Genomic DNA, 104,714 nt, shown 5'->3' with positions numbered 1-104,714 from the left:
CTCCCTCAGGAGGGGTGTGTGCCCCCATCAGTACAGAATTCCCCCTGGCAGGGCACAGCAGGCCATGGGGCTTTTATCACACAGGCTGTTGGCAGCAGTGAGCTGGAAGCCAAGAGCGTCTACGCTTTAATGAGGGTGAAATGAAAATGGCAGTTGAGAGGTAGCCCAGGGTAACAGTCCTGAGCTGGGAGGACCCTGCCCACATCGATGGCCCCACACCAAAAACAGGCAGCACAGCTGAAGTAGTCACTCAGGCTGGCCACAAACCTGCCCAGGCCCCAGGGACGTAACCCAGAGCTAGGCCAAGCCATTGCTCGGGCTACCTCAGCTACAGGGAAACAACTGGGCGTAATAACAGGAGACAAGTACGTGCATCTCCGCCTGCCGGACCTGGGCAACACCCACAGCCCATCAGCTCCACAGCCAGCCCCCTTCCGCAGTACCAGCCCGGCCGGTGGCAGCGAGGCTGCGGGGCCTCACAAAGGTGTACCCAGTTGGCTGTACGGAAAACACCCGGCTCCCTACCTGGTGGTGTCTTCTGTGGGGACAGGCCCAGCCCACTCGAGACAGGTGGTGGGAACCAAGCTTCTCTTCTCTCAAGACCTGCCTCTGCTTCCCACCCTGCCTGAGGAAGTGACTCAAAATGGCCAGGGGCCTGGGGCAAATGCTCAGCTGCCAGAGCCCTGTAAGCCCAGCTCTAGAAACACTACACAAAGCTGGGCCCCATGAGTGACAAAAGGCAGCCCCTAGGTAGTAACAGGCTGGCTCTGAGTGTGGGGTGCTCACCTTGTACTGGGCAGACCTGGGTTCAAGGCCTGCTCTTGCCAGCTACTGTGTGTGTGTTGAATTGCTCTGCACAACAGAGACACCTGTGGTGAAGGGAAACACCCTAACTGTGAGCTGCTCAGAGACTGCGTGTGAGATGCCTTAGAGCTCCCTGATGCCATTCCAGGGGAAATGACCTTTCCTGGCAGCTCTACAGCAGCGGCTGGTGTTAATGGTGCTGCTTTTCACAAAACACTTGTCGCTACGCTAAGGAAATCGCAGCAGCTGGCAATCACTTGCTGTGCTGCTGCTCCAGGGTAGCAATGGAGGAAGCTGTAGTGTGCCCAGGGCTTGGACATTCCTGAGCCAGCACTCTCTACGTCTGCTTGTGGGGCAGTTAGATGACAAGAGTGATAAAACCACCAGTGCCTGGCCCATGCTGACAGTCCTTCCTACCACTGCTGCACTGAGGGAGCTGCACATGGTGTGGAGAACAGGCCAAACAGCTGGTGTTGATGGAGCCAATTTTATATGCACTTTATAGCCCAGATGGTCATATCCAGAACTGGCCAGAGCACAGCCTTGGGAACTAGGCCAGGAGTCTCAGACCCAGGCCTGGCACTGAGCCCAGCTGGGCTCTGAAGAGTAATGCCTGAACACAGAGTTGCCAACTTGCACAACCGGAAGGTCTGGACACTGTTTGCAGCAATGGCATCCAGGGGGTCTGGCTGGGAAAGCTGGTGGCCTGTGGATTGCAGTAACTCCTAAGTGTTTATGCTGAGCTGAGAACTCTGCAGCTGAACCTTAGAAATTCTCTGTGACACTAGGGACTCTCGGCTTGTATCTTGTCAGGCTGCAAACCCCAGCTCGATCAAAAGGCTGGTCTGGCCCTTCCTGCTGTTCTCTTACCAGCACAGAGCAAGGATGCTAAGCAGTGGCAGCCCAAGGTTAACACTAGAAGGTCATCAGACTTGGAGGAGCGCCCATTTATATGAAGCAGCCTGGGACAAAGAGACAGCTACTGCCCAGGGCAAGCCAACTTTTCAAATCTGAACTCCTCAGCAGATCCCCTGGGAGGGACTTTGACGACTGTAAAAGAGAGTGCCTTTGCCCTCCGGCATGTGAGCGACCCCATGGCTGGAGGAACCAGCCTCCTTGGAGGACTCTGCCCACAGCCCACAGATGCTCTGGAGCAGGGAGGAGTCAGACACAAAAACACATGGAGGGTTTTATCATGTTGCCTGCATTGATGCATTCCTCCCACTGTCTAATTAAAGGGCAGTGACCTTTGGAAACCCCTCTACTGCTCACAGGCCTTTCACTCACCCCTGGCACTGGAGTGGGGAGGCAGCTCTGTGCACTGCCATTCCTTCCGCTCCCCCCTCCGCCCACCGCACCAAGAAGCTCTGTCCCAGTGCCGACCAGGCCTGCCGGCTCCCCCCACTAGCCCTTGCACCGTGATTCCTGAGGAGCTGGGGTGGGGGGCAACGCCCGTAAGTTCTGGCCACTGCTGCAGTAGCTGTGGCAGCAGCCAGGAAGACTGGGCTCTTGTGAATTGCTGGGACCCTGGGGCAACTGCCACTTTTGCCCTCCCCACCCCAAGCCCAGTGGGCCTGGGAACAAAGCACAAGGAGGAAAGAGCCCAGCTTGACTCTCAGCCCCGAACCTGAGTTTGCCAGGTTGGCAGGTCTGGAGATACATTTGCATTGCCAGAAAACAGGTTTCACATTCAAGAGGACTAACACAAAAGCAGCCCAGACCTTTGCAAAGGCACCTGTGTGCAGTCATGTTCCCAAGGAAAATTGTGCTTCCAGAGCAGAGCAGAAGCCCGAGGACTGAGTGGGGATGTGGGGCTCAGATAAGCCTTGGCCATCAAAGGGAGGGACAGGGTTACCCCACAAAAATCTCATTTCATTTTCCCAGCTGAGTCCATTGGCACAGCCCAAGGAGTTACCTGCCTCCATCCTCCCCTCCACTCATGGAAGCCACCAGCGTTCAGGGCGGCTCAGCTACTGAGGTGCATATGGGTGGGGGCCCAGGAAGCTTTCATTATTTTCTGAAATACCCTGCGTGGGTGGGTGACAGACAGCCGAAGGATAGCTGTTCAGATTTGCAATGACAAACGTTCTGGCCCTAGTTACAGCTGACTTGCCAGGCAGCTTCCCAGCCCCCATGTATCACATAGCACCCCAACAACGTTGAACATGGCTAATACACCTTTCCCAGCAGCACAGGGGCATGTCCCTAAGTAGGGCTACCTGTCAGAACATTTTGTCTCATGGGGAAGCACAGCTGCTTAGGAGACATCTCGTTAGCTGCACAAAATGACCGTGGGGCTGAACTGTCAAATGAGGTAACTTTTTTCTGGTAGCGTGGATGCTGTATCTCTGAATGGGCAGGAAGGCTGGGGGCTTTCTGGTGTCTTTAAAGATCAGCACAGACAAAGGAGAGAACTGGTTCACCCCTCAAAATAGTGGCAGAGGCCCAGCTGCCAGCAGCTTGGGCAGCAGGGTTTTGCAGCTGCAGTAGCGTTATGCAGAGAGAGAGATCGAGTTTTGCCCATGTTTGTGCCTTTCTGGTGTGAGCTCATGTACCCCCCCAAGACGGACGCAGATGTGTTTTGTGCAGGGAATGTGCAACCCGAGACAAACTGGAGCTTTCAAAGTGCTCTCTACATGACAGCACTTTGGACTGTTCCCCTCACTGACCATTTGATCCCCCTCAAAACCCCGCCAAGCTCACTTCTACAGTTTGTGACGTAAGCACAAAGTGATGGCACAGCAGGAACAAGTAGGGGGGCCTTGGGCAGATCTCAGAGAAGCTGTTGGGTGTGGTAGAAGCAAGAAGAACTGATCTGGTTTTTTTTAAAAACAAATTGCCTCCTTTAGTGCTCTGAACACTCCCTCCTTATGCTCCAAACTGGAGGCTAGAAACTGCTAGTCTTTTAACAGGAGTTAACTCCTGGCACAAGGCGGTGGGGAATTCTCCACCCACAGGTTAGTTTCTCAGTGCACAACAGCAGCACAGGCTATTAGGGCCTGGGATGTCTGATTGGAGTTTTGTTCTCCCTGTGCATTCCTTGCTATTAGAGTTGTTTAAGACGCTAAAAAAGAAGGAGAAAATGGGTGTGATGAGAAAAGGAAAACTTAGAGCCGAAGGTGAACAGACAAACTGAGTGTTGCTCAGAAACATTATATTTGCCTGCGGGGTTCTGGTTACTGAAAGAAAGCTTCATAGAGAGTTTAAATTTCCCTGCACTCACTCAGCCGTCCATCTGTTATTTTCCAGACCTGGTGGTTGGAGGATCCTACCTCACCCCATGGGGCTAACGGCAATGTGAGGCTCAGGAGAGGCAACCCACTTTCTGCCTGCAGTTTAGACCTACTAAAATGACATGTCAAATCTTCCAGCATGCTGTACCTGCAAGGACATGCACGCTGGAAGAGACCACGAAACTCCCCAGCTTCACTCACAGTGCTGCCATGTCTACCTGCTCCACCAGGCATGGCCTGAAAAAACCTCTCAGAGCACAGTGTGGCTATTTTAAACAGAGGAGGCCCTTGCGCTCCTGGGAAAAGGGATGGTCCCTTCACCCACTTACAGGCAAACAAGTTCACTCACATTCGGCCCTGGTCTGTCTCATGCCTGGTCCCTTGCAGCTGCCAGTGTCTCCTTCTCAGTAGGAGTGACGTAAAGGGATAAGTCCAGGGTATGGAGCACTCTGTCACTCCTGGCAAAGGCAATCTGTTCTGTGGCACGTTCCTGGTGCTCTCCCAGGATCACAGGGGTCAGAGTTCTCTGTGTGATTCAGCAGAAGAGCCCCCAGCCATCACTGGATTTTAATGCAGCCCTAAGAAGTGCATTTAGCATCTACTCTGCCGCTGGGGGGTCTTTGGCTTCCCCCATTCACTGCACGTACCCTGATGCTCTGAGAACTTTGGCTGCTCTGTAGGCATCTGGTTTATGTCTCTGAAGGCAGGAAAACAGCACTGCCTTGCCCAAGTCACTCTGTCTTCCTGTTTGCTCCAGATTACTAAGGGATAAATTAAACTTCTCCCTGGGGAGCCAGTGGAAGCCAAACACTAATGAGCCTGTGGGGGACGGGAAAGGCTCATCCAACACATTTGAAGATGCATAGTGCCTCAGAGAACAGTTCAACGTGCCTGGGGTTGGACGAGCCTGGGTCCTGGGTCCTGGGAGGGGGCACTCAGTGGGATGGAGTTACTACAGCAGCCGTGGAGGGGACAAGCACAGGCACTCAGGGTAGCTCAGCAATGTTCCCTCTATTTTTTCAACTTGTGTGGATTAAATTTTGTTCAGAGGTGCACCACCACGAGAAACAAGCTGCTGGCTATGAGCACTGTGCGAATTAGGGGGGTGGCACCTGACTTGCTCGTGGGTGGCCACTCAAGCACCCAGCTAGAGCTCACATATCTGACCTGCTGGAGGCCTCTATGGGTCTGTTCCATGTACCGGGGGGGAAATGTACCACTGGAGAGAGCCCCAGTCAGAGGAGTCAAGCCTGCACTGCTGGGGGGCCTGTTGTTCCTGCTCTGTGCTAGACTAGAGAAAACTCAGTGCAGCAGACGGGATAAACCGGGTAGCACTGCGTTCCTCTACGGTAAGTGAGCCGTCAGCTCCCACAACAAAGATGCTTGGCCCCATGTGCTGCACAGGACAATGTGAGACAGGCAATGCAGACTGTGCCAGACCCCACCGGTATCATAGAATCATGGGACAATAGAGGTGCAAGAGACCTAAAAAAGCCATCAAGTCCAGGCCCCTGCCCAGGCAGGGCCAAACCCATCAGATCAGCCCAGCCAGGGCTTTGTCAAGCTGAGTCTTAAATACCTCCAGAGATGGCAACTTCACTGCTCCCCTGGGCAGACCATTCCAGTGCTTCACCACCCTCCTAGTGAAAAAGTTTTTCCTCATGTTCAACCTGGGCCTTCCCAACTGCAACTTGAGACCATTGTTCCATGTTCTGCCATCTGTGACCACTGTGAACAGCCTCTCTCCAGCCTCTTTGCAATCTCCCTTCAGTAAGTTGAAGGCTGTTATCAAGTCCCCCCTCAGTCTTCTATTCTGCACACTAAACAGTCCCAATTCCCTCAGCCTTTCTTCACAGGCCATATGCTCCAGCCCCCTAATTATTTTGGTCACCCTCCACTGGACCCTCTCCAGTGTACCCACATCCTTCCTATAAATGGGGGCCAAGGACTGGACACAGAACTCCAGCTGCGGCCTCACCAAAGCCAAATAAAGAGGAACAGTCACTTCTCTGGATCTACTGGCAACGCTCCTCTTGATGCAACCTAATATGCCATTAGCCTTCTTGGCTACAACGGCAAACTGTTGACTCATGTCCAGCTTCTCGTCCACTACAACTCCCAGATCCTTTTCTGCAGAACTACTACCGAGCCGGTCAGACCCCAGCCTGTAACAATACTTCAGATTCTTTTGGGCCAAGTGCAGAACTCTGTACTTGTCCTTATTGAACCTCATCAGATTTCTTGCAGCCCAGTCTTCCAATTTGTCTAAGTCACTCTGGACCCTATCCCTACCCTCCAGCATATCTACCTCTCCCCCTAGCTTAATGTAATCTGCAAACTTGATAAATGTGTTGAATAGAACAGGACCCAGAACCGAACCTCAGGGCATTGCACTAGAAACTGACCGCCATCCCGACATTGAGCCGTTGATCACTACCCACTGGGCCCGACCTTCTAGCCAGCTTTCTATCCATCTTACCGTCCATTTATCCAATCCACTTTCCTTTAACTTGCTTACAAGAATATCGTGGGAGACCGTATCAAAAGCTTTGCTAAAGTCAAGATAAATCACATCCATTAACTTTCCCCTATCTACAGAGCCAATTAACTCATCATAGAAATGAATCAGATTGGTCAGGCATGACTTGCCCTTCATGAATCCATGCTGACTAGTCCTGATCACTCTCCCCTCCTCCAAGGGCCTCAAAATGACTTCCTTGAGGAGCCCCTCCATGATTTTTCCAGGGACTGATGTAAGACTGACCAGCCTATAGTTCCCTGGATCATCCTTCTTCCCTCTTTTAAAGATGGGCACTACATTTGCCTTTTTCCAGTCATCCAGGATCTCTCCCAATCTCCACAACTTTTCAAAGATAAACGGCCAAGGGCTCGTCAACGACATACACCAACTCCCTCAGAACCCTCGGATGAATTAGGTCTGGGCCCAGGGATTTATGTACATTTGGCTTTTTTAGATAGCTCCGAACTTGTTCTTTCCCCACCAAAGGCTGTTAACCTTCATCCCACAATGCATCACTTATCACATTAGTCCGGGAGCTGTCCTTGTCCGTGAAAACAGAGGCAAAGAAAGCATTAAGTACTTCAGCTTTCCCTACATCATCTGTCACTGGGTCACCTCCCTCATCCAGTAGTGGCCCCACACCCTCTCTGATCACCTTCTTCTTGTTAACATGCCTGTAGAAACTTTTCTTGTTATCCTTCACGTTCCTCGCGAGTCGCAATTCCAGCTGCGCTTTCGCTTTCCTGACAACTGCCCTACATTCTCGAGCTGTACGTTTATACCCCTCCCGAGACATCTGTCCAAGCTTCCACTTTTCGTAAGCTCCCTTTTTGTGCCTAAGTTTTCCAAGGATTTCCCCATTAAGCCAGTCTGGTCTCCTACCATATGTACTTCTTTTGCTGCGCATCGGGACAGTTTCTTTCTGTGCCTTCAATAGGGCTTCCTTAAAATTCTGCCAGTTTTCCTGGACTCCTTTTCCCTTCATGGTAGCATCCCAGGGGATTCTGCCCATCAGGTTCCTGAAGGAGTCAAAGTCTGCTTTTCTGAAGTCCAAGGTGTGTAATTTGCTGCTCTCTTTCCTTCCTTTGGTCAGGATCCTTAAGTCTATCATCTCATGATCACTGCTTCCCAGGCTGTCACCCACCTCTACCTTCCCTATTAGTTCCTCCCTGTTTGTAAGCAGCAGGTCAAGCCGCGCATGACCTCTGGTCGGGTCCTTCAGCCCTTGTACCAAGAAGTGATCCCCAACATTCTGCAGAAACTTCCTGGACTGCTTGTGTACCACCGTATTGGTCTCCCAACAGACGTCAGGGTAATTAAAGTCCTCCATGATAACAAGAGCCTGCAATCCGGAAACTTCTCTCAGTTGTCCAAAAAAAAAAAAAAAAAAAAGCCTCATCATCCTGATTTGGCGGCGTGTAGCAGACACCAACCACCGCATCTCCAGTGCTGCCCACACCACTAAGCTTGACCCATAGATTCTCAGGCTTTTCTCCCTCTGTATACTGGAGTTCCAGGCAGTCATAGTGCTCTCTTACGTACAGTGCAACTTCTCCTCCTTTTCTCCCTTGACTGTTCTTCCTGAACAGTTTATACCCTTTCATGACAGTGCTCCAGTCATGCGAGTCATCCCACCAAGTCTCTTATCCCAATCAAGTCACAGTTCTTGGACTGGACCAGGGCTACTAATTCATTCTGCTTGTTACCCAGGCTTCTGGCATTAGTGTACAAACACCTTAGATAACCAGTCAATCTCCCTGCCTTCTCTACGTGAAGCAAGGGTCCACTTTTGTTGTACATTCCTCTTTGTATTTCTTCCTGGCCTCCAAGTTCCTTTCTTCCTTCAGGGTGTTGGTCCCCGTCCCCCAGCAAACCTAGGTTAAAGCTCTCCTCACTAAGTTTGCAAGCCTACTTGCAAAAATGCTCCTTCCTCTCTTGGTTAGGTGGACCCCATCTCTTCCCACTAATCCTTGTGCTCGGAACAGTATCCCATGATTGAAGAATCCAAAGCCCTCTCTCCGACACCACCTGCGTAGCCATGCGTTTACTGCCTCAGTTCGACGGTCCCTACCTAGCCCTTTCCCTTTGACAGGAAGGATGGACGAGACCACCACTTGTGCTCCAAATTCTTTGACCCTACTTCCCAGTGCTACATAATCTACAGTAACCCGCTCAAGGTCATTCTTGGTTGTATCGTTAGTTCCCACATGCAGAAGTAGGAACGGGTAGTATTCTGAAGGCTTGAGCAGTTTCGTAAGGCTCTCAGTCACATCCTGAATTTGAGCTCCCGGTAAACAGCACACCTCATGAGATTCCACATCTGGTCGGCAAATGGATGGTTCAGTCCCTCTTAGGAGGGAGTCCCCAACCACCACCACCCATTTTTTTCTTATGGTCATTGAATCCCCACCCCTAGGGCTACACGTCCCATGTCCTGCAGTAGAAGCAGTTCCCTTCCGATTTTGTCCCTTCCAAAGCATTCACCATTGCAGAACCGGTGGAGAGAGCCTGAAAGCGATTACTTATCTCTATATCAAAGGGGGACTCATGTACTGGCCTTCTTTTTCTTCTAGAAGTTACATGCTGCCAGTTCTCTGCTTCATCCCTTACCGCCCTCCCTGGTTCCTCCACCTGCAGTGCTTGCAAGATTAAATGCTCCCTTCTGTCAAGGAAATCTTCAGCCTCCCTGACTGAGCGTAGGATCGACACTTGAGCCTCTAGTCCTCTAATTTTTCTCTCCTAAAATGGAGACCAGCTTGCACTTAGTGCAGATGAAATCCCCTCTTTCCTTGGGGAGGAAGACAAACATGGCGCATCCCAAGCAGGTAACAGCAGCAGACCTGTCACTATCCATGCCTGCCATCCTAGAACAGGGAGTTAAAAGAAAGGCAAGGGTCCCTGGACCCTTCCACTCCCTTCCAAACTCCCTCTCTAAACTCCCTGTTTGCTTGGATACTTCTTTATAAAGCCCTGAACTGCCTCAAAGTCCCTCCCCTTACTGAGACTTAGCCAGTCAGCAGAGGCTTCTAGATACCAAGCTTATTTAGAAGCCAACAGTTTCCAGCTGCCAGTCCCAGTCCACCCTGTGTGGAGGCCGGGGGCAGGGGGGAGAGGGAGAAACTGACAAAAAGAACACACATCACAGAGCAGAAAAACACCACAGCCACAGCCAGAAAGCCCCAAACAACACACACCCAGACAGCCTCTTACTTAAGAGTCCTGTATTTTCTTCTCCTTTACCTGGAGAACTCCCTCTCCAACTCCCTGTTCACAAGCTCACCTGTTCGCTTGCACACTGCTTTATAAAGCCCTAAACTGCATCAAAGTCCCGCCCCTTACTGAGGCTCAGCCAATCAGCAGAGGCTTCTAGATACCAAGCTTATTTAGCATGTGCGTGTGACTTCCCCAGCACCTGCACCCTGAGTCCTCAGCGTCCTCTTTTCATGATGGAGGTTTCCAGTGGCAGGAGATGGTCAGGTCTTGGGGAGACCTGCTGGTAATACCTGCAACTTGATGGTTGCTGCTGAGTTCAGCTGTGAGGGCTTCAGGGCAAGGGGGGAACTACTGTAAAATACTGGGGGAGGGTAGAAATAAATGGTAAATTTTCTGATTCGAGAAGGGTAACAAGTGGCATTCCCCACGGATCAGTCCTAGGACCAATCCTATACAACTTCTTCATAAACAATCTGGAGAAAGGTGTAAGCAATGAGGTGGCAAACTTTGCGGACGATACTCAACTGTCCAAAAGAGTCGAGACGAAAGCAAATTGTGAAGAACTTCAAAAAGATCTCACCAAACTGAGTGACTGGGCAACAAAATGGCAAATTAAATTCAATGTGGATAAAGTGTAAGGTAATGGACATCGGAAAAAATAACCCGTTGTATATATACACACACACTGTGATGGGGACTAATTTAGCTACAACTAAGCAGAATAGAGATCTTGGGGTTATTGTGAATATTTCTCCGAAAACATCCATGCAGTGTGCAGCACCAGTCAAAAAAGCAAATAGGATGTTAGGAATGTTTAAAAAAAAAGGAGATAGAAGATAAAAGAATATTTAGCTGCCCCTTTATAAAACTATGGTACACCCACATCTTGAATACTGTGTGCAGATGTGGTCTCCTCACCTCAAAAAAGAGATTTTGGCATTAGAAAAGGTTCAGAAAAGGGCAACTAAAATGATGAGGGGTTTGGAACAGATCCCATGTGAGGAGAGGTTAAAGAGGCTGGAACTTTTCAGTTTAGAAAAGAGGAGACTGAGGGGGCGGAAATGATAGAGGTACATAAAATCCTGAGCGGTGTGGAGAGGGCAAATCAAGTAAATAACTTTTCTTTTCCCCATAATATAAGGACTAGAGGACACCAAATGAAATTAATGGGTAGCAGGTTTAAAACTAATCAAAGAAAGTTCTTTTTCACCCTGTGGAACTCCTTGCGACAGGAGACTGGGAAGGCTAGGACTATAAGAGAGTTCAAAGAAGAGCTAGATAAATTCATGGAGGTTAGGTCCACAAAAGGTTATTAGCCAGGGGGTAGGAATGTCAGAAGCTGGAGATGGATGGCAGGAGACAAGTCGCTTGATCATTGTCTTTGTTCCAACCCCTCTGAGGCACCTGGCACTGGCCACTGTTGGCGGATTGGATGCTGGGTAGATTGACCTTTGGTCTGACCCAGTAACAGATGTTCTTATGGGATAGTTCAGTGGTTTGAGCATTGGCCTGTTAAAACCCAGGGTTGTGAGCTCAATCCTTGAGGGGGCCATTTAGGGATCTGGGGCAAATAGAAGGGGGGGAAAAATGGGTGGTGCTTGGCCCTGCCAAGAGGGCAGAGGACTGAACTTGATGACCTGCTGAGGTCCCTTCCAGCTCTATGAGATGTGTATCTCCATATATCACATCATAGAACTTGAGGTACTCCCCATGACCCCCTGCAAGGTGATCTAACTCAGCAAGCAAGGCAACTAACTAGTTAGTCTTGGCTTCATGCCACTCCACATGGAGATGACAGAACCTGGCCTGAGCCCTGCACCACACTCCCAGGCTCAATGTGGGGAGAGGCAGCGGTTACTACAGGGGGGTAAGGCACATGGGGGAGATTTCTACCTTGGCCCTCAGCCCTACTCCTCTAGTGCCCAAGTGAGCTGGAGTCCTGGTTACTGCTCAGCAGGACCATTTGTTTAAGGCAAGAGTTGGGCCCCCTGGGCTTTGAGGAGCAGATTTCTCCCTTAAATATCCTGATTAAACTTCTGAGCCCCGCTCACTAGCATCAAAGCAAATTGCTGAGATGTCCTAGGGGAGAAAACACAGATCCTCTTTCGGGCAGCCTTCCAGACAGCTGTATCCCCCCACACCCCACTTCATCCTCCAGCTCCCTTACCGACCTTCCAAATGCCCTTTCAAACCAGCACACCAAGAGCAGCAGCACAGGTGCAGTTCTGTAGCTCTGCTTCGCACAGCGCCTTGACCCACTCCGTGGATTAGCCACGTCAGTAGCCCTCTTTCAACCACGGCTCAGCCAGTGTAACCTCCCTTCTCCAGGCTGGCACCAAACAGACCCCCCAAAGCTACAGGCTGGCCAGGCTCTTCCTTGCTGAAAGCCAAATCCCAGCCTGTGCAGATGTACCACTTGGCCAGCTCCAGGGGCTTGGCTTGGCTTCCAGCACTGCAGAGTCAGCAGAGATGAGCATTAAGTCCCCGAGCTGCTGGAAGTCTCATGGCAATCCAGTCCCAGGCTTTGGTTCTGTCCATCAGCAAGGTTGGGGCCTCCTGGGAAGTTCTAAGCCAGCTACTAATTGCTGGGGGGTCCCAGCCAGGGGGGTTGGAGTTGGGTAAATGGAAGCCAGTTGGACTTAGCCCTGCACCCAAGCAAGGGGATTTTTGTTCCACAGGCCTGATCAGTGTGTGCCAGAGCACAGCCTTGAGAGAGGTGGACAAGTTGCCCTCTGACCCTCCCTTTCAGGGAGCTACCAGCCTGTCAAAGTGCCCTGCTCTGCTGAACAGCCACTGTGCTCACACGGGCTAACGTGCCCCTCCGAACAGCCAGGTTAAACCCGGCACCGCCAGGGCAGCCAGTGCCTGGGGTCTGCTCGCTGACACTCCCGCAGGTGCACAGCAAGGAGCTGGCCAGTAGTTGCAGCCCTGGCCTTGTCACTGCTCTGCAACAGACACGTTTAACCCAGCTCCTGGTGACTGCTGCTCAGGCTGGCAGGGGTTCACCAGGTTACTTGCAAACCGCAGCTGGAATGGACAACCACTGCGGGGGCGTTCCTGCAGCTCGTGAGGGCTGGCCTCTGCCAGCTCCAGGACAGTTCAGTCACCAGGTACTGCACACAGCCCTGCAGAGGGCAGCCCCACCCCTTCCCCCAGAGGTGTAGTCTCCTGTGCTTGATGCCAGTGCAGGCAAGAAAAGTCACGCCTGGGCGCAGCAGCAGCAGCTCTCCAGTGCCATAGGACAGAGGGACCTGAAGCCAAGGAACAAGGCAGAGGCAGGACTTAACCATTTAAGACACCACTACCTTGAAACAGCGTAAAAACACCACAGCCCACCTGTGCTGACAGCCTGGACCAGCATAGGGGACAACTGCCAGGGGCTCCCTGAAGCCACATTGCTCAGCCTTTGGCTTCAGCTGGAGGTGGCAGAGCTCAGGGCGCTGGGCTTTAGCCTCACATGGTGGCAGCTTGCTTGACTTTCTAGCCTGGGCCACTGGCAGTCTAATGCTGGCCTGCATGATGGCCCCCCAGAAACCTGGCTGAGAACTACTGGACTGAAGCTGTGGCTCCTTGAAAGCAGCAAGAAGAGGAGGGAGCTCCTTGTGCCTGGCACACGAACCCAGGTCCCAGGCTGCGGAGAAAGAAACGGGGCAGAGACCGGTCTCCATGACCAGCATATGGAAGCTGGGTTCTGGGAGCTCACAGAAAGTTTCCTGCTCGCCCCACTCGCTCACTAGGGAGGGAAGGAAGAGGTGTGGGAACCATCCAGGCCTCCTCCAGGACTGGCACGGCCCAGCCAGAGTCCAGTAAAGAGCAGACTGCTCAGCACCAGCACAAACCCAGACGTTACAGAAGAGGCAAGGAGAGGTAGGCCCCCAAGGGGTTAACAGCTCCAGCACCTCCTTTGTCTAAAGCTTTTCTCCCCAGCTGGAAACAATACACTTTGAAGAGCAGGTCACACAGCCCTGCTGAGCAGGCTTCAAGCTGCTCCCAGCCTGGGTTACAAGACGCTCCAGATCATGCACAGGAGAGTCCAGCTCCCTGGGCAGGTCAGTCCCGTCGCTCTGAACTGGAGGGCAGGAGCACCGTGTCAGCGAAAGTGGCACTTCTTGGGAAGCGGGTGAGTGAAGTCCTGGCACCGCGCCGAGTTGTAGACCTCACTAGTGCTCTTTCCAGGAGTGGAAGTAGGACTGGGGTCGGGGGCAGACATTAAAGCAGAGCACACCACTTGATCCAGAGCCTTATGGCCCCAGCTCTTTTCTTGTGGCCACAGACTCTCGGGCTGGTCTGAGTGAGACGCACACAGAGGTTCTTCCTTCCACCCCTAGCCCTCAACTAGAAAGGTCTAAGATGTGCTGGCTGCCCGTTCCCATAGCCCAGAGTCTGACTCAGACAGGGCCAAGGACGGAGAGCCTAGGCAAGACTGCGAGAAGCTCAACAAGAGTAGGATGGACTCAGGTGCTGATTAGCTTTCAAAAGCTCCTTTGCAACTAGTCTGATGTACTTCCACCAAGTGTCACCTGCTCTTGAACAGCTAAGGACAGCAGAAGGATTGGTGCACTTGCTGTAGAGGATGATAGGACACTGGACCCCTTTCTTATGTTCCAGTGGCCCCACTGGCAAGTGGCACAAGAGATGCCAGAAGGAGTACGTGGAGGGTCTGGTCAATAAAACAAAGCACCCACCTGCTGAGAATTAGTAGGGGTTTGCGAAGGGATCTCAAGAAACCAAAAAGGAGGTGCTTGGACACAGCTCCTCAAGTCTGTCATGATCTACAGTGTGTTCGGCCTGGCGGCTTTGTTGGATGTTAAGGTTGGTGAACTGCAACATGAGCAGAAAAGCACCTGCCAGAAACCAGGCCAAACTCAGTGAAACCTGCTTTCCTGCAGTCTCACTCCCAGCACCCCCCGGAATCGACTGGCTCTCAAAAATGAAAAATGTACTTAATTGCAGGTGGCACATTTGGCTCGTGCTGCTTGTACGGACATGAAAATCCTGAGTGGCCACATCCATGCAAACAGATGGAAGCCAACCAGCAGGAGGGTGTTTTGGTTTTTTTTTGTTTTTTTAAAAAAGCAAACAGCTGCTATGCATAAGCAAGAGAAAACAGACAACCCATCTCATCCTTCTGAAGCAGTCATACCTCCTGCACCACTGGCAACAGCGACATGTCAAGCTGCTTATGCACCTTTCATTGACACAGATATCCTGGCATGTGAGCACAAGCACTAGACACAGCAAAGAGGTGCAAGGAGAACACAGTAGAGGTTCTCCAATACACACTGTACCCTTAAAACCTTGGGCAAAGACCCCAAACCCCGTCTTCAACAGTCTGGATAATCAACCACCACCACAGTGAATAGCAGGAATCCTACTGAAACAGCCGTTTCACAGATGCATATGGCAGGAGTGTGGTTCTGCTGCTAAGACAAAGGGAACACAATGAGACCAAGGTTATACCCCCAGCTCCGCCCCACACCTGTTGGGAAGCTGAGAGGGCAAGCTTTCCATCTGTAAAATGGACGTATTTAACTGAATAAGCACAGAGGGTATTTTTCCAACAATGGAAAATTATATACAAAGAGCACTGTTCATATTTGGTATTTACATAACTACGCCTGAAAGAGCTGAAGCTTCTTGTAAAGAGAGGCTTCTTATGGTATTCCAAAAAATATTACATCAGTTGCTTAAATACTGTGGTCCTAAAAGATAAGGCCCTCATGATTTCATCAGAAGGCACTGTCTGACCGTAAAGGTTGTAGAAGACATTGACATGTATGGCAGAGAAAACACCAAGGTAGAGTTGGACCAAAGTCCAAAGGACAGTACTAGACCAGTGCCATTTCCCCTTTATAGAAGCAAAGAGCTGGAGGAAATCTAGGTCACCCACAAGGGCCCAAACCTTGTTTGTAAGCTCCAGAACAGCTTCTCTCTTCTAAAGAGAAAAGCATTTGAATGATGAATCTACAAATGAAATCTGCAGTCAGAGCACTGCACCCCCAACCTGCTACCCGAAAGTTGTGATTTGCTGAGGTACCCCCTCTGACCATTGCACTGTTTTGACGGACACACGCATGGAGCTTGTGGGGCAACATTTGGCTTATTTACTATTTTGCTAGTCCTAGAACACGAGAAATATGTTCTCTGAAAGTTGTCTTAAAATTAGACTTAGGTCCACCTGTGCATCTGGGCACACTGGGCAACAAGTGCTCACCAGTGATTTTGGTTGGCTGCAAATAATTCTGCCTCCTCCTATGATATACCAATGTTTAATAAGTCGTCCTTAAATGTGGTGCGCCAGGTCTTGAGAGGCCTGCCTCTCTTCCTTCTTCCCTCTGCCAGTATCCATCTCATCGCGGTCTTTGGGTGCAGTTGATCTGGCAGACACAGAATGTGTCCAGCAAACCGCCCTCTGCGCTCTGTCACAATATCCTGCAGTGCCCGTGACCCGCATCTTTGTAGTATCTCCTCACTGGTAACGCGATCACAGTAGGTGACACCCAGGATCTTTCGCAAGCAACGCTGGTGGAATACATTGAGCTTGCGTGCTACTCTTGACGTTATTTTCCACATTTCGGCTAGCGTAAATGGCGACTGGCACGACGATGGTGTTATACAGTCAAACTTTTTTTGCAGTGTCGATTGTTGGTGCAGACCAAATTGGGCACAGTCTTTGGAACACTGCTGACGCGTTACCGATTCTGCAGTTAACATCTGCCTCGACACCTCCGTCGTTAGAGTGCTGCCAAGATAGGTGAACCGCTGTACTTCTTCTATGGGTTGGCGTCCGACCACTAGTGGTGTGTTTGTCTGAGTGTTCCCAACCTGCATCAACTTTGTTTTATCACTATTTATCCTCAGCCCAATTTTGCCGCCTTCTGCTTCCAAATTTGTCGTCATGCCTTGCAAGCATTCGCTCGTTTCTGCTAGCAGTACAATATCATCTGCAAAGTGCAGATCCATGAGTCGACGCTGATCTTTCCACGAGATACCTAGATGTGCATCGCTCATCGCCTTTCTCATGATGAAGTACACCACCAGAAGAAACAAGAATGGACACAGGATGCACCCTTGATGCACTCTGGAGTCTATGCTGAAAAAATCTGTCATCCCATTATCGGTCCTCACACAGCAACTAGAATTTAGATAAAGATTTCGGAAGATGTTGATGTAGGGCAGCAAAATGGCAAATGAAATTTAATGTGGGTAAGTGTAAGGTAATGCATGTTGGAAAAAATAACCCAAATTACACGTACTACATGATGGGGTCAAATTTAGCTACGACAGATCAGGAAAGGGATCTTGGAGTTATAGTGGATAGTTCTCTGAAGACATCCACGCAGTGTGCAGCGGCAGTTAGTAAGGCAAATAGGATGTTAGGAATTATTAAAAAAGGGATCGATAATAAGACAAAAGATATCATACTTCCCCTATATAAAACTATGGTACGCCCACATCTCGAGTACTGCGTGCAGATGTGGTCTCCTCACCTCAAAAAAGATATATTGGCATTAGAAAAGGTTCAGAAAAGGGCGACTAAGATGATTAGGGGCTTGGAAAGGGTCCCATATGGGGAGAGGCTAGAGAGACTGGGACTTTTCAGTTTGGAAAAGAGGCGATTGAGGGGCGATATGATAGAGGTATATAAAATCATGAATGGTGTGGAGAAAGTGAATATAGAAAAATTATTTACCTTTTCCCATAATACAAGAACTAGGGGACACCAAATGAAATTGATGGGTAGTGGGTTCAAAACTAATAAAAGGAAATTTTTCTTCACACAGCGCACAGTCAACCTGTGGAACTCCTTGCCCGAGGCGGCTGTGAAGGCCAGGACTCTATTAGGGTTTAAAAAAGAGCTTGATAAATTTTTGCAGGTCAGGTCCATAAATGGCTATTAGCCAGGGATAAAGTATGGTGCCCTAGCCTTCATAACAAGGGCAGGAGATGGATGGCAGGAGATAAATCACTTGTCTTCTGTTCTCCTTCTCTGGGGCGCCTGGCATTGGCCACCGTCGGCAGATGGGATGCTGGGCTTGATGGACCTTTGGTCTGACCCAGTATGGCTGTTCTTATGTTCTTATGTTCTTATGTTCTAGTGTTGTGGGATGCCATATGTTCGCACTATGTTCCATAATGATTCTCTATGAACGCTGTCAAACGCCTTTTTAAAGTCGATGTAGTTAATTAACAGCGGCCGTTGGAACTCAATACTCTGTTCGATGATTTTAAAATTAGATCCCCTGCTACTTCTGGAGGAAATCATGGAAGTTACTCCACAAGCGTACGTAAAGCTGTCCCAGTCAGACATCACTAGCATTTCCACATCACATCTGCTCCAACAAATACAAAGGTTTTTCTAAGCGATGGATGAAAGTCCAGCTGAGTTTTTTGATTGCTCAACATCACAAGTAGAGAGATGATGAAGCAGACAAAATTCTGCCTTCTGAGCTGGACAAGAGTGAAAACAAGTTGGTAATATTTAAAAAAAACCAATGGTATTAGACTAATTGTACTTTCATCAAACCTCTCTTTTTATCCTTCCATGGCAGTGGCAATAGGCACAGTTATTTGTGCAGCTGCAGTGGTTGGTACTGGCACACAAATAAGGGAAATACATTTCAGTTCCTACCCAGGAGAGAGCTCTCTTGTATTTGTCAAAACTGACAACACATATTCAGGCTTTTCAGGAGGATTGAAAAGCACAAGGTTTTAGAACCACACAGCCTTAACTGCATCCTCTCAAGATTGCTTGGGATGGCTGATATTCTGGGACCATGCTTTTTAGACAGTTACATGCTCTTTTTTAACCCCAGCTTGAAAGGAGATTTCCTCCCAAGACTGGAAGCCTCATTCTTGATTTCAAAACCAGGCTCCCATTCTACAATGCTGCATTTCTAACCCTATTGGCAAGAATAGTGGCGACAGTGGTTGGTGTTCATTTTAACATGTTAAATAGCAGAACCTTCATTCAATTGTAAAAACATATTTGGTGTGAATCTCAAGATTTCAGAGTTTGTGTAGCAGCAGCCTACTGCTCTTATAAATGCATCCATCTGGCTCTGGTAGAAAAATCAAATTTAATGGAGCACTGAAAGCAGACGACTGCAAGATGCAAGCTGAATGGTGTATATACCATGCTACAATCAAGAAATAGAAATGCAAGCATGGCCCCATGAGCAAGTCTTCCTAGCGACACCATATATAAGACTCCTGGATAGACAGGAGAGAGTACTTTGGGTTACTCATTTCTCCTAGCATCAGAATTCTTACACACTAAATGCTCTCACGTAGCTCAGGTGACGAGCACAAAGCCTCCACTGTTTATCCCTCTCTAAACTCCTGTGTGGAAGATAACCATTGTTTTAATATTATTGAAACCATCACCATATACTATCTGAGCACAGCACAAAATTACATAAATCCCTGAGCACCCAGGTTTCTTCTTTCCCTTCACCATTGTTGTGCGAAGTACCAGTATCTGGTGATTATATTTTGGGTGAAGAGCACAGTGTGTGTTGAAGTAAGAACAGTATGAAAGAAGATGTCAACAAGCAAGATTGTTTTTCGAAAACCGTAAGGGGAAATTTACAGAATGCAGCTAGCATTTACCTGCAGTTTGTACAATTTCAAGTGAGCAGGGAAATCAAATAGGTCTCTTATTCACAGAAGGATGTCCAACTTGGAAGCCTTCCACAGTAATTAAAGTACCAATGAATTTTAAATATGCCCCAAAATGACAGCACTTCTCAAACTGTTATAAAAATCTGAGGTGGGAGAATGTTTATGGCTACTCTCCAACCTTACCTGCAAGGTAGGTGTGCCCCTCACCAATTAAATTTGTTTGAAGTCCTCTCTAAACTCGGGACACTAACTAGGCTGAAAAGCTTGGACATAAACAGATCACACACATCAAAATTACTCAAGAACCAGTAACCCAGCTTCTGTATTTTCTTTTTTACATCACCTTCTTGAGCTAACATCACAAACCCTGTTCTAATCACAGATTGTGACAAAATATTTTAGTTACAGCACAGCTATTTACATGTTTCCCAGTACAACTGAGATTATTTGTCATTAACTAAAAGTCGTCGTCCAAGGACACTTAACAGACTAACAAATGGTCTTTCAAGCACCACCCAGACTCCTTGTTGTTTTGTTAGTTGAGACTCAGACTTGTTACTGACCCTCTCTCTCAAACCTCGTGGACCTCTGAGCGGAAGGAGCCAGTGGAGTAGAGGGTTGGTGGTGTGATGGGGATCTAAGACCACCATACACAAAGTGTGGCCTGTAAGCAGTTAAAGGGCAACTGTCAATTTGAAATGATACTTCACAGCTGCTCCTAAAAGTGCAGTCACCTGGTAGCCACTGCACATTGATCTCACCTCTTTAAACAAAGCAAAGCCTGCAGGTGTGCTAGTGCAAAATGGGAGCTCAATAAAATAAACCCGATATCAGTCAACAACACCCTCTTTATTCAAAAATAGATATCTGAGACATTTCAGAATATACTGCCACCACAAATGGCAGCCTATACTTCTAAATTAATTCCTAAATCAATTCATATACAGATTTAAGCTTTTTTAAACTTTTGTTAAACAGATGCTTCAGGGGAAATTCAAGGAAGATGCACAGAGTTCACAGGCATCTTTTTGTCCCTGCCCTCCTGCACCCTCTCCAACAACATTAAAAACCACAAGACTATTTAAATTAAGCAAAATGAAGTACACACACACACACACACACACACACTTACTTTTTGGGGAAAAAAATCAAAGCATTTCAATTTAAAAAAAAAAAACATACAGCTTTCTCACAGAAAATTCATCCAAAATAGCAATCTGAGCAGCTAATACTCATTTGTCTGTATAATTTCTGACAGTTTTGCTTCCTTTGTCCTGTAATGGTTATGCAATCACTGGTCGGTCAAGAGTAGTTACTGGTTAAATAAAAACTACTGCATGGTGTTAACTCCACTGAGCTGTGATAGGCTAGAAATTCATCTTTTGGTTTATGCTTGGGTCTGGTGGTTTCTCTCTTTTTTTTTTTTTTTTTTTGTGCAAAAGCAGAGAGTGTTACAGCACTTCATGGTCCAAACAAATATTCAGATAAAGGGCTGTCCAGTCACATCCATTCATTGGAAAGTGTTGCTCTGCCCTTGGGAATTCTCCTCTACAAGAAGAGGGAAGCAGACTCCACAGCTGGGCAGCAGGGTGACAAAAATAAAGGGCCAAAATGAAGTGCATGAACTTTTCACAAACTACATGACCAGAAACGCTAGTTTATTCCGTCACCTGTTTCATGGAATAAACTATTAAATTCCCTGTAACATAAGTTATGAGCACACAGAACAAGCTTCATATTCCTGTAGATTTCCTCCGCCTTTGAAAAGGGCAGCTCAAGACCACAAAGGCATAAAACAGCACTCTGTCTTACTGGTTTTAGCCTCTGTATTATGGAGCCTATACAGCTGTCTGATCAAGTGTTTCCAGGAGGTTGTGAAGGTTTAATAAAAAGTGTTTAAATTTAAACAAAATGGTCAAACTGGAATGGCTGGTGATGAGCAGGCAGGCTAGCTTGCTAGAACCAATATACAAAAATATAAACCTAATTACATCCATGGGGTGGTTATAACTTTAGCTAGCATAATACTGGAATTAGACTGCTATTTTTTCAATTCTTTCCAGTAAAAATTAATTCACATTCATGTGAAATACAAAAATATACACATGCACATGTATATTGATGTTTGGCCTACAGAATGTGTATACATATACAGACCTCTATATATTGATGCACTATGTAAATAAAATACTGGTACTACATTTAGCTTCAGTCTGTTAAATAAATTTACTTATTTAACCCAATGAGACAAAATATGAATGTAGCCATTTTCAAAAGTTACACAGCACCTATCTGAGATATCACTAGTTTTATCCCACCACTCCAACCTCTTGGCCAGCTAAGCTCCTGTAGCATTTACATTTACCTAATAGAGGGCGATATGGTATAAATACAATAAAAGGGAATTGGAGTAACACTCACTTCTACCTCATGCCTAAACAACCAGTTCTTCATAGCTCAATGAGTTGTTCTTGTCTATTGTCCATTCTGAGAGTCTCAGTGTATGAACATATGCACCATACCAAATACAAACCACCTTAAGGTCATGGCTCCAACAGTAAGAGACCAACTACAGGTTAGCTGTGCTGTTGCTCTGTGAACAGTCCCCCGACCCCGCCATCCCAGTATGGTACATGCATACTCCCTACAGAAAGCCCATTAGCCACTCTACTGCTTATGGATTTGAACTTCAGAAAACCAACTAACACAGAAAAAACTGATTCAGAAATAGACACTTTTATCACGGAAAACATCTCTGAAAACTTTCAAGGTATATGTACATGATTCCTATAACTTCTGTGGGAGTAACAAGTGCTAAGAGCAAACGGAAACTAATCTGAGTACAGAAAATGTGAGAAAAGTCTCTCCCCCCGCCCCCCCCAAAATATATATGGACTCTATACCCACTCCTTTCAGAGCACGGATACACCTGCTCTCGAGCTTCCCCTCAACAAGAGGCACTCTACACAGAGACAGCCCATGTGTCGCTGGTAGGTTGGAAGTAGGGTCTGTATGTTCATTCCTATGGGAGATCATTGGAAGACTGGAGTTCCAGTCAACACGAGAGTTTTCTTACTTCTGCTGGTACTAAGGGGAAATTAGCAAATGTGGGCACCATTAGTCCTAGTCAGTTGAAAACAGATCACCAGCAGATGGCAAAGGTGCTAAGCCTCCTGTAACGTTGGGCAGCAGTGACAGATCTGGAAGGCTCTGGATGTGAGATTTCAGCTCCTTGCGGACCTGGGTTACCCGAGCAAGCTTCTGTTTATACTCCTGAAGGGAAGAGACAAGGGAACAAGATTAGAAAAATTTTAAACATGTTCAGTGTGTACTGTGCAAGTTTGCTAGGTGGTGGTTTCCTGGAGAATACCAATTAACTCTGAGGACAATAATTACAGTGTTGTTGTAACCATGGTCTGTTCCAGGATATGAGGCAAAGTGGGCAAGTTCATTGCTGGATTTAAGGGTTATTACAAAACTCTGTAACTGACTAGCCCCCTTTATGTCCTATATCTCATAACACAAGAACAAGGGGGTCACCAAATGAAATTAATAGGCAGCAGATTTAAGAGACCAGTAAAAATGAAGTATTTCTTCACACAATGCACAGTCAACTTATGGAATTCAGCCAGAGGATGTTGTGAAGTCAAGACTATAACAGGGTTTAGAAAAGTAACAGAAAGAAAGCTGTGCTAGTCTACATACTATCAAAACAGAAAAGCAGTCCAGTAGCACTTTAAAGACTAACAAAATAATTGATTAGGTGATGAGCTTTCGCGAGACAGACCCACTTCCTCAGACCATAGCCATACCAGAACAGGGTTCAGAAGAGAACTAGGTAAATTAATGAAGGCTAGCTCCATGTGGACAGGGATGGTTTTCCTAGCTGCTGTCAGAAACTGGGAATTGACAGGAAATGGATCACTCAATGACTACCTGCCCTGCTCATTCCCTCTGGGGAACCTGGCACTGACCACTGTCAGATGACAGGATATTGGACTAGATAGACCTTTGCTCTGACCCAGTGTGGCCTTTTGTTCTCATGACTGCAGAGATATTATCACCACCTTGAATGATCCCTTAGAATATGTTCTAACTACTTATGCCAAACTCGTCTCTTCATCAACAACCGTGGGCTCAGCGCCTGTTAGTATCCAATGCCTCCCTCACTATTTCCTTCCATCCTTCCCTGTCTAATGCGGAGTGGCTTAGTTTCTGTAGACTAGCTCCACACCAATCTACCTATTCTCGCTGGGGTCTGCCTCTGCTATTCAAACTGCCCATTATGACAAACAGGACCTTGAATTTTGTTCCTCATTCATTCTGCAGATATGCCCAAATAGCTTTAACTTCTGTTGAGAACCTACTGCAGAAGGTCATACTTTCAGCCGTACTTTCCGGTAGAATTTCTTGTTGCTGACCTCTGCATCCATGCTGTTCTCAGGGTCTTTCTATAAAGAACTCCTCTGGAACGCCAACATCCTTTTCTTAGAATCTTTTGTTGTTATGCATGTCTCACATCCATACAACTTCTCTCTTGCACCTTGTATTTAAAGCTGTGATGCTCAGAGTACCTTTCCCACACCTGACTGAGAGCTATGTGGCTTGAAAGCTGCTCTCTGTCTCCACTCAGAAGTGGATATAACAGGTATTACCTCTCTCACCTTGCCTCAATGATAATTACGGACAGTCCAGTCATTCACGGAATCAGAATCATTCCCCATCACCTGGGTCCATGCTCCCAGCATGCGACTGACAGGAATGCCACAAGCTTTAACATTCCAGAGCCATTAATTCTGCTCCTTCTGAGCTGGGGTAGCATCCCCTAGCTGTATCACACAGTTAGATCTTCTTGTCTGACCTTCTGAATATCAAAGGCAAGGACAGCATTTTGCATGCTAACCTCAACAACCAAAATGAGCTAACCAAGAGAACAGATTATTGCCCCAGGCCCCTGCAGTGGTAAGAAAGTGATTCTTACTGGCAGCTAAGTGGGCCACTCATCAGGTGCTACAGAGGTCAGTGCGGAAGTCACTTTCTTTCAACTTTGTCTAAAAATGCAAACTGAGAATCTGGATTTCCTCTGAGACTTATACCCTCACCCCTATTCAGTCCATAATACACACGGACCGCTTATAGCTTCCATTCCTCATAAAAACAGCCACATTTGCCTCCTAGGCTGTGTCTACACGTGCCCCAAACTTCGAAATGGCCATGCAAATGGCCATTTCGAAGTTTACTAATGAAGCGCTGAAATGCATATTCAGCGCGTCATTAGCATGCGGGCGGCAGCGGCGCTTCGAAATTGACGAGCCTTGCCGCTGCGCGGCGCGTCCAGACGGGGCTCCTTTTCGAAAGGGCCCCGCCTACTTCGAAGTCCCCTTATTCCCATGAGCTCATGGGAATAAGGGGACTTCGAAGAAGGTGACGTCCTTTCGAAAAGGAGCCCCGTCTGGACGCGCCGCGCGGCGGCAAGGCTCGTCAATTTCGAAGCGCCGCTGCCGCCCGCATGCTAATGATGCGCTGAATATGCATTTCAGCGCTTCATTAGTAAACTTCGAAATGGCCATTTGCATGGCCATTTCGAAGTTTGGGGCACGTGTAGACATAGCCCTATTCTGATACAGGAATTCCTGTTCCATCTAGCCTCAGATACCCATTTGCCATCTTTCTGGAAGACCGAGGCAGCACAGGGATCTGACCATATGTAGAATGCAGCCATGAGATAACAGATCTGCTTAGCCCTCTGTCTGCTATTACTCTTACAAGGGATAATAAGATGCCAAACAAAAATTATGGCTCTGATATTTTACTATCTGTTGCGTGATTTCCATGTTGAAGTCTGGTCTGGTCACCTTTTTAACCAGCTGTAGAATGATGGTAGGTTTACAGAAACCATGTCCCACCTCATTTATGGCTGAAGGGATTAAAATTATTAGTAATTAGTTATTTGCTGAAGGTCAGAATGTCCTCCCAGAGAAAAATGAGATCAATCCCTACAAAGCTTACAGGTATGTGGAAGGCAAGCCCATCACTTCCCAGCTCAAACTACAACAATAGTCTTTACTCCACAATGTTATTCTTAAAACATGTGAACAGTCTATGTAGATACTCCCTTGTGGGACTATCAAAGTAGCCAAGTATAAGAGAAATCATTATCATCCTCCAGACAATTTGCGTTATTAGCACTTATCACATATTAGGCAGCTGATTATTAAACATTACAGTTATAGCATTATATTGCAGCAGGGATTCAGAACTAGGCACATAATCACTAAATGTGAGTGAAGAATCAGAGGGTCAGAGCTGGAGACTATCAGCATAATCGCTGCTAACTTCAGAAATGTCAACAGGAGAAAAAGCAGTATATAGAAGGAACAGGCACTCAAGAGCAAATCTGAAAGGTCTTCCTCCAAGAGCCAGCAACCAGGACTATGAACTCAGTAGTGCAGTAAATGAGTATTTTAGAGTAACAGGGAAGTCATCCGTGAGTCCCACAGCCTGAAGATGACCTGACGCTTGCTTATGGGAAGTCGAGGGGTAGGGGAAAAAGGGGTCTGTCAGAAGCCCAACAGTCGCAGACCTACCACATTATCCTGCCTAGCAATGATTTTTAGAGACTGACAAAAACAGACTAAACCCATTCACACCCAAATACAAGAGAATGATCCAATTCAAAAACTCAGTTAAGATTTAACCCATTCATTTTGTAACATGATTCTTGTCAGAGCACTTGGCCTGCACACAAATGGCACAAAGACAAATATTAAATAGTTACATGGAGATCCATCCCCATAGAATGTCAATTTTAAACTGCATTTCAGGCACCTTTCTACCTCATCGCTGATCCTGTTATTTCTTCTCATTTCTGAGATGTGGGGTAAAACTGAGAAAATGACTGAGGTAAAAACTATATAGTCAACTACAATACTCAGTTACTTCTGATTTCTTGTTTAGTAGTATGAACAGAACTGTTTATCACTGAATATTTTACCTTTGAAGGAAAAAAACTGAACATTTAATAGTGAGTCTGCCTTCTAAAGAGTTTACAACTTTAATCTGAATCCAAAGCCTCATTTAGTCCTTACAACGATAGAAATTCTTCTCCACCTTCCACAAATACCAAAGCGAAATACTGCCTACATGAACACGAATGATGGGTTTGCATTCTTATCTGTTTATTGCTTTGCACTGGAATAGAGAACTGAGCTGATTGCAATGATGCAAATATTCCAGCACTTGAAGTGGCTGTTTAAATGTACATTGTAAATTTCCAGTAGAGAGACAGATTTCATTTAACATTCTATTTCAAATCTACGTAGATTCCCTGGACTGAGGGAGTAACAGATCACATCCTAAACAGCTACATGAATGTGCACAGGATAACAGATTGGAAGGCTGGAATTCAAATTCCAGGCTTTGGTGCTCCATATACAGTTGGTATGCAGCTTCAGCAGCTAAGGAACAGCAGCAGCTCAGGAGAAAACGCACTTCAGTTTAAGGGGGTGTGGAGGCATTGATAGGAAGCAAAGGACAGAGCTAATATTGCTTTTTGGGAAACACTTCCACAATCCCAGGACTCAATTTGTCATCTGGATGTACCGGTGAATACCAGCTTTTCAATTATTTCCTGAGCTGCTGCTACTCTAAAGCTACATCTAAACAGCCCCCAGAGTGAGCCCCCCAGTCCAGGTCAACAGCTTTGGTCTAGCAGGGCTCATGCTAGCACTATAAGGCCAGGTCAACCCTATAAAAGACATTTGATTTAAGCAATTCTCGCAGATGGAGTAGACGTATCTTATGTCTACTTTCTGGTACAGCTCCACTGTGGGAGGTTGATGGGAGAAACTCCCGTTGACTTTCCTTAACTTGACGGGGTCACTCTCAACGTTCGATTTGGTACGTCCTTACTAGCTGCACTAAACTGAACCCCAAAAGTAATCTTTGTGTAAGTACAGACATGCCCTAGAAATAGCTGTACAAGTGTGGCCCAGGCTCTGAAGCCCATCCTCCTCCCTAGGCTTCAGACCCCAGCTGCAACTTCCAAGTCCTGGGTGCACAGACATCTGTAGAGAGTGAACACTGCTGGCCAAAGGCTACTTATTTGGGCTGGAGGCTCTCTGTCACTGGAACCCGCACAGGAGCACAAGCGCCAAGGAAGCTGAGAGACTGACCCACTGGACTAGTGCCCCACGCCCGGCCAGCATGCATGCGGCCAGAACTGGAAGCCAAAGAAAGATAACTGGGAAGGAAGGGTTTGAAAAAAGGGACAAATGTGGTGTAGAGGCTTCAAATGGGGAAAAGGAGGCAAGAGAGTTGATGGGGTAGGGAACACAACGCATAACAGAGGAAGAGGGAAAAAGTACACAAATGTGGTCTGAAGTTGAAAGCACGAAAGAGAACAAGAGATGGGAAGAAAAACGAAGGGGCAAGAAAGCTCTCTAGGGGAACGTTTATCAAAGTACTTGTGCTTCTGGTTCAGTGGTGTCCAGTATGTCACCATTCACCAGGTGAACAGGACACCCCATTGTGGTGAATACGGCTCTTGGAGCCTTTAAACGCAGCTCCTCCTGACAGCTGCGTGCAGGGAGTGTCATCCACCCGCTCTGCACACAGCCTCGCCGCTTGGTGGCAAAAGCGTGCAGTGGCCCTGGCAGCTCTGGTGAGTCTCCAGCATTGAGCACACAAATGCAGGAGGGGGGCTGGGGATAGGGAGGGCATTTATTTAGGGTGGTGGGATGTGGCGAATATGGAAACATGACCACCACAAGCATGGCGATCTTTGAATTCCTATCGGGCACCGCTGTTCTCATTGTTACTGCCTTTCTACATAGAATGGGAGACAGTAAGGCAACCAATGCAGGGGGTTGAGTCGTGCGCCTCCCCTCTCCCCCTTAAATCTCAGCCGTTCCAAGTCCAAGGCTTACTGTATGTTGTATCATTCCACCTCGAGTGATGGTGAGCTGCATGCTCTGCTTAACATGGCAAGTTAAATGATCACCATGCTGTAAGAAAGGGGCAGAGCATGACTTCTCATGTACCTAGAATATTGACAGCAAAGGGGTGTACTGCACTTTATCTGCTCAGACAGGAGGTGGATGCTGCTGCACCTACAGATAGCTCTCTGCAAAGAAGCTGCTGCCTGAAAACCGCAGTACAGAGTGCAGAAGTCCGCATACACATACACCAAGTATGGCAACCACACACTCACAACAGGCAGGAGACAAGTGAAGCAGTACAGTAGCTAGCAAAACCAAATAGGTGATACAGAATGGTGGCAAGTACCACTGGAGGAATAAGGAACTGTATGCAAGAGAACTCAATCCAATCTTGCAAATGATTTCTGACCACCTTTTCAGGTGCAGGACTAGACGAGAGTCAGGAAGACAGCGCCACAATATTAGTGAGGAAGATAAAGACAGTTCGAATTGGAGTAACTTGAAATCCATAACAAGCTCATCTTGGCCCTTGCTAGAAGGGTTCTCAGGACTGTAAATAGTTGGAATGCCTCAAGTCTTGAGAGAAAACAGTTCCACCTTAATAGCACATTTGCAAATGTTGTGGGGAAGCGTGTTTGCCTGAACGTTGGTGCTGCAGACAAGCGTGCACATCAAGACTGAATTCCTGCTATGGAAGGGGTAGGCAAAATACACCCTCAGGGTCAGATCCAGTTTGTCACAGCTCAGCAGGATCCTCAGGCAGGCTCCCTGGCTGCCGCAGCCACACACGCTACTCAATGCGGCCAGCATGGGTGTCTGCACGATGCATGCCCCTTTGGGGTGCCCTTGCACGTGCCATCATCCTCAGAGCCTCCCAATGGCTGGAAACCAGCCAACTGAAGCTGCAAGGGCAATGCCTGCAGGGGCGGGGAGCACGCAGAGACCTGCTGCCCCCAACCTCCTAGTGGTGTGCTGCACAGATACCCTCACATGCTGGCCTCAGCAGCTGGAAGCTTTGAGTGGTGTGTGGGACCACAGCAGCCAGGGAACCTGCCCCAGGATCCTGCTAGGCCACCAGCTGGGAGCTGTCTGTGGTGGGTGATTCCTGGCAAGAGCTAGCATCCCACAACCTTTCACACCCCAGCTCCCCTCCCCTGCATCCAACCCTTCTGCACTCTCACCCCAGGGCTGTACTCCATCCTGCACCCAAACTCCTGCCCAGAACCTGCATCCCAACCACCTGCGCAGATCTCCCTTCTGTACCCAAAACTACCCCCCAGACCTGGCACCCCCTCCATTAACATAGTGAAAAGTGCAGTCCCTGTCCACTTATAAAATTCTTGGGACTGCCCTGCCCCTGGCTGATTGAAAAATTATGGCCCATCCCTGTTCTAAGGGCTGACATGGCTCTGTTACCAAATGCACGTTGCACAGCTTCAAACATTTAAATACGTGATGGGAAACATTAAGTGCATCCTTACACTCTTGTTCACCCTGCAACACTCAGCTCCATGGGGCCAACCTCTCCTACCTGAAAAGGAACTGGATTCTGAACATACATCAACAGCAAAATAATTCAGGTCTCCCCAGCCAGATACAATCTCTAGCACAATTTTTGTCTGCAGGTTAAAGGGAGCCAGTATTATTGAAGCAGCACTGCAGAGGCCTAGAATGCCACCATTCTGGGCACTAAACACACCTCACACCACTGTTCCTGCCCTGGAGAGCTTGCAGGAGGAGACCTGGAAACAGATCAGAGCCATGAGACACACTGCAGGCTGAGGAGAGACTTAGGCACCCCCAAAGCTTTGCTAGATGACTGAAGGTAAAAAAGTACCTCAGGAAGGCACGACATCATGTTAATTGGAGGGATCTGATCACCAGCACAAGGACCTGCCTCCTTCAGACAGGGCTTCATGTAGGAGAACATCAGCCCAAGTCACATTGGCAAAGACTGCTGGAACACTAAGTATACGCTGAGGGACTTCAGCCAAGGACAAGGTTCACTAGCAGGTCACGCACAAGTCTTAAAATAACGCATTACAAGGAGTGACTAACTGCCAAAGCAGCACATAAAGTCACACAAAAACCAGAACGTTCCACTTAGAGACGCTAGAGACTTGGACGCCAGCATGAAGAAGAGAAAGGGGAGCCGAAGAGGGACTGTTTTCTTCAGGCAGTGGCAGACATAAGCAGTGGCACATAAACCTGCTGAAGGATGGCGGTATTAGCTATTCCATATTTAATTGTGCAGGCATCCTACTGGGAAGCACTCCAGGACAAGCTTCTATGAAAAATATGCTAGTCTCAAATTAGCTGCCCTGCTGCGGCATGCTTTGAAAATATACCCTGAAGGTTCCTGCTTTAGACAGTCCGATCTCCAAAAAACTTCAAGTCTTGAAATAGCCTTAAAAAGAAACTGCTGCTTTCTGCGGTCTGGGTCTGCACATCACTGACTGCCATGCCGCAAAAGAGGGATTCATTAAGACCAACAGCAATGAATGGTATTTGCCTTTTAAGGTCATAGCAACGAGAACGGACTCAATATATGCTGTAGCTAGGCTTCGAAGAGAACGTTGGAAAAACTGGCACTGTGCATCAGGAGTGCCCTTCTGAGTGTTCACTTGCAGAATAAAAGTTACAAGTAACTGCTCAGTGGCAAAAGAATTAATTTGTTTATGAACCAGTCCAAAAGCAAAATGTAACACCACTAAGTGCATGGGATCTGACAGGTGAAACGTTCACTTAAGAAAAACATTTGACCAGTAAATTGACAGACAGGAAATTCAGAGTGAAGGCTGTTCCTGATCTTTATGCTCCCTAGTGTGCTGTAGCATAGGGAATTGCAAACCTTTTCATAGCACAGACAACATTTTAGTATGGATATTATGCAGGTAACTTCTGGCTCAATTTCAAGTCATAGGAGATCCCTGTACGCAATTGCAGCAATCACTCAAGACAAACCTTGGAGTCGCTACGGTTAACATCCACTCTTGCAGCAATCAAAAAAGCTAACAATGCTGGGAATCTTTTAGAAAGGAAAGAAAAAACAGAAAATATCATATTGCCACTATATCAATTCATGGTATGCCCACATTTTGAAAACTGCATGCAGATGCGGTCACCCAAATCTCAAAAAGAGGTATTAGAAAGATTAAGACAAAGAAAAACAAAAATGATGAGGGGCATGGAATGGCTGCCAGATGAAGAGAAGAGAAATAAAACAAAACTGGGACTTTTCATCTTTTTTTTTTTTTTTTTTTTTTTTTTTAAAAAAAAGAGAGAAGTAAAGGAGGGATGTGACAGAAGTCTAGAAAGTCTTGACTGTTGTGAAGAAAGTAAATAGGGACATGTTTTTTAATGCTTCATAACACAAGAGCTGGAAGTCAGAAAATGAAAGTAATAGGCAGCAGGTTTAAAGTGAAGAAAAGGAAGTGTTTCTTCACACAACAGTCAATTTGTGGAACTCTTTGCCAGAGGATGCTGCAAAAGCCAAGATAATAAAGAGGATAAAAAAAAAAAAACCACCCACTGAATAAATTCAAGAACACCCAGTCTGGGCAGGGACACTGTCCCTAAGCTCTGTTTGCCAGAAGCTAAGAACAGAGGATGGCATGGGGATCATGTCATGACTACCTCTTCCACTGATTGCCTCTGAGGGACCTGGCACTGGCACTGTTGGATCATAGGATACTAGGCTAGGAGGACTTTTGGTCTGACACAATACGGCCATTCTCATGCTTTCGCTATCAAGTGTGTTTATTTTACTGTTAGCATGATTTAATAGGTGAACTGGAGAACCTGTTTCCCGAGCTACTGATCTCAAGCCCCTCTGTTGTAGCATGTCACATATACAAACACCTTCTGCTTGATGTTGCAGATTAAAGGACATTACTTATTGTGATGCAAGAGAAGGTGGAAAGTTGCAGCACTGAAAAAGGGATCAGCAAGTTTAAATGGCGTTGACCCTGCAGTTTGTTCCGAATGCCTGAAACACATAGTTAAAACAAAGTGCCAACTCCCCATCCCCCACGCCCCTGTCCCACTGCCACTTTAACTCCTCCCAATCCAACCAGATGGGACAGTGCAAGAATGAACGGAGGGACAGCTGCGGTCTGAGCTGAGAATACATCTTCTATTTTGAGAACAACAAGAAGTCTTGCGGCACCTTATAGACTAACATATTTTGGAGCATAAGCTTTCATGGGCAAAGACCTGCTTCGTCAGATGCATGAGTGGGGGGGGGGGTTTCAGAGGGGTATTTAAAGAGTGGGGTCCCAGGAAGAGGGAGGGCCAGAGCTGACAAGGTCTATTCAGCAAGGTGGAAATGGCCCAGTATCAAGAGGAAAAAAACAAGTCAGATCAGATGGGGATGTGAGCCTTTGTCAGAGTCTAATGGGGAGATATTAGCACCCAGAGCAGAGAAACTGCCTTTGTAAGCTGCGAGCCACTCCCAGTCTCTGTTTAATCCATGGTTAATGGAGTCAAATTTGCAAATAAATTGCAGCTCAGAGATTTCTCTCTCCATTTGATTTTTGATTTTTTTTTTGTTTCAGAACTGTCACCCTTAAAATGTGCCACTGAGCATCCAGGGAGATTATCAGATTCCAGAGACAGCAATGAAGGGTCCTGTGGCACCTTATAACCTAACAGAAAAGTTTTGAGCATGAGCTTTCGTGAGCACAGACTCACTTCATCAGATGCTGGTCTTGGAAATCTGCAGGCCCAGGTATAAATAAGCCAGTCTTTGTTTAAGCCTGAGCTGAGGGAGTCGAATTTGCAGATGAATTGTAGCTCAGAAATTTTTCTTTAGAGTCTGGTCCTGAAATTTTTGTTGCTGTAGGATAGCTACTGTTAAGTCTGCTACTGTGTGGCCAGGAAGACTGAAGTGCTCTCCTACGGGTTTTTGTATATTGCCATTTCTGATACCTGATTTGTGTGCGTTTATTCTTTTACGTAGAGACTGTCCAGTTTGTCCAATGTATATAGCAGAGGGGCACTGCTGGCACATGATGGCATAAATTATATTGGCAGATGTACAGTGGAATGAACCCACAATGGTGTGGCTGATCTGGTTAGGTCCTGTAATGGTGTTGCTGGTGTAGATATGTGGGCAGAGCTGGCAACGAGGTTTGTTGCATGGATGGGTCACTGAGTTAGAGTGACTGTGGTGCAGTGTATAGTTGCTGGTTAGGATTTGCTTCAGGTTGGCAGGTTGTCTGTGGCCCAAAGACTGTGAATGGCTGGCTAAATACAAAAGCAGCTTCCCCTCCCTTGGTGTTCACACCTCCAGATCAACTTCTGGTAGTAAGCCTCACCCTTGCTGACTGAGCTAACCTTGTTATCCCCAACCTTGCTCTCGCTTATTTATACTGGGCCTGCAGATTTCCAAGACCAGCATCTGATGAAGCGAGTCTGTGCTCACGAAAGCTCATGCTCAAAACTTTTGTTAGTCTATAAGTGCCACAGGACCCTTCGTTGCTGTTACAGATCCAGACTAACACGGCTACCCCTCCGATACTAGATTCCAGAGAGACACTCAGTGGCAGATTTAAGGGTGACAGTTCTGAAACAAAAAAAAAAAAAAATCAAAAATCAAATGGAGAGAGAAATCTCTGAACTGCAATTTATTTGCAAATTTGACTCCATTAACCATGGATTAAACAGAGACTGGGAGTGGCTCGCAGCTTACAAAGGCAGTTTCTCTGCTCTGGGTGCTAATATCTCCCCATTAGACTCTCAAAAAGGCTCACATACCCCTGTCTGATCTGACTTGTTTTTAACTCTTTTGATAAGTACTGTTGATACTGGGCCATTTCCACCTTGCTGAATAGACCTTGACAGCTCTGGCCCACTCTCTGACTGGGACCCCACTCTTTAAATACCCCTCTGAAACCACACACCCCCACTCATGCATCTGGTGAAGTGGGTCTTTGCCCACAAAAGCTCATGCTCCAAAATATCTGTTAGTCTATAAGGTGCCACAAGACTTTTTTGTTCTTGAAGCTACGGACCAACATGGCTACCTCTGATATCTTCTATTTTGTTAGTTTACAAATCAGATCCTTGGACATTTACATTAAACATGACATTTTTATTAATGTATAACGTAAAATAGGCCTCAATCCAAAGAGTTTTTAAAAACATGCACCATTGGCTCAAGAATGATTATTTGAGAACCAGCAACGAAGGGTCCTGTGGCACCTTATAGACTAACAGAAAAGTTCTGTTAGTCTATAATGTGCCACAGGACCCTTCATCGCTGTTACAGATCCAGACTAACACGGCTACCCCTCAGATATTTGAGAACCATATAAGTTGTACAAATAGTCTAATATTTAGAGTTTAAATAGTTTAACATATGTTTGTACTGTGTTCATTTTAATAGGCTGATTGAAAGTGTCCAATGCACATCAGGAATATGCATCAAGATGTGCAGTATTTACAAAGCAGTCTAATTAATCATTCCTTGGCTATTCAAGTTTGCCATTCAAGTTTGTGTTTAGTGAGCTTTTAGAAAGAGCTCATTAAAAATAAGTCACAATGTGATGGTCAAAAATGCTGTTCTTGAATCAAAAAAGACAATGAAGTTTTGCTGGAAAATAATTACTGTAACTGATCAAAAGCTTTCTTAACATGTTTATTAGCTAAACCCTCCCTTATGTTTGTACAGCTTTTCAAGACAGAACACACTGAAGTATCTGAGCATAAGATTTTCCATTAGAAGCTTATTATTCATGAAAATGGATTATTGACAGATACAGCTGCTAGATGACTGACTACTTAGTCTCTGAACATTTTTAGCATGTACCCTTTTGTTACTATTTCGATGAAAAAGACCTCCACCCAGAGCTTAATTCTGGTTATTGTATGCTCAATATCAACCTCTTCAAGGTAACATTACTGCCTCTTGACCAACTGATGATCATCCCTTTGAAAGCAGCATTCATTGCCCTTTGAAAGCCAGCCATTTAATTATTCCCTGCTTTTCAAACAGCTGCCGATTTTCCAATTTCAAGGTGTTTAGTATTATTACTGCCTTCCCTTTCTTCTGTACACACAATTCCACCTAACTCATCACCCTATCAATTGTCATGTCCGTAGCTTCTAAAATTGCATTTACAGTAAACTCATTTCTGGATGATAGACTGCTAGCTCTCTCAAATAACCAGCACTTTAACCAGGAGGTAAATTTTTGTTTCATTTTCCATAAGTACAGTATAGTGGAAATATAAATAAATACATCAAATACAGTATACGTTTACAGTGTACAATACTACTGTTGGCAAACAAAATACTCTGCATACATTTGTTTCTGAATAGCTAAGCTCGTTTTTTTTTAGTGTTACCCATTGCTAGACATACCGCTCTATTAACCAGAATATTTGAATATCCGGCAACCTTCTGGTCCTGGTCCTTCCAGACACAAAAGGCTTTACTGTAGTTCTACTTTGGACAGCAGCCCTACTGTTTTACATAAAAAAAAAAAAAAAATCCTTTTCCCCACACTTTTGAGTCATGGTCAAGACTGAGCATGTTCGCCTGCCAAATAAAATTACTAAGTTTGATATAGAAAACTCTTACCCTGTTATAACTTACCCTGATGTTTTACAAAGACAGTCTGCTCAAGACCCTGGCTATATACAAAAGAGAAGTTAGCCTTATAAGGAAACATCTCAAGCCCAGTAATAAAAAATTTACTCGAGCCCAGTAGCATAGGAGACCTGCAGGCAGGATCAAGCAGGAAGAGAGCAAGAAAAACAAAACATTTAGCATGCATAAGTTATATTTAATTTCCATCCAAACTCATCTGAGCACCAAGTGAGAAATTAGATACAGTTAGGGCCTGATCAAGAGACCAGAATAATTTGAAACACTTGCATGGACTTTGGTGGGTGGCGGGGAGGGTGGTGTTCAATCAAGCCTATAAGTTATCTTGAAAAGCAGCTCCTCTGGAGTTGCTACAAAAACATTTGAAGGTGACCTTCCACACCTTGGGGTCTTACTTCTTATCTCAAAGAGCAGCAGGGCACCCAGATCCAGTGTAAGGTAGTAAGGAACAGATCACTCCCCTACCTTGGGGGTGAAGACAGACATGTAGCTAATATTTGAATACATGTAGATGATTCAGAGGAGTTCTTTAAAAAGGTTGTGTGAATCTCCTCCCCACCCCCACCACAAAAAGGTAGCTAATACAGCAGAAAGGGAACCAGCCCCCATCTGTTGGATTGTGTGCAACAAAAGAACTCTTATTAAAAGTAATACTAATAGAGCCACACTGCAAAACTGAATCTCAGACGTAGGTCTCTTGCTGCCTACTGCTTTTTGAAAAGTACTGTATAGTACCTTCGAACAGACACTCTAACCTCAGGAGAGCAGACAGCAGCCTTTTTGTTTTTGGCAACATTTCATGCTCCACAAACAACCTCTCTTGCTCACCTTTTCACTAGGCTGCCAGGTTCAGAACCTGTCCAATGCTGCGCACAGTCTCATTGTTACAGCCCGTGGAGTTCCCTGCTCCACAGGGAGATATCTGCTGCCCATGGGGCATTAAAGTTCATGCAGTAGCAGCGGTAAGACTTATGGCAGAAATGGGGCAGTGTGTTGTGTGCCAAGTTCCAGTCCCATGCTAAACACATAAAGCTCATGACACAAGCACACCTCTAGCATTCATTTGTCTTTGGTCCAATTGTTTACGGGTTCAAAACAAAAAAGCAGTCCTGTAGCACTTTAAAGGCTAACAAAGCTGAAGTGGGTCTGCCGCCTCAGGACAGCTTACCGCCTGATACATTTTTGTCTCTTTAAAATGCTACAGGGCTGCTTTTTTGTCTTGAAGACACAGACTAACGTGGCTCTCCAAGTCATGCCTTGATTGGCACTGCTAGGTGTAAGTTTAGCAGCGCTTGCATCTCTGAAAGATACAGCAACATTACATGACAATAACTTCAAGGCCTCTAGTTAGTTTTCAAAAAAAAAAAAAAAAAATTTTTTACTATTTCACTTCACATTTGTACAGCAGAGTGCCTTGGAGTACCAAGAAGGCCAAGGTCCCATTGAGCTGAATGCTGTATAAGCCCAAAGTCATAGCCCACAGGAGTGGGTACTCCATGGCACAACAGAACTGAAATCTGATGCAATACTACTCGACTGCTGGGAACCTTTTTTGGGTTGGGGGCCTCTGACCCACAGAAAAGACAGTCAAGGCCACATGCAAATGTGAAAGAAAAAAAGCCCTTTACAGACATGGCCCAACAGATTAACAGTTCCCTTCGCACTACAGCCCCATGGAAGGGAGGTGCCAAGGCTCATGGCTTCCCACCAGGACTGAGTTAAGCATTTCTGGGAACCCAGAGCTAGTAGATTGTGGCTCTCTGGTGGGTCCAAAAATGAGGGGTTCAGTGGGTGGGAGGGAACTGCCATGGAGCAGGCTGGGGGGCAAGCGTGCAGGACCTGGAAAGGAAGGGGTGGTGCACTTACCTGGTGCAGCTCCAGGGCATGGGGCACGGATGCCTCAGCACAGCTCTGCACGCTATAGGGAAGCACTCTGTGCAGGCACCACCCCCACCCTGCAATTCCTAGCCAATGGGTGCCATGGGGCGGGGGAGAACGGAGGGCAGTGTCTGCAGGGAACATTTCCCTGCAGTGCACACAGTGGCCGCCTCACCACCACCAGGCAGTTCTCACAGGCCAGGTCCAAGCCCAGCTTCCCACAATCAGGCCTGCAAGGCTAGAGACCTGTGTGCATGCAGGGGGTGGAGTGGGGAGTAGGAGGCCAAAGACCTAAGCCTCATGCCACCCCACGTGCCCCACACCTGCTCCATTTTCCCTCATGGGGGGAAATACTCCAACATACACTTCATCAATGATTGATTTCTTCACTATGTTCTCCAGACAGTTGAATAAGTGTTGCCATAGAACTAGGCTGTCTCCATGGTCCAGCTCAGACTTGTGAGGCCACCCAGCGTGTGCCAGAGAAGGAAAAAATTTGCAGGCTGCCTCAGTGATTTAATGTCTCAGCTCCCCAGGACTCACCTACTGTCTATCCACTAGCCAGCCTAGCTACCTGGCCTACTTCCCCACTGTGGAGAAAGAGATAGCTGCATGCTGGTTCATGCAGAGCATGGGTAGCTTGGGAAAATGGGAAATCTCACAGCTGCACAATCAGAGTCCATGGAACATTAAGTGAGATGACAACAGTAATTCACACCTTTGAGTTGTTCTTTGAGGCTCTCTGGAGACATTGGTTTACTCTCAAATTGCATCTTCAAAAGTCATCTTTGCAACCATAAAGTGAGACCTTTAACTGAGATGATAAACAGGAAACAGTCCAATGTATTGCCTTTTACAGCAAAGCTGCAACTGTGAACACCATTTCATTACCACAGAGTAGGGGGACTCAAGTGCAGGAAGCATTATTTTGCAGTTTTCTTCCACATAGCTCAGATCTACTGCAGCTATCACATAGACTTTAGCTATCCATTCTTCTACAGGACTGATACACTCTGGTAGTACTTTCACTTAACATGGTACTATCTATTCAGCTACCTTCATTTTCAACTCAGCTAACATGGACGTTCTATCTTCTCCACTGAATATCTTACCTGTAGTTCTCACTGTCCAGTTTTATACAGTATACTTGATTTTCTGTTTCTTAGACAGCTATTGTCATTTCTCTGACACAGCATGCACTTGGATTCATTGTAATTAGCCTGTTCTTAATGTTCAGACACAAAAAAAATCACATACATTGAACTTTGCAGGTTTGGCATAGTTTTTATTCTCAATATGCTTTTATTTGACCAGCATTTCAGTGGGCAAAAAACATCTGTATCAAAGAGAAGGAAATTAGATTTGAGTCATCTATTTGGCAGCAAGAGGAAGCCATCTTCTCCAATAAGAAAGGTTTGTACCTGCCACGGTACTGAAACACTTATTCTAGTGCCAATTACTTAATATAACAGATTTAGTACCTGAAGTGACTGTTGCAATACCGGCTTGACGCAGGAATCACAGGGGTCAGGTTACAGTAAGTTCTGGAGGAATAAAGGGATTCAAGACTCCGGGCAATGGCAACCCTACCACATCCTTTGGTAAATTGTTCCAAAGGTAGGCTCAAATATTTGAGCCTAAATTTTCAGTCTGCACTTCCATGCCTTCAGCATCCAGCCAATGGCTCTTGTTATGCCTTTGCAAATTTAAGGGAGTCCTCTATCATCAGAAATCTCTTCTCCCCACGTACACACAGTCTGATCAAGTCACCTCTTATTCTTTGGTAACTAGGCAGATTTAAGAAACTTACTCATTGTAAGTCACACCAGATGAGGTAATATATTTTACTAGGCCAACTTCTGTTTGCAGGTTTTTCAGAATATGAATCACTTTTGTAGCTTTATGAACCATTTCCAAAATCCTTTTCCCAAGAGCAGACATCAGAACTGGACACAATGTTCTATTAATGGTCTTGCCAATGCCAAAGGCATAAGTAATGCACCTCCCTACTCCTATTTGATATTCCCATTTACAACTCCAAGGACGTCATTAACTCTTCACCCCATCACTGCCCTGGGAGCTACTATGCCTACACTTTTTTCCTCAAGATGTCTGCCAGAATTCTCTCTCAGGCCAGGTCTACGCTAGATCTTAAAGTCAACTGTAGATATGCATAGCTGGAATTTACTTACCTGGCTGTCCTCACTAAGCGAGGTTGACAGGAAAACTCCCTCATGACCTACTTACTCCTCACAAGATTGAGTTAGATTTTGTTGTGTTCCTACTAGGCACAGGAAATTGGACCCTAGGAGTTCAACCCTGGCTATTTCACCAGCAGGGTGGTGAAGCACTGAAATTCATTACCAAGAGAGGTGGTGGAATCTTCATCCCTAGAGGTTTTTAAGTCCTGGGTTAACAAAGTCCTAGCTGGGATGATTTACTTGGGGTTGACCCTGCTTTGGGCAGGGGGCTGGACTCAATGACCTCCTGAGGTCTCTTCCAGCCCTGGGATTCTGTTATCTTCCAGATAGTGAAGACATTCCCTAAGATTCACCCAGTACTACCTTCCCCCTCAAATCATCAGTTGGTGGGTTTCTTAGTACTACAGCAGCCTTGGAATTCACTCATGGAAATTTTTGCCAATGCTCACTCACGAATGGGCATAGCGTATTTTGAGGAAACGATTTTGTATGACTGAAGACAGTAAGAGCTTTTGGCACCCTGGTGTTATTTTAGAATCTCTTAACAGTCTACTATGAGTAAATACTCCCATTCAGTGTAAATTATGTTTGGAGAATTTACCATGGTTGATGAATGGCAGTAGTATTGGCCATCTAAATGAAATAAGAATTCCAGTGTTCAGAATGCACACGTTACTTTCTCAGAGATGAAGTTTAAACTATTGTTATTACTACCTCAGAGAGACAAAGGAAAAAAAAAAAGGTTATTTCTGTATGCAATCCCAATTCCTTGAAGATCCACAAGGATTTGTGTTTTATTTATTTATTATTAAATAAAGAGATTCTGGCACCTCATAGCTCAACAGAATAAAATCCTTGTTTATATTATCACCAAGGAAACTACCCTGTCTCCTCTTGGTTACATTGGCTCAACCAGAAAAGCTAATGAAGTATTCAGTCCACCCTGAAACACAGAATTTTGCTTTTAAATGAATCTCCACAAAAACAACCCCCCTGCTGTCTGCGAACGCACATGTACACATATAGCCAACAATCCCAACAATTTTTTGGGATAAAGGTACTGGATTACAGGTCAGGAAGTAGTATTAGGTACATGGTGAATAAAAAGCATGACTTTTCTATTTAAATCTGAGTATTTACAGGTTGCCAGTTCTTTACTTTTTCTTATTTTACAGACAAATTAGAGTGGGTGTGTTATATTTGTTTCTTGAATATTCTAGTTGTTACAATTTGAATGTTTTTCCCTATTAAGGGATTACTCGCTTAAAATGCCAATATGTTGATTGGGAGAACTCTCATTAACAAAGGATCCTGTGGCACCTCATAGACTAACAGAAAAGTTTTGAGCATGAGCTTTCATGAGCGCAGACTCACTTCAGAATGACGATCACAGAATCATAGGGCTGGAAGGGACTTCAGGAGGTCATCTAGTCCAGCCCCCTGCTTCATGGTGGTGGTGTGGTACTATATGTAAAAGATAATATAGACTCAAATGAAGGAAAAATCCTAAATGAATCAAATTGTTCCATAGAATCATTATGGATAGCAATTCCTTCCTCTAATAGGACTATGGCACTAGGAATATATTATCGACCACCTAACCAGGACAGTGATAGTGATGCTGAGATGTTAAGGGAGATTAGAAAGGCTACCAAAATAAAAAATTCAGTAATAGGGGATTTCAGTTATCCGCATATTGACTGGGTACATGTCACCTCAGGACGGGATTCAGAGATAAAATTTCTCGACGCCTTAAATGACTTCTTCTTGGAGCAGCTGGTACAGGAACCCACAAGGGGAGAGTCAGTTCTTGATCTAGTACTGACTGGAACACAGGATCTGGTCCAAGAAGTAACTATTACAGGACCGCTTGGAAATAGTGACCATAATATAACAACATTTAACATTCCTGTGTTGGGAAGAACACCGCAGCAGTCCAACACTCTGGCATTTAATTTCAAAAAGGGGAATTATACAAAAATGAGGAGGTTAGTTAAACAGAAATTAAAAAGTAGAGTAACTAAAGTAAAATCCCTGCAGGCTGCATGGAAACTTTTCAAGGACACCATATTAGAGGCCCAACTTAAATGTATACCCTAAATTAAAAAAACACAGTAAGAGACCTAAAAAAGAGCCACCGTGGCTTAACAACCATGTAAAAGAGGCACTGAGATAAAAAGACATCCTTTAAAAAGTGGAAGTCAAATCCTAGCAAGGAAAATAGAAAGGAACATAAACACTGCCAAATTAAGTGTAAAAATGTGATAAGAAAAGCCAAAAAAGATTTTGAGGAACAGTTAGCCATAAATTCAAAAAACAATAGTAAAATGTTTAAGTACATTAGAAGCAGGAAGACTCCTAAAAAAGCCGTGGGACCCCTGGACGACAGAGATATAATAAGAGCAATCAAGGAAGATAATGCCATTGCAGAGAAACTAAATGATTTCTTTGCTTCGGTCTTCACGGCTGAGGATATTACAGAGGTTCCCAAATCTGAGCTGTCCTTTGTAGGTGACAAATCTGAGGAACTATCCCAGATTGAAGTGTCAGTAGAAGAGGTTTTGGAACTAATTGATAAGCTAAACAGTAACAAGTCTCCAGGACCAGATGGCATTCACTCAAGGGTTCTGCAAGAACTCAAATGTGAAATTGCAGAGCTATTAATGGTGGTTTGTAACCTATCCTTTAAATCAGCTTCGGTATGCAATGACTGGAAGACAGCTAATATAACGCAAATATTTAAAAAGGGCTCTAGAGGAGACCCTGGCAATTACAGACCGGTAAGTCTAATGTCAGTACCAGGCAAATTAGTAGAAACAATAGTAAAGAATAAAATTGTCAGACACGTAGAAGAACAGGATCTGTTGGGCAAAAGTCAGCATGGTTTCTGTAGAGGGAAATCGTGTCTTACTAATCTATTAGAGTTCTCTGAAGGGGTTAACAAACATGCAGACAGGGGGGATCCAGTGGACATAGCGTACTTGGATTTCCAGAAGGCCTTTCACAAGGTCCCTCACCAAAGGCTCCTATGTAAATTAGGTGGTCATGGGATAGGAGGAAGGATCCTTTCATGGATTGGAAACTGGTTAAAAGACAGGAAACAAAGGGTTGGAATAAACGGTAAATTTTCACCAGGGAGGGGGGTAACTAGTGGTGTTCCCCAAGGGACAGTCCTGGGACCAATCCTGTTCAACTTGTTCATCAATGATCTAGAGCATGGGTGTCCAACTTTTTGGCTTGCCTGGGCCGCATTGAGCGAAGATAGTCTTGGGCCGCGTACAAAATATATAATATAGTTAATGTATATAAATCACATAATAATGTTAAAAGTTTACAATCTTGTGGGGCTGCATTACTAGCTGTCCACGGCTGCCCACGGGCCGCAGGTTGGACACGTCTGATCTAGAGAAAGGGGTAAGCAGTGAGGTGGCAAAGTTTGCAGATGATACCAAGCTGTTCAGGATAGTCAAAACCAAAGTAGATTGTGAAGAACTTCAAAAAGATCTCAGCAAACTGAGTGATTGGGCAGCAAAATGGCAAATGAAATTTAATGTGAGTAACAACAGAGAGGAAGCCGTGCTAGTCTATACACTATCAAAACAAAAAGCAGTCAAGTAGCACTTTAAAGACTAGCAAAATAGTTTATTGGGTGAGCTTTCGTGGGACAGACCCACTTCTTCAGACCATAGCCAGACCAGAACAGACTCAATATTTAAGTCTGTTCTGGTCTGGCTACGGTCTGAAGAAGTGGGTCTGTCCCACGAAAGCTCACCTAATAAACTATTTTGCTAGTCTTTAAAGTGCTACTTGACTGCTTTTTGTTTTGTTAATGTGGGCAAGTATAAGGTACTGCACATTGGAAAAAATAACCCTAATTATACATACAATGTGATGAGGGCAAATTTAGTTACAACAGATCAGGGAGAGGATCTTGGAGTGATAGTGGATAGTTCTCTGAAAACATCCACACAGTGTGCAGCAGCAGTCAGTAAAGCAAATAGGATGTTAGGAATTATTAAAAAAAGGGATAGAGAATAAGACGAAGAATATCATACTTCCCCTATATAAAACTATGGTATACCCACATCTTGAGTACTGCGTGCAGATGTGGTCTCCTCACCTCAGAAAAGATACATTGGCATTAGAAAAGGTTCAGAAAAGGGCAACTAAAATGATTAAGGGTTTGGAAAGGGTCCCATATGGGGAGAGGCTAGAAAGACTGGAACTTTTCAGCCTAGAAAAGAGGAGATTGAGGGGCGATATGATAGAGGTATATAAAATCATGAATGGTGTGGAGAAAGTGAATACAGAAAAGTTATTTACCTGTTCCCACAATATAAGAACTAGAGGACACCAAAAGAAATTAATGGGTAGTAGGTTCAAAATAATAAAAGAAAATTTTTCTTCACACAGCGCACAGTCAACCTGTGGAACTCCTTGCCGGAGGAGGCTGTGAAGGCCAGCACTCTAACAGAGTTTAAAATAGAGCTTGGTAAATTTTTGGACGTTAGGTCCATAAATGGCTATTAGCCGAGGGTAAAGTATGGTGCCCCCAGCCTTTAGTCAAAGGCTGGAGACAGATGGCAGGAGACAAATTGCTTGATCATTGTCTTCAGTTCACCTCCTCTGGGGCACCTGGCACTGGCCACTGTCAGCAGACAGGATACTGGGCTGGACAGACCTTTGGTCTGACCCAGTATGGCCGTTCTTCTATAACCCCCACTAAGCAGGATCAACCCCCACGATAGCAATGTGACTTGTGCTTTTATGTCACATAGGTACTTAATTTAAAACCGCAGTTATATGTTGAAGTTTCAGCTCTCAGTTTTGAGGCAGGCTTTGGTTTTTAAGTTTTGGCTGGGGGAAGTTTGAGACTGTATGCTGAAGTCTAATTCTTCATTGTTAATGAGGCAATTGTGTGCTGAAATGACGAAGATTTCACGCCCTTAGAGACTTTAATGGTTGCTCTTTATGCATCAAGCATATTACTTAGTCCCACTGAAGTCAATGGCATTACTCGCATGCATTAAATTACATACCAGCTTAACTTTCCAAAGGATCAGTATCTGAGGGTTTTGTTTTGTTTTTTGGCCTATAGCAGTTTGTTAATGTTCATATAACGAGACCTTAGTGGAAGTTTATCATAAACTTTAGACTAATTTGCAAACTTGTGCTATGGCAACTTTAGTTTTACAAACACCTCAAGCTGAATCAAATCTATATTAAACAGATTAAATTTGCTTGATGGATAAATTAAAGCTTAACAATCTTCAGATTTTTGACAACCGCCCTAAGTCTTCTGTTTGACTTTAACTCTGGATGGACAGGGTACGTACTACAAGTAATTATGTATGGACACAGGATGAGACCCTATGGCCAAAAGGCAGCACAAAAGTTACTGGTAGGCAACAGTACTGCCTCACATTCCTCGAGAGCATACAAGTTGCGATGGAAAGGGGGCACACAAAGGGTTGAATTGCTCTACAGTCCAGTCTCCTTCTAGAAGGCTGTGTCCTCTATAGTAACTCATGTCCCAGCCAACAGCAGCTGCTCATAATAATTAGCATCCGACAGTGTAGAGAAAACGCTTAATGTGTCACCAAGGGGCAGTTCAACAGATGGTAGAATGACATACAACCAGAATCATTAATTAAACTGCCATATTAGTCCCACAATGCAGGGCTGAAAATACTCTCTCACTGAAAGAGGAACATTTCAGATAAATGACCGTCTGTTGTTCTCATGTACTCGCTCTAGGGCTCCTGGTCACTGCTGAGTTCCAGTCAGAACAGTCTCACTTTTACATCAGTTTCTTGTCCCTTAAGTCAAAGCTGGCTATGGTATGAATTCTAAGTTGTCATCTTGTCAAGATCACCACTATCTATGCCTGTATATAAGCACTGCAGGTAAAGGCAGTTATTAAGAGCATCACAATTTTTTGGCTAAGCAAGCCTGAAAGTACCGAAGTGCATTTGATGGTGTCATCTCAACAAACAGTACCTTCAAGCCAGAACAGGTGACGTCCAGCTATACACAAAATATACAAAAACCATCTGTTAAATGCAGGCACTGGCACATGAAGACTGGATTTTATTCAGGGGGGAGGGTTCATTTGGGATTTTATTTCACCCAACAACAAGCCCTGAAGTGAACATAGAATGATTTAATATGTTGATTATAAACAACTCTGAGAAAACAGATACACGCTCTCAAGTTCCCTTCACCACTTACCGGCACGCTCAACATCAGAGTTCAGCAGGTCAGTTTTTAAATTTATGTATTTACAGAAAAAGGCTGCCTCTGACCTGCTTCCACACCACCACCAGCACCGTGCTCCAGGGAGAACTAAACGGCTGTATTATCTCACTTAAAACAGTTTCTCTTAAAGGAGAATTAAGTTCAAAGGAACATGTGTTTGTAGGAGGGTAAGGTTTCAGCATTGTTCTAAGCAGTACTCACTTCTAACTTCTTCTCTTTCTCTGTCAGCACATCCTTCTGGTTCTGCGTGTACTCAATCAGCATGCGTGCCAGCTGGCGTCGGTCTTCCAACTCTGCCGCCAGCCGCCCATTATACTCCGCTAGTAACAAACATGCTTCATCCACAGTTTTCGAAAGACGTTCTGCTGCCTCTTTGTCTACATGCAAAGTTGGTTAAAAAAAATTCATATGAATTCAGTTAAAAACCCGTATGCTTTGGAAAAAGGCTCTAATCCAACAATCACGCACACATTAAGATTTAATCCACAAGAATTATCCTGGGATTTATAAGAAAATGAGCTGTAAGATTTAAAAAGATACCCAAAAACAGCTATGGCTGACAACCTGAAAAATGGAAGATTTTAAAGCACAGAACCAGTTGGGCACATTTTTAGTTTTACAGCTCTGACATCAGTGAGGTTTGAACTACGCTTAAAAACTAGCTCAACCTAAGTACGTCACTTGGGGCTGTGAAATAATTCATACCGAGTGCCACTGTTCCGGAAGAAGAGAAGCGAAAGCAAGAGCAAGTTTGAAGGCGATGGATAAGAGCTGGAAAAGCAGAGCTATTAGCTGAGGAACGAAGCTGAGCATCTTGAAAAAGTGTGTATTCAGCACCATGTTGTACGGATGAGACACATGGGTGATAATGAAAGATTCGAAGAGAAGAATATTGGTGTTCGAGAGGAGCTGTTATAGAAAGATCCTGAGAATAGGATGGATGCAGAAGGTCACCAACAGAATTATAAAAGAAGATACAACCGAAAGAGAACCTACTGCAGAAGGTTATACAAATGGAAGCTACAGCTATTTGGAGATATTTGCAGAATGAACTAACAAACAAACAAAAAAAAAAAAATCAAGACCCTGGTATTCAGCATGAAGGATGGTTTGACTAGGAGTGGCAGACTGCACAGAGAATGGGTAGATGATATAGTAGATTTCTGTAGACTAGCTCCACACCAATTAAGCCACTCCGCACTGGACAGGGAAAGATGGCAGGAAATAGAGAGGCATCGGACACCAACGGGCACTGAGCTCATGGTTGTTCATGAGGATGAGAGCCACAGTTACATTGACCTAACTCCCAGCGTAGAAGTAGTTAAGCTGACAGATTCCACTGCCCACATCCATTACGCTATCACTTCCTGGAGAGTTACATTCAATGCAACAATGGGGAAAAACCCTTCCATTGGTGAAGGAAGAGTCTACAATAGATAGCCATGTTGGTAGAGCTGCAGCACCTTAGCTGTATCACTGCTGAAATTATACTAAACACATGGTTGTTTTTGTGGATCTTTTATGAACTGCTAATTATACCAAAGTATTAGTTTACATTAACACATCCATTCTCAAATGGCAGGATAGGGCTTAGTTTAAATCTGGTCACCAGGCCGGGTGTTATCAACTTACTGGGGCTGAAGCCTGAGCCCTGGCAACAGGGGCCAAAGCCAAGTTACAGGCCCCTTGCCTGAAGCTGAAGCCACTGCACTTTGGTCTCCACGCCCAAGGCAGTGAGGCTCGGGCTTTGCCTCCCTCACACCACCAGGGACCAAGCAGGATCACGCTTTAGCTGCTAACACAGAGTCACGCACAGGTGGAACCCCTCTTTTCCAGCACCCTCAGGACCTGACCAGCGCAGACTGAGAGAATTTGCCAAACCACAGATGGTCAGTACACTCGTCCCTCGTTTAATGAGTACTTACGAGTACTCGCTAATACGAGGAACATATATACCTACCTTTATTCACGATATGAGTGACCTTCCCCCGCTTATATGAGCGGTGTCCCTGGCCAGGGGGTGGGGAGACCTGCAGCTGGAGCCTTCTCCCTCCCCTCAGGTATGCAGCTGTCTGACAGCCCTTTGGCTGGGGTAAGAAAGGGAGAAGGCTGTCAGCCTGGTTCCCTCCCCTGCAACGAGGGGAACGTGAAACTGACCAGCCATGAGCTGATATGTTTCCTGGTCCCACAAGCCATGGGGAGACTGCCCCTGAGCTCCTGCTGCTCTGGAAGCCAGGAAACTGACCAGCCCTGGTAGTTCCTGGCTCCACTCCCCTTGCAGGAAAATTCAAGTTATACAGGAGTTGCAGGAACAACCCCTGGGTAACTCCAGGGTTTACTGTATTAGAATCCCTGCCTGCCCAGCAGACCTCACCCTCAGCCAGGTTTTAACTGCCCTCCATGGTCCCAAACTGACTCCAGCCTTAAACCTGCCCAGCAGCCCTAAACCGCCCCAAGCATTAGACTCTCCCTGCAGCCCAAACTTCCCCCAGTCTTAGACTCCCCCTGTACCCCTCAACAACCCCAGCCTTAGGCACTCCTCCTCCTGCAGCCTCCTCACTGGGGCTGCTAGGTTGGGTGGCTCCCCCCAGCCCTCCTGCTCCCAGCAATTAACTCCAGTGTTAAGGTTTCGGCACCTACGCATAAGGTAAATGCTACTCCTAACGACAGGGATAGCTGCTATCACTACTGATAGATATCTGCCTGAGGCAGCAGTATTAAGAAACTGCAAATGGCTTCTTTAAACAACCACATGCAGCTGGGAACTGCCCAGCTAGCGACCTTTAACAAATCTAATGGGACCCAGAGGCTGGAAATCCCTGCTCTACATACACACTACATTCTATTTCTGGTGCCAAACTAGTCAAATACATCAGAAAAGTACCTAAACTCAACTGGTTTATGTCACATTACAAGGCCTTGGAATGAACTGGAGACTTTTACATGTATTTTAATGGGAATTTAGTGTTGCTCTTCAGAGTTTTTGCCTGCGAGCAGAAATTTGGGAACCAGCTGTGCTCATATAGCGAGAGATGAGTGTACTGTCTAGCAGCATTACCAACACTTTCACTGCTTACTGGGCTCTTAGAAGACATTTGGGGTAAATTAGAACTAAATAACATCACAGAACATGGAGAGCCAGGACTGGTGGCCGCAAACAAACTTTATGGGACTGCCGGAAAGTTGGCCACACTCATTGTAAGTGGACACCTGGCTAACTAAAATCATGCTGAATTACAGATGTTGCCAGACGAGAGAGAGTGCCAGAGACATTTAACCTGTAGTCATTTTGGTTTTCAGAAGGGGGTCATGGTGCAATGAAGTTTGAGACTCCTTCCATTAAAAGAAATTTGTCATACCCTGTGGTCCCAGCATTTGTACAGGATATGCACTGTATATAGGCTGTATGCTTCTGAGTATTTATCAACACAGAACACAAGCTTGTACATAAACTGACACCCTCTTCAGCTGGACAAAACAAGCACACACAGCAAAGGTGTGAGTCTCAGAGGTCTAAAATTAAAATTTAGGAGTACTCACAAACTAGTGAATTGACCCTTGTTTTTGTATGTGCTCTCAGGTTCTTAAGCCAATTTTTTCCAAACATAGCTGAATAAATTTACATACCCAAAATATAAGATGTCAGCGCATCTGGAAGACTGAGCACCCCACCTACTGAGGTCAAAGGGAGCTGCAGGGCACTCAGCTGTGAAAAAGGAGTCCAGACACTTCACATACATAAATATATATTGTAATGAACTTTTAACACCTGGAGTTTGACTATTCTGGCTCTAGTTTCTTTAGAAAAAATACAAATTTAAGCCTTTGAAAGGACGGTAAATACAGGCTCTTCAAGTATTAAAAACTCTTTGTAAAAATGTTAGTTTGGGACTAGGGAACGGAAGGACGGATGTAAATCTTGCCTCCACCTGCATGCCAGGAGACTTACCTGTTAATTGCTCAGGCTCTATAAAGCTGACATGCATAATGGCATGAGGTGCATCCATCCTACTCATTATAGTTACTTGAAAGTCAAATCCCTTTACGCTCATTTTCATTCATCTTCTAACTTCTTACCTGTAATTTTCTCCAGCAGTGACACATCCTGAACTTCCTGTGGCAATGAGGCAATTTTTTGCCGTACAGTGGCATCTCCTGATGCTGCATTTTCCAGATCCTGAAGGGCTTTGATCAAGTCCTCAGTCTGCAGATGGAAAGACAAAAAAACACAGACCGTTTTCAAACAGACTTCCAGGTAATGGCAGCACTGCCAAGTTCTAAACAGGACTACTGCTAAGCCATTTTCTGTACCTATTGTCACTGCACTACAGCCTGACATCAGTTACCTTTGAAAGTGCTCTCTAATGTCCTACTTTCTCCTGACACTCAATCCTGCAGCAAGAAGCTGTACATAGTAGCCACTAAGCTTGAGTAGCCAAACACTAAGGACTTTTGCTTGTGTACAATAATCATAACTGAGACAGTGAAACAAATGACTGTCCACTGCATTAAGAAACAAGGACATTTTAAAACCAGACTGAAAAAATTGAAGGACACCACCACACAGATCAGAGGAATAAAAAAATCTTTGGTATTTCATTTCACAGGCTATTGGTATTAAATCTGAGGACTACTTCTAAGGACTGATTTTGCCAAGAGGCAAATTTGCAGGTGAATTTATTCAATTGTGTACATACCCCTTGGGAAAAGGCACATTTTATAAATCCAAAAGATAAATAAGTCAAACTCTGGGGAAGATTGAGTTAAGCACCACATATAGACTTGGCCCCTACTAAAAAGCATCTCTTTTAAAGCAGACTTTTGCCAATACCATTCCTTCGTTAGTTCAAATGGTTCTTTAGGATTATAATTGCAACATTATAGACTGATATGGTACATCTTAGTTCTCTGCAACAAAACTGCATGATTGGGCAACAAAATGGCAAATGAAATTCAGGACTGATAAATGAAAAGTCATGCATATCAGTGTCACTAAGGCAGATGTGTGGACAGAACTGGCATGGGGGACTGGAAGCAATACCTGCAACATCGGATTTAACCACATCAGCCATACAATGAAGGCTCGTTCACCTGCACATCTAACTGTGATATATACCATCAAGTGCCAGCAATGCCCCTCTGCCATGTACATGGGACAAACTAGACTGTGTCTATGCAACAGAGTAAGTGGAGGCAAGAATGATAAACAGTGGAGAACACTTTAACCTCCCTGGATGCACACATTTGAGACTTGTCATCCTCAAGCAAAAGCAGATTGCACTGTGACGCTACTGAGAACGAATTCATATGCAAATTTGATACCATCAGAATGAGGCCAAATAGGGACTTAGAATGGCTCACTTATTACCAAAAGGAAATTTTCCACTTCAGGTATTCTCACCTTATCAACATCCACCCTTAGCTTTGATATACAGAGATGGGAATTTTATCCCTACTGTTTCTTTCCCTTCATGCATCTGATGAAGTGAGTTGCAACCATGAAGTTTAAATTATGCCATAACAAAACTGTTAGTGTGACTAAGGTACCATTGGACTCCCTGTTGTTTTTGCCAAAACAGATTAAAAAGGCTGTCTCGAAGACCTTTCTAAATTAGCTATTACTACTCAAGATAGACCTTGGAATCACTGCAGATCATTCTTTGGAAACATCTACTCTATGTGCAGTGGCAGTCAAAAAGTGAACAAGATATTGGGAACTATTATGAAAGGAGCAGATAAGACAGAAAATAAAATGCTTCTAACTTCACGGTACCTGCACGCCCAAATGCTACATGCAGATGTGATTACTTCATCTCAAAAAGAGAGACTGGAATTCGAAAAGCTTCAGAAAAAGGCCAACAAAAGAACCCCACAACCACAGAGGTATGGGACAGCTTCTGTATGAGGAAAGATTAAGACCGGGACTTTTCAGCTTGGAGAAGAAAACATCTCGTGTGTGTGGTGGTGGTGGGGCTATAAAGATCACGATTCATGTAGAGGAAGTATAACATCTGCATGCAGTATTCAGGTGTGCACATACCATGAAAACATGTTTTGTTTTGTTTTTTAAATCTGCTGCCCATTAATTTCTTGTGGTTACCTCAAGTTCTTGTGTTCTACTTCTTTATTTACTTTTTCTATATCAATCATGATTTTATAAACCTCTCAACAGATCCCTTCCTTAGTGGTTTCTTTTCCAAGCTGAAAAATTCTAGTCTTAATCTCTCCTCATACAGAAGATGTTCCATATCTGATTGTTTTTGTTGCCATTTTCTGAAGCTTGTCCAATTCCAATCTCTCTCTCTCTCTCTTTTTTTTTTTTTTTGAGGTAACCACATGAAATTAATGGGCAGCAAGTTTAAAAAAAACAAAGCAAAGCATTTCTTCACAAAATGCACAATCAACCTCTGGAAATCTTTGCCAAAGGATGTTGTGGAGGCCAAGACTACAAACAGTTATAAAAACTGACTGGGTAAATTCATGGAGGATAGGTCCATAATTGGTTAGCAGCTAGTTTGGGCAACGATGGTATCTCTAGCCTTTGTTTGGCAGCAGTTAGGGACAGGGGATGGATCTGTTCTGCTAGTTTCCTTTGGGGCACATGGATTTGGGCACCGCTGAAAGACAGACTAGTGGGGCGGACGGAATTTTGTTCCATCCCGGTATGGTTATTCTAATGCTAACAATCAATAAATGGAATATCCATTAAGATAGATTCACCAATGCAACTGCACATACTAACCTAGTCAGAAGGACAATGTAAGTAAGAGCAATGTGAGTGATGAGAGCATTAACTGGAGCCCTCACACACCAAAAAAGGGGGTGGGGGAGAAGGGAAAAGAGACATTAAGCAGGAAAGCTACAAATGCTCAGGGTTTTAAGTGTTCAAAGATTTAATGACATTGTTGCCATTAGTTCATCTAACTGTAGTACTGACTTTTCTCTTCCAGTTTCAGTAATCAATTTTGGGTACACATTCAAAACAGAAATTTAAGATAACCCACCCTTTCACTGTTTAAGATGACTTGAATAACCTCAGTGTCTGCTTTACATATATTACTTCCTTGTAAGCTACACAGTGATTTCCAATAAGTGACAAATTAAATGTGTGTTAAGACAAGCCAAAAGCTGTAAGCTATTTGCAGTAAAAGCTCTCATTTCCTCAGCTCATGTAATTTTGTAGTATTTACACCACCCATCTGTCACACTGTTTAATGCTTCACCTTTTTTCAAATAGCCACAGATTTAACATAAGGCTAATTGTAGCTTTAAAGAGTTTTGTATACTCTTTCACTTCTGTTATCTCCGTGTCACTGACACTACACTTGAGCCAGTCTCAAACTAAAAGGTACACATAGTTTCCTACTCCATATACATCAATTTAAATGTTGATCTTTTGCAGGTACAACGTATATAAAACTTGCTGTTGGTTTGTCAGGCTGTATTCTACCTGAAAACTAAATTAAAACATCCTGAGTCAGGGTTAGTGCGCTGGATTTGAGAGTTAGTTTATATAAAAAAGCTTTTTATACACCTGTTTTTAAAACACATTGGCAGTAGCGTAGGGGGCTTAGTTCACTGTTGATAACATTTGTAACAGTTTTCATACCACAATGCATCTATCATCCCTTCCACCTGCCCATCACAAAAAGTCAGCCTAGTGCTTTAATGAAACTTTTATTACATATTGACTTCCCAAGACTAAATTGCAGATCTCCATTAATTGCATTTTACTTGTTAATGGCTCCATCTTGTGGCTATATCTTTACAAGAGGTCATCTTTTGCAATGTCTCAGATCCTCAGACTTCCACACATACCAATAATGGTCCAGTGCTGGGGTCCTGGGGTGAGTAGCTCCCAGGGTAATCCTCATCTTCTTCCTCTTGTATCTGCTGAAACGTCCGCTTCAAGGACTTTTTCTCCTCTGTAACTGTAAACACACAATCTCAATACAGTCCATTCAAGCCAGATACCATATCTGGGTTTTCAAAAAAGTTACCCCAGGTGCTTTTATGATCTCTGTGAAGGGTCAATCTACAGTTTAATTTTCTGTGCAGAGGGCTAAACTATTTATCACTTCCAGAATGATCAGAGATACATGGGCCAAAAAAGTCACTTACAAACCAGAGAGTTCTTTGAGATTGTAATGAGATTGACATGGACAAAAGCAGATGTATGCACAAATCTGGACAGCAGGGTCCATTTGAGCTGTGCATTCACCCTCTATAGCAAAGCAGCCCCAAAGACCACACAGATTTCTTCGCTACTACAGTATATCGAGGCAATAGGGACACGTCACAGGATCTGAGTGGACAAAAGCATCTTGGATAATTACTTGCAGTAAAGGGAATCACTTTTGAGCATTTGTCCAGTTCAGATCCCACTTTAGAGTAGTGGCTAACAGCACATCTACTGCCCACTTTGAGGTGAATCTTAATGCCAGCCCTTCAAAATTACGTATCTGACCTATAAGCTGTCACAATGGAGTGATACTGACATCTGAATAAGTGGGTTAGTCCCATGAAATCTCATCACCTAATAAATTATTTTGTCAGTCTTTAAAATGCTACAGGACTGCTTTTTGGTTTTACAATGGAGTAGTAAGATAAACATATGTACCGAAGTCCAAATGGTTGCTGAAGTCCTCTCAATGAGAGGGTCATGTAAGCAAGCCACTGGATGTTGATGGAGCTTAGCAGAGTGTGCCCTAAGGAAGAAGAACAACAACAACCCAGGAGACTACAGGCCAATCAGCTTAACTTCAGTGCCAGGAAAGATAATGGAGCAGGTAATTAAAGAAGTCATCTGCAAGCACTTGGAAGGTGGAAAGGTGAGAGGGAACAGCCAGCATGGATTTGTAAAGAACAAATCTTGTCAAACTAATCTGATAGCTTTCTTTGACAGGATAACGTGCCTTGTGGATAGGGGAGAAGCGGTAGATGCGGCATACCTAGACTTTAGTAGAGCATTTGATACGGTCTCTCATGATATTCTTATAAAAAAAACTAGGCAAATACAAGATAAGGCTACTATAAGGTGGGTGAATAATTGGCTGGATGACCGTACCCAGGGAGCAGTTCTTAAGGGTTCTCAATCCTGCTGGAAAAGTATAACAAGTGGGGTTCCGCAAGAGTCTCTGTTAGGACCGGTTCTGTTCAATGTCTTCGTCAATGATTTAGATATAGGCATAGAGGGTACGCTTACTAAGGTCGCAGATGGTACCAAGCTGGGAGGGGTTGCAACTGCTTTGGAGGAGAGGGTCATAATTCAAAATGATCTGGATAAATTGGAGAAATGGTCTGAGGTACCAGGATGAAGTTTAATAAGGACAAATGCAAAAAGTGCTCCACTTGGGAAGGAACAATCAGTTTCACACATACAGAATGGGGAGAGACTGTCTGGGAATGACTACGGCAGAAAGGGATCTAGGGATTATAGTGGACCACAAGCTAAATATGAGTCAACAGTGTTGCAAAAAAAAAAAGCAAACATGATTCTGGGATGCATTAACAGGTGTGTTGTGAACAAGACACGAGAAATCATTCTTCCACTCTACTCTGCGCTGGTTAGGCCTCAGCGGAGTATTGTGTCCAGTTCTGGGCACTGCAGTTCAAAAAATACGTGGAGAAACTAGAGTGAGTCCAGAAAAGAGTGACAAGATTGATTAAAGGTCTAGAGAATGTGACCTATGAAAAAAGGTTGAAAGAATTGGGCTTCTTTAGTTTGGAAAAGAGAAGATTGAGGGGAGACATGACAGTGGTTTTCAGATGAAGGAAGGAGAGAACTTGTTCTTCTTGGCCTCTGAGGATAGAGCAAGAGGCAATGGGCTTAAACTGCAGCAAGGGAGGTTTAGGTTGGACATTAGGAAAAAGTTCCTAACTGTCAGGGCGGTCAAACAGTGGAATATATTGCCAAGGGAGGTGGTGGAATCTCCATGGCTGGAGATATTCAAGAACAGGTTAGATAGATGTCTATTAGGGATGGTTTAGATAGTACTTGGTCCTGCCCTTGGGGCAGGGGGCTGGACTCGATGGCCTCTCGAGGTCCCTTCCAGTCCCAGTGTTCTATGATTTAAATAGAGTAGGAAATTTTAAGCAGCTTAATCCATTTAGAGCTTGCTGAGAGAAAAGTCTCCAGGGAAAGCTATCAGAAAAGTACAAAGAGTCAGGATGTGCTATGGAATTGCTTTGTATCGAAAAGAGAGAGCACAGCCCTCAGAAAGTCTAGTTTGTGGAGTTTAGCCTCAACAGCTGAATCATGTGGTTATGAAAAATGTGCATATCAACTGATTTATATGAAAATCCAAAACCACTTTCTATGACTGTTTTGGATATGGCCTGAGTCCAACTGTCTTTATGGAAATTTGTCATTTTCTCCCCAGTCCTCGAAATCTGGATGTGTTGCTTCCTAAAGGCAGTGCATAATCTCACTCTTGCCGTTGCCTGTTTACATAGTTCTAAGTGTATAAACCATCTGGATGTGAGCAGCAGTCCTTTGAAAGAGAAGCAGGAATGGCCTTTTACCTGGCTTGCAGAGGTATGAGCTCTAACACATTATTCTATAATTGAGACTGTACAGGATCATTTGCCTGGTATCTAGAGTGCACATCTGGACTTTTGCCAGCCTAGTCTGGTTGCATTTTTCAGAGTCCTTGAAGGAAACGGCAGATGAAACAGAACATGGCTGGATGTTTTCGGGGTCTGTCAACCAAAGTAGGTATGACAGTATTACAGAGGAACTTCATACCTTGTCTCATGGTGGTTAAATATCCTTAACCAACCCCAAAGGAGGCTAATGACACATACATAGTCATCTACGTACAACTACCATATAACCCAGAAAAATAAATCAGATTATCAGCGCGATTTCTAGATAAGACTGAATGCATGAACTGAGGCTATTCACTGTGGAAAAGCCTTTGAATGTATTACTCTGTGAAGTGGAAACAGAACACGGATCTGATAAAGTCTATGGATATACATCCATGGGCTTGTCTACACTACCACCTTCCTTCGAAGGAAGGATGGTAATTAGGGTGTTGGGAGTTTACTAATGAAGTGCCATGGTGCATATGCAGCACTTCATTAAGCAAATACCCCCCGTGGCGACTTCAAAGTTTTAAACTTCTAAGTACCGGCACGCGTTTAGCCACGGCTCACCTGCCGGTACTTCGAAGTGCCAGGGCAACTGCTCGAGGAGTAAAGGGACTTCAGAGTTGCCCCGGCACTTCGAAGTACCAGCGGGTGAGCTGCGGCTAGACACGTGCCGGGGCAACTCTGAAGTCCCTTTACTCCTTGAGCAGTTGCCCTGGCACTTCGAAGTACCGGCAGGTGAGCCGTGGCTAAACGCGTGCCGGTACTTAGAAGTTTAAAACTTTGAAGTCGCCACGGGGGGAATTTGCTTAATGAAGTGCTGCGTATGCACCACGGCACTTCATTAGTAAACCCCCAACACCCTAATTACCATCCTTCCTTCGAAGGAAGGTGGCAGCGTAGATGCACCCCGTATCTCATAGGATTAGAAGAGACCTAAGGGGTCATTGAGTACAGCTCCCTGCCATCACGGCAGGACCAGCCCTGACAGATTTTTTTAATCTAACCTGCCCCAGACCCTTGAAAGGCCCCTTCAAGGACTGAAGTGTCAACCCTGGGTTTACAAGGCCAATGCTCTAACCAGAGGATGAATGGGGTAAGAGGAAACTTGCCTCAAATTAAACTGTCTGTAAATTGACTGTAGAACTGTGATCTGGTGACCTGCTGTAATAAGGGATCTCAAATTGCAACAGTCAAGATAGAAAGGTATATGGAGGACTTCTCCCCCATGGCTGAGCTGCCACCACAGACAAGCATTTGGTAAACACCCCTTAGCGCTGCTGAAGAGCTAAATAGAAAAGAACTCTGAACCAGTAGCAAGTCCCTCAGCCATGAAACACACTTTCGGTGAGTAGGAAGTACACAAAAGTGTTTTGACAGAGCTGAAAACCAATTCATGACTGTAAGGAAGAAAAAAATCCTTAAAGCTGATCTTTGGAATTTGAAGTGATTAATTGGACACCGTCCTTTACTCTCCTTCTTTGGGGTGCAGAAGGAACTCGCTGCTCCAGCACTTTGGAGGCAGTGCCTCTACAACTCCCAGACCATCTCTGAACACAGCAGGGTATTGTGAGAAAGGTCCTTGAGCAGGCCTGGGGCGGCGGGGCAAGAGCATAATGAGTTGGCAGAGACTGAAAGTGGACTGAACAGGTTTTCTAGCTAATGCCTAATACCTACTGGTTGACAGTTGTATATTGCTGGGGTGGGGGGGCGGGGAAGATGCACGTGCATTAGCAATTGCAGCCAATATTCACGCACACACACAGACACACGGGGATATACAATTGCCAGAAGGGAGTAAAGAGCCTCTAAAATTTTGTCCAGTACTTCTGACCAAAGCATCAAACCTTCAACCTCCTCCCAATGAAGAATCAGATTTGTATGGTTATAGCTACCGGTCATGGGCCAGAATCCCCACTATCAGCTGCTGAACAAAGGCACAAAGGCTATGTCTACACTAGAGGGTTTTTTCGACAAAACACATGGAGCATCCGCACTAAAAATGCGTTCTGCCAACATATTGTTGACCAAACTCAGTGTTTTTGTTGACAGCCTTCTGCCTCTTCCCCACATGGCAGAATGCCTTTCTCCACAGAACCTGTTGACAAAAGCCATGTGGACACTCCAGGGGTCCTGCTGTCAGCAGGCAGGGCTTCCAGGTCACCAAGCAGCCCTGTCTGCTATGCTTCCAGTTGGCCATTCTGTCAAGAGGGGACTAGGCAGTCCAGTCACGCTGTTGACAGAGCAGATAGTTTTTCTGATCCACCTGCATCTTCCACCAGTAATTTCTGTTGACAGATCGCTGTACTGTAGACATAGCCAGAGTTTATAATCTATGCATAAGCCAAACAAATGTATACAAACAGGTCAACGGTGCGAGGGGGGCTGTTTAACAATGAAGTAACTAGACAAATGTTGCTCAGCATGCCCTGTACAATTTTTCGTAGGCAACATGGACAAGTATTTTAAGGAAAAATTTTAAACGGGATAATGAATTTGGTAGGGAAACAAGGTGCGGGGGGGGGCGCACTAATTTTTTTTTTATTGGATTAATGTCTGTTGGTGCAAGAAAAGATTTCAAGCTACAGATTGTTTACAGGGCACCCTTTGAAGCTTAAAGGACTGTATGGAAGAAAACATGAAGGTATTGGTTTGAAAATTTGAGAAGTGGGCAACGGAGGCTGACAGCATGGACTTATCCGAGGTGGAATTCAACCTTTCACTACTGAACGAGGGAGGATAGGTACAGTGCAGATAAGCCATGAAAGTGAACACAAGTAGTGTATGTTTAATACCATAAAGAAGAGAGCCAGAAGAGGGCTGCAAAATAGAGTAGTTACGTAGTGAAAGCAACAACCTAGGAAAATGATCTTTACAGTATTCTGAATGGATATGGCTGTAGTGAGAATGCCATTGTTAAGGCCAGAAAGAAGAGGAGTGTCAGAATGACAGTTTTAGCTGTATGGATGCAAAGGGGGATTATCTCAGAAGTTTCATTTAGAATGAATCCACAAGAGTTATACACAGAGTGACAAAGTCCTTTGTCAACCCCTGGGGGTCCCTGCGCTTCCTGGCGGTTCTCTGTTGTGCCTCAGAGACTCACAGAGGCCCCTTATCTGCCCAGGGCTTTCCAAAGGCAGGAGTCTCTGCTTCGCAAGCTATCCTCATCACAGGCAAGTCCAGAGTGGGGAGGATAAAGCTGGTCCCCTTGCAAGCCCGTGCCTGCTCCAGTGGAGTAATCCCTCTGGGGAAGGGTGGGAGGAGTCCACACCCACCCTTCTATCCTGGACTCCGGCCCAGGGTCCCTACAAGGTCAGGAGGCTGCTGGCAGGGCCTTCACCCCTGCCCCAATGTAGCAACCTAACCCTGGGCCATTTCACCCACCGCTTCCCTGTGGTACCTCTTGCTCTTGTTCTTCAGTGTGCCTTCCAAAACCTTCCCCCCTGCAACCAGCTAGGGGGAACCTTTTATAGAGAGTGCAGGGCCTCAGCTGTCCACTGACCACTGGTTAGACTCAGCTGTGGCTAATGGTCCCCAGCTGTCTGCCTTAATTGGGAAGCAGGAAAGCATTCCCCAACCACCCAGTATACCTGCCTTCGCTGCCTGGGGGCTACAGAATTCTGCAGGGTCTGTCACAGATCCTTCCCCCCCCCGGCTCAACACCAGGGGCTTGGGCAACTTGGGACATCATACAGTGCATCCTAGAAAGTCCATCCACATTCCCGTTCAGTCTATCTGCCCTGTGCTGCACCTCAAATTGAAAGGGCTGTAAGGATATGAACCACCGGGTCACCCTGGCATTCTTCTCTTTGTTTCATTGCATCAGTTGCAGCAGAGCATGGTGTGTAACTAAGACAAAATGACACCCGAGTAGGTAGTATCGTAAGGCCTCCATAGCCCACTTGACTGCGAGGCACTCTCTTTTGACCACTGCATATTTTCTCCCAGTGGGGAGCAATTTCCTACTGATATATAGGATTGGTGTTCTTCTTCAGATACTTGGGACAGGACGGCTCCTAAGCCCACGTCTGATGCATGTGTTTGTAAGATGAACTCCTAGGTGAAGTTGGGGCTATCAGCACTGGGTTGCTACAGAGGGCACTTCTTAGGTCTTCAAATTCAGTCTCAGCTGCTTCAGACCATTTTACTGGATCAGGGCCTCGAGCTTTTACCAAGTCAGTCAGGGGGCTGGCTCGTGTTGCAAAGTGGGGAATGAATCGTCAGTAATACCCCACTACCCCCGGAAAGCCCAGACCTGCTTTTTCCACTTAGGTCGAGGCCGCTGCTGTATGGCCTCTAGTTTATTTAACTGGGGCTTTACTACCCACTTCCCTACCACGTATCCCAGGTACTTGGCCTTGGTGAACCGCACAGCACATTTGGCCAGATTTGCAGCGAGGCCAGCTCGCCAAAATGTGTCTAGGACGGCTTCTACCCTTTCCAGGTGAGGCTCCCAGTCTGGGGTGTGTATAACTACATCACCTAGGTAGGTGGCTGCATATCTGGTGTGGGGACGCAACAGTTTGTCCATTAGGCACTGGAAGGTGGCTGGTGCCCCATGGAGACCGAAAGGGAGAACCATGTATTGGAATAACCCCTCAGGTGCAGCGAATGCCGTCTTCTCCTTGGCATCTTCAGCCAGTGGCATCTGCCAGTAGCCTTTGGTTAGATCCAGTGTAGTCAGGTACCAAGCGTTGCCCAGGCGGTCGACCAACTCATCAATACGCGGTATAGGGTAAGCGTCAAATTGTGAGATTTCATTCAGACTCCAAAAGTCATTGCAGAAGCATGTAGCACCATCTGGTTTCGATATTAATACTATGGGACTGGACCACTGACTGTGAGATTCTTCAATTATACCCATTTTCAGCATCTTGTGTACTTCCACCTTGATTTCTTCCCTTTTGGCCGCTGGGACCCAGTAAGGTCTCATTGTCACACAGGCCCCAGGATTTGTAATTATATGACGAACATTGGAAGCTGTTCAACCAGGGTTCTCACAGAACACATCCTGGTTCCAGGCAATCTCTGGGTTGGCGTTAATTCGGGACCTATTTTTATCGGTACTGCAGGTTCATCCAGAGGGTGGTTCCCTTCCTCTCTTTGGGCCACCAGACAGGTCTCTCTCTCTTGCCAGGGCTTCAAGAGATTAACGTGATAGACCTGTTCTAACTTTCACCACCCCAGTTGGCGTATTTTATAGTTTACTTCTCCGACTGGCTCAACAACCTCGTAAGGTCCCTGCTGCTGGGCTAGCAGCTTACTTTCAGCAGTGGGGACAAACACCATAACCCGGTCTCCAGGCGGAAATCGAACCCTGGCCTGGAGGTTGTAATAGGTCTTTTGGGGCTCCTGAGCCTCTTCCAGGTGACTGCACACTAATCGGAGTAACTCAAGCTATGCGGTCCTTCATCTGCATCACATAGTCCACTATGTTCTTTCCCCTGCTTGGCTCTTCCTCCCAGCTTTCCTTTGCGACATCTAATATGCCTCGGGGGTGGCACCCATGCAGCAACTCAAAAGGGGAGAACCCAGTGGACGATTGGGGTACTTCCCAGACAGCAAACATGAGGTAGGGCAATAACATGTCCCAGTCCTTCCCATCTTTACTCACGGCCTTCCTAATCATTGCCTTGAGCGTGCAATTAAACCTTTCTACTAAGCCATCGGTCTGAGGATGATAAACTGATGTCCTCAAAGTCTGTATATGGAGCAGGTCACAGAGGTCCTTCATTAGTCAAGACGTGAACAGGGTGCCTTGATCTGTTAGAATTTCCTTTGGGATACCGACCCGAGCAAGTATTTCCACTAGCACTTTGTCGATGGACTGGGAGGCTGTGTTCCGAAGGGGTATGCTTCCAGATATCTTGTGGCACAGTCTAGGATTACAAGTATACACTGGTGTCCTCAGGTAGTCTTCTCCAGGGGACCCACTAGGTCCATCACAATGCGTTCAAATGGAACCTCAATAATGGGCAGAGGCACTAGGGGGACCCTCAGATGGGGCCGAGGAGCTGGCACTTTGGGCAGGAGACACAGTACCGGCGGACATCCTCATGTCTCCCTGGCCAGTAAAATCGGTGTAGAATCCATACTTGTGTCTTTTCCACCCCCAGGTGTGCCCCGAAGAGGTGGCTGTGGGCTAGGTTCATGACGGCCCGCTGATTTTTTCAGGGTACCAGGAGCTGCTGTACCTCTTGTCCTTGGTCCTGTGTGACACGGTACAGCAGGTCCTTTTTTATGATAAAGTAGGGGCTGGAGCCACATGCCTTGCCCTCTACTGGTACCCCATCAATCTCCACCACCTCCCTTCTGACATCGGCATATCGGGGGTCCTCTGTCTGATCATGCCCAAATGTCGCTGTCTCTGGGCCTGCCAGATTCTGCCCTGGGGTGACCTCTCTCAACTCCAGCATTGCACCTGTTGGGCTGGGATCAGTGCTGGTCTCTGTGTCCCCCACAGCCTCTGACTCTCCTTCCATTAGCCGTTCAGGGTTTTCTCCACCCTGCCTGTCTTCACTTTCTTCTTGTGCACCCTGGAAGCGCTGGTTTGTGCAGGCGAGCCTTTGATACACCTGTATCAGAATACGTGTGCCTATTTCCTTAGCCGCCCTCCTCTGCCTCCTCCCTGGGCTGGAACACAATTCTTGGGCCAGTTCAGCGTATACTGGGGTATGTAGTCCCTCATCTTCTACCTCCCTATGACTGGGTAGCTCTCCTGAACCCTGCTCTTCAAGGGGTAGCAGGCTACTAAACCCTGGGAAGTCCCTTTCTAACAATACTGGGCAGGGTAGGTGTGGGACCACCCCAGCTTACACCTGAGTGCTGGACCCCTGAACGCGTATCTTCACCCTTGGAGTGGCGTAAAAGTTCACCGTTCCATGGACGCAAGTTACCCCTGTGCGTTTTCCTGGCAATAGTTGCTCGGGCCTGACTAGCTTCCTTGAAATTAGGGTGACAGCACTCCCTGAATCTACTAGCGCATAGGTCTCCTTTCCCTCTACTCATACGGGGCAGGTATACTTGTGGGGGGCACCTGCCACTCCCACTAAATCAACCAGGGCACATGGGTCTGACCAGTCCCTGAGGTTGCATTGCATTGGTTCCTCTTGGTTGGGCACTGGGCGGCTATGTGCATCAGCTCCCTGCACCCATAGCATCTGTAGGTTCGCCCAGAACTCTGGGGAAAACGGGGCTTAGCATTAGGGTCAGGTGGCCACAGCTCCTTTCCTCCTGTCTCTGATCCATGCAGCCCTCTACCGCCCTCCTCTTCTTCTCCAGGACCCGGTAACACTCGAGCTGGGGGCCTTCCTTTAGTGGTAGGCCTGGTGTCCAGGCAAGTGCAAGCCAGCCCCTTTACTGTGAGCCAGCGCTCCACCAGAGCAACTACTTCATCATATGTTGTGGGGTCCTGCTGGCCCACCCACTCCCAGAGGACCGGGGGTAATTTCCTCATGAACTGGTCTATCACAAGGATCTCCAGCATGTCCTCAGTGGTATGGGCCTCAGGGAGCAGCCATTTCTGGGTGAGGTAGACCAGTTCGAACAGCTGAGCTGGTTGACCACTTCTCTAAGGAGGGCACAGTCTGCAGCAGCTAGATCTAGTAGGAGTTTGTTGGTTTCCTGCTGGGTCACTGTAGCATGTACTAATGCCCATACTAGCTCCTCCATTTCCCAATGTCCCACCCTCAAATGCTCCTTTTTTTCCACCCCTCCCTCTTTTTCCTCCTTTTTATCCCGTGTACTTACTGTTGGCCACTGCACAGTGACAATCCCACGCCTGGCACCAGTGTGACAAAGTCCCTTGTCAGCCTCTGTGGGTCCCTGAGCTTCCTGGCGGTTCTCTGGGGTGCCTCAGACTCACAGAGACCCCTTATCTGCCCAGGCCTTTCCAAAGGCAGAAGTCTCCACTTTGGCAAGCCCAGAGTGAGGAGGATAAAGCTGGTCCCCTTGCAGGCCCGCGCCTGCTCCAGTGGAGTAATCCCTCTGGGGAAGGGTTGGGGGAGTCCAGACCCGCCCTCTACCTTGGACTCCGGCCCAGGGTCCCTACAAGGTCAGGAGGCTGCTGGCAGGGCTTTCACCCCTGCCCCAATGTAGCAACCTAACCCTGGGCCACTTCACCCACTGCTTCCCTGTGGTACCTCTTGCTCTTGTTCTTCAGTGCGCCTTCCAAAACCTTCCCCGCCTGCAACCAGCTAGGGGGAACCTTTTATAGGGAGTGCAGGGCCTCAGCTGTCCAATGAGCACTGATTAGACTCAGCTGTGGCTAATGGTTATTAAGGCAGACAGCTGGGGGCCTCATTTGGGAAATAGGAAAGCATTCCCCCCAGCAACCAGTATACCCACCCAGCTTCCAATAGGTCCAGAATTCTGTAGCCCCCAGGCAGCGGTCTGTCACAATAGCCTAAATGCAAGGACCTAAAAACATTTGAGCCAAAGATGATGCCCAGATTACAGGCTTGAGTGATAAATCCCTCTCTTCGTTCTCTGCACTAAGTTTGGCCCCCTGTAGAACCCCCACAGAAATCGGAGGGCAATTCTGAAAAGAGCTATTAGAGAGGTCAGATGAGAACCAATAGAAAAGCTTCACAGGAGCAAACGTAGCACAATATTTCAAGGACAAGCATCATCATCTGGGTTTAGACTGTCCAGGAGGATGAGAAATAGGATACCTGGAAGATGCTAATTCTGAGATGTGGCTTAAAAGTTCACCCAATACTTTGGCAACAGCAGGTTCAGGGAGCGCAAGGAATGGCTGTCAGATTGGAGAGGCTCTAGGATGGAACTAGAGAAGAACGCCAGACTCCTATGATACAAATCATGCTCAATGTGCTAAGAGCTGAAAGGGCAATGGGTGAAGGGCAGGATTTAGGACAGAGTAATGCATATGTTTTGTGAATGGAAGGCGCCACAGGACAACAACAGGTAAGAGAGATGATTAAGGGAAGGGATTAAAGTGGGCAGAAGGCAGACCAGGGGATGGAGTCCCTGGGCTAGTGGAGGAGTTAGAGGAAGATAGCAGAAGATCAGAAATTTCTGCATCTCTGACTCAAGAGAAGGAGAGAAGAGAGGAGCATGTTTTTTTTTTCCCCCCCCCAATTTTCTCTTCAGAAATTAGCAGCAGAAGGAAGAGGGGGACTCAAAGTGCAGTGTTTTCTTCAAAAGATTAAAAGCCCTTTGCTGATAGAAGTATGAGAAAGATGCCTTGCAAAGACCTGATATCTGCTTTTCCCCCCTTTTGTCAGGACATGTATAGCATCAGATACTGAAGTGTCACACCCGAGTCCTTTGAAGAGCAAGCACCTTCCTTGTCAGCTTTGAAAAAAAGAGGTCCTCAGTTGCAGCCTGAACCTCCTGCATGCCTGAGGACATGATGCTCGCTGCTTATTGATTTCATTGCATAGCACACTGATCTCACAATGTCAGAAGCATCCAGAGACCTGGCAAAACTATCTTCACCACCACCACCCGGCTCTCCAGAATCACAGCACTCAATTTCTCTGGTGCCTCGAGAAAAACAAGTTTGTCTCCCAGCACTAACACTTTGTTCCCCTATAGAAAACCGAACTACATCAACGTACCCAACAGTTAGCTACACATCTGCAAGCCAGCAGAGGAGTAAACCTCACTGCCCTGAGACCCATCTGTTTCAGCTCTTCATCTGGGTATACAGATCTGTGAGTTGCGACCACAACTAAAACCTCATAGATGGGGTTAAAAATAAAATCTTTAGAGGTCTTAGAGAGCATCTTTGTACCTGTGACCTGCCCCATTAGATGTATCAGAGAAAACCAAGGATTTGTGCCAGATCCTGGCATCTAATAGGTGTAACTGAGCAAACCTGGAATACTGGATGCAAAATATCAAATAATTCATGAGACCTCTCCAGGATGACCTCTAGGAATATCTCTAGGTATCCATCATCTTTAAGAAGGTCTGAGTGCCTTCAAATAGTCTACTGTGGACAGAGCAGATGGAGTCATAGCTTCCATCAGGGATGACAACAGTATGGCTGGGGAAAACTGATAGGTCCTCATACTCTTCAAAAAGGTCTTCTTCATTATGGGGTTCTTGTTCATAATACTGGAGGAGCTCTTGATGAGATAACATAGCCATCTTAGACAAATTAGGCATAAGTGATCTTCCTCTAGAAGCTGTATAAAAAAGGAGTAAAGCTGAGGATTTCCTAAAGCCTGTATTTGTGACAAAGCTAACTAAAGCACTTTTCCCCTAGTTCACTTGGCATACCAGTCACAGGGATATAATTTGTACAACTGACATGTTTAATAATTAGTCAGAGGATTTTGCAACTGAAATCTGCCCAGGCTTATTTTTCTGCCTTTTTAAAAGCTTAAAGTTAGCTGACACTACTTAGAATATATAAAGGAACAGGCTATTCAAATTCTACTAACAAATGTGAGATTAATTAGAAAATAGCTACAAGAACCTTACTGGATACATTAAGGTTTGAAAGACAAAATATAGATGTTTACATGTATGTGTGAGAGAAATACTCCATGTATAGGCTGAACCTCTCTAATCCAGAACACATTCATCCATCAGTATCCCTCAACCAACATGGTTTTAATTAGCTGGACAACCACTTCTCATAGAACATAAGAACATAAGAATGGCCATACTGGGTCAGACCAAAGGTCCATCAAGCCCAGCATCCCATCTGCCGACGGTGGCCAATGCCAGGTGCCCCAGAGAAGGAGAACAGAAGACAACGATCAAGTGATTTATCTCCTGCCATCCATCTCCTGCCCTTGTTATGAAGGCTAGGGCACCATACTTTAACCCTGGCTAATAGCCATTTATGGACCTAACCTGCAAAAATTTATCAAGCTCTTTTTTAAACCCTAATAGAGTCCTGGCCTTCACAGCCTCCTCGGGCAAGGAGTTCCACAGGTTGACTGTGCGCTGTGTGAAGAAAAATTTCCTTTTATTAGTTTTGAACCTACTACCCATCAATTTCATTTGGTGTCCCCTAGTTCTTGTTTCCCTGTACCCCTATAAAGTTTGCTTACAACCACCAGTCCAACTCTGTGTTCTGTGCTGCTACTTAGCTGTAATTTACCCCAAATGTCTTCCAAGAGCCCAGTAAGTAGTGGAAGTGTTGGTAATGTGCTAGACAATATTGACTTCCTTGGTCCAGTAATTTCGCTCGTCTGGCACCCTGAGGACCAGGGCCGAACAAGAGAGGCTCAACCTGTATTTCATTAAGGAAACTGAAAGGGCTCCAGCATTGAAAGAAATAGCTGATAACTCAAAAGTTGTGAAAGGGAAACAAGTCTGGTTGCAAGATTACTTTCCTATGATTTCAGGTGAATGAGAGGAAGACAGGCACTACAAACAACACAGCAGTAGACAATCAACATTACTATTTTTTGCAAGACAAAGCAATCAACTTTGATACTTTCCCTACTCAGTCTTCCATGGTGTCACTGCATTTGGGCAAATATTGCAGGTTCCTAAGAATACTTAATGCCCTGTAATTCAGAGCCATCCCTATTTATTCAACCATAACTTATCACTGTGGCTTTGTAACATGTACTCCAACACAAAGATTTTTCTGCTTTGAGTAATCACACAGTCTTAAAACTGAAGAGAAAAGTATATTCATTATAGCATCAAATGCCCTTGGGCATTCAATTTTTTTTTTTTTAAATGGAACCACCTTTTGTCAACCTAAAAATATTTGTACTACAGATTTCTAACCCCCTTTTCCACCATATGTATATTCAGAAGTCGCAGGTTTTTCTGATGGCTAATTACACCTGCTTTTATTACATACCACAATCATACTTGTGATTTAAAAGCCATGGGAAACGAGCAAGAAGCTCAGTATTCTACTTTATGATCAATTCAGTCTTTGATTTGACTACCAGCTATAATGGTGGCTTTTGAGATAATAGCTCAGCAGGAACTAGACTGAAGTCAATTTCCATCATGAAGCCACTGACAATCCATCACACAAGCCAGTTTTAGCTGCTACCAACCCAAGTTGAAAAGGAACCAGCCAAACCAACTGCAACATTATTTAGCCTTCCATTTCCCAAAGCTCCACTTCCACAGTTAAATCATGACTATCAGTCAAGATGAGGCAAAATGAGGAAGGGCATCCGAGGGCCAAAGTATGGGGAACAGACTACTATAATGACCCACCTAGGCCATTCAAACTTGTGTTTGGAGGACAGTTTTAGATTGTCAGGGAGCTCTGAAAACCACGAAATCCCACTGTCTCTCCTTGGTTGGACCATCCATCACTGCAGTTGCCCATTTCTTCAGGAAAGGGGGACAGTCCTAATCTTGTCCTGGAGATGATAATTATCAGGAACAATTTTGCTGTATTTCCCAAATTCTACACTCAAGCCTATAAGAGATCCAGACTGTGTCCACTTGCATGCCTAGAGTCAAATTACCTGGTGCTGGCCCATGCAAAGGTCTCAGGCTAACAAACCAGAGCTATCACCTCTATGAACGCAAAGTCTTTTTAAGACAATTAGTCCAGGGGTACACCTAAATGACAAGCAGAAAGCCAGAGCAGCAAATCTCAGAGCCTGGCGCTATATACTCTGGCTCAAAAGCCTGGGGAGAGGGGTGTGCATCAGAGACCAAGCTCAAACATCTAAACAGCTGTTGTAGCTCTGTAGTCTCAGACCAAGTCTTTAGATTCAGGACCTCAGACTTACTGCCACGTTTTAAAATGCAGCGTAGACTTACTTTGCGACAGTTCTGAGAGCAACTCTCCTAACATTAAATGTACTTGATGCCAGGAACTGGGCTGTTTACCAGAGTTCCACTGTCAATTAGTGACACATTAACTCTTCAATGGGATCAGCATTACTGCTTTTTTCCTCCTTAAAGCTGTGCGTTTACCTTTTGGTGGAGGGCTACTGGTATCCTCCATAGAAAGTTTCAACTGTTGTATGAACTCACTGCCATACACACTTCTTTCTTGCCAGATGTTAAGCAATCGCTCCAAGGGCTTTTTGCAGCCCTCATCTGCCTCTCTGTTCAAATATTAAAAAAGTTAAAAAAATTTGGTTACACAGAAGTACTTTTTTTTTTAAATGCCATCACGCAAATAAAAGCTGCATCCATCAAAGGAAAAAAAAAAACAAAACACAAGCTACGGGACAGACTGAAGCACAATGCGCAAAATGTTTTCCCTTAAGCTAGAATACAAAAACAGTGTGTAGAAGTGCCTCCGTCTTCCCCAACCACCTCCATTACAAAAGAGATTTTTCAACTGGGGGGGTGGAGGGGAGGAGAAGGACACATGCCTGCCGTTGTAGAAAGAACTATGCCAATACCACAAAGTTACCCGGTTTATAGTTTATAATGTTCGCTGGTAATGACAGTTTCAGTGAATGACATCTAATTAAAAAAAATAAATTGTTTGGGTCATTAAGCATTCAACTGAGAGTTTACTTATTAAACATTGACTACATGAGAAAGACTTCTGGCACTGTTTCTTATTTATTCCTCAGAAGCTGTGTAGTTACCCAGAGCATACTGTCAGTAGATGCTCTTTAATTCCCTTGTTTGGTTCAGAGACTAAGCTCTTTCCTAAAGAGTATAACAATCCTTAACTAGCTACAGACCACCTTATAAGAATAAAGTGCAGCTGCTCCCCTCTGGCATATAGAGGGCACCCTTTCCTGCCAAGGAGGAGGCCAATCTTTTTTATGAGCCAGTAAAGATCCCACAATTTGAAACTGCCTGATATATATCTACACTCTGTCACATAATTTAACTTTGAAATCAGATCTCACCTAGTAGCATATTAAAGTGATGTCTACACAAAAGCAAACACACTTATAAAGTCTACCTTAAGTCCACTGACAAGACTTAATTTAAGATTCCTTCTATCCAATTTTCTATTGCAAATATTTGAGCTAGTTACACATTTCAGGCAGATCAATCGTACTTTTCAGGTTCAGTATACTCTTTTATATCTGGCATTCTATTATCCAGAACTCTCAAATAACTGGCATTTTAACCATAAGTAAAAATTAGTTACATTTTCCATAAGTATAGGATAGTGAAAGTAAATACTAATGAATACAGCAAACACAGTATCAGTTTCCAGTGTATAATACTACTATTGCTGGTAAATAAAGCACTCGGCATACATTTCTGTTAGTATCTAATCCTATTATACATTTCTAGGTGTCTCTCTCTATTATCAAGAATATTTGAATATCCAGCAACCTCTTGGTCCCAGGGCTGCCGGATATGAAAGTTTATTGTAATCAAGGGAGATCCAGAAATGGATTTTTTAGCTTAAATATGAAAACAGGTTTTAAACTGCACATCCTTTAGAAAAAAAAAAACAAATACAGCAGCTGATTAGCACCACAGCAGCAGGAATAGTGTGTGTTCATATTAACAAAGCATTCTGAAATAGCACAGTTCCAAAGCTCATTCAAGGAGAGACTGGTCTAGTGGACTAACCAGACAGCTAGCAGTCAGGACATTAAATTTCTCTTTCAAATTCTTCCATTAAGATGAAGCGTCACTCATTATGAAACACCCTCCTAGTGACAAATTATGTTACTTTGAACAAACCATTTAACCACTCAATCTTTAGACCAGAGATTATTTTCATCTTTGTACAGAGCACCGAGACTTATAGATAAGTATTTAAACTAACTAGGAGTTGCACATACACACAACAAATAACCATCCCACCCACCATCACCACAAACCGACTGCCACTTCACAGAACCAGGCTCCCACTCTTAGGTTCCTCAAGAGCAAGGCGTAACTGAGTTTCTTAAAGGAAGGAGTCAGAGTTCAGCATCTAATAAAGACAATTTAATCTTCCTAGGCATACATGTTCCTATAATTGAAAAGCACTTCAATTTAAACCCGTGGAACATTTAAACACAAAAGCCGAAGAGGAAGAAACTGAAGAAGAAAAAAACAACAGATTAAAATTCAAACAACTTACCTGGCAACATGAGAAAAAGCATCCACAAGAACAGATTCAAACTCCCTTGTGAATTCAGGGCCTTTCCTTTTACTGTTCTGGATGACATCGTTTGCTAAATATAGAAACGTAAGCTTCCTACTTGATTTTGCTGGTAAAGAAGAGAAGACAACTTAATTTGCTTTCTTTACTTCTCATTTCATATTTTATTCTGAGGCCACTTATTACTACATTCCAAAAGTGGTCACAGATTCTCATCTTAAAGATATGGCTGAGCATCCTACATTTCAATTTTACCTAAGTAGCAAAAGCACCTAAATGTTTTTGAGTCAAACAGTTCTTGACTCTCTTTGCTTTAGCACTAGAATTTGGTTTGTAATTATTTGATAAGACAAAAAGGGAAATAATCCAAATATTACTGTGCCTCTCATCTGATGATCTCAAAAAGTGTTGCATAACCATTAAACCTGCCCAGAAGTGCAGATTAAAATTAAAAGAACTGTTGCAATTTAACATCAAAAATTAGTGTGACAAGACATTTTTCATTAATCAAACAGTGGTGTATAAACAGTTGTATTTTAGACTTATATTAAGCTGCTTAATTAACCTCCCTGGCAGCAAGAGCCTGAACCCTAGGACCTTTTATTTTTCAGAAGTCAATTTTTCTAATACATTCTCCACGGAAACAGCTATCAGCAATATTTCTTCTCAATCCCACATAAATTAGGTATTTCCATTCATCGCCACTAGTCAACACTGACAAGGCTCTGCACTCCCAAGTCCCAAATCTAAAGGAGACAAGCTCTCTTGAATGTATGCAAAGTTATATTCTTCAACCTAGCAACTGAAAATTTATATTAAAAAAAAACAACCAAGAAATTTAGCCATGGATCCCACAGCAAGCCTAATTCAGCTCTTCCAAATATCTTCTATTACTGTGTATGGTGGGAACACCTAATATTTTATACAAGTGCAGGACTAACAAAATCCTGCCAAGTAGACATTCAATGATTCAGGAACTAAATTAGCAATCAGTAGTCCCCCAAAGAGCCACAGTACTGTGAATTAATTGTTTCATTTGCTATGTAGTCATCTGAGCAAGTGTTTTATTTATTATGCTATAGACAATCGCACAGTAAAGAGGATGGATCACTTGATGATTTCCTGTTCTGTTCTGTTCAAATCCTCTGAAGTACCTAGCATTAGCCACTGTCAAAGACAGCCTACTGGGTTAGATGGACCATTGGTCCGACCCAATATGGCCATTCTTTGTTCTTACAGTTGGTTAGGAGCATACTAAAAGCATCCCAACTGGTTAATAATTAAATCAATCAATCAATCATACTCAATTTTAACATTAAGTCCTGCAAAGAGCCACAGGAAACACACTGTAGAGACACTTGCAACTCCTGAGACTCATTCTGAGCATTAGCCTAGACAATTTTTTCAGATTTTAGGCTCTCATTTTTAAGAGTCATTGACCTTTCCAAATGTGGCTCTATACAGCACCATTTATCTAAAATGGGAAGAAAAAAAAAGCTCAAAACCCTTCAGGGCTCAGCAACCAAAATGCAAGAAGAGACTTTTTTCTGAATTTGGTAAAACCTCAATAATTCAAGAGCTGCAATGCATCTGAATATGAGATGGTCCTTGATAAGTAACATTAAGCCATACTTTTTGTAACCCCTATTTTAAGAACAGCGCACACACACAATTTATAACAGTAACAATTTGTAGCGTGATACACGTTAACTGCAGAATTGTCAAACTTTTTACATATTTTATTTCCTCAGACTTTATATGTGTGTTTGTACTACTGTCTTACTGACTTTCACTACCAAACCTATTTTAATTATGCAACTTTTACTTCACATTGAACTTCAGTTTTCTTTCTTAAAGCATGTTGCCCTTCACAGCAGGAATGCTGCAGGCTTCCTTTTCAAAATCGAGACTTATTAGCAACGTGATCAAAACACAGTATTATATCCCACAACAAACCACACACATTAAGGGGGAAGTTATCCAACATTTCGAGATCACATATTGTTTGCTATTTAGAAATGTGTTTATCATTGCTGGTCTTTTAGAAGTTCACCGTTTAATCAAATAATCAGGAGAGTTCTTTGTTTGTTTGTTTTAAACTTTGCAATGATAGTGTTGGGAGCCACAAAAGTCCTTAAAAAGCCAAGTGCAGCTCTGGAGCCACAAGTTTGCAGACCCCTGACCTACAGCATCTGCAACAAGCATCAAAATGAAATTAACAGAATTCTGGTCATTTTCACATCTATTCACAGTACTGTGAAGGGCAAGAACAAAACTCTCCTGTGAGTTTCACTCTGCCTCTCTCCAAGAAAGCTATAAGCATAAGGGATATGTCTACACAGCATTTTAGAGCAGGCAGAAATAAAACTCCCAGACTGGGCTGACCAACTGGCTTGCAGAGCTTGTGCTAACACTCTAAAATACTGTATAGCCAGCACTCTGAAGCTGGGGAGTCGGTGGGGAGCAGGAGGAGGAGCTGGAGCTCTAGGGCTGAAGCCTAGGGAGGCTGGTTTCAGCCCCACAAGTGGGTCTGTCCCACGAAAGCTCACCTAATAAGCCATTTTGCTAGTCTTTAAAGTGCTACTTGACTGCTTTGTGTTTTGATACAACTTTAAGTGCTACCTCAGTGGCCCCAGTCTCTAGATCCGGGCAGGGAAGCTCGCTACAAAACCTCACGCACTCATTTGCGCGAGATGCATCCCCAGGGACAGAGAGCCCCAGCTAGCTCTGTAAGAGGCCATCACACTCTCCTCCCACCCGGCTGCAGCTCCCAGAGACCGGGCTGACTGGGAAACCCGCAAGGGCGAGACAACTGCGCGCCACCGACAACGCGATTCCTGGCACTTTAAAATAAACGTACGCGCCGCTGCCCGAGTCCGCAGTGTGCCTCGCCCCACCCCTCTCTCCCCGGCCCGGCACCTTTGCGCAGCTCCCGGTGCCACACGGAGACGATGGGCCCCGCGTGCTTGCGGTGGTGGATGAGCCACAGCGACAGGGTCTGGACGCTCTGCTGAGAGTTGCTCAGCTCCGAGAGCTTCTTCTCCAGGGCCGACTCCGAGAAGGAGGACATGGCGCCGGCCCGGCCCCGGGGCCTGCTGAGCCCGGGGAGGGGGCGCGGCGGTGCCTCACCAACAACAGGCCGCCACCGCAGACACAAGATGGCCACCCGACCTCTCACCCCGCCCGGGCGGGTCAAAGGGCCACATGCTACGGGTCGCCAGCGGGGAGAAGCCACCCGAGCGTCCAGTTAAAGCTCACACCTCCCACGGGCCAGAGGCGGGCGCGGGAAAGCGGCGCATGCGCAGCAGCTCCGGCTGAGTCTTCAAACCTGTATCCGGCGCCAGCCGAGAGCGCGTGCGTCGTATGCTTCACTGAGACCTATTTCATAACTGCGGCCCCGGCGAACTCCGCATGCGCAGTGCGCCCATCTGAGACTTTTCTCGTTCCTCCCGCTTATTAGCTAACTGAGACGGTCGGTTCACGTTACTTCCGGCATGTGGCGACTCTCCCGCCCACCTCCCCCACCCACATGCCCCAGCGTGTGTCGCTCTGTGGCAGGTAGGAGACGAGGGCGCGCGCGGGGCGTCGGGTCCGCTGCGGCTTCGCTTCCAGGCCGGGGCGGGGGTCCCCAAGCCCCCTGAGGCCTGGTCAGGGTCCCTCCCCCCAGTCCCGGCTGGGTCCCCCACCCCGGCCCTGGGCAGGGGGGGCTCCCTTTCCCCCGCTCTGGGCAGCGGCTCCTGCTTCATGCTGGGGCAGGAATTCTTGGGGGCTAGGGGCTCCCCCAAGGCAGGGCAGACCTGGGGCTCTTGAGCTGCTGCGCTGGGCACAGGCCTGGGGGCTCCTGCTAGTACCACAGGGGTGGGGTGGGGAAAGCACAGGGGATCAGGATCCCATCCTGGACCCGTCTGGTTGGGTGTCACCCCCACCCCCACCTTACAAATAGATCACTGGCGAGATCCAGAGAATTCAGCAGGTGAGCGTAGTGCCAGGTCCCTGCACTTCTGCAGAGACAGGCCGTAGGGTGGGCCACCCAACATGGGCTGGGCACCTGGGCTCCTCTGGAGCACAGATCGGTGCTCCTGAGTGGTCCCACCACAAGGGTGTTGTGGAGGGGGAGGAGATGGGTTTATCTGTCAACTCCTCAAACCACAAGCAGTCCTGTGGCACCTGAGAGACTAACACGTGCATTTGGTCATGAGCTGTTGTGGGGAAAACCCACTGCTTCGGATGATTGGAGTAGAAAAGACAATTGTCTGAAGAAGAAGTGGGTCTTACCCATGAAAGCTCACAACCAGTAGCAGCAGTGGCGGCTGGAGCTCCAGGCCCTTTTGAAATGCCACAGACTACTGCACCATGCAGCTCTGAGGGAGCATGGGAGGGCAGGGCTGACCACCCTGAGCCCAAGCCAGGCCCTCCTCCCACTTTGTCCCTGGGCCCCCGGTGCCTGTTGTCCTGCTGCTCGTGACCTAATAAGTTTGATAGTCTTCAAGGTGCTACAGGACTGCTTGTTATTTTTGAAGCCAAAGATTAACACGGCTACTCCTCTGAGACTGGGAGGGAGACCAGGCAGGTGCAGCAATGTCTTCTTTTACCCCAACCTCTGTTGGTGAGAGAGATGCGCTGCCAAGCTTGGGGTCTTGGGAATGCGTTCAGACCATCGCAGCTAATCACAAGCTGGAACCATTCGTTTGGCGTAAGTAGCTAACCCACATTTCAAGATGCAGTGGCTGGTTGTCACCCCTACAATCCTAGGGAGATGGGGGAATCTAGAGAGAGATAAGTGGGTTATATGTTGTACGGTGTAATAACCCATAAATCCCATGCCTGTCTTTACCCCACAATTTTTAGTGTCTAGCAAAGTTATGAATTTAAGCTCCCAAGCTTGTATTTTAAAGGTATGGCGCAGATTTCCTTTTGGCAATGAGGTGTCATAGGCTGAAGGAGTGCTCTGTGAAGGGTGTTTGTCCAGGGGTGATGTGGTGTCTCTGTCTTTTAGCATTTTCCTGTGTGGTTTGAGGGCACAGTGCTTGATTTCATCCATGTGTTTTTTACTAGGACATTTAGTGTGCCGGATGAAGTTCACCACATGTTATGACAGGCATGTGTAGGACCCAAGGATCTTGAAAGGTGGGTGATGAGGGTATTGATCATCAACACAGTAGAAATAGGTCTACAGGTTTTGCGTGAGTTGTTCTGGCAGGGTCTGGTGCTGTTCTGAATTGCTGTGCCCTGGTCTATGGGAGCTCATTTCTGATGAGGTTGGGGCTCGTTCGGAGGCTAGCAGAGGGAGTTCAGGAACTATTTCTTTCAGGGTGGTGGTCTTGTTGCAGCTGGGATGTAACTGTTTGATACCCTGTATGGTTTCCAGTAAGGAACAGTTTCTAGTGAGTGCATCAACACATGCTGTATGGTTGTGCTGCACTTTAGCTCAAGCCGGGGGCTAGAAGTAGATGTTCTGCTATGTCCCGACCTGTGCTGGTATAGGGCTTTTGTTCTAATGGTTTGTCCCCATTCCTCTTCCCCCATCTCTCCCCCAGAACAAAGACAAGGTTTTTAAAGCTACTCAGGCACTGCCACATGCAGATAAATACCTAACAGGGTTTTAAGTGCCTCAGGCCATTGATGCTTTTGAAAATCCCACTAAGCCCCTGTCTGCATATGAGAGTGTCTCAGTACCTTTGGAATTCGGTCCTCACAGTTCGAATTCTGTTGGGTTACACCCAGGCTTACAGTGTTTTAAAAACTGAACTGAAACACTGCTGTTAATCTGGTGGAGATGGAGCCAAGGACCAGAGATATAGGGCTCAGTCCCTCTCCTGCCAGGAACTCTAAAAGAGAAATTTGAAACAAAACATTCATTAGACATGAGCCAAGAAATAGCCCCCATCCCTGTCCCCTATAGCTGCTGTGTTAAAAACCAATCAGCAGTAAAGATGTATTTTTCTTAAGGTCAGACGTGACTAACACAGAGTAGACCATTTTCACTTAAACACATGAAATGATAGATCTCTAGAGGTGAGGGTAGCTGGGCGGAGAATATGCACTGTTAATTCTAATACTGTTAATACCAAGCTTTTATATAATGCTTTTCATCCATAGGCCTCAAAGCACTTCGAGAGTAGCAGCCGAAAGCACTGCTGTATAATGATCTGGCTGCTTTTTATACCACTTAGAGAGAAATGAATTGAATTACCTTTGCTTTGCAATATGCTCTGTCACACTTTTCTGAGCACAGCTAATCAGTGAGGAACAGATTGCGATTGTTTTAAGGCTGCTTTCACTGAAGAAAGGATTCCTTTTCTCTCCTTCCCGCAGGGTGGCAGCGACAGCCGTGTAAGAGACGTGCTGGACCATGGCAGTCTTTGATACCCCCCAGGAAGCGTTTGGGGTCTTGCGCCCAGTTTGTGTACAGCTCACCAAGGTGCAGAGCAGTGAGAACGTCCTACGTTTGCAGGCTCAGCTGCAGGCAGTCAGTGACTCTGCCCTGCAGGAACTGCAGGAGTACGTCCTTTTCCCATTGCGTTTCACCTTGAAGACCCCAGGACCCAAACGGGAGAGTCTGGTCCAGAGCGTGGTGCAGTGCATCACCTCCGTCCTTTCTACAACATGTGTGAAAAAGCAGGACCTCCTGCAGGAACTTTTCTCTGAGCTCTGCATGTGTCTGTCTTCTCCGTCCAGTTTGCAGCAGCCAGCCCCGCTATCAGAGGAATTAAAACTGAGCGTAATCCGAGCCCTCCATGTCCTGCTGCATTCAGCTTATGGGGACATTATCCTGACTCTGTATCAGCCTTCTACCCTTCCTCACTTAGGATTTGCTGTATCTTTACTTTTGGCGTTGGCAGAACAAGAGAAAGCAAAGCAAATTAAGCTGGCTGCCTTAAAGTGTTTGCAGGTCCTAATTCTGCAGTGTGACTGCCAGGAGAACCATAGACTCCTAGACGTGGATGAAGCAAGACAATGTGGGAATTTGTTTGCTTCTTTTCTACCTGGGATCTGTATTGCCTTGTCCCGGGTTATTACTGGGGACATCAAACAAGGCCATATGGTCCCTGTTTCTGCCATCAGGCTCTTTTATCAGACTGTCGGCTTGGTAATGGCAGATGAACAACTAGCGACAATCACAGAGGACAAAGAGAAGCCCTCAAGGGAACAGACCAGACTCTCTGAACTTGTGGTCCATAGAGGACCAGACTGGGTAAAAAGCACTGCAGAGAAATTGTCTCTCCTTATCCACAAGATAGTTGAATTTGCTTCTCTTCACCCTCACTGGAAGGTAAGGATGGAATTGGTAGAGCTGGTTCATCACCTTATGTTGAAGTGCAGTCAGTCACTGGTGGAATCAGTTGGTCACATGTTAAAAGCCTTGGTTGGGCTTGTTAATGATGAGAGCAATGAGGTCCAAAGCAAGTGTCACGAGATTCTCAGGAGTATTGCGGAGCTGAGGACAGGAGCTGAGAACAGGGCTCTTGCTGATGTTCTGTCAGAGAACCTGCATTCCCTTGCCATGGCCCTTCCACGTCTGATGAACTCCCAGGATGATCAAGGCAAATTCTCTACCTTGAGCTTATTACTCGGCTACTTGAAACTGCTGGGCCCCAAGGTTAACATGGTTCTCAATTCTGCAGCCCACCTCCAGCGTCTCTCCAAAGCCCTGATGCAAGTTCTGGAGCTGGATGTGGCTGATGTGAAGGTTGTTGAAGAAAGACATTGGGACCCTAAAGGCTCTCTGGGTGAGCCCTTGGGGTCCTTTCAGTGCAGTTTGCACGAGGGCAAAGGTCAGAAGAAGAACTTCCGGTTCTTCATTGATGAGCAGATTTTATTGGTCATTCAGCAGGTTTGCCGGGTCCTTGGCTACTATGGGAACCTTTACTTGGTAGTGGATCATTTCATGGGGCTATACAGCAAATCTGTTGCATACCGAAAGCAGGCTGCTATGGTTCTTAATGAGTTGATCACAGGAGCTGCTGGACTAGAGGTCGATGTTCTTCACGAAAGAGAAACTGCAGTGAACATAGAAGACCTTAAAGGGACCGTAATATCCATCCTCGAAGAATATACCGACCAGGCAAACTGGTATCTGGTCACCAGCATTGACTCAGAGGGAACTAGTGAGGAGGTAACTGTGAAACATTCAAGAGCCCATGCTGTCCCAGGAGATGGAGGCAGCAGTTCTCTGATGTCATCCTCCTCCTCCCCTTCTTCAGACTCAAGCCCAACCATCCGCTCCATGAACAGCAATATCTGGCAAATCTGCATCCAGCTGGAGGGGATAGGCTGCTCTGCTTATGCGCTGGGGAAAGAGTTCCGCTTGCTTCTAGCATCAGCCCTTTACCCTGTGCTCGAAAAGGCCGGGGACAGCTCTCTGCTCATCAGTCAGACAGCGTTTGGGACCATAGTGGATATCTGCCAGGCCTGTGGCTATGACTCTGTGCAGTGTCTGATTAATGCTAACTCAGACTACCTGGTGAATGGGATTTCCCTAAACCTGCGTCGGTTGGCGCATCAGCCGCATGCCTCTCGGGTCCTGGAGGCCATGCTACGGCATTCTGATGCCAGCTTGCTCCCACTGGTGGAGGACGTGATCCGAGATGTCCTTTCTACGCTTGATCAGTTTTATGATGACCGAGCTGCCTCCTTCCTTGGGGTTCTGGCCACTTTAGTGGCAGCTTTAGGTATCTAAATAACCTGCCTTTTGAATCCTGCTGTTCTACTGCAGTTAAGCTGTTTCTCGCTTTACCCCATTGAGTATTGACAGAATGTTCCTTTTGGCCAAAAGCAGTTTCCAAAAACCACAGCCATTGCAAGGCATTAAGAGTTAGGCCGGGAGGCCAGTGGTGCTGGAATTGCATTCCAGAAACAGCAGCATGGAGATAGGATCATGACCCACATGCCAGTGGGTTTAGTATTGAAGCTGGGTATCACTGACCGCTCCTGAGACAGGGAAGGGTAGCTGTTGGAAACCTTGTTATCCCAGGGCCAGGCAGGAAAGGGTCAGGCCCAGTGGCAAAAACAATCTGTCTGGGCAAGTTTGAAGGAGGGCAAGAAGAGGAGGATCAGGCAGCTTCTAAAACCACACTTCAGAAAAAACAATCCAACACTTCTTTTGCTGCTGTTGCAAAGGAGATAGGAGCTGTGGAGGCCCAGAGTCAAGCAGTGTCCAGGGCCTTCCATCCCAGCCGGGGGCGGTGGGTATAAGCCCGTCAGCAGTGGATAACAGGAATCTCCAGAGTTAGAACATGTAATGCCCAAAAACCAACAGTGGGGAGAGAAGCTCTCCCAGCTCATGTTGAGGCCAGTCTCCAAAGATTCTTGAGACTTTCGGGGGTAGATTTTCCCTCGGGGTTCTTGTCCCTTCCTCTGAAGCAAACTCAGAGACAGGACACCCAGATGGACTTCTGCACTCGAACCTGTCTGGATGTCCCTGTGTGCCATCTTGCCTGGGCAGAGAAGTGGTTTTTCCAATGGAGTTTCGGTGTTTCATCCTCCATTTGCAGAGGCCCATATGGTGCTGGAGGATATTCCCAGGCTCTGGTTTGTAACAGATTTTTGAGGGTTACAGCTCCCTACCAAATCTCTTTGCCTGTGGTATCCTCTCTTCCTCTGCCAGTTCACATCTGTGCTGTGCTGACCCTCAGCCTGGGCAGACAGGGCCTCACCAGCCTCAGCACCCATTGCAGCAAGAGCATAGAACAGACAGTCCCAAGGTCACAGTCTGTAATGGGTGTTGGGAAAGGCAGGGCTCCATCCTCATAAGCCAAAAAATCTGTTTTCAGCCATCCTGGAGGGATTGGAAGGGCACAGTTGTTACCTCCAGGAGGGCATTTTCCAAGTGTAGGTGCACTTGTTGGGGCTGCAGTAGTGGAACTCAATGCCCATTGTGGAAGCAGAGGGATAGAGGGTCAGACTGACTCCTCGCATTAATATTCTGGTGAAAACAATGGGGGTGACTCTCTATCATGCCAGGGCTGGACTGCATGGGCTGAGTTCCAGGGTGCCTCTTTTGCAGGCAGCCTTTGCATCCCTGCCTGACGCTATGTTCCCTGCCTGTCTGTTCCGAGTGCTCTGGTGCAGAGGTCACATGGTGGGGACTCCTGGGTTCTCAGTGACGCTTGGTGCCTCTCTTCCACAGTCCAGTGGTTCGTGGGGAAGGGTGAGGTGCGTCCCCAAGAGCAGCAGAGCAGAACTTCCCGCCAAGCGTGCCAGCGGCAGGGGGAGGGCTCTATAATCAACCCCAAGGTGCAGGAAGTGGAAGAGTTCATCCTGGACTACATCAGACAGAAGCAGATTGCAGAGGGCGACCTTCCGGCTGTGGAGGAAGAGGGTCAGTACCGACTGTGTAACTGGTGGGGTGTGTGGGGTGAACGTGGTAAAGCTGCTGATCCCTGGCAGGGGAGAGGGAGTGTCAAAGCCAGGCAAAGCCTCTGAATCCTGAGTTCGGTGGTCTTGGCTCCATCTGGAATGGACTTAAATCCCCAGAGGACACTGCTGGCCACAGACGTTGGATTGTCCAGTGAGCTGCAGTCAGCGAGGCTCCGTGAGAACCAGCACATAGTCGTAGGCCACACGCTGATTTAATAGCCGATAACCAGGAGCAGACCCCGATGGTCACAGCCTCAAGCCAGCTGTGTACAAAGTCCACGAGTCTGGCCCCAGCTAATAGTAACCACAGCAGGTGTTCCTGTGGCCGGCCACGTGGTGCATGGTGCTCAGCATCCAAACCAGCAATTTGCCAGGGCTGGGCTCCTTTTTCCTCCCTGCTTACTGACTTCCAGTGCTGGCTCGGGTCCCGTGCGCGCGGGCGGAACCAATCCTGGCCAAGGCCCTTTAAAAGCTGTCCCAGAAGGTGCATGTGCCATCTTGTTACAGCACTGGGCTGCAGGCCTCACCGTTCAACACCCAGGGCTGCTGTTTTCAATCCAGGCCTGTGGAGGAGGACAGGCTGTAAATGCCAGCTGGGGAAAGGGAACCAAACCATCCTTGTGCAGTCGCCCCCGCACTCCTCCTGCTGAGGAATGTCCCGAGCTGGCTTTTGGCTCCAGAGAGCACAAACACATCTCCTAGAGCTGGAAGGGACCTTGGGAGGTCATTGAGTCCACTCCTCTGCCCTCTTGGCAGGACCAAGCACCAGCTCCTTTTTTTTTTTTTTTTTTTTTTTTAAAGCCCCAGATCCCTAATGGCCCCCTCAAGGACTGAGCGCACAACCCTGGGTTTAGCAGGCCAATGCTCAAACCACTGAGCTAAAAGCCCCAGGTCTCTGGGGGCTGCTGGCTAAGAGCCTCGACCTGGGGGTCAGCCAGCTGCCAGGAGGTACCTGCCCCTGACTCATCCCCACCTCTGCGAACTGTTTTCCAGAGCTGCAGCTGCACCCGCCAGAGCCTGAGATGAGTGACCCCAGGGCGGAGGGAGAGATGCCACTGCCAGCCCATGCCCAGATAGCGAAGGATGTGCTGGAGCGGTGTATCCACTTGCTGTCTGACAAGAGTCTGCGTGTGCGTCTGCAGGTGAGCACAGCGCCTGCACTGCACCTGCCAATAGGGAGCACCAGCCCTGTTGCACTGAGGGGACCCATTATGAGACGGTTCCTGGCCCACGGGGAGGGCACGCATGCTGTAGGGAGAGGCCAGTCCTGCATGGACTTGTAATGCTGCCAGGCAGAGCCTGGGCGTGCTGGTGAGCCGTAGCCAAGATAAAACAGCTGGTTCTGGCAGAGGGAAGGAGGAGGCTGAACAAAAAGTGCCACAAACAGCCGAGTCAGTTTCCGGGATCTGTACTTATGAGCCTGGCTCTCAAGCGAGCTGTAGTCCCACCTCCCCACCCGACCCCAAGGCAGAGACAGCAGACACGCTCCCTACCCCTGCATCAGGTTGAGGTAGGGCTGACCCCCAACTCTTCCAAGAGGCCAGGGGACTGGTGCTGCAGCGTCCTGCCAGAGCTGTGCCTTCCCCTCATGTAGGTCCTGAAAGTGCTGGAACTCTGCCTGACTGTGCTGCAGCTCCACGAAAACCATCTGCTTCCCATGGCTCATCGCGCCTGGCCGGCGCTCGTCCCGCGGCTGATTAGCGACGACCCATTGGTCATGCTCAGCGCTTTCAAGGTAGGAGGAGGAAGCTTGGCCAGCAGCCTTCCTGCGGAGCCCAGAAAGCAGGTCGCTGAGCTGGGGCCCAGCCATGTGCAGGGCTGGGGTTGCAGACAGAATTTTAAACACATGGTGCAGAGCAAAGGAGCTTCTCCGCACTGCCTAGAATTGGCTCTTCCAGGTCGACGCTTTCCGTGCTGTTTGCCTGTGAATGAAATACCGCTGCCCTCCCAGTGGGTTAGAGCTTTATTCGTGCCTGTGTGTGGGGTGCTGTGGGTCGAGCTGTAGGACCAGGAGGGAAGGCCCACCCTCTCTAAGGGTGACAGCGTCTGATTGCCATGGATAAGGGGCTGACTCTCCGAGGCACCGTGTACCTCACACAAGCTGTGGGTTCTGGCAGTCCAGGGACCATATCTGGGTGCAGGAGGGGATTCGACGGGCCCTGCTCCCAGCAGGGAGGGACTTCATTGTGGCTGCAGTAGTTGGGAGGTGGTTTTGGAGTTGCACCTGACACAGATGCTCAGGGTAATAATGATAGAAACTCTCCCCACCTTGTTCAGTCCTGCAGCATGCTCAGCCGCCTCCCTGCTGCACCCTGGACGACAGGCAATAAACATCCATTTACAAGACCACTCGCAGGGTCACCAGACGCCCCTTTCTCCCCCCCCCGTCCCTCCTCCCAGGTTACAGAGCCTTTGTGGTGAGAACTTTAATAAATGCAACCACACCTCCAAAACCCCAGCAGAGCCAGAACGCTAGAATTTCGAGCAGGTCTGGGCCTGGGTGTGGCTGGGGCAAAGGAAGAGACAAGTCGCTGTGCAGGCCATTGTCAAGAGGTGGTTCGAATCAGCGGGGAGGGCTTTTAAAAACACCATGGAGAACCTGTGGAAGGTGTCCTTCTGAATTGCAGAAGATAGAACATGTTGCTGTGTGGCCCAGCTGAATCATGTCCTACGCAGGATCCCATGGGCACAGACTGATCCCTCGGGGGGGGCCCCAGCATGGACACAGGTCTGGCCCTGTGGATCAGCTCGCAGGATCAGGGCCATAGATCATATGTTTTCCTCTCCGTTCCCAAGGGATGGGTTAGCATGCCTTACCCCATCGTCCTGTCCCTCACTCGCAGACCAGTCGCATTCAGTGACCCCGTTCAACTGGCCTTTGCTCCTCTCTGCTTATTCGCAGTGCGGGAGGTAGTTTGTGTTACTGTGGTGTCTTCTAGTTGGCTTACAGTCGTGAATTCAGCTTCACGCCCCATTCCATGGGCTAAGACAGCAGGAGTCCCCCCTGCAGAGGAGGAGAGTGAGGCATGGACAGATTGTGTGGCTTCCCCAAGGCAACAGGGGCTCTAGGGGTAGGACCCAGCTTTCCCAGGCACACACCTGAAGCACGAGTGCATCCTTCCTCCCCTCTGGCCAGCACTGGGAAGACGACTGATGTGTTGCTGTAATAGCGACAGGCCACAAACTAGGGACAAACTCCACTTTTCCTGGTGGCAGAGGGCATAGCTGAGCTGTATGTTCCCATTGTGCCCCTACTCCCCCTGAGCTCCCTTCCCAGTAACCACCGGCTGGGGTGCTTTCTTCCCTAGGTGCTGTGTACTCTGGCTGAGCAGTGTGGCGATTTCCTGAGGCGACGCTTTTCCAAAGACATCCTGCCCAAGCTGACAAGTGCCCTTGTCACTCAGGCTCCAGTCAGTGCCAGAGCTGGGCCCGTCTACAGCCACACACTTGCCTTCAAGATGCAGCTGGCCGTGCTGCAGGGCCTGGGTCCACTGTGTGAGAAGCTGGCCTTGGGTGAGTACTAGGGAAGGAGGACGTTGGCTGTCAGGTCTCTGCCAGCCTCATCCCTCCTGTCTCTCATGTCTACCCTCTGCTCTGCAAGCCTCACCCCACTCTGAGCAGCTGGTTGGAAAGCCCAGGTTCATAGAATCATAGAGCTGGAAGGGGGACCTCAAGAGGTCGTCAAGTCCAGCCCCCTGCCCCAAGCAGGACCAACCTCAACTGAGTCATCCCATCTATGACTGTCAAGCTGGGACTTAAAAACCTCTAGGGATGGAGATTCCACCACCTCTCTAGGCAACACATACCAGTGCTTCACCACCCACCTGGTGAAGTAGTTTTTCCTAATATCCAACCTACACCTCCCCCTCTGTAACGTCAGACCGTTGCTCCTCGTTCTGCCATCTGACACCACTGAGAGCAGTTTCTCTTCATCCTCTTTAGAACTCCCCTTCAGGAAGTTGAAGGCTGCTAGTAAATCACTCCTCAGTCTTCTCTTCTGCAGACTAAACAAGCCCAAATCCCTCAGCCTCTCCTCATAGCTCTTGTGCTCCAGCCCTTTAATCATTTTTGTTGCCTTCTGCTGAACCTGCTCCAGCACATCCACATCCTTTCTATACTGGGGGGCCCAAAACTGGATGCAGTACTCCAGATGTGGCCTCACCAGTGCCAAATAGAGGGGAACAACCACCTCTCTAGATCTGCTCGCAGTGCTCCTCCTAATGCACCCTAATATGCCATTGGCCTTCTTGGCCTTCTGTCCCTCTCAGGTGGGATTCATTCGCTGCTGCTCCCCCAGCGTTTTCCCATCTCCTCCCATTCCAGCATGTCCCTCTCCCCAGCAGAGCCCAGCACAGAGGAGCTGAGTGCCCTCAGCTCCCATTGAGATGGATGGGTGAGGAGGGTTCCCATTACCTGGCTCAGGATCTGACTGCTGATCCTTCTCCCTGCTTATCAGCGTCTCTGTCCCTGACCCAGCAAGAAGGGGTCACCGTGGGGATTAGAACTGCAGAGGCCCTGGCCAAACCATGCTGCTCTCTGAACAGACCCGTGTAAAGGGCTGGGATCCAGACAGCCTTCCTGCCCCCGACGGGCTGGTCGCGTCCCTGGGTAACCATTCTCTTCTGGCTCCTTGGCGGCCTCCAGCGGCCGCATGTCTTGAGAATTCTGCCTGGGCAGATCTCTGAGCATGCTGCTGTACGCTGGGCTCCCCTTGCTTTCTGCAGGAGGAGAGGCGACTCTGCGGAGCTGAGAGCCCATGTCCTGGCTCAATGCTCTCCGGAGTGAAAGTAACTTAAATGTCTGTTGTATTGCACATCCCCCTGCGCCTCCTGGGGGAGCTAAAGGCAAGAGGCTGGAGGGGGGTTATACAACAGTACCTGTAAGAAAGTAATTGTGGGGTGGAGGAGGGGCTCTGGGCCCCGGGGCTGGGAAAGGGGGAGGGCTCAGGAGTCAGGGATTGGGGCATGAGGAGGGCTTGGGGCAGAGGGTTGGGATGTGGGGTGCTCCGGGCCGGGGGCTCCAGCCACATAGACCACTTCGCTGCTACTCTTCTCCCCCCGGCGGCCAGGGAGCGAGGAGCCAGTGCACCACTCCTCTGAAGTCCTCCTTGGCCACAACCCTGAGCAGCTGGGAGCGAGAGGAACGCAGCAAGCTGGGCACTTGCCTCTCGCGCCCGGATGGGCAGGGCAAGGGAAGGAGAGCAGCAGTGTCCCGGCAAGCCCTGCCCCCACACTTCCTCCTAGAGTGGGGCACACTCCCAGCCCACCCCTTTCACGTGCCCCCCGCTCAGCATGGCAGTGAGCAGGCATGTCTCCTCCTGCAGCCAAGTGCCCAAACAGCCATCCCCTCCTTTCCAGGGCAGTGCACTGGGCGCACCGGCTCACAGTTGCGGGGGTGTTTTCCTCTCTGTTCAGCTGGCCTCCTGAGGGGCTGGGAGGGTGCTGGGTTACATTGGCAGGGGGCAGGAGCCCTGAATCCCCTTAGCCAGGCTCAGTTCCCACCTGCCATTCCTTTTCTGCAGATGCGACTGACCTGAGCCTGGTGTCGGAGGCCTGTCTGATTTACCTCAGCGCCAAACAGCCCTTGAAATTGCAGGAAGCCGCCCAAAGGTAACGCTGCACCCACACAAGGGTTCTGACCACTGTGGGGAGGGAGGCTGGTATCCCCAGCCCTGCACATTCACCCAGGAGCCTGCAGAGGCGGGTGTCACCTCCTGCCCCTGGGAAAGGCGAGTCAGCCCCGGGGCGGAAGCTGAAGACACCGGCTCGTCTGCAGGGTAGAGTTTGGTTTCTCTGCACTTGTGAGGAGGAGCCTGTGGCCCAGCTCCCTTTCACACTCAGGGTCTCCGGACCCTAGGGGTCATTAGATGATCTGTGAGGGCTTTGCTGCTTGTGTGCCTGATATCTGTGCCTGGAGAGCTGCACACTCCCTTGCTCCTCTTGGCCAGACAGGTTTACGTTGAGCTAGCGACGTCAGCGGGAGTCAGGTTGTCCGAGCCTGGCGCAGAGAGCACAATTCAGGGCCTTCACTTCCTACAGCTCCTGGCTTGACTTTGGGGTTGTAACTGCTCCACCCAGGCAGCCCTAGCCCCGGGTGTGGCCTAGAACCGGAGAGAGCCATGGCATACCACAGCTCCGCTTGGCCAGTACAGGCTGTTCCTGGGTTCTGGCTTCTCTCACTGCCTGAGCGCGTGTCAGACTGAGAGTTGGCTAGGACTGTGGTGTGATCAGGTGCAGCCCCAGAGGGGGCGGGTGTGTTCGCACGTGGCCCAGAGATGAGCATGGGGCGGAGAGGGGGAGGGGACAGGGTGAAGTGGAGCTCTGGCCAAGCTGCTGCAGTTGCACAGAGTGAGTGCCTGACAGCCCCTCCCTGCCACGCATCAGCTCCTCCCTGCCACGCAGAGGCTGTTTGGTCCCATTTGTGGGCGTGGGAGTTGAGCTGGGGGCATTCTGGGGGTGTGGTGGATGCATTTGAGCTCAGTATCCAGGTGGCTGCACAGCTGAGGAGGGGTACCAGGCCTCCAACATGATGACAAGGTGGCTGTCAGCTGGGCCTGTCCCCAGCCAGGGGCTATCGCCCTGGAATGCCCTGTGGACAGAGGAGAGGAAGGTAGGGGTGAGGAAAGCTGCATGGCCCTGGATCCACCTGGGCCTGCTACAGCTGTGGGTTATGCAGCAGGAGGCTCCTGGAAGGTCTCCTTCCTCCTTCCCTCCTGCAGCAGCACCTCTGCTGCCAGGCGGGGCTGAGCTCTTTAACTGGGCGTTCAAGAGAGGCAATCCAGGAGCCGCAGAGGAGTCCTCTGCCCTGGCAGGCCTGGCTGCATGCTTGCCATGTGGTTTGCCCTGGCTAAGCTCAGTGCCTGGGGAGAGGCAGGCAGGCCCAGCCCCTCTCTGCACCAGTACAATGCGCTGCTCATCGCCACCACTGGGACAAGCAAGCTACTTTTGGACCTTTTTGCTCCTCACATAGATCGCAGGATAGTCCAGCCCTGCCTGCACCTCACTGTGATGGTGGTAGGGTGCTGGCTGTGGATTGGCAGCTGTCAGTCACAGCCTGGGCTGAAGTGCGCTAGAACACCCAGCTGAGCCAAGCACAATTCAATAACAGCGCCAGGAAGTTTACAGCCCCCCAGAACCCTGGATTAACCCCAGGATTCTTTGCCATGGTAACAGAAGCTGTTTCTAAGCAACCTAAGAGTACATTTTAAAATGTAGAAGTCAAGTTGTTATTTAAGCTGGACAGCAGTCTGGGTTATCGGGAGATAATCACTGGCCTGGGGCCATTCTGGGCACCCAGGGAGCTGAGTGCCTCTGGGACCATGTAATGGCCTTTTTGATTGCTCTCTTTGGAGGTGCTGCCTGGGAAGTGGGGAGGAGAGTGGGACATAAGGGCCAATGGGGGTGTGCACAGGCCTCCCAAAGCTGACACGGGCTGGGTAATAGTTCAGGCTGCAGCTCACCAGTTGCAGCTGCATTACCGGCTCATTCTGGCAGCACAGGCCATGTAGGACAAGGCTGGTTTGAATACTGCTTCAGCCTATCCGTAGGCTAAGGGCAGGGCCCAGAGGAACCCATTTTGTGTGAGCCGGGGACCGAGTCAGCAGTGGAGAGATGGCACTGAATGCCGTCAGAGAAGTGGTCTGCTCAAGGATCTGACCTTCCCAGTTTATACCTGCTGAGCATCTGGCCCGGTGGGAAGGCCAGACTCAGCGCCGGGGTAAGCAGGCACACCTGGAGGGAGGTTGCTGAGCTGATACAACTAGCACATGGCAGCACAGAGAAGGCCTGGGATTAAGCCAAATGGATACTGAGTGTCCAAGAGAATGTCATTAACTTATAAGTAGAGCCCTGCAAATTCACAGCTAGCCATCTGCTTTGTATCGGCAGCCGCCAATGTCAGTGCAGATAGCCGTGCTCATTCCTGTAGATATGGCTGCTGATACACATTTTGTGTCCATGCGGGGCTCTGCATGTGACCCACCTGCTGCTACAACTGGCAGCCGGCTGGCCTTAGGTCAGCATTACCTACACTGACCGCCTCCACCATGCCCTTGGCATGGTATCTCCATACTGCAGTGTGTGCTTCCAAACTGCCGATTGGGTCACAGCAGGGCATGGTGCTCTCGGAAAACACACTGGGAACAGCCTGACTCTGACCACCTGCTGATCTCTGTCATCCTGGCTCAAGACTGGTGTAGCCAGGCTAGTTTCTTGACTTCAGTTGACCAGCAACAGTTCACACCAGCTGAGGACCTGGTCCTGTGCAGTTAACACCGCCCCCACTTCCTCTGTGAGGTCTCCAGCCCTGGACCAGGTATGAAGAGCAACTTGTAGTGTCCGCCAAGGGTCAGTACTGAGACCAGGCCTATTCAACCTATTTATAAATTATCTGGAAAAAAGGATGAATGGTGAAGTGGCAGAATTTGCTGATGATACTAAACTGCCCAAGAAAGTTAAGACCAAAGCAGCCTGTGAGGAGCTTCAAAAAAATCTCACAAAACTAGTTGATTGGGTGACAAAATTACAAATAAAATGTAATGTTGATATGTGTAAAGTGCTGCACGTTGGAAAAAATAATCCCAATTATAAGTACAAAATCATAGACTCCTAGGGCTGAAAGAGACCTCTCAAGATCAAGTCCAGCCCTCGGCCTAAAGCAGAATCAACCCTAACTAAGTCACCTCAGCCAGGACTTTGTCAAGGTGGGGCGTAAAAACCTCTAGGGATGGAGATTCCACCACCTCTCTCAGTAACGCATTCCAGTGCTTCATCAGCCTCCCTGTGAAACAGTTTTTCCTAATATCCAATGTACAAATGTACACCTCTTCCTCTGTAATTTCAGACCATTGCTTTTTGTTCTGCCCTCCATCACTACTGAGAACAGTTTCTCGCCATCCTCTTCAGAGCTCCCCCTCAGAAAGTTGAAGGCTGCTATCAAATCGCCCCTCAGCCTTCTCTTCTACAAATTAAATAAGCCCAAATCTCTCAGCGTCTCCTCATAGGTCATGTGCTCCAGCCCCCTAATCATTTTCGTTGCCCTCCGCTGAACCTGCTCCAGCACATCCACATCTTTTCGATACTGGAGGGGCTAGGACTGGATGAGACCTCACCCGCGCCGAGTAGAGAGGAATAATAACTTCTCTAGATCTGCTCACAATACTTGTCCTAATACACCCCAATATCTCATTAGCCTTCCTGGCTACAAGGGCACACTGTTGACTCATATCCAGCCTCTCATCCACTGTAATCCCCAGGTCCTTTTATGCTGTACTGCTACGTAACCAGTCAGTCCCCAGCCCATAACAATGTTTGGGATTCTTCTGTCCCAAGGACTCTGTACTTGTCCATGCTGAACTTCATCAGATTACTGTTGGCCCAATCCTCCAATTTATCGAGGTCACTCTGGACCCTGTCCTTACCCTACAATATATCTACCTGTCCCCCTAGCTTAGTGTCATCCACAGATTTGCTGAGGGTGCAATCCATCCCCTCATCCAGGTCATTAATAAAGATGTTGAAGAGTACTGGCCCTAGACCCAATCCTTGGGGCACTCCACTTGAAACCTACTGCCAATCAGACACTGAGCCATTGACCATTAGGTGTTGAGCCCATCTGTCAAGCTGGTTTTCTATCCATCTTCCAGTCCATGTATGCAATAAATATTCCCTTAACTTATGGGCAAGAATGTTGTGGGAGACCGTACCAGAAGCTTTGCTGAAGTCAAGATATGTCACATCCACTGACTTCCCCATGTCCAAAGAACCTGTTACCTCATCATAGAAGCTAATCAGATTGGTCAGGCAGGATTTGCACCTGGTGAATCCATGTTGACTATTCTTGATCGCTGTCCCCTCGTTTAAGGGCTTCAAAATGGATTCCTTGAGGGTCCCCTCCATGATTTTTCTGGGGACTGAGGTAAGGCTTAGCTGTAACCACTCGAGAGAGATCTTGGGGTCATTGTGGATAGTCCTCTGAAAATGTCCACTCAATGTACTGCAGCAGTCAAAAAGCAAACAATGCTAGGAATCATTAAAAAGGGACAGAGAATATCGTATTGTCTCTATATAAATCTAGGGTACGACCACATCTTGAATACTGCATACAGATGTGATTGCCTCGTCTCAGAAAAGATATTTTGGCAGTGGAAAAGTTCAGAAAATGGCAACAAAATGCTGAGGGGTTTGGAACGGGTCCCATGTGAAAAAAAATTAAAGATAATGGGACTTTTCAGCTAGGAAAAAAAAGAGACTGGGTGGGATATGATAGAGGTCGATATCATGACTGGTATGGAAAAAGTGAACAAGGAAAAGTGATTTCCTTGTTCCCATAACAAAAGAACTAGGGGTCACCAAATGAAATGAATGGGTAGCAGGTTTAAATCTAACAAAAGGGAGTTCTTCATGCAGCTCATGGTTGGCCTGTGGAACTCCTGGCCAGAGGATGTTGTGAAGACCAAGACTTTAACAGGATTTAAAAAAGAACTGGATACATTGCTGGAGGTGAGGTCCACCAATGACTATTAGCCAGGCTGGGTAGGATGGTGTCCCTGGCCTGTGTTTGTCGGAGGCTGGAATGGATATCAGGAGAGGGATCGCTTCGTGATTACCTGTTTTGTTCACTCCCTCTGGGGCATCTGGCACTGGCCTCTGTCAGAAGACAGGACACTGGGCTAGATGGACCTTTGGTCTGAGCCTGTATGGCTGTTCTTACGCTCTTACACATCAACTGCTTGTTCGTTAATAGGTTGCTTAGAATAGTGACTTGGTTTCCTGTCACTTGCTGATAAATGTGAAACTCTTGATCTATGTTTCTGTCGGGCTCAGCAGCCGCCTTACAGCCCAGCTTACTGCTGAGTGTCCAAGGGCTGGCTGGGATCTCGGCAGAGCTTTTCCGAGTAGCCTGTTGCCAGCTCTGAGGGGCAATCAGACAGCCCTCCTCTGACTCTGCTTTCCTGTCTTCCCACCTCCTCCCTGCAGCGTTTTCCTCCACGTGATGCGTGTGGATCCAGACGCCACCTGGCTCTTTCTGAATGAGGTCTGCTGCCCTATCCTGTACGAGCCCCCGCACCCCAGCCTCCACCCTGTGAAGCTGGCTGGGATGGGGCAGTCACGGAACGAGTTCACTGACAATGTGCTGGGCCTGCTGAGTGAGCTGCAGCGACGGGAGATAGCAACGTGTCAAGCCGAGCCCCAGCAGGCCCCTGAGCCTCAAGTCTCACCCTCTCCCATGTCCGAGGCGCTGGGATAGTGGCTGGGGGAAGGGAGGAACCACTGGTGTGATTGGAACGGCCCAGTGCCTCAGCCTGAGGCGCTCCCGTAGCGATGAGACCTGCTCCTGGACTGAGGTGCGGCTCCCCCAGGCAGAGGTCATAAGGGTAAGGCCAGGCAAGTGAGGGGTCCCACTCCGCTGGCCATCCCCAGGCCCAGATGCAGCTCGGGCGCCTGTGTCGAAGGAAGGAGAGTGGCAAGACACTCTGCTTTATCAAAGTGCTTGGCTGCCTGGTACCCTGGCACAGCATCTGCCAGGACTGCCCCAGGCCAGGGAATGCAACTGCATTTTCCCCCTGCCCCTGCATACAAGGCCCTAGCAGAGCATATATGTACCTGTATGTAATACACACACCCGCAGATTCCCCCAGCCCTTCTCAACACCTGAAAACTGGAATTTACATTTCCTCCTCTTGCAGACCTTCAACTTTCCAGTCTGGCAAAACCTCTCCTTGTGGTCAGAGCTCTGTCAGTAACATGCTTGGGAGCAAAGAACCTGTCACGTGTCAGAGGAAATCCCTTCCCTGCGCAGCAGAGGGTCAAACCAGCAGGGAGTTCTGAATGTCCCTTTTGGTGGCAGCAGCGTCTTTTATATTGTGCTGTTCCCTCTGGGCAGTGGAAGGAGCCTGCCAGGTGTCATGTCCCATATGTTTTTCAGGGGAGAAAGGACCATTCTGATCACCTAGTCCGGTAGTTTTCAACCTGTGGATAGTGAACCCCTGGGAGCTGCAGACTATGTGATTTCCAAAGGGGGCCACACATCCATTCAAAAAATGTTACGGATCTGCAAATGAAAACCACAGATCTCAGGTGGCCTCCTGCATCACAGGCCCCGGAGCATCACCCAGTGATTCTGTAGCAAGCCCCCAGCTTGAGTTAAGCTAGAGCAGACATATTGGAACAACATTCAGCTTCACTGGTAAACACTGCAAGGCTGTGTCTACACTAGCCCAAATTCGCACGGCCATTTTGAAGATTACTAATGCGGCACTGAAATACACATTCAGCACCTCATTAGCATGCCGCCAGCCACGGCACTTTGAAATTGCCGTGGCTCGTTGCCGCACGTCTCGTCCAGATGGGGCTCCTTTTTGAAAGGACCCTGGGAACTTCAAAATCCCCTTATTCCTATCAGCAGATAGGAATAAGGGGATTTCGAAGTTGGCAGGGTCCTTTTGAAAAGGACCCGTCTGCATGAGCCGTGCGGCAGTGAGCCACGGCAATGTCAAAGTGCTGTGGTTGGCGGCATGCTAATGAGGCGCTAAATATGCATTTCAGCACCTCATTAGTAATCTTCGAAATGGCCATTTTGAATATTTGGGCTAGTGGAGACCTAGCCCAAGTGTTAAAAGACTCCCCCTCATTCCATAGTCTGATGGTTAATCACCCTTCTACTACCCAGTCCTAACCCTTTGTAGCATAATTCCCTAATCAATTATATCCCACCACCTTCACTGACCTACCTGTAGCAAAATTAGAAACCAGGCAGAGGTCATCCAAGCAGGAAAGTGGGGGTCATAGTAATGGACTGAGGATTTCACAGCCCCAGCTGTAGAGGAGGAGGCTCTTGGGGGATGAAACGCTGTCGCGCTCAGTGTTTGTTACCCATCTTGAGATCTGTTCTTTGGCTGGTGAGAGTGGGGCCATTAACACAGTACCCTTCTCGCAGCCTGGAATCACACAACTGTCATCGGTTTAGGTGGAATGTAACTCCCTGGTTTCTTGCTAATGGCTGCTACTCTTTCAGTCAGGCTGCGGGTGATGGTTTTAGGCCTTCCCAGTTTGGCTACAATAAAAGGCCGAATCCTTGCACATCCGCAGCCTAGTTTGAACATCAGTTTTAGTGTTGTCAGCACAAACCTAGTGCCTGGTTTTTGCTAATTACGTTGTGTGGAGTATGGCTCCAGAGCTAGACATGAAACTACACCCAGCGTTAGCTCGCTTTTCTGCACCATTAGTCTGTTAGGAAATAAAACGCTATAAAAGATTGGAAGCTTTTATTTCATCTTGTTTTAATGCAGGTCCCAGACATAAAGTAGCCCTTGGTTTTGTTCAATTTCTCAAGAACAGTCTACTGCATTGTTTATAGTCAGCTGTTCAGAATTCCATCCAGCTGCTTTGGTTCTAAACAGATCGGTTTGGGGTTCTGAAGCTGTGCAACTGTGACTGGGCTGTAAGTTGCATATTCAGGTAGTGACCAGCTGTGAGCTGACTCCAAATCCCACATGGAAGTGCTGGGGGCTGTTGGCCTTACCTTTGGGCAGGTGTAAGCCTGGAGCTGCGAGGACTGATGCTTCGCGGCTTTGTGTCTTGTGCAATAACCTGTGCAAAGTGGCTGGAAACACGAGTGAATTCAACACTCACAAGAGGGGGCAGCAGACTGGTGTCTCCGCAAGGTGCAAGGAATCGTTTCATCAGGCAAGGCTCATGACCCGGTCAGTGCACGCCTCTGGGGCCAAAACATGAGTGAAAGCCCAGAAGTGATGAAATGACTGTCTACTCTGCACAGGTGACATGCAGGCCAATTTCAGGACCTGAGAGCACTCTAATATTGCACATGCTTTCTGTGGCTCCTGCTGAGCCTTGTCTACACTCCAGACAGCACACAGCAGACTTCCCAATGCTGGACCTTTCTAAAGCCAGCTGGGCCAGGTAGCGGGCAGCAGCCTGAAAGTACAGCCACTCGGGTCTGCCGAGCTGAGGCAGCATTGCTGGCGATGATGCTAAGGGGTAGGGGCAGCAGGCTGATTCCTGTACAAATGACACTTCGCCCTCCGATTCTGTAAGGTCCCCACCGGAGTGTCCGTGGCTCCCACCTACCTCCAGGGCCTTTACCACGGAAGATCAGTGCTACCTTTGGTCAGTTCCCTTGATTAGGCTCCTCTCCGCTGATGCCCATAGCCCCGCCAGCAGGTCCTTGAAGCTTCCTGGGGCCACCCAGCTGTTGTGTGCCCGGCTGTCCAGCTCAGCATGGCCAAGCGCAGAGCAGCGTGTTGGGGGAAGTATCATTGGCAGGGGCAGAGAAGAAGGGGGTGAGTGAACTGCCTGTGGGTGGACAGCTCTCACCAGGTTTGCCGCTCCAGCAGCTGGGAGGGAGGGAGTGAGGCCTGGCCAGGCACGGGGTGAAGGCTGAGCAGCTGCTGCCTCTCTTTTTGTTCAGTGTTTGTACAGCTTCTAGCACGGGCTGGAGCTCCTAGGCACTGTGGTCGTTCCCATAGTAATTCCTTTGCACATTGCTAGGGGCTTTGCTCCAGCACGGCCCAGGAGACTTGTTCGTACCCAGCTGTGCTGGATTCACACTGAAAACCAGGAATCACTCAGGTGAGCTCTTCCAACCTGAGAGCCAAACTCCCAGTCCCACCCTGGTCAGCAGGTGGGTGAAATCCAGGCCGAGACAGAGGGAGGGGCTCAGCCCTGGCACTGCCCAGAGGGTGGCAGCTGGACAGAACTTCACCTTGCAGGGAGGGTAGCAGAGCCAAGCTGACCTCTCCCTGGGGGCTGCTGGCAAGTAATGCCTGGAATCAAGTATCAGCTGAAAGATCTGGCTGGAGTGTGAGAACTTACTGCCCCGAGAGCCACAGGGCATTGCCATCCCACAGCCAGTCAGAGACTGGCCTTTGAGCAATGGTGAGCAGGGCATGCACTCGGCATCGGGTCCAAGTGGCCTCGCGTGGTGAGGAGCGTCAGGTGCTGCGTGGGTGGAAGAATGGGGCTTGGGCCCTGTGTGTGAGCCCTGACAAAGGCCGGGCTCCGAGCAGCGCCGATGCAGAGTCTAGCCAGGGCTGCTGTAGATGGTGCTGCAAGCAAAGAATTCTTCGGGGGCTAACGGGCCACAGGGCCCTGGGGCTAGCAGGAGCCAGGCACTAGGTCGGAGGCTGGGCCAACCCAGCCAGGCAAGCCTGCATCAGCGGTGAAGCTTCTCACCCAGGTGGGAGGCAGTCGGCCATTGGTGCCCTGGGGCTGAGGTGAGACAAAAGGAACTGGCAAAGCTGCTGTGATTCCCCGTGGGCTTCCCACCGGGTTTGTGTGAGTGGCAAAGGCACAGCTGAACTGAACCCGCTGCCCCAAGCAGAACGGGAGCCGGAGGCTGTCATTGGAGTGTGTTTCCTGGGGACTGGACAAAGCAGCCTTGCAGTTTGTAGGTTAAGCGGCCATTCCCTACTGGTGCCCCACTGTGCTGCGTGCAGGCCCAGAGGCGGTGCTGACTTGTGTTCCAGCCCAAAGGCTGCTCAGAGCTCCTGCGTGCCTTGCTGTCAGGGGACCAGGGCCTAGCTTCTCCCCCAGGAACCCAATCTAGCAGGGCCCGATCCTCCATGCACAGAGCATGGTCAGAGCCACGGCCCGGCTGTGCTGCTCTGGGAGGGTGGAGCCAGCTAGTGGTCTGCAGCAAATCCCTGGCCAATGCAGCCTACAGACCCAGTGGCTGCAGCCAGCCCCAGCTGCTAGCTCCACAGCAGCCTCTTTCTTGGACTGGTGTCAAGGGCCAGGCCTGGCTGAGCTGGGGGCTTTGGTTTTGCCAGCTCACCACCACCTCTCAGCTCTGCCCTTGTGCCTGAGCTGCTCCCCACCCACCCCACTCACCCTGGGAGCACTTGGCAGCCAGGGTTGAGCCGCAAAGGGGCTGCAGTCACGTCTATACCCAGCAGCTGTGGCTCGGTGGGCATGGGACCACGAGAGGCCAAGTGGCTTTGAACACAGCTGCCACCACTACCCTCAGACCAGCCTAGCACCCTATGTCGGCAATACTGAAGCAAGAAGTTGTCCAGCAGAGGGGCTGCTCCGAAGCCCAGGCGCCGTGGTGGGTGGAGCTGGCGGCTTGGGGCCAGGGCACAGGAAAGGAAAGGCTGGTGGAGGCACAACCTCTTGCTCTATGTGTGTAAGCACCGCTGCTGGAAGGAGGACTCCCAGCTCTAGCACCTGGACAGCTTCCTGCTAGCAGAGCTCGAGTGCTGTCTCTGAAGCCATTCCCTGGCCCTGGGCCCTGCTCCAGCACTTGGCCTCAGACCCCAGGCACCTGGCACAGCATTAAAGCCCTGGGCTGGCAAGCAGTTAACAGTCAGAAAGGCTGTAAATAACTCAGGGCCTTAGACGCGGCTTGGTGCCCCCCTCCGGTAGGTGAGGCCCTGTGCGGACACAGCCACTTTAAGGCTTCCCCAAGGCTTCCCATAAAATTTTGATTGACCTTTAGTTAACGATCAGCTGCACCAGGCAAGTGGTTCCAGCTGCTCCTCAGGTGGCCACTTATGAAAGGTTTAACTTTTATTGCCGTGAAAGCTAATTCCTCGGGCCCCCACGGGCTCGGCAAGCAGACAAGCCAGGCCTGGCTCAGGGGTTCTCTGTACCACAGGCGCTGTGCTGTTCAGCCACATTCCATAGAAACCAGAAAGGGTTTTAAACAACCCCTCCTTTCCGCCCGGTGCGGGAAGACGCAGCCAGGAGCAGCGACAGGAGTCGGCCCAAATCCAGAGCTGCCCCAGGAGCAATGTAAAACTACTGCTGGTGCCATTTGGGTAGAAAACAGGGATCACTCTAGCACTGCACTGGAGTCAGTGGGGAAATGGGCTAGAACCTGCAGGGGCCTGTTAATTTAACTCCCACCTTGATTTTATCCACTATGCACACATTCTGCACACATTCTGCACACACACGAGTGCACAACAGGACCAAGCAGTTAGGTGCCCAACTTACCAAGCTGCACACACAAATGCCCATACTGTGCACCCAGCTTCACTGAGCATGGAAATATGCATGCACCTAGTTGGTGGGAGGTCCCCACATACTTTGGGCCATGGGAGAGAGGCTGCTCTCAGTGGTGACGGACGGCAGAACAAAGAGCGATGGTCTGAAGTTACAGATGGAGCCGTGTATGTTGGAATTTAGGAAAATTGTTTCACCAAGCAGGTGGGGAGGCACTGGAATGCGTCACCAGGAGAGGTGGTGGAATCTCCATCCCTAGAGGTTTTTAAGTCCCCACTTGGCAAAGTCCCGGCTGGGATGATTTAGTTGGGGATGTTCCTGCTTCAGGCAGAGGGCTGGCCTCGATGACCTCCTGATGTCTCCTCCAGCCCTAGGATTCTGTGATTAATGCCTGGCTTAATGGGGTAGTGTTTTACTATGGCTGTTGATTAACTGCAATTTACTCATGTGATTATGTCAAAAATTAGTTGCAATTAATCACAAGTTTAGTCACTTTGCTAAACCATAGAATACCAATTGAAATTGCTTATTTATTTGGATTGTTTTATATGTTTTACTTTACGACACAGAACACAAAGCGTGCACTGCACACTTTATAATTTTTATTACAAATGTTTGACCTATAAAATGATAAAAGAAATAGCATTTTTCAGTTTACATTATCCCAGCATTACAGTGTGACCTCTTTATCCTGAAAGTGCAACTTACAAACGTACCGTTACATAACCGCACTCAAAACCGAAATAATATACAATGGTAGTGCCCAGAAGGGCATTCAGTCCTACCTCTTGTTCAGCCACTCTCTAACAGACACAAGCTTTTTATATTTGCAGGCACTAATGCTGCTTGCTTCTTTTTACAGTGTCACATGAAAGTGAGACCAGGAATTCCCATGGCATGTTTACAGCAGTATTGCAAGATATTTACATGTCAGATATGCTAAACATTTATCTGCCCTTTGTGCTTCAGTCACTGTCCCGGGGATATGCATCCATGCTGATGATGCTTCTTAAAAAAAAACGTGTGAGTTAAATTTGCGACAGCTTCTTGGAGGAGCATTGTGTGCCCGCTGCTCAATGTTTGTCTGCATTCTGCCATATATTTCATGTTATAGTGGTCTTGGATGGTGAAACACCACGTTATTTGTTTTGAGAACACTTTCAGGGCAGATTTGACAAAACGCTAAGCGGGGCCCAGCAAGAGATTTCTAAAGGTAGCTACAACACTTGCCCCAAGGTGTAAGGCTCTGAAGTGCCTTCCAAAAGCTAAGGGAGGAGATGCGGAATGTGCTTTCAGAAGTCTTAACAGAGGAGCACTCTGATGGACAAACAGAATCTGAACCACAACAATGGAAAAACCATCCTCCTGCGGTTAGCTTCTAACACAGATGAGGACAATGAACATGCATCAGCCAACACTGCTATAGCGCATCATTGAGCTAACCCAGTTAGCAGCATGGCCTCATGGCCTCTGGATTGGTGGTTGAAATCTGAAGGGACGCACAACTCTCCAGTGGATCTGGCAAGTAAACAATGTGACGCTGTACACAAGAAGTGGGCAGCATTATTTCTGCCAAATGTAAAACAAAGTTGTTTCTCTGAGTGGACAAGAAGTAGGATGGAGTGAACTGCAGTGTACGCTCATAAGTTTAACTTGGATGATAATGAGATTGCACTGCAGCGTTAGTAGTGGGGGGAACTGAACTATAGTCTTTCTTTTGTTTTTTATGGGGTAAGTATTTGGAATAAATATAATCAATGTGAGTGCTGTATTCTGTGTTGTAGTTGTATTTGAAAAAGTAGAAAAAAATCCAAAGTATTTAAGTAAATAGCACTCTGTTATTAACAGCATGGGGACCTGTACGATTCATTTTTGTAATCACTTGACAGCCCTGTTTTTACACATGATCTCCAGGGCAGCTGGTGATCTAACTTCATTTTGCAGCGGTGTCTCCTGACGGGGGATTCATTTTTTTTTATTACAGCTGCTTCACCCAGGTCATCGGTGCACGTGATACAATGGGTCTCTCAGCTTCGTGGCTCTCCTGGAAATTCACCGTGGCCCCATGGCTGCTGGCTCCGGCCAGCACCCTGTGTTTCTTTTGGAAGCGGCCGCAGGGGCAGGGAACCCGGCCTCTCTGCAACATAGCGGAGCAGGTCGTGGCAGGTTCATTATCATCCCAGCTTTATTGCAGGCCAAGTAAATTGCTTTTGTTTGCAGCAGGATAATGGTCAGAAAAAGGACTCTGTGGAAATGACATTTTCATGGCGCCTATTTCTTCCCCACCAGTGACTTGCATATTAAGCGTGTTCCATTTACAAACCATACCAAGGGGGCTGTTTGTTATCTCGCTGCTGCCGCTTCAGCCCAGCCCTTTCCCTAGTCCTTGAAATGAGCTTTCTGCTTCACGGCCCCGTGCAGCGGGCATGGGTGGTGATAACGCTGCAGCCAGGCCGCAGAGCTGCGGGGGCTGACGCTAATGCACGAAGCAGAATGGCAAGGAGCCGCGAGCTGGGGAAGGGTTCATGGGACTGAACCACAGGGCAGGGGTTCATTCCTGAGCCTTTGCAAGTTACCAAACGCCTCTGCCACAGCCGTAGGATGGGTTTAGCCCCTCCCAGAGCACGGGCCTCCTGTGGCCTTTATTCCTTAGCATGGGGTCCACTGATGGCAGGAGTGTTGTAAGCCCAGCCGTGAGCTCAGCAGTGCCTTGCTCAGGGAATGGAAAGCGAATCTGACTCGCTCCTGAAGGAGCACCACGATTGCCTGAGGCCCCCCTTCCTGAGCAGGGCCTTCGTCTGCACAGCTCCCGAGCTCACTGGCCCATTGGAGGGCAAGAAGCAAATGGGGGGAGTTAGGGAGCAATGAAAGACTGAGAGGTCCGGCGGCGCCGGAACCCCTAACACAGCATCACACTTGTGGCCCCAGCAGAGGTCCTGCTGATTTGTTTATGTCCATGTGGAATGCACTTTGTTACGCACACCAGTACGGTGCTGTGCACCACAGAGATGACATCACACACACACACACACACACACACACACACACACACACACCCCTCCCCACTAGTGCCCTTAACACAGTTCATTCTGCATATAGGTGACCTGTGGTGGGGTCAAGGGGTTCGTCGTGTATGAGGGGGGCTCAGGGGGCTGAGAGCTCTGCCTGGAGTTGCAGGCTGTGGGGTGGGGCTTGGGATGAGGGACTAGGGGTGCAGGAGTGGGCTGAGGACAGGGGTGAAAGATGGGGGTGCGAGCGCTGGGTGTGATGAGGGGTTTGGGCTGTGGGGCTCAGGATGGAGCCGAGGGTTGGGGTGCAGGGTGTTAGGGCCATGGCTGAGGGAGTGGGAGGGGGCACAGGGCTGGGGCAGGAGTGGGGTGTGGCTGTGGCTGGGGATACAGGCTCTGGGATGGGGATGGGGAGGAGGGGTTTGGGGCATTTACTCCCTGGGAGAGAGGGCTGCTCCCCGCCCCACTCTCTCTCTCCCCCCGTGTCCTTTCTCAGCACAGCAGCCCTGGGGCCACTGAGCAGCACCTTTTTGCCCCCCCTATGGCTGTGGCAGCTCCTATGGGCTGGCTTGGGCTGGGAGACAGCCCCTTCTCTCCCGGCTCTGGCAGGTTTGCGCTGCTGGCGACAGAGGGGGAAGAACCTCTCCCCTGGCCCTGGCTGTAGCATCCCTGAGCTCCTGCGCGGCTGCACCGAGGGAACGTAGGCCCCATGGCTGGAACAGCACCTGTCCCCGGCAGCAGCTCCAAACAGGTCGGTTTCCCTGGCAGCCCAGCCCCCACCAGAGGCAGTGCTGCCCACCCATGCCCAGTAGGGTTCAGCCCTGTGCCCAGGCGCTGTACTGCACTCACCTGCTTCAGCCACCTTCCCAGGCTGGAGCGCTCTCTCGCCACCCAGGGAATTGCCCTCGCCCAGCACAGCAAGTTGCTGTTTTTACTAACTCAGCTGCAGGTTTGCCTGGGCTATTGCGTTACACCCGTTTGGTCCGTGGTGAGGTGCAGCCCTGCACCACTCTTTAAACAGCTCTGACTCACCTGCCAGGGCTTTGGCCCTCTTGGGGGTGTGCTGGCGACACCCCCCACCCCCCGCCGGTGTTATCAAACGCGAGTGAAGAATATGCATAACTCCAAACTGTTTTAGGCAAAACTGTGCAACATTTGCCAGGGACTGGCTCACCAGGTCCTGGTTTTGTGCGTGAAGTCGGGCAGAGAACATGTGACTGGGTTTTAACGCTCAACATGCTAATGAGGCCATTGGAGAGACTTCAGGAACTTAATGGCCCAGTACTCAACTCAAAGAATAGTGAATGGGTTTATTGTCCCTCTAAGCCCACACTGCCGCTAGGCCTAGCCAAACATGTGCCCATGTCACCTAGTGCTGGATTCCATCTTGAGTAGGATGCTTTTCTGTTGGGCTGGGGAGACAGACCCAAGGGGTCCCGCCCTGGGGGAAAGGCTGTTTGACTAGGAAGCAATCAGGTCTCTGTTTTCAGCTGCTTTCGAAATTGCCGCCTCCCATCCTTGCAGGAGATGCCTGGAAAGCAAGAACTGCAACAAAAGGGTGAAGACAAAGCTGCTGGGCCCCCTTCAAAAAAGATCAACTCAGGCCTGAGATAAGACCAGCAGCTTAGGGTGAGCATTGGCCTGTGTCGAGCTCCGCAGTGGGTCAGGGTGAACGTGCACGTTTAGTTTGGTGGAGTAATGGGCTTTGATGTGGCTTTTTTGCACTTGCAGCCATTTAAGTCCTACTTAATGACAACCCTTTCCTTTATCATCAAAGCCCAGGGTGAAGAATTGGTCCCGGGGCCGTGGAGGCGGGCGCCACAGCTGTGCATCGCGCTCTCCCGTTGATAAAAGGGGTGGATGGCTTCAGGAGCTTTTCCTCTGTAAAACTTTTACATGGGGTCAGATGGACTCAGTGGGGTTCGGTCCCTTTTGGCAAGGGGGGAGGGGTCCGTCGGTGCTGTCAACCTCCCTGTAGCTGAATCCTCCCAGAGCTGACTTGTTTCAGTGTCTGTGCTGCTCTGCAGGGGCCGTAACCCCAATTCTGTGCCCTGTCTGGGGGAGACCAGAGTTTCTGGCTCTGCAGGACAGGTGGTGGGGAGACAGAGGAGAGGCTGCCAGGCTCAGGGGCTTGATCAGTGACCCAAGCCATCACACCTCCCTCTCACAAGAGACACAACTGCCTCTGCCCAGAGGTCTGCGGGAAACACCAGGGCCTGGGTCAGGAGAGAAAACCAGACAAGTGATGCTTCTTGCTAGTGGGAGACCTGGATTCCTAGCAAAAACTCCCAGCCGCTGCAGCTGGTTAATATTTCTTTCCTAACAAAGTGGCCTGTGTATTTAGAGGGTTCTGCACGTTGTCCTCCAGGGCAAGTGTGGGAGGAAGCGGGAGGGAAGCCATTGCTCTGATTAGTCCTTGACTGCAGGCCATGAGCTCTTCCTCTGCCTGCCTTTAATGTTCCTGCGTGAGTGTGTAATGTTTATAAATGTGCTAAGACGTGGCCCTGCAGTGCTGGGAGGTGCGC

General features: G+C 47.6%; 2 protein-coding genes across 4 annotated transcripts; one reads left to right on the top strand and one right to left on the bottom strand.

Moving 5' to 3' along the window:
- Window positions 1-20,225: 20,225 nt before the first annotated feature.
- Window positions 20,226-75,135, bottom strand: RPRD1B (regulation of nuclear pre-mRNA domain containing 1B). The gene is made up of 7 exons (XM_075011345.1): window positions 74,778-75,135; window positions 71,838-71,967; window positions 69,758-69,891; window positions 54,101-54,213; window positions 50,360-50,486; window positions 46,484-46,659; window positions 20,226-22,668 (listed from the first exon to the last, which is right to left on the bottom strand). The coding sequence occupies exons 1-7, from the start codon at window positions 74,926-74,928 to the stop codon at window positions 22,519-22,521; spliced, it is 981 nt and encodes a 326-aa protein (XP_074867446.1). The 5' UTR covers window positions 74,929-75,135; the 3' UTR covers window positions 20,226-22,518.
- Window positions 75,136-75,378: 243 nt separating this feature from the next.
- On the top strand, window positions 75,379-94,472 carry TTI1 (TELO2 interacting protein 1). 3 transcript variants are annotated; one of them, XM_075011601.1, is made up of 9 exons: window positions 75,379-75,416; window positions 76,914-76,985; window positions 78,174-80,530; window positions 81,988-82,179; window positions 83,211-83,359; window positions 83,812-83,952; window positions 85,526-85,730; window positions 87,739-87,826; window positions 93,194-94,472. In XM_075011601.1, exons 3-9 carry the CDS (start codon window positions 78,211-78,213, stop codon window positions 93,462-93,464), a joined length of 3,366 nt encoding a protein of 1,121 aa, XP_074867702.1. In that variant the 5' UTR covers window positions 75,379-75,416; window positions 76,914-76,985; window positions 78,174-78,210; the 3' UTR covers window positions 93,465-94,472. The 3 variants fall into 3 exon arrangements, with proteins under 3 accessions (XP_074867702.1, XP_074867704.1, XP_074867703.1); XM_075011602.1 differs by lacking the exon at window positions 75,379-75,416 and adding an exon at window positions 76,213-76,551; XM_075011603.1 differs by lacking the exon at window positions 76,914-76,985 and having other exon boundaries at window positions 75,383-75,416.
- The last annotated feature ends 10,242 nt before the right edge of the window (window positions 94,473-104,714 follow it).

This window comes from Carettochelys insculpta, chromosome 17 (assembly GCF_033958435.1).
Source record: "Carettochelys insculpta isolate YL-2023 chromosome 17, ASM3395843v1, whole genome shotgun sequence".
Lineage (NCBI taxonomy): Eukaryota > Metazoa > Chordata > Testudines > Carettochelyidae > Carettochelys > Carettochelys insculpta.
Note: the sequence above shows the minus strand (reverse complement) of the source record. Positions and strands in the feature narration are given on the sequence as shown.

What these genes read in the sequence shown, in the direction of transcription:
- RPRD1B (XM_075011345.1), bottom strand. Translation starts at nt 74,928, where the DNA reads ATGTCCTCCTTCTCGGAGTCGGCCCTGGAGAAGAAGCTCTCGGAGCTG. An exon ending in GCACCGGGAGCTGCGCAAAG is followed by an intron (nt 71,968 to 74,777) that starts GTGCCGGGCCGG and finishes CTTCTTTACCAG; the next exon opens with CAAAATCAAGTAGGAAGCTT. An exon ending in CCAGCACTGGACCATTATTG is followed by an intron (nt 50,487 to 54,100) that starts GTATGTGTGGAA and finishes TTCCATCTGCAG; the next exon opens with ACTGAGGACTTGATCAAAGC.
- TTI1 (XM_075011601.1), top strand. Translation starts at nt 78,211, where the DNA reads ATGGCAGTCTTTGATACCCCCCAGGAAGCGTTTGGGGTCTTGCGCCCA. An exon ending in CACTTTAGTGGCAGCTTTAG is followed by an intron (nt 80,531 to 81,987) that starts GTATCTAAATAA and finishes TCTCTTCCACAG; the next exon opens with TCCAGTGGTTCGTGGGGAAG. An exon ending in TCATGCTCAGCGCTTTCAAG is followed by an intron (nt 83,953 to 85,525) that starts GTAGGAGGAGGA and finishes TTTCTTCCCTAG; the next exon opens with GTGCTGTGTACTCTGGCTGA.